This window comes from Symphalangus syndactylus, chromosome X (assembly GCF_028878055.3).
Source record: "Symphalangus syndactylus isolate Jambi chromosome X, NHGRI_mSymSyn1-v2.1_pri, whole genome shotgun sequence".
Classification (NCBI taxonomy): Eukaryota; Metazoa; Chordata; class Mammalia; order Primates; family Hylobatidae; genus Symphalangus; species Symphalangus syndactylus.
This window is the reverse complement of record NC_072447.2, coordinates 103,423,910-103,568,088: the sequence shown is the minus strand read 5'-3', so window position 1 is coordinate 103,568,088 and position 144,179 is coordinate 103,423,910.

Sequence of the window (144,179 nt, the reverse complement as noted above, 5' to 3'; positions counted from 1 at the left end):
TATGTAATTATATGTAATCTGTCAGTATTTGACTTGTCAAAACGAACACAAATTATATGGCTCCACAGAGCTTGTTACAGATTAACTCCAACTTGGACCAATGGTCAGCACTTACAAAGGAGGTTTGAGAAGGAATGAACAAACAAATTTGATGTACACACACACACACACACATACACACACACACACACACACACTTATATATTTCCCCTTATGATATAGATTTCAAGCACAGTAGCTTTGGTTTAAAATCTCCCTCATTGATATGAGCCAAAGTAGAAATCAATGATAAACACTTGTTATACTTTCAGCATTGTAAGCACATCTTATAAATTTTCTCACAGAATTGTAAGGCTAGAAATACACTTTAATCAAAGTATAGCAATGTGTAAGTTTAAGTAGTCATAAAGAAAAATACGGTTTTGAATAAATATAGTTACTAAAGAATTTTATGTTCTGCAACATGAAAAGTTGTTAACATTTTACTTTTCCAATATATCATAATATTTTATGTATTATTAAGGTATATTTTTGATGTGCATTCTTTCTTTTATTTTTATGTGCGTTTTCTCTCTAAATATTTACCCAGAGTAGTATAAAATATGATTATCTAGTCCCTCTACCATTTCCTGCAAATACAAATTCTTTTTAAAACAAAAAATAAATATATTATCAAGTATCTACTTTTGCAGAGCCCAGCAGTTTTATTGAAAAGCAAATGTTCATTAGTATGCACTGATATGAAGACGATCTTACTGACAATTCCCAGAGTGTTTCCTCTTTCATAAACAGATTGTTGATGGCTGATGCATAATCCATCTGAGCATTGCAATAAAAGAAAATATCACAAAATGTGCATAGGGCTTCATAGAAATGGGTGCCAAAAGTTTCAATCAATAGAAAGAGAATATTCGCACGTGCACACACACACAACTATATCCATTACGTAGATCTGACTCATGCAATTTGCAAAAAATTGACTTCTGTTGTGTTTTTTATTGAATAGATGTGCCTTAAAATAGGTTTTATTCAGTTTTCTTAATTGAAGCTCTTTATTCAATCAAAGAAAAAAAATACTATAACCTACACCAAAGAAATAGTATGGTTTTGAGAGAGTTGAGCTATTTTACCAATGTCAAAGCATCCAGATGAAAAGTAAGGAAATTCTGTTAACCATGCATATGTTTTACTATTTGATGCCAACCATACAGATGTTCTAAGTATCTGGATGTTTTGACATCACATAAAATAAGTGAAAAGAACCCCTGATAATTTCTGGTAATTAATCCACTTATGTATTTATTCATGCTACAAATATTTATTTTGCACCTAATACATGCAATGTGCTATGTTAGGTGTTGTAAAGAAGGCATAGGTGTCCAAGGATCAAAATCTGTGTTCAAAAACTTAGAATTAGACAGAAAGGATAGAATGTGAACACAAGATATAATGGGGTCTATGCTTTAAGAGGCTGAAAATTGCCATAAGCATGAATAAATAAAAGATAGTCTTCTTTAGATGATCAAGGTAATGTTTAATCTGAAATTTGAAAGAGGGGATAATAGTCTTACAGTAAATGACTGGGAATAAAGTAGGAAATATGTAAGCAAAGACGTTTATGCCAGATAATTCCATGTGCATGCAAAGATGGTTGTAATCCAGGGGAATATTGATAGGTAAAACTGGGAAAGTGGGTTTGACTTATATTACAAAGGGCTTTTAATATATAAGAATGAGTGATGTGTATTTTATTTTCGAGCAGTGAGACACCATTAAATTCCATGTAATATGCTGAAAAAGTTTTTAAAAAATCAATTCCTCCCATAAATAATTCCCCTCCCTCTTCGGTTTTTCTCCCTGGCAAATCAGAGGGATGCATGATATCAACTCTAAGATCTCTTCAAGGTCAAAAAACTATGAAAACAAGATTTCATTTGGTCAGCAAGAATTGTCCAGCCAAGGACTGTGAGCATGAGAAACACAATCATCATAACACTCTAAGAAGTTTTATCTGTTATTGATGTGGAAGATTCATTGAATTTTGAAGAGACCAGTTAGAGGGCCTTTATGACTGTCTTTACAGAGCCCGGTCTGGGATAACAACATTGGAAGTGAAAAGGGATAGACATGAAAGACCTTTCTTTGCTTTTTGGTCAGGAAAGTGGGCTTGAAATCAGTGAAATTTTAAACTTATTTCCAATCAGTCACAGCCAGATTACTTAAATTTTTTATAGTAGAGTTTCTAAATAAGTAGAAAAAGATTCATAATTCCTGTATGCCATATGGGAATTTCTAGGGTGTCTTATTGCTTTGTGTGTGTGTGTGTGTTGGGGGGGGGTGTAATTAGAAATGTTCTGATGAAAGATATTTTAAAAACAAAATACTATCCATGATCACGTTCCATATTTTCCTGTCATTCACATTCTCTAATGAGCATTCCCATAAAAACTATATTTACTTCCTTATCCTCAGGTAAAATACATATTGAAACTGCCTTAGAACGCTAATTTCTCAATATTTATCTAAATGTATTTTTTAAACAGAGATGAACATAACACAGCCATAGTGGCTCAATGAATAAAGAGATATTGTGTTTATTTTTTATAAAGCTTTGTTTTATACACTTGTTTCCAGTGGGAGCCCTTTTTGATATTTCTGAAGCTAAATACCAAAAAAATTTAAAATGGCCCATATTAACTAGAAATAAACACGATACACTATAAAATTCTCTAATTTTGGAAACTGACACATTCAAGTTTGAAACTTTAAGCACTAAACCACTCTGTGCTGTATTTTTTTTTACTTGTCTATAAAAGTTAGAATAATGATATCTTAAAAATATACTGTGCATGTCAAATGAGACCATAAATGAAAGGTCTAGTTCAATGGCTACCACATAGTGTATATAGTAATTATTTTTAAAATATTCATAAGTTAATTGTAGCTTTCAGGTGGTCTTTGCAGTTGTATATGAGTGAGATGAAAGCGAAGGCATGGTAAAGAAGATATATAGGGGCAATGAAGAGTCAAAGAACCATTTATCTTCTCAGTCATTTCCAGAAATTGGAAGAATATTTGCAAATAGGAGTCAAGACAACATCACGAACTATTCTTATAGACTAGTAATGCACTTAATGGTTGATTTACTAATGCTTATACATTAATGTGCTTTAAATTAAGGTTTTGCTGACTACTTATAATCAGGTATTTCTTCCAGATTCTGGACACATTAAATATATATGGTCTTCACATTGCTTCTCATAATGAAAATTATTAAGAGTATTATAGTGTAAATTAATGAACATGTTCTTCTTATACATATTTGTCTAAGCCAAATATGACAGAGGTGAACAATTGAAAAAATTTACTTCTGGCATTGAATGAAGAGATCTGAAAGAGATAAAAAAATGAAACATGGAGAAAAACTAATTCTTTCTAATAGGATCAAATTACTAGTGTTTGTAGTGAGTACTTATTTGAGTCTTTGGCTATTTGAAGTTAAAGTCACCAAAAAACCAAACATGATAGGAGATACAATATTAACAAATTAGAAATATACAGTTCCTTACCTTTAACTGTGATAAATAAAAATTTATATTGTTTTCTCAGTATGAAGCTCATATTTTTTCACTTCCTTCTTGTGATAACTATAGTTTTTTTTTTTCTGGTTCTAGAAGATAGAACTGAAATGTTTTACCTTTGGGCTAAAAAAATTTGAGTGCCTCCCAAATATCAGCAGACATAATGCCATGGAAGACTCTGATTGTGATTGTGATTAACAGTGTGTTACTCTGCAGACTGTCTCTGGACATTTTAAGATAAATTGCAGTTACAAATTTTCATTGCATTTTAATGGTTGATATACCGATGTTTATAAAACCAAAGGTCAATTCAATAGTTGAAAACAGTGGTAATAATATTGATAGTGAATGAACCCTTACTTGTAAGACAGGGAAAGAATAGAGAAAATCTGGCTGATAAGGTCACACAGTTGAACAGCCGAATATGTCTAATTGCCCTATTTTCTTCCAAAGGCCATAAACTTTGCCACATTTTGTAAATGCCAGAGTTACAGTATCACATGTAGAAATACTCCTAATATGCAATATCAAAGATAGGAGTTCAAAGGAGGATGGAAACAGAACGGAATGAATCCCAGAAAATTATTGCTGTAAAAGGTTTAAGGAAAGTGTGAAGTCAACATGGACAAAGAATAAAAAGAAATGTTTTGAAAGAGAAAATATTTTTAAATTATTAAGCATCTAGAGTGATCTGGTTTTAGTGTCTACATTTTGATAATATTCACATTTCATTTTGTTCATGAGTCAGGAAAGGGCAGAAGAAAGAAATTATTTGCAAGATATGTGAAAATCTGTTTGTGTTCAGCATTTATTTTTCTTTCAAGTTTCAATTTTGAGGCTCATGTATTTTTGTTTTAGGGTAAGAAGGAGCAGAAACTATTTACAGTGCTAGTACATAGCTCTAGTATTTATTATTTATGATAATGTACTTGTGTTTTACTTTGTAATTTAATACTTAATTAGAACCCAAACTATATGAAGTTACCTGTCCACTTACAAATTTCTGTCTGGTAGAAAAGATAATGACAAAGGTAATGTTTTATTGCCCTGTAGACATTTACCTGTTTGGTTTCTAACTCAGTAAACATTTCAGATTCCCTTTTCTGGTGAATTATATAACCCCTGTTCTTCAATATGCTTGTTGAACCAGCCTTATTATCTCAAAGGTTTCCACATTAACTAAATAATTAATATGTTCATTCTACATTTTCATCAGTTTTTTTTTCTGAAGATTATACTTCAATAGACTGATGGAATTCTATGCAGTATGTAGAAAAGTATTAATGACCAATCAAATAAAAATAAAAAGCCTTAGATAGATATTTCTAAAAGAAGTATAGCTCATTTTTTGTAAATGAAGGTGTTAAGTTATATAATAGCTGATATATTTATTTCTGTGAAAACAAAACTTAATTATCCCATGTATGATATATATGTGTTTCTTTGCTTTTTGGAAATACCAACTTCTATTATTTCAAATACCTTAGTTAAAATGATGAAATATTAAAGCTGTAAGAGTACAAAATTACACCAAGTTTTCGCCCTTCAAAATTTCTTTCTCATTTTAAATATCAATCCAAAGAAAAATCAAACTCTAGTAAGATGTCTTTTTAAAATGTATTATTATATCAGAAACAATGATGCCTCCTTGAAAACCATTGCCCTCAATTATGTTAGAAGAAGAAAACATTGGTTTAAATAAAAAACTGCATGATTATGATCATTAAATTCCTGCTATATCTTAAACTGAAGGATATTAACCAGAAAGCTGATAATATGCAATTAACAATTGTTCCATTGAGTTCAGATTTTTTGTGTGCATTAGAGTACCTAATTTTATGCCAGACATACAGCCAACCTTCACTAATATGAGTTTCTTCCAGCCCTCCCCACCTCATTCTACTGTTCTTTTACTTTTTAAATTTTCATACAGTACAGTTAATTTTTTGTCTACCATTATATGAATTTTAACACATGTATAGATTCATGCAACCACTATCACCATAATCAGGATAAAGTTCCATCAGTGTCCAAAATTTCCAGTTCTATCTCTTTATTATCATATTCTCCATCCATCCCTAATTACTGATTTGTTTTCAATTATAGTAGTTTTGTGTTTTCATAGTCATATCAGTAGAATCCTATGCTATACAACCTTTTGAAACTACCTTTTTCTCTCAGAATAATGACTTTATATTCATCCAAGTTGCTGTATCAATAGTTTATTCCTTCTTTTTGCTGAGACATATTCAAGATACGATTGCAAAAGAACAGTTCTTAAAGGAAATTGTTTAGTGCTATAAATTTATCTCTTAGCATTGCTTTAGCTGTCCCAAAATCTTGACATTTTGTGTTTTCATTTTCATTCAGTTTAAAATACTTTCAAATTTCCCTAGAGCATTTCTTGTTGACAAATGGATTAATTAAAATATGCTGTTTAATTTTCACTTCTTTTGAGATTTTTTTCTGTTATCTTTTAGTCATTAGTGTGATGTTTAGTTCCATTTTTGTCAGAGGACATACTTTGTATTACCTCAATTGTTCAAAATTATTAAGGCTTACTTTATGAACCAGAGTATATTTCTTGGTTATTATTCCATGTGTACTTAAAAAGAATGTGTATTTGGCTCTTTTTGGGTAAAGGTTGTTATACAGATAATTGAATCCATTGGTTGACCTTGTTATTTAGCTCTTCTATGTCTTTGCTAATTTTCTGTTAGTTTTATCATTGAAAGAGGAGTGTTGAAGTCAACAACCATAAATGTGGATGTGTCTCTTTCAAGTTCTGATATTTTTCTCCTTTATGTATTTTGAAGCTCTGTTGTTTGGTACAGATACATTTAAGATGTTTCTTCTTGATAGACTAACCCTTTTTGTCAGTATGGAATATCCCTCTTATGTCATTTTATTGTATTTGTTCTTAAGTTTAATTTATCTAATATTAATTTGATCACCTTGGTTTGTCATAACTATGGTTTACATATCTTTTGCCATCCTTTTACTTTTAACCTACCTGTATCATTATATTCAAAGTGAATTTCCAGGGTTTTCATTTGTGTAGTAGTTTACCTATACAGGCATACCTCAGAAATATTGTGGGTTGGGATTCAGACCACCACAATAAACCAAATATCACAATAAAGAGAGTCACACAAATATATTTTACCATGCATATAAAGGTAATATTGAATCAATAGTTTAGTATATATATGTGTAATAGCATCCTGTCTAAAAGCAATATGAATACTTTAATTAAAAATACTTTATTGCTAAACATGCTAATGATCATCTGAGCCTTCATCAGGTAGTAATCTTGTTGCTGATGGAGGGTCTTGCCTTGATATTAAAGGCTACTTACTAATCAGGGTGGTGGTTGTTAAAGGTTGAGGTAGCTATGGCAATTTTTTAAAACAAGAAAACAATGACTTTCGCTGCATTGATTGTCACTTCCTTTTTCTGTAGCATGCAATGCTATCTGATAATGCTTTACCCACAGTAGAACTTCTTTCAAAACTGGAGTCAATCCACTCAAATCTATCACTCCTTTACCACTAAGTTTATTTCACATTCAAAATCCTTTGTTGTTGTTTCAACAGTGTTCACAGTATCTTCACCAGGAGTAGATTCTATCTCAAGAAATCACTTTCTTTGTTCATCTATAAGAAGCAACTCCTTACCTGTTCAAATTTTAGCTCAGGATTGTAGCAATTCAGTTATATTTGAAGGTTCTGCTTCTAATTCTAGTTTTCTTGCTATTTGCACCACACCTCCAGTGACTTTCTCCACAGAAGTCTTGAACTTCTCAAAGTCATCCAAGAGGGGAAGCAAGTTCTCCCAAACTCCTGTTACTGTTGATATTTTGACCTCCTCCTATAAATTACATTCTTTATTATATCTAGAAGGGTGAATCCTTTCCAGGAGGTTTTCAAAATACTTTGCACAGACCCATCAGGAGAATCACAATCTATGGCAGCTATAGTTTTACAAAATGTATTTCTTGATTTGAAAAAATTCAAATTACTCCTTGATCCATGGACTACAGAATAGGTGTGTTATCAAGCAAGAAAATATCATTAATTTCCTTGTGCATCTCCATCAGAGACCTTGAGTGACCAAGTGCATTGTCAGTAAGCAATAATATTTTGAAATGAATCTATTTTTCTTAGCAGTGGGTCTCAACAGTAGGTTTAAAGTATTCAGTAAACCATGCTATAAACAGATGTACTATCATCCAGGCTTTATTATTCCATTTATAGGGTATAAGCAGAGTAAACTTAGCATAATTCTTAAGTGCCCTAGGATTTTCAGAATGGTCAATGAGCAATGGCTTTAACTTAAAGTCACCAGCTGAACTAGCCTCTAAGAAGAGAGTCAGCTTGTCCTTTGAAACTTTGAAGCTAGGCATTGACTACTTTTCTCTATATATGAAAGTCTTGTATAGTCCAATATAAGGTCGTATTGTCCACATTGAAAAACTGTTTACTGCAGCCATCTTCATCATTTATCTTAGACAGATTTTCTTGATAACTTCTTCCAGCTTCTACAGCAGCACTTGTTTCTTCTCCTTGTGCTTTTATATTATAGAGATGACTTCTTTCTGCTGTCTTCCAACTTTTCTTCTCCTCACTTTCTCAGCTTTCATAGAAATGAACAGAGTTAGAGTCTTGCTCTAGATTACGCATTGGCTTAAAGGAATACTGTGACTGGTTTGATCCTCTATCCTGACCACTCAAACTTCCTCCATGTCAGTACTAAGTTGCTTTTTTTTTTTTTTTTTTTGTCTGTTTGTTTTCTTATCATTCCTGTGTTCCCTGGAGTAGCACTTTTAATCTCCTTCAAGAACTTTTTGTTTGCATTCCCAACTTGGCTTATGGTTTTGCTACAAGTCTAGACTTTTGACATGCCCTCCTCACTAAGTTTAATTATTCCCAGGTTTTGATTTAAATTGAGAGATATACCACTTTTCACTTAACACTTGGAAGCCATTGGATTGGTATTGATTGGCCTCATTTCAATATTTTTGTGTCTCAGGGAATAGGGAAGCTCAAGCATAGGAAGAAACACAGGGAAATGGCCAGTAAGTCCTTGGAACAGTCAGAACACACACAATATTTATGTAAGTGTCTTGTGGCACTTCAAAACAATTGCAATAGTAATATCAATCATCACTGATCACAGATCACCATATAGATGTAATAATAATGACAAAGTTTGAAATGTTGTCATAATTATCAAAATATGATACAGAGAAACGAAGTGAGCAAGTGCCGTTGGAAAAATTGGTGCCGATAGACTTGCTTGATGCAAGATTACCACAAACCATTAATTTGTATAACACTCAATATATATGAAGTTTGATAAAGTAAAGCACAATAAAACAAGGTATGCCTGATTAACAAAGGAAATGACAAGAGGAAAAGCCAATACAGTGTTTCATGAATATGGAAGCAGCACAAAAACTACAAAAATTTTACCTTCAACAATTTGCACCTGCAAATGGCTAATTTTTCCTACAATTAGAACTTTTATCTTTAAAATTCATGAATCATAGCTGTAATTATTTTTATACACTATCTTTGCACCCTCAACTAACTCTGGGTACAGAAAAAAATTTCCCCATAAGCATGTAAGTACGATAAAGATTTTATCATTGAAGAGGATTCCTTGCTTGTTCTTATGGTATAAATGTATATTATACTTATATTCTGATAGTATAGGGATTAAAATGTAATAAAAGAGAGAATTTTTAATGTATTCCCCCCAGTTAAAAAATAAATGTTTACTGCACTCCAGCCTGGGTGACAGAGCGAGACTCTGTCTCAAAAAACAAACAAACAAAACAAAACAAAACAAAACATATATATATATATAATGTTTAAAAAAGTAAATTGTTTTCTCTATGGAAAATTGTTCATATCTACTTAATCCTGTCTTCTCTCTTATTTTTGTTTTTCATACAAATATTTACCTTCAAGTACACTTTTAAAATGTTTTATGTTTAAATATTCTCAGCAGCTTAATGTTCAATAATGTGTGTGTATATATATACATATATTCCTTTTTTTGTCTATCTTAACTTCTTTTGCTTTTTATAGATCTTCCCATTTTCCTAGCAGACGTATTTTTAAAAACCATCTGTGTATTGCTTATACAACTCTTTGCATTCCTCCTTAATCATATTGGCCTGTTCTGTCCTTTTCCATCTTTAGACTTAATTAAGCTGTGTTGCATTGAATTTTTTATGTTACTTGAATATTTCAAGTTTCCGTGCATAGTGTAACAAAAATCTTTATGCAATACACTCAAAAGTCCTATGGACAGCCCAGTTTCTCCTCAAAGTCACCTTCCCTAAAATCACAGGATGCTGCACTGCTTCTTTTATGCTCATATATCTCTTCATATTAGATGAAGAAAATTTCAACATTTTAAACACAACTGCTTCCTTCTCCCTCCAAATATCTTGGAAGAGTTTCTATCTCACATAATTTAAGAGAGAAAGCCTCGGCCGGGCGCGGTGGCTCACGCCTGTAATCCCAGCACTTTGGGAGGCCGAGGCGGGCAGATCACAAGGTCGAGAGATTGAGACCACCCTGGCCAACATGGTGAAACCCCGTCTCTACTAAAAATACAAAAAAAAATTAGCCAGGCATAAAAAATTAGCCAGGCATGGTGGCAGGCACCTGTAATCCCAGCTACTTGGGAGGCTGAGGCAGGAGAATCGCTTGAACCCGGGAGGCGGAGGTTACAATGAGCCGAGATCGCACCATTGCACTCCAGCCTGGGCAAAAAGAGTGAAACTCTGTCTCGAAAAAAAAAAAAAAAAAAAGAGAAAGCCTCTCTTCAGTTTGTAAAATGTGCTTTTATATCACTGATATCGCAGACAATATCTGAGTGATTAAAAACCTTTGAGATTTAACTTCTAACCTATTTCGATCTTCTCTTATCAGTAAAAGTATTTTCTGATCTGTTTTCCCTCACTACCTTGTAGCTCTATAATAACCTGGATACTATTGCTATCACTATCTTCTGTGCTCTTATGTGTCAGCTAAAATGTTTGTATTTTTTCATTCTTTGTATATTCAGTATTCTTTTTTCCACTTTCATCACCCTACCTTATCATTATTTCCCCATTTCTCTAGTTGATTTTTTTCTTGAGTTTTAAATTTTCTCATTTTTTTATATTGTTGAAAATTGGAAATATCCAGTGAAAATCAAGCAGTGTTGAGTTGGGGTCTTTATATATATATAGCGTAGATTAACTATCATTTTTCTTATTTACCGTTTTAGTTTCGAACTGCTATATCTGCAGTGGAATGTTAAAGTTTTAGAGGGTAAGAACTGTGATTTTCTATGCAGAACATGCAATTAACTGTTTTATGCACCATATATTTGCAAGACAATAAATAAAAATAAACATTGCTTAAGGTAACTGTTATTTGGATTTAAATAGTCTTCTGAAATGTTATCGATAATAACTATTATGTTGCCCCTTTTCAAACAACTTAAGCTTTCTAACAAGGGAATAACAAAACTATAACACTGGCAAGTCTTAGAAACATCAGCCAAATATTGGGGGGGTGTTTGTTTAGCCAGATTAATATTTAGAATCACTTTCATGACTACTCGGTTATACTTTTGAGAGTTTAACAGATATTACCACTTTGAAGTTTTATACAGTCTAACTTTAATATGAGTCTTGCCTACCAGGCAATTTTCCATAATGGCAAGAAATCTATCTGCCCACTTTCTGCCAAACACTCTAAAGTTTGCATATATTTTCTCTGAAATTATCCTATTTGCTTAAAAATTACCCAAAATATTCCACTTAAGGACTGCATAATCTATGACTCATCCCTAAAATCTAACTTGTGCATGAATCATATCGCAACTGGTTTATTTTGAAAATAAATCAAAACTAAACAACAACATCAATACATCTTTTCCACATTTATAAAAAATGTTTGAAATGCTAAATTTCCATCTCTCTATTCTAGCATTGACAATGTAAAGGCACATTTTCTGCCTAATAATGGAAGTTTTTAAAACCTAAAAAAAATTCTGTAGGTTGTGTTTGCTAGGTTCTTGTAGAATCTTGGGAGGTGGAAGGAGCTCATGTAGGTGAGACATAGAAGAAGCTGGGCAACCCTACATCCCTGATTTATGTCTAGGTTCTCCTCCTGCCTCTCCCAGTTGTTAAAAAGACAAGAGTACATGTATGTATACTGAGTAATAGCAGAAAAGGGCAAAAGGAGATTGTTTGCCTTATGAAAAGTGGAGTGCTTTATTAGTGACCTTCCAGGCCTGAAGGAGCGAAAAAGGTCTACAATTTGTTTTTGTTCTGAGATTCAATTTCCTTAATGGCTTTAGGTCTGGTTAACATCATGTTTTTCTGCTCACTAACTCATCTGTTTGCTTTTAGAAATAACTTGCATTTTTTTCTATAATAAAATATGTATAGTCATTGATCTTGAAATGGTCATTTATGACAAAGAAATTCACTGCAACTGGCTACCAAAATTTTGGGGAGGTATTAAAAATTGTAAGCACTGCGGAAGCAGGGAAGTTACTTGGGCTGATACAAGCATGTGCTGTAGAAATAGAAATTGCAGGTTGCAATTGAACATAGGAAAAATTAGTTTGAATGTCAGGAAAAGTTGTCATCTCAGAGATTTAATTAGGTAGTGAAATAGTTTCCCAGAAGAAATGGCAGAAATTTATTGCTGAAGCTATTTAATATTGGCCTGGACAAAGCACTAGGGAATATATAGAAGGGGGCAATCCTTCACAGATTCTCCAGGATTGATGGAGATAGCAATTGGTCTTTTGCATTTCTAATGTTCATGACCATTATTCTAGCATTTCACTTCATAATGCTAAATAAATGTGTTCTCCTCACCATTGTAAACCTGAAAATCAGAACATTACATGATACTCACAGGGATAGCCACAGCTACGTTTTGAAAACAGTGATCCAAGCTGAATATTCCCATTTACTTTATTAGCCACACAGCTGTTTTCTTTCTTTCTTCCTTTCATGATTGGGCAGAAAGAAAAAATCTCCCAGGAAGCTTCTGATGAGCATTTCATTTTTTTCCTCTCATCTGTATGTGAGGACCAGAAATTTTCCTTCTTTTCTTTTCTTTTTTCTTTCCTTCCTTCCTTCCTTTCTTCTTTCTTTTTTCTTTCTTTCCTTTCCTTCCTTCCTTCCCTCCCTCCCTCCTTCCTTCCCTCCTCCCTCCCTGTCTGTCTGTCTTTCTTTCTTTCTTTCCTTCCTCTTTCTTTCTTTTTCTTTCTTTCTTTCTGTCTTTCCTTCCTTCCTTCCCTCCCTCCTTCCCTCCCTCCTTCCTTCCTTCCCTCCTCCCTCCCTGTCTTTCTTTCTTTCTTTCTTCTTTCTTTCTTTCTTTTCTTCTTTCTCTTTTCCCATTTTGAACAAATAATCATTTCTTTCAATAGCTCACCTACTGTTCATTTTTCATCTGAATAAGGGTCCAAAAAAGGGATTTTTTGATCTTTGGCTCTCTCGCAAAGCTCCCCCGGGTATGCTCATAATCATTACATTTAGGATTCTGGTTTAGCAACTCTTTATTCTGTTCAGTCTGTGAATAAGAGAGGGAGGAAGTAGAATATGAAACTAGATGAAATGCTACTGATAAATATTTCTTCAATAAGACTTTACAGTCAAATCAATAATTCTGGTTTATGTGAAGTACGTGAGTATTCTTCTCTTCAGATTATGTATAAGTATTAGTCCGTTTTCATGCTGCTGATAAAGATGTACCCAAGACTGGGAAGAAAAAGAGGTTTAATGGACTTACAGTTCCACATAGCTGGGGAGGCCTCACAATCATGGCAGAAGGCAAGGAAGAGCAAGTCATATCTTACATGGATGGTGCAAAGAGAGAGCTTATGCAAGGAAACTCCCATTTTTAAAACCATCAGGTCTTGTGAGACTCATTCACTATCACGAGAATAGCACAAGAAAGACCCACCCCCATAATTCAATCACCTCCCACTGGGTTTCTCCCATGACACGTGGGAATTGTGAGAGTTACAATTAAAGATGAGATTTGGGTGGGGATACAGCCAAACTATATATATTATTGTGTGTGTGTATATATACACACACACACACACACACACACACACAATATTCCTTGACCATACTTGGTAGACTTGGAATGTATTTTATTCAGTTACCAAATTTCCTTCCTTTGAGTAATGATGTTAGAAATACATCCTGCACCCTAACTAGTATGAAACAAGGTAGATCTTACAGGCATATGATTTTCTAGTCAGTTTTTAGCTCTTCTCCATGGACATTTTTAGCCACTTTAAAATTCAGAGGAGTACCTGCATACCTGCCCCTTCACTGTCCTAATAATAATAGGTAACAAAACAAAACATCATTCAATCTCTGCCAGACAATGTGTTAGTTCCTTTTCATGGATGATTTGCATGAAATCATCACAACCCTTGAGGTAAATATTTTTATTAACCTCATTTTCAGGAAAGTAACTTGGCCCAGGTCACACAGGTAGTAATGGGTAAAATTAAGCCTGGAATGCAGATAGTCTGACACCAATATACATACTCTTAAAACTGCCACACTGAAATGCTTATAGCCAGTGACTGAAATGCCCCTGAATAGGGAATAAGGATGCCTACATAATGCTCTGAAATCTGTGACTTTCAAGATCTTTAAGAATAAGTACCAATGAATTATCTTCAGCATGGTATTGTATGCCACAGTGATATGCATAGAGAATCAAAAAGCAAGACAAATTCTTTGAATATTTGATATTCAAATTCTGTAAGTCCATTTTTCCCACAGATTTAGTTTCCAATGTCTACAAGAGATTCAAGTGGACTACAAGTTGGTAAGTTTGCATTAACCAGATGCTAGTATCCAAGTCTAATGATTTGAAGACATTTAAGACTCTCCCAGCTCTTGAAAACTAACAAAGATAACTGCTCTCTTAGTCAGAACTTTCAAATCCTGACATAATTCTGCAAAATGTAATTAGGTCACCACCAAGACATTTTTTTTTCAAATCAGAATAACCTCAATTCCCTTAAGCTATCATTATTATATATACTTTTGAACTATTTGAGGACAATAGATAGATACTAAGTTAAGCATAAGTGTCTTTCCTAAGGAATAGTGTACGTAGAAATAAACAGAGCTTGGCAGAGTCTAACGAGGACTTTATATATAGAGAGAATCATCTTTGCTATTCTGCTCCTTATTTCCATTCTTTCAATTATTTATGATATTCTAATATATACAACTTTTTATTATTTCTAAGAATGCATTCACATTGCTTGGATCATAATCAATTCCATAATTTAAATTTAAAATACTTGTTTTGTAATATGTATTACTAATATATGAAGGTTACAGAATATCTAAACATGGGAAACCGGATATGCTTCATACTCAAATTTGATATTATTATGCAGTGAATATTCTAACCTCTTTTTAATCAGCAGAAAGTGCTAGAAGTAATATCAGTCTAAGGGGAACAAACTAATTAGCAATAATGATAGTGGCCGAGAGCATACCTTGAAGCTGTTTTTTTTCTTCTGTCAATACCAAAGAAAACAATAATATCAAATGATAAAGGTAGCTTTGAGGACTTGAACACATTTTCACCAGAAGCAAAGAAACATTACTAATTGGGTAGTTGGAGACAAGAAGTCAGTAAAGAAAACTCTTATAAGAAATTTATGTACATAAAATAATTTTCATCTTTTGGTCATGTGTTTGTCAGGCCAGGTAATTTTGAAGGGTTGTCGCTAATCAACAGTCTAATTTAAAGTGAAAGATCTGAAAATGCTAGATAAAAATGTGATTAAAAAGTAAAGAATCTGTGAATATTTATTTCCATTTGCTCTTGTTGGGAGAAATTTCAAAACATCACCCTCCCAGAAAAGAATGGATTAGATTTAGTGAAAGCTAAACACCTCATTCTAAATGTCATACAGACAGAAGCTATAACCAAAATTCTGTGAGCTAAATTATTACTCTATCACAAATGGGACTGACTGCCTACTGGAATCAGAAATCAAGGTGGATCCACAGAGTTTAATATAATGCTGGGAACTGTAAAAATTAGGATATAGTCAGGAGTCTTTCTGAATTAGTGTACAGGACCAAAACGGAAAAAGTAGAATCATAGTGGAACTATCATTCAAAAGAAGTTAATAGAAGAAAAGTACTAATAAAATATATTTATTCATGGTTCAAGCAGAGTTAAAATGCAGAGAGGCCAGGCAGGAAGTGGAAAGAAATGTCTGTGAATATAAGCAACCAGCATGTTTGATATGAATGGAGTTGGAGAAATGATGTAAAGAAATCTTCAACATTGTAGAATCTTGGGTTTGGGATTAATTTTGTTAGAAAGGGTAGGGAGTTTCCTTACAAAGACAAATTGCAAGGCTCTTTATAGGCTTTCTGATAAGTCAGAATATAAGGTTCAATTATGATGGAGATCAGTTAACTGAGCTACAAGGATTAGAAGAATGCTACAGCTAGGAATTTTAGCAGGTCATTATAATTCCATCTGTACTTCTGGTACTATTTTCCCTGTATCTTGTCTTGGGTACATCAACCAGCCTGGTACGTAACACTACTGCACATCCCAATAATCCTGCTTGTTCATCTTCTTCAGAGATTGGGCCAGTAGGCCACACTTGATGACTCTTCTTAGAGGGATAGTGTAGCAGCTTTGCTCTTACTTGACCTTCCAGTAGTGTAAAAAGCCCCATACTGATCTTAATTTATAAAATGTTAATCTTCTTCCAGGGTTGATACCTAAATCAACTAATTGCACTCTCTGAGTATACTACTTACCATCACAACTTAATACTGGATATGTCAGAAAGTCTCAGGGCTAGCAGAAAGGGTTTTAGCACACTGAGCTACACAGAAGCAAAATACTAAATTTCTATTTTAAACTAATACATTTTCTAAATATCTTTTAACATGTATGTCAATAAACTTTTGTATATTGATTATATACTTAGCAACTTTGCAAAACTTTTATGAACTCTAATAATTTGAGGTTTTGAGTTTTCATGTAGGCAATATCATCATTAGCCCATTAGCCTTTTGTTTGCTCTTATTTATTTCTAAATATTTCATTGCCTTTTATTTTTTTAGCCAACTGGCCAGAATCTCTGAAACAATGTTGAAAAATATGGTGAGTCTTGTTCTTAATTTTAAGAAGAATGCTTTTAAGATTTCATGACTGTCATGCTAGCTCTAAGTTTTTGGAAGATATCTTTTATCCGTTTAAGAAAATCCCCTTCTACCAATAAGCTACTAAGATTTTTTCTTTTATCACAAATGATTATTCACTTTATTTAATAAATTTCCCAAATTTTTAAAGATGATTATAAGTTTTTACTTCTTTCTCTTTATATGTAAATTACATTAATAGATGTTGAACTGTCCTTTCATTCCTGGACAAATGCCCCTTCGTTCCTGAACAAAGCCTAATTTGTTCACAAACGTGTTATTTATTAATACATTATTATATTTAATTTGCTAATATATTGTTGAGGATTGTTATCTCTCTATGTTTATAAGTGTGTTTGGCCTGCACATTTTTTTTCTTATACTGTCTTTTTCTGGTTTTGGTGTCGTGGTTATGCAATTTTCATAAAGAGCTTTAAGAAGTATGCCATTTTTTCTCTTTTTTTGAAAGTTTTGTTAAGTACGTTCTTTGAATGCTTGTCAGAATTTGTCCGTAACAACTTTTGATCATTCATATTTGCAATTCTTATGTATTTAAGTTTGGTAACTTATTATTTTTTTCTTGGATTTTCTCTATTTTACCTAAGTTTCAAATTTATTAACAAAAGTTTCTTCAGAATATTGTCTTCTATTTTTATTTAGCTATGTTTTTATTTTATTTCTAATATCAGTTATATGTATCTTCTTATTTTTCTTCTTCTTTAAAGAGCTTGTTTAATGTCATTAGTGTTTTCAGAGAATCAACTTTTGTGTTTACTGATTTTTCACTATTGCAACTTTATTTTCTATTTCATCAATTTCTCTTCCCTGTTTTTTTCTTATCATTTTCTTTCTTCTGCTTTCCCTGGTTTCATTAAGTTGATATTTATTTGTCTTTGAATGTTGATTTTAATGAGAATAAAATTATTGGCTGTCAATCATTTTTCTCAGTACTTTGTATACTTCATTTTACAGACATGGCTTTGTAGCTGATGTTCAGAAATCAGCTGTTAATCTAAGCTTTATTTCATTTAGATAATCTGATGAGATTGATATTGGATCTTCTCATACTAATCTTCATGATTATTAAAGTTTTAATATATCTTTGATAAATTCTGAATTATCTCTCTGGCTCTATTTCTTAACTTAAAATTTCTTTCTGCAGTGTTGTTAAATCTTATCATTATGCCATCTGTTGAGCATTTGATTTCGGTGATCATATATTTTTTATTTCTACATGTTCTACTTAGTTTTTTCTCATGTTGTTTTTTTCTTATCTGTTTGCTCCCTTTTTATTTTAAGTACTTTATATAAACTTATATTTGGAATGTGAACTGAATTCAATATCTGTAATTATTATAAATTCTCTAGTTTCTTGTTTCTGCTGATTCTTACTTATTGTAACTTATTTCCTCATGTGCTTAGTAATTTATTTTTATTGTTATTTCATATTCCTTGTAATTTGATCTGGGGACTCATTGAAGCCTTTATTAAAATGTGTTCTTCCAGAAGGGGTGTGTACTTATTTTTATAATGTTCCTGGGGTCTTGTATTTTTTTCAGTCTGAAATTTTGGCTTAGAGTTTTCAGGCTATACAAATAGTGTGAATTCAATCTCCAAAGACATATGTGAGCAAGCTCATAATTAGGAAATCTGACAAGGTACATGGACAAAGCCATTGAAAGTAATGCCCTTTGGGGACCTCAGCCTTATGGGGTTATCTAAATCAGACCTTGTTTCCCGTTTTAGTCCCGGGCCTTGGGGCCTGTTCTCTGTTCATGTAACTTGTTACATCCTAAGCTCTATGCTGCAAAGGATGAGACATACTGAAAGGAAAGACTCATTTCAGTTTTCTCTTATTTTAAAGAATGTGACCTCTTTTTTTTTGTTTCTAGCTTATAAAGAATTTTGTTTCCTTACCTCTAAGTCATCTATGCAGTATGAAAAAATTAAAATATTAAACTAATATTTTTCCTTTATTTAATAACACAATAAAATACTGGGAGAATATTTTATTTATTTTTCCACTACTGGGTATGTATTCAAAGGAAAGGAAATCAATATGTGAAAGGGATACCTCTACCTCCATGTTTGTTGCAGCACTATCCACAGCAGCAAAGTCATGGAATCAACTTAAGTGTTTATCAGTGGATGAATGGATAAAGAAAATGTGATGTATATACACAATGGAATACTAGTTGTCCATAAAAATAATGAAATCTTGTCTTTTGCAGCAATACGGATGAAACTGGAGGTAACTATGTTCAATGAAATAAGCCAGTCACAGAAAGACAAGTATCACATGTTCTCACTCATATGTGGGAGCTATAAAATTTGATCTCATGGAGGTAGAGAGTAGAATTATAGCTACCAGAGGCTGAGAAGGGTGTTTGGGTGGGGAAAGGGGATGAAGAGAGGTTGGTTAATAGCTACAAACATATAGTTAGATCCAAGGAGTAAGTTTCAATGTTCAATTACAATAGAGTGACTGTAGTTAACCACAATGTATTGTATATTTCAAAATAGCTGGAAGAGAGGATTTGAAATGTTCCCAACACATAGAAATGATAAATAGTTGAAGTGATGGATGTCCTAAATACCCTCACTTGATTATTACACATTCTATGCATGTAACAAAATACCATATGTACTCCATATAAATGTACAGATATTATACAACAAGTTTTTTTTTTTGAAATGGGGGACAAAATTATGTGACTAAGTAATAGTCACAGTATTGCATGTAGAGTCCTGTGTACCCTTCACTAAGCTTCCTCAAATGGTGACATTTTATATAATAGTTATATAACATTAAAATCAGCAAACTGACAGGGGTACATGTGTCATTGAGCATAGTTGGCCCTCAGTATCCATGGGTTCTACATCCTCAAAATGTACCAACTACAGGTCAAAAATAGTTTTTTAAATGACACAACAAAAATAATACAGATAAAAAATAATACAAAAAAATACAGTGTAACAATTGTTCACATAGCATTTGCATTGTTTTAGGTATTATAAGGAATCTAGTGATGATGTAAAGCAGGAGGATTTGCATAAGTTATATGCAAATACTATGCCACTTTATATAAGGGACTTGAGCATCCATGGATTTTGCCATCCATGGATACTCAGGGGTGACTCTGTGTCCTAGAATTGCATTTTATAAATTAAAGTTACCAACTTTAGGCAAATCATTTAACACAGTTACTTGCAAAAAATGTAATTCATGAAGAAAATAAGGATTTCATTAAAAGATCTTTTTTTAGAAAATTTAAAATGTGAATATAATAAAGGTGCTGTCATTGTTTTAAATTTTTTGTATTTTATATTTTTATTGTTTTATCTTCTATGCATTCTCTTATATTGTTCTCCAGGGTCCACTGTTTCCTGCCATCTTTTCTGCTCTTTGCTTGAGTATTTTCATTCATGCCTTTAAAAAAACCTTATACTGATGACTCCAAAATCTGCACCTCTAGCCCAACTTCATCCTGAGTTTCTGCCCTTAGTCTCTATTTTAGATATTTCTGAGGTACTTTCAATCAACATGTCACCAATGTATCGTCACTTATACTTTCCCTCCATATCCTCCTATATTAGTTTATTTTTACACTACTATAAGGAACTAGCTGAGACTGGGTAATTTATAAAGGAAAGAGATTTAATTGACTCACAGTTCTGCATGGCTGGGGAGGCCTCAGGAAACTCACAATCATGGCAGAAGGCAAAAGGGAAGCAAGGCACATTTTACGTGGTGGCAGGAGAGAGAGAGAAAGAAGAAGGGAAGCACCACACACTTATCAAAACAACCACATCTCGTGAGAGCTCTGTCACAAGAATAGCAAGGGGCATGTCTGCCCCACCACTCAATCACCTCCCACCAGGCCACTCCCCAAACACCTGTGAATTATAATTCGAGATGAGATTTGGGTAGGGACACAGAGCCAAACCTGTATCACCTCCTTAACTTCCTTTAAAATGACTAATTTTACAACCTCTTTAGTAGTTGCCCTAACTAGGAATTTGGGCTTAGTCTTTTCCTCTTTCACTCATTTCAATCCACGCTGATCTCAGAATCATTTCTAGTCTGTCTATGACATGTCTCTCAACCTCTGTTTCATTTCCATTGTCACAGTTTTTTTTCATTCCCTATAATTTTACTTGTTCTATTAAAAAATTCATAAAGGATTCCTGGAATTCTATCTCCTCAATAATGTTACCAAGACAATTCTTTATACTGGCAAAAGAGTTATCTTCCTAAAACAATTATGATCTCATCATCTTTCTGCTTAATGATTTCCAATGGCACTGACTCTTCAAACTCTTCAGTTTGGCATACATGGCCCTTCACAGTTTCAACCCAGTCAATCTCTTTATAGTGCCATTTTCTACCTCAAAAGCCTCTCCCTTTTCCTCAGCTGTGCAAACTAAATTCAAGCTGACTGGACTTCCTTGCATATGTCATTTCCCTTTACATCTTTAAGTCTTTTCACTAGTATTGAATGTTTTCTTTGCCGTCTTGTCTTAGAAAAATTCTATCTACCTCAAGACCCAGCTCATTATCACCTCCTTTATAAAGCCTTCCCAGACTTTTTTACAGTTATTTTCTCCCTTTTTTAGTTTTCCCACAACATTTTCTCCATGCCTGTCTTTTCGGTAGTTATCACATAGCACCTGTTTGATTGTAGTTGTCTCTTCCAATATATTATATCATTTCTGAGGCAGAGACCTTACTCAGCTTTGTTTTTCCAGCATTTCAGAGAAAGAAATGTTTATTAAATGAATAAATTTAAATTAAAATCCAAGAGCTCAAGGGATAATGCTTACTCTTTTATTCATACTTAATAACATGCTCATCCATGTGTATTTTATTTTGTATTGCCAATATATACATAATTCAATGAAATTCGCTTCCTTTTCTGGATTATTCACCTCCAAACATAGTCACATGACATGTTTAGTTTAATTAAAAAAACAGAATTTTATTAAAAAAAAAAAAAAACTAGCAAGACCTGCTTTTGTCTACTTTTTCCTCTTGAAATTACATTTCATTAATGGAACACTCATGAAACTACCTTTTAACTTTGGTTTTAATTAGTTGGTATTATAGTTACCAATTTAGCTTTGAGGGTATGTTGGTGTTATTGATATAATAATTAAATATGAAAAGATTAGTCTATTAAAAATATACTAATTGACTTCTGCCAAACATAACTAATTACAGCTGATTGGTCAAAATAGTATAAGCAGTAATTTTAATTACTTAACACTGGGTTACACATTTTATTACTTCACGTAAGCATTTTTCTTTTTTCCTGAAAAAAATTAACTACTGCATCATTCATGTTGATTTAATTTAGAACAAGAAAAATATGGAAACAGGTTTTATGTGTTGCTTGTTCAAATAATAGAATTAAGAGATAATGTCAAGAAAGGAGAATCCAGCCATGGATAAGAGTTTATTGTTGCAAACTATTACAAAGTGCTATTGAACAGATTAACCATTTGGGGGGCAGTTACATGCTACTTGAAAATTGTGTTTAAATTGCTTAAATTACCAGCTCACCTAGGAAATAGAACACTGACTTTTTTAATGAAAGCTTTTTAAAAACCTAGTATGAATCATAGATCTCTCTTCTTTCTACTGCTTGTCACTGAGATTTTATATATATATATATACACACACACATACACACATATATACACATGATCTATAGTAAACACTTTTTGAGCTGTTTCTTTTACATAAGTGGACATTTATATAACAGATTTCAATGCTGCTTTCTTTTCTGTCCATGATAGTTATCAAATATAGCTTCTGTTAAACTTTGGACTAATTTACCATAATCATAAAATTAAATTGATTGGGACATAAAATCATACTTTGTAAATACAGAAATAAGCACTAACTTTTCTGATTCTAGTAGTTGCTTAAATAATGTTCTTTTGCATACTGCTGGCTAAGTAACATAGCAGAATGACCCATGTCTTACCCGAAAAAGAGGCCAATAAATGACATTTTACTGAAGGAGAAATTATCAACAAGGATTGATTAAGTACCAATTTTGTTAGCAAAGCACTGCCCTGAGCTCTGAGATAAAATCAGTGAGTAATAATTGTACCTGTCATGATATATAAAGAGTGTAATCAGAAGAAAGGTACTTAACATTTACACTAAAAACCTGGAATTATGATTCAGCACTGGTTAATGTAAACTTGCTTTATATATGGCTAAATTTAAAGACTAAACCCAATGTTGGTACAAAGGTATTTTTTGGTATTAACTCTGTGGAGCACTCTTACCTTTGTTCTTAATTTTTGGCATCGACGGCTTATCTGCTTTTGGCTGAAATCCAAGTATTGATTTTAACCTACAAAAGCACTTTTTTGCTATAGGAGCTGGTTATCTTAGAGATCGTCATTTTCCTATGTATCAAGGGGTGCTTCTTCAGGCAGTGCTAATATTTAATTTTAAGTTGTTAGTGTTAGTTGGACTAGGAGTCAACATGCCTACTTTAGAATATAATGTGCTGCTTTTCCTGCAGAAAACAATGTAAAGTCTATATGCTTAATGAGGCCTTGATTTGAAGAGTTTGCAAATGAAGCTCTCTTGTTTTATACTCACTAATAAAGTGTATGATTATTTGAAAAATCTATAAAAGCCTATAGAATGCCCAGAAATAGAACATGATTTAAAAAAACAAAAAAGTATTCTACCTTTTGATTAAAATAATTTTGCAAATTCCTTCTCTATTGTTATCTCATTTTAAAAAGAGTAGAGTAACAAAAACTACATTTAACATATTATGATAAAACAAAACATGAGCTTTTCAACAATTCCAATAATTTCTTAAGGTCATTCTTTTAAACTGATGTAAACTTGTTATGTTTTTACAGCTTAAATGAATTTTCCATCATCTTTTTAGCTGACCATTTAGTTTTGCTCCAGGCAAATCAATGAAAAATCATCTACTGAAAGATAAAATTTTGTTTATACCCATTCACAAGAGACTAGTTTGAAACACACTTCTGTTAGTAGGCTATAAAATCAAATGGCTATCATAAGGGTTATGCTCTTTTGTTCCTCCAAAAATGTATCCTGCTTATATTTGAATGTAAACAAATTTTTTAAACCAATAATTTAGGAATAATTTTTAAAGAGATTTCAATAAAATAATCTCATTTTAAAATGTGAAACTTACTTTAAAAATAAAGTTTTAATTATAAGTGTAGAAGTAATGCAGTATTAAGCTTGACAAATCTTTGAAGCACCAAGAAAAAACTGTTAACCTAACTTTGGACTTAAATGGAAAACAAAACAATTCAATTTATTTTTATACTAGCACTATCAAAAATAGCATATTACAAATCAAATTCAGAGTGCAACTCAGTAATAAAAGGAATGCTGAAAAGGAAAGTTCAAAAATGAACATAAACGGAAGTCATTCAACTGAATGAATAGCAACAAGAGTATAGCCAAATAAAGCATGTCACTGTCCTCTTTTTCAAAAATGTAATGTCTTTTCTTCACTCATTGTTTATCTCAGACCTATACAGCTTCATTTTGCAAAATCTCACCTCAATAATTACAGTGTAATGATAATAATAATAGCTATCTTTAAATGTGTGCATACTATATTTTAGATAATAGTTTAACCATTTTAAAGTATTTACTTATTTAATCTTTATAACAATCTTATGAGACAGACACTGTTGTCCTAATTTTACAGATATAGAAACTGAGACATTGAAAGATTACGTTGTTTTCAAGTGCATGGGGCAAGCTGTCAGTGGATCTACCATTTGGGGGTCTGGAGTACAATGGCCCTCTTCTCACAGCTCCACTAGGCAGTGCTCCATTGGGGACTCTGTGTGGGGGCTTCTACCCCACATTTCCCCTCTGCATTTCCCTAGTAGAGGTTATCCATGAGGGCTCTGCCTGGCAGCAAGCTTCTGCCTGGACATCCAGGCATTTGCATACATCCTCTGAAATCTAAGCAGAGGTTCCCAAACTTTAATTCTTGACTTCTGTGCACCTGCCCGCTCAACACCACATGTAAGCCACCAAGGCTTTGGGCTTGCACCCTCTGAAGCCACAGCCTGAGCTGTACCTTGGCCCCTTTTAGCCATGGCTAGAGCAGCTGGGACATAGGACACCTAGTCCCTAGGCTGCACACAGCAGAGGGGTCCTGGGGCCAGCCCAGGAAACCATTTTTTCCTCCTAGGTCTCTGGGACTTTGATGGGAGGGGCTGCCATGAAGGTCTCTGACATGCCCTGGAGATATTTTCCCTATTGTCTGCTTGATTAACATTTGGCTTCCTGTTACTTACGCAAATGTCTGCAGTCAGTTTGAACTTCTCCCCAGAAAAAGGGTTTTTCTTTTCTGTTGCATCATTCGAGGCTGCAAATTTTCCAAACTTTTATGCTCTGCTTCTTCTTGAATGCTTTGCCACTTAGAAATATCTTACCCCACATACTCTAAATCATCTCTCTCAAGTTCAGAGTTCTACAGATCTCTAGGGCAGGAGCAACATGCTTCCAGTCCCTTTGCATAGCAAGAATGACCTTTTCTCCAGTTCCCAATAAGATCCTAATCTCTATTTGAGATCACCTCAGCCTGCACCTTATTGTCTATATCACTATTAGCATTTTAGTCAAAGCCATTCAATAAGTCTCTAGGAATTTCCAAACTTTCCCGTATCTTTCTATCTTCTGAACCCTCCAAACTGTTCCAAACTCTGTTAACAGTTTCAAAGTCACTTCCACATTTTTAGGTATCTTTACAGCAGTGCCCTACTACCCAGTACCAATTTACCGTAATTATCTGTTCTCATGCTGCTAATAAAGACATACCCAAGACTGGGTAATTTATAAAGAAAATAGGTTTAATTCACTCACAATTCCACATGGCTGAGGAAGCCTTACAATCATGACAGAAGGTGAAGGGGAAGCAAGACACCTCTTACGTGGAGGCAGACATGGAAGTGTGTGTGCAGGGGAACTCCCCTTTATAAAACCATCAGATCTGATGAAACTTATTCACTATCATGACAACAACATGGAAAAACCCGCCCCCATGATTCAATTATCTCCTACCGGGTTCCTCCCACAACATATGGGAATTATGGGAGCTACAATTCAAGATGAGACTTGGGTGGGGACACAGCCAAACCATATCACTAATGATCTTGGTGAAGTTTCAGGACTCTGTAAAGTTATACCTTCCAAACAAACCTACCTTATCATACACTTATCTCTTCATTTTTTTAATTGTTGCAAAATATTTTACTTATATTTTTACACTGTCTGTAGCAGTCATGTCATTGAATGCTGCTTTGTACTATGCCTTGTACAGACTAGTTCTCAAAACATAAAGCTCAGTTAAAATGTCATTTCTTTATAGAGGCCTGCCTCCATTATTATTCTAGCTCAAGTATTCAAGAGCCCATAAGTCATCATTTTATTACCTATTTTGTTTTCCTCTTTGTGCTTATCACTATCTGAAATTGCCTTATTAATGTGTTTATTATCTATTGTTTCCCACCAGAATATTAGGGCTGTGGCTATATCTAATATATATATATATGTATACACACACACACACACATACATATGTATATATTCAGCACTAGAACTTGTCTGACATACAATATGTGTTTAAGACAAGAAGCATAATTACAGCCAGGTGCGGTGGCTCACGCCTGTAATCCCAGTACTTTGGGAGGCTGAGGCGGATGGATCACGAGGTCAGGAGATCGAGACCATCTTGACTAACACAGTGAAACCCCCATCTCTACTAAAAATAGAAAAAAAAAAAAATTAGCCAGGCGTGGTGGTGGGTGCCTCTAGTCCCAGCTACTCAGGAGGCTGAGGCAGGAGAATGGTGTGAACCTGGGAGGCAGAGCTTGCAGTGAACCGAGATCATGCCACTGCATGCCAGCCTGGGCGACAGAGCGAGACTCCATCTCTAAATTAAACAAATAAATAAATAAGCATAATTACAATGAGATATGAAGTGCTCAGCATTGCATTTCGCTTTGATTAAATTGTAGGCAAACCCAAATTAATACTTTGTCATTTACGTTTAGTTGCATTTATTTCTTCTTACTCTTTGATTCTTTTAAAAAACCATAATACATTTTCAACTTCATTGTAATATAATTAGAATACAAAATCATCCATTTAATTATATATTTCAATGTACTTTGACAAATGTATACACTTGTGTAAACACCAAACCTATCGTATCCCTTTGCAATCAATTGTCCCCACCTCTGTATAAGCATCAACTAATAAGATTTCAATCACCATAGGTTATTTTCGCTTCTTCTAGAACTTCATTTGTAGTGTGTAATTTTTTGTTTCTTACTTCTTTGCTCAGTTTAAGGTTTTTTAAGACTTTCATGTTATTGAAGATATTGGTGCTCTGTTGGTTTAGTGCTGAGTGGTAACACATTGTACAAATATACCACAATTGACTGCTTCCAGTTTTGAGCTATTATCAAGAAAGCTGCCATGAACATTCACATAAAAGTCTTTTGTGGACATAGGTTTTCATTTCTTTAAGTGTGTAAGAGTAGCTTTGTTGAATCATACAGTAAGAATCTATAAAATATTTTCCAAAATGGCTGGACCATTTTGCATCCCACCAACAATGTATGAAGCTTTCATTTGTTACAAATCTTCACCAACAAATAGTTTCATCAGACTTTTAAATTTTACTTTTTCTAGTGTGTGTGTAATAGTGTCTCATTGTGGTTTTGATTTAATTTTTCTAACAAGTACAGTTATTTACCATATTTCTGTGTGCTTATTCGTCATTCATAACTACATTTTAATATGTAAGGTATCTGTTCAAATCATCGCCTTTTAAAATACTGGGCTGTTTGTCTTTGTAGGAGGCAAAATAATGTTCCCTACAAGATGTCTACATCCTAATCCCCAAAGCCTTTATATACCTTACGTAGAGAAAGGGGCTTTTCAGATGTAATTAAGTTAAAGAGCTTCAGATGGATAGACTATTCTGGAGGACCCAATCTAATCACAAGTTTAACCACAGAAGCAAAGGAGAGAGAGAGAAAGAGAGAGATGAGGGAGACAGACAGAGAGAGAGAGAAAGAGAGAGATGAGGGAGACAGACAGAGAGAGAGAGAGAAAGAGAGAGATGAGGGAGACACACAGAGAGAGAGAGAGAGGTTTAAAATGCTTGGCTGTTGGACTTGAAGGGCAGAAAGTGGCCGTATGATAAGAAATTTAGGTGGCCTCTATAAAAACTGAAAGAAGGCAAAAATCAGATTCTCTGATAGAGCCTCCAGGAATGCAGTCCTGCTGACACCTTGACGTTAGGACTTCTTATCTCCAGAATGTTAACATAAATAAATTTATGTTTTTATGCCACGAAGTTTATGGTAATTTTTTTTTTTTTTTTTTATTTGAGACAGAGTCTCACTCTGTTGCCCAGGCTGGAGCACAGTGGAGCGATCTCGGCTCACTGCAAGCTCCGCCTCCCAGGTTCACACCATTCTCCCGCCTCAGCCTCCTGAGTAGCTGGGACTACAGGCACCCACCACCACGCCCAGTTAATTTTTTTGTATTTTTAGTAGAGATGGGGTTTCACCATGTTAGCCAGGATGGTCTCGATCTCCTGACCTCGTGCTCCACCTGCCTCGGCCTCTCAAAGTGCTGGGATCACAGGCCTGAACCACTATGCCCGGCCAGTTTATGGTAATTTTTTACATTAAGAAGCAAATCCATCTTATTATTGAGTTGTAAAAACTCTTTATATATTCTGGACACAAGTCTTGTGTTGAATATATGTAATGCAAATTTTCTAGTCTGTGAATTGCCTTTTCCTAGTGTCTGGCTTGCCTCTTTATTTTCTTCATATAACTTTTTGAGGAATGAAAGTTATAAAATTGTGATGAAGTCCATTTTCTTTTTTGATTATTGCTTCTGTCCCTTGTCTAACCAATCTTTGTCAATCCCAAAGTTATAAAGATATTCTATTGTTTTCTTCCAGATATTTTTAAGTGCAGGTTTTTTTGAACTTTTACTTTAAGTTCCCTTGTACATGTGCAGGTTTGTTATATAGGTAAACCCATGTCATCAGGGTTTGTTGTATAGATTATTTCATCACCCAGGTTTATGTTTAGCTATATGATCCATTTTGAGTTAATGTTCCCACATGATGTGAGGTAGTAACCAAAAGGCCATAGACAATATATAGAGAAGTGAACATGGCTCACGTCCAATAAAACTTTATTTATGAACACTAAACTTTGAATTTCATACAAATTTCACGTCATGAAATATTCTTTTTTTTCAGCAATTAAAAATGTAGATTAAAAAAACATTCTTAGCTCATGGGCTATACAAAAATAGATGGCAGGCTGGATTTGGCACATGGGCCACATTTTGGCAACTCCTACTTTTTGCATTACATCTAAATAAGTTATAAAACCCACAATACAATCTTTTAAAATCTTTGCTTTAAATAGTCATACATATTTTAAGAAAATTAAAAGTAAAATATAATTTTTTCACATTTACCTACATACTTTCAATCTCTGGTGCTTGTCACTTCTGCTTAACATTCTGAATTTCTAACTGGTATCATTAGCCTTCATCCATAAAAAAAATTATTTAGCATTTCCTATAGCACAGGTCTGATAAAAACACATTATTTTTATATTCACTTGTCTGAGTATATCTTTAGTTTGCCTTAATTTTTGAGGTACATTTTTGTTTTATATGAAATTCTGGATTGAACTTTTTTCTGCTAGATATTTCTTCAAAAATGTTGATCTAATGCCTTTGGGCTCTATTGTTTCTGATGACAGATCAATAATAATTTAAATCAACTTTTATGACTATGTAATATGCTATTTTTTAGAGTTTCAAAGTTTGGTCTTTATCTTTGTGTTTTACCACTATGACTATGATGTGCACAGATGTGATTATATTAGTATTTTTTCTGCTGGTGGTCATTGAGACTCTTTTATCTATAAATTTATGTCTTTCACTACATTTGGAAAATTCGTATTTTCAAATATTTTTTCTGCTCTAATTTCTCTTTTCTCCACACTCTAGGTCTTCAATTGCATGTATGTTGAATCATTTGCTAATGTCCCATATTCCCCAAGGACCTTATTATTTTTTAAAATTGTTTCCCTTTTCGTTGTACTGAATAATTTGTATTTATCTCCCTTCAGATTCACTAACCTTTTCTTCAGTCATCTGTTTGTGAGTCCATCAGTGACTTTAAAATTTGCAATATTTTGATATTTTAGTTCTAGAATTTCTATTCTATTTGATTATTTTAAAAAACTTCTCTGCTGACACTTTTATCTTTCCAATTATTATAGGCCTATTTTACTTTGTGACCTGAGGCATATTTGTCATAGCTGCTTTAAAATTCTTCTATGATGGCCGGGCGCGGTGGCTCACGCTTGTAATCCCAGCACTTTGGGAGGCCGAGGCGGGCGGATCATGAGGTCAGGAGATCGAGACCATGGTGAAACCCTGTCTCTACTAAAAAATAGAAAAAATTAGCCGGGCGTGGTGGCGGGCGCCTGTAGTCCCAGCTACTCGGAGAGGCTGAGGCAGGAGAATGGCGTGAACCCGGGAGGGGGAGCTTGCAGTGAGCCGAGATTGCGCCACTGCACTCCAGCCTGGGCGACAGAGCGAGACTCCGTCTCAAAAAAAAAAAAAAAATTCTTCTATGATAATTGCAACATATTGATAATCTCAGTGTTGGTCTTTATTATTTATCTTCATACATAAAATTTGGGAATCTTCCTCTGGCTCTCCTTTATATGAGAACCGTCTTCTTACTTTCCATTTGCCACACTAATCTCAAACTCTGTATTCTATTTCTTCAAGCCAGTAAGACACTTTTATTTGAATTTTAGCCACCAAATATAACACAGATAAAAGATGTAAAAAAAGGGAAACTCACCCAGTGCAATTACGATCTTCCAAGCTTCAACCCTCTTTGTTAACAATAATTCAAGAATCTGCATTTTCCAAAACAAATTTTGTTCTACTAGCAAATACAATAACAAAAGAGAATTTACATTTCCATGAACTAAAATTTATTCTTTAATTATATTACACAAATGTCAGTTTTAAATAATTTTTTTACCTATGTAAAATTGTAGAGTAGAGGTAGGAAAGCTCTAATATTACTGAAAGAACAGCTTTAGTGAACTTGATTTCCAGTGTGTTACAGTCTATCAGAGACAAGGAGAATCTGGATTGCCCAAAGACAAGATTAATAAATGCCTCTAAAATCAAAGATCAGGTTATGTCCTGAGAATTTCTTTGCCTTGGCTTAAGAGCTGAAAAATGAAGATGCTGCTTCTGTGAGTGGTTTTCCACTTAGGAAAGTATCTGAAATGCATTATTTCCAAGCTATTTTTACTATCCATTTTATAAAGTTTTAAGGCGGTTGCTAATATTTGGAGAAAATTCACACGCAATGCTTATATCTAAATATAAACTTTTTATTAGACTTTAATACATATAAAGAAAGATAATGCAGTATAATATTGAAAAAGTCTGATAATTAGCTAAACAATCATTTGAGGCCTAGAGCTTAGATGGAGGAGTATACAAGTACATTTTTCCTTCAGCATCACTCAGCTTGCATGGGTAAACAATAGCAGCATCCCTAGTCTACTTATGTCAACCCATTGTGCCTCATGGAGTATAACAGATCTTAAGATTTTTGGAGCCATCCATGATTTTTCTCCTGTTCTTTTTTCTGTAAGAAGCCTCTCTTCATTGGATTTTCTTCTCAGTCACTCCTTAAGGATATCCTTTGTCTCTTGATTCCTCAATTAGGTCTTTAAACTTGATTGTGCTTTTATTCTATTCCCCAATTCCACCCATAGACCTGAAGATAACTTTGCATAATAAATTCTGTTATATTTGGAAATGTGTCTGAGTAAGGATTTTGAGTGGTGGATAAAGAGATGATGCTTTCTGATGTGGCTTGGCTGTGTCCCCACCCAAATCTCATCTTGAATTGTAACTCCTGCAATCCCCACGTGTCATGGGAGGAACCTGGTAGGAGGTGATTGAATTATGGGGGTGGGTCTTTCCTGTGCTGTTCTCATTATAGTGAATGAGTCTCACAAGATCTGATGGTTTTAAAAACGGGAGTTTCTCTGCACAAGCTCTTTTTGCCTGCCACCAACCAAGTAAGATGTGACTTGCTCCTCCTTCTGCCATGATTGTGAGGCTTCCCAAGCCACATGGAACTGTGAGCTCTCCATTAAACCTCTTTCCTTTGTAAATCGCCCAGTCTTTGCTATGTCTTTATCAACAGCATGAAAACAGATTAATACAGTAAATTCGTAAAAGTACAGTTGGGCACTACTATAGATACCTGAAAATGTGGAAGTGACTTTGGGGCTGGGTAACAGGCAGGGGTTGGAACAGTTTGGAGAGCTCAGAAGAAGGCAGGAAAATGTGGGGAAGTTTGGAACTCCCTAAAGACTTGTTGAATGGCTTTGACCAAAATGTTGATAATGATATGGACAATGAAATTCAAGCTGAAGTGGTCTTAGATGGAGATAAGGAACTTCTTGGGAACTGGAGATGACTCTTGTTATGTTTTAGCATGTTAAAAGCATCCAGTTTTATAAAGGAAGAAGAGCATAAAAGTTCAAAAACATTGCAGCCTGGCAATGCGATAGAAAAGAAAAATCCATTTTCTGAGAAGAAATTTAAGGCAGCTGCAGAGATTTGCATAAATAAAGAGGAGCCGAATGTTAATTCTCAAGACAATGGTGCCCTGTGTTCCAGCTGCTCCAGCCACGGCTAAAAGGTGCCAAGGTACAGCTCAGGCTGTGGCTTCAGAGGGTGCAAGCCCCAAGTCTCAGCAGCTTTCACATGGTGTTGAGCCTGTAGGTGCAAAGAAGTCAAGAATTGAGGTTTGGGAACCTCCACCTAGATTTCAGAGGATGTATGGAAATGACTGGATGTTCAGGCAGGAGTTTGCTGCAGGGGCAGGGCCTTCATGAAGAACCTCTGCTAGGGCAGTACAGAAAGGAAATGTTGGGTCAGAGCCCCCACACAGAGTCCCTACTTGAGCACCACTTAGTGGAGCTGTGAGAAGAGGGCCGCCGATCCCCAGACCCCAGAATGGTGGATCCACCGACAGCCTGCACCATGCACTCGGAAAAGCCTCAGACACTTAACACCAGTCCATGATAGCAGCCAGGATGGAGGCTATAACCTGCAAAGCTACAGGGATGGAGCTGCCCAAGACCATGGGAAACCACCTCTTGCATCAGCATGAACTGAATGTGAGACATGGAGTTAAAGGAAATCATTGTGGACGTTTAAGATTTGACTGCCCCACTGGATTTTGGGCTTGCATGACACCTTTAGCCCCTTCATTTTGGCCAATTTCTCCCATTTGGAATGGCTGTATTTACCCAATACTTGTACCCCCATTGTATTTAGGAAGCAACTAACTTGCTTTTGATTTTACAGGCTCATAAGTGGAAGGGACTTGCCTTGTCTCACAGGAGACTCTGAACTGTGGACTTTTGAGTTAATGCTGAAATGAATTAAGACTCTGAGGGACTGTTGGGAAGGCATGATTGGTTTTGAAATGAAAGCACTGAGATTTGGGAGTGGCCAGGGGCTAAATGATATGGTTTAGCTGTGTCCCCACCCAAATGTCATCTTGAACTGTAGCACGAGATCTGATGATTTGAAAAAGAAGAGTTTTCCTGCACAAGCTATCTTCTCTTGTCTGCCGCCATGTAAAATGCGACTTTCACCTACCACCATGATTGTGAGGCCTCCCCAGCCATGCATAACTGTGAGTCCATTGCACCCCTTTCTTTTGTATATTGCCCAGTCTCAGGTATGTCTTTATCAGCAGCATGAGAACAGACTAATACACACAGTTTACTTAGTTTATGTTTGGCAGTTAACTTCCTTGAGGAATTCCTTTTCCTGTTATAGCAAAATATCTACCTGAGTCCCCAACCCCAAGTAGGACAGAGTGACTTCTCAGTGTCCACTAAAATTTCCAGTACACTTAGCCCTTACAGTAGTTTTTGAGAACAAAACTCTATTTCTATCTCTAACCATAAAACGTTCATTATATGACAACACAAAAGAAATATATTCAAGTTTTCACTATCCTGGATATGATTCAACAACAAATTAATCAAGTATTCAATCATTTTTCTTTCAATAGTCACTTATTGAGTACCTACCATGTATCAGACACTGTATTTACCAATGGGGATTCTAGAGTAAGCAAATAAATAAGGCCTTTCCCAAATGGCCCCATCCAGAAGAAATCCAGTGGATAGAAATGAATTTACACTCAATAAGATCAGATAGGACTAATGGTACTAGCTATTTGAAAACACAATGATAGAGTAGTAAGTGTTTGGATATCTACTTTCTGTACCAAAGATTCTTAAGCTTCTGAATGCAAAAGAAGTACAAGAGAAATTGTTTGAAATGCAAATAAAATTTTTTGAAATGCATATTCTTTGGACTCACTTTCAGAAATTTTTATTTTGTTTGGGGTGCGCCAATAATATTTATATTTACAAGCACTCAAAGTGATTCTGATGCCGTTGCCTACAGTTCAGGAAAATAAACTACCCCCATAGACTCTGTCAAGCAAAATTAATTCTCAGTGTCTTTCACCAGGATTTTTTTTTTTTTTTTTTTGAGATAGGGTCTTGCTCTGTCACTCAGGCTAAAGTGCAGTGGTGACAACATGGCTCACTGCAGCCTTGACCTCCTGGGCTAAAGCGGTTCTCCTGCCTCACCATCCTGAGACGCACGTAGCTGAGACTACAGACGTGCATCACCAAGCCTGGCTAGTTTTTATATTTTTTGTAGAGACTAGATTTCACCATGTTGCCTAAGCTGGTCTCAAACTCCTGGGCTCATGCCATCTGTCTGCCTTGACCTCCCAAAGTGCTGGGACTACAGGTGTGAGCCACCAACCCCGGCTTACAATTTTGAACTTTAGTTTTCTGCTAGGAGTGGAAAATGGGTATAGAGAGCTACGAAGAGCTTCACTCTTGATTTTATGACAAAGCAATGCCCAAAAAACAGCAAGTTCACAACTTTTCTTTAATCCGTCAAGTTTCAGGGCAACAAACTGACTTGAAGTCAAAATAGAGATGAGAACTGCAGAGACAGACAGAGCAATGATTCCCTGGAGCAAGATGCAGTCCTAAATCACTAAGAGTTTATCTAAGGTGACTGGCAAAGTATAGGTGAAGACTTCCCAAGTGAAAACCCCTGGTGACTCAAATCTAGAAGTGCACACCCTCTTGTAGGCTTCTTCTCCACTTTTCCACTGGAGATTTGCTGAAAAGATTAGGAGAGTCCTGAGAAAGTTTCCCTCGTGCTCCAGAAATGAGGAAGGGCCGCAGCCACTGAAGGAGAGGCAAAATACTTCTGGGGACCTTTCTTTCCATCAGTCCTAAGGAACAAAAGCCCTAATCTGCATGGAGTAGGGATGGGGAAGGGCAAGAAATGGTGTTGCCTTAGGGCAGTGGTGAAAACTCAATGCACCTAGAGGAATGAAACAAGAAAAAAATAACTTTCTACCACTAGGGTAGGGTGCAAAATGCATACTGAATTTAGAATTATAGTCTTATGAGAGGCAGTAACATAGAGAAAGCCACACTGTTTAAATCTAGGAAAGGGCTACTAGCACAAGACTGAAGTTTAATCAGAACAGAGAACATCTCCCAGCCCCCACTGTGAGGCTAAGGAGGGTGGAGTAACTTGTAATTTGCAAGAGAGATTCTTTCTTAGGGGCAGCACAAAAGAAAGACCAAAGGTTGTAAGGGGATTGCTTACAGGACCCCCTATGGATAAGAAAATTCAGATGCTCAAGTCCCTTATATAAAATGGCCTAGTATTTGCATATAGCCTAAACACACCCTTCTATATAATTTAAATTATCTCTAGATTTTTTATAATACCTAATACAATGTAAATTCTATGTAAATAGTTGCTATACTGTATTTTTCAAATTTATATTCTTTTTTTTAATATTTTTTATCTGCGCTTGATTGAATCCACAGATGTGGAACCTGTGGAGAGGGCTCACTGTATATTAATAAAATCCCTCTGAAAAATCAGCTCCCATCCTAAACACAAGTTATCACTAAATGCATTTAAAGCCTGTGGTATACTGAGAGTAACCATAGCAACAACAAACTTCAGTCCCAGCCCAATACCTAATTAGATTAACTGGAACCCCTGAATTAGAAGCCTACCGAAATGAAAGGCATGCACATTTCCAGGCGTTAATATTACTTACTTCAGTTTCTACTGTCCTCTACAAGATGTTTGGCTTAAAGAAAAATACTAAGCTTAAGAAATGGCAAGAAAAGCAATACACTCCCAAGAGACATGAAAGCATCACAACCAGACATAGACATGATACACGTATTGTAACTGACAAAAAATTTAAAATAGCTATGATTGATGTATTGAAAGCAAAAATTTGGAAAACTAGTAAAACCAGATAGGTCATTTCAGCAGGAGATGGAAACTAAGAATCAAAAGGAAATGCTAGAAATAAGAAACACTGTTACAGAAATGAGGAATGTCTTCAATGGACTTATCTGTAGGCTTGACAATGGCCTAGAAATGAAACACTGAGCTTGAAGATGGCCTATATAAAAAAAAAAGAGTGAAAACAGAACAAATTCTGACATGAGGAGATGATCCTGGATTATCTGGATAGGCTCTATATGCAATCACAAGATCCTTATAAGTAAAAAAGGAAGATGGGAGAGTCAGAGTCACATAGAGATTTGAAGATGCTACACTACTGGTTTTGAAAATGGAGGGAGGGGTCATGAGCCAAGGAATGTCGATGGTCTCTAAAAGCTGGAAAAGGCAAGGAAAAGGATTCTCTCCTAGAGATTCCAGGAGTCCTGTTGGCATCCTGATTTTAGCTCAATATAAACCCAGTACTCTCTGCTATACTAACACTATTGGCTTGGAAAGAGCATCTCAGAATTAACTGCAATTTGGTGTTCACTCACATCCTAAAATAAATCCTGTCCATATTTCAACCACTGTTCAAAGACCCATTTAAGGCTCACATCCTCCAGAAAGCCTTCTGCAGTCTTTTTCAGTATTTTACTGTGTAGTTGATATGGTAGGCAGAATAATGCTCTCATCCTAAAGCCCAGAAAATGTGAATATTTTAGGTTACATTGCAAAGGGGAATTAACATTGTAGACAGAATCATGGTTGATAATCAGCTGACATTAGAATAGGGAGTTTAGCCTGGATTATTTGAGTGGGTCCAAAGTAATCACAAGAGTCCTAGAAGTGGAAGATGAGGTCAGTGAAAGATGTGACTATGGAAGAAATGCATATAGAGATGGCTTGGAAGATGGAGGATAGTGTCCACGAGCCAAGGAGTGTGGACAACCTCCGGAACCTAGAAAAGCAAAAAAAAAAAAAAAAAAAAAAGTCCTCTAGAGCCAGAAAGGGAAGCAGCCAACACCTTTATTTTAGCCCAGTGAGACCTGTGTTGGAGTGCTAACCTACAGAACTATAAGATAATAATTTTTGCTGTTTTAAGCCACTAAATTTGTGATGATTTGTTATGGCAGCAATAGCAAACTAATGCATCTTCTGTAATCTTTTTCTAACCTATTGGTTTCTCTTTTATCAGTTATAACTCCTAAAATCGGAATAATTAAGCAGTCTTTAAAGTAATGAATGCAATGATAAAGTATTTTTTTCAGTATGCCTAAAAAAGTAGTCTTCACCCTCACCCTAAATTTAGAGCCTGTTTTATATGTCTCCTACTTAATGTATCTATAGTTTTATTTTTTTAAATAATTCAAAATAATGGTCAATATTATATTCAATAATTCAGAGTTTTCACCATTAAAATTAACTTCTTCCTTTTTTATGGATGCATTTACCAAAAACTTGGAAATAATCTTCACTTCTTCACCTATTTAGTCATCATCTGATTTGGCAAACATTTGTTTGTTTAATCCCATATTTTGAAGTGAATTAAAATTAACAAGGTAATGTTTAACCGTATCAATTCATATGATTTAGCAAATATTTATGCCACAATCAGCAGCAGTAGTACCAATATCATGAAGATTAATCAGGAACTGATATGTCAGTTTTGTTGTACTTTCATTCAGGGGCAACAGCCTCATTGGCTGCTGTCTTTTCCTGGCAGTAAAATAGCTGGATTTTGACCTTTACAGTTGAAAAAAGAAGAAATTGTCCTCCCTGTGTGATACTAGAAAAATTGGAATTAGAATAAATTTCCCTGTGAGGTTATATATATGTAATGATTTTGCAGGCAGAGACAAGTGACCCAATACTCAACTAATTAGGCATGTAAAAGGCCAGGCCTGCTGGGTCTAAAGAGGTGAATGAAAGAGTAGAGTGTCCTAAGGAGTGGTGGAACCATTTTAAGTCTGTGTTATCAACAGCAACAATGAAAAATGGCTAGTAAGAAATATATGTCCTCCTGTCTTGAATGCAATTATAATCTCATAATATATTACAGTAATGTTGTTAGCCTCCATATTGTATTTGAACAACCAAAGAAAAGACATAAAGGTTGACCTTTGTCTTTCTCACCTATAACAGCTAGAATCAATAAACTTTATCCAAATAATCTCCTGATTTCTTTACAAAATGACAAGTAAATTACTACTGATCCAATAATGCAGTACATTAATTCAATAATTTGTGAAATACCCACGCTCTGCCTAGCAAGTGATGAGAGTCAATTATAATAACAATAAGTTTTCTTACCAGCAGGGGAGTAGTAATGAGTGGGGTAGAGAATCAGAGTTTGTAGTGAGAAAATATTTATTCATTGAATTCAATTTTATTTTAAAGGCATAATGACTCTCAAGATCTATTATTGACATGTAGGGAGGTTACCAGTGGTTCTGAAATTCAGACAGTTAGTAAATTTCAGGGTGTTTGAAAATATGTGGGGTATTTCTCCATAATCATTGGGAATTACTATTGGCATTTAATGCCCTGGGGCCACAAACACTAAATGTTCTGTAATGCACATACTATGGCAAAAGTGCTCTCTTGAAAAACATTTTGCCAGACCAGCGGAAGTGCATTAGTCTGTTTTCATGCTGCGGATAAAGACATACCCAAGACTGGGCAATTTACAAAGGAAAGGGGTTTAATGGAGTACTCACAGTTCCACTTGGCTTGGGAGGCTTCACAATCATGGCAAAAGGTGATAGGCTCCTCTCACATGGTGGCAGACAGGAGAAGAGAACTTCTACGGGGAAACTCCCCTTTAAAGAACCATCAGATCTCTTGAGACTTATTCACTGTTGTGAGAATAGAATGGGAAAGACCTGCCCCCATGATTCAATTATCTCCCACTGGGTCCCTCCCACAACATGTGGGAATTATGCGAGCTGAAATTCAAGATGGTATTTGGGTGGGGACACAACCAAACCATATCCCTGTGTTTATTGGGAATTTCAGAAGATTCAGGCAGATTATTTTTTATCACCAATTAAACTGAATTCATTACAATAAACAATAATTTTCTACGAACTCACCTTAATCAATAGTTAGAACAGACCCACCTAACACAATAACCATGTGATAATAGCAATACACAGAAAGCTCTAATTGTGCCTCATTCTTTCATTCACTGAGAAAAATCCAGGATAAGAAAGGATGGAATGGAAGTGTAAACAATGAAGTCAGTAGTCTTGAACATTTCTTGGGGCATGAACTGTAAAAAGTTAACCTATTATGTGTAGACCTCCCCATTTACACATATAACTACAGTTTGTATATAGTTTCATATTAAGAAGTTTCTAAGAGCATGTTAGTGGGTACAGATGGTCCCCAACTTATGACTTATGATGTTTCCACTTGTGATTTTTTTGATTTTATGAGAGTGTAAAAGTGATATGTATTTACTAGAAACCATAGTATGAATAGTCATGCAACCATTTTATTTTTCTGTGTACAGCATTCAGTAATTACATGAGGTATTCAACACTTTATTGTGATATAGGCTTTGTTTTAGATGATTGCACCCAACTATAGACTAATGTAAGTGTTCCTGAGCATGTTTAAGGTAGGTAAGGCTGAAGTATGATGTTTGCTACATTAGGTGTATTAAAGGAATTTTTGACTTAGGATATTTTTAATTTACTATTGGTTTATCAGGACATAACCCCCTAATGAGTAAAGGAGCACCTGTGTTTGCATGTGCATGTGGAGAGGAATCTCTTAGCTTGGCCTCATCTGAATGTCATCAATGATACCCTCAAAAAGGATTTATACAATAACAAATCACCAAAAAAGGGTATAGTCTGATAAGTGAAAAGGGTTTGTGTCATTTCCTTTCCCCTATAAACTGGGCAGAAAAAGTTAACTTATACATTTATATTTTGGCACAATTTAGCTAACACCTTAGCATATTTTTGTCCTTGATTTAGTTCCACGAAAAAACAGCTATTGATCCTTTGCTCTCCTTATAGACTTGTCATAGGTCATTCAGTATGAGGCACACCTGTGGAAATTAGTGCTTCCCCTTCTATCAGGCTATTGCTTAAGTTGCATCACTAGTAGCTAGAACTTTCTGTAAACTTCTTAAGGGAATGTTTACAGTCTTCATACACAAATCATTATTAAATGCAGTGATGCTGTGTGTGGAAAACAAGCGTTACTCTAACTTGAAGAGAGTTGGCTTTTGTTTGAAACACAACTCTTTAGCTTAAATTTAACAAACACTTATTGAGAGCCAATTATGATTCAGACATTCACATCAGCATTATCTCATTTAATCTTCTTTAGTCTCATTTAATCTTAATCACTATGTGTGGTAGGCAATATTTATTCCCATTTTTACAGATGAAGAAACAGAAATCCAGAGCATTAAGACAACCTTCCCAAGGACTGTTTGATTCCAGTACTCATATATTTTTTTCATTATGCCATGTTTCATCTCAAAAGATAAAAGCACTTATTGGTTTGTTTTCTTCTCTAGGTGTAATATAAGCCATAGAAAAAGTGATGCGCAGATATGAAGCCAGTAATGCAACTTAAGATAGATCAGTTAGAAAAACTGGATAATATGCAAACTTATTTGGAGAACTGCTAAACCAATGAGGACAATAAAGGTTGAGACTGTGAAGAAGACAGGATCTTGGAAAGGTGAGCTGAGTTCAGCTCCTTCTCCCCTGCCAATTCTGGGTGCAGGCAAAAGGCTGAAAATCTGGGCTTGCTCTGGGAAAAAGCCATTGTTGGAGGATTGAAAAACATATCTACAGTGTGATCCATCTATTCCAAATCTAGATAATTATCGCAGAGAAATGAAAATGTGTTTACACAAAACCTGTACATGAATGTTCATAGCAGCTTTATTTGCAACCACAGATTGGCGAAGAGCACAAATGTCCTTCAGTAGGTGAATAGTTAAATCAACTCTGGTGCATCTATACCATGGAATATTACTAAGCAATGATTGATGCACAAAACAACTTGGATGGATTTCCAAGGCATTATGACGAATGAAAAAAGCCAGATATGAAAGAGTACATTCTGCATACTTACATTTATATCAAAGATCTTAGGAAATGCAGACAAATCATTCCCAATAAAAAGCATATCAGTGGTTTTCTGAGGTAGGGAAGGGTGGGGCTACCAAAGGTCACATAAAAACTTTGGGAATGATGAATATGTTCATTGTCTTGATTTGGGTGATGGTTTCATGGGAGTCTACACATGTGAAAACTTATCAGATTGCACACTTTAAATATGTTCAGCTTATTGCATGTCAATTACACCTCAATAAGGCTGTTAATAAATTAAAGAAAAAATGCCAGTTGTACATATATGGTTTTTGAACATTTCTTTATGTCTGTTGTACCTCAATAAAAAATTTACTTGTAAAGTAAATTAGGGTAATATTTTTAAAACTGAGCATATTTATCTAATTTAAAAGCCAAATATGACCCAAATTTTAAATATGTATGAGATTATCTCAATAAATTTTAATACACTATAAAATGGTGTATATTTACCAAGTTATTGCAATTGAATTAAATTCTTGCTTTTATGCCATGATCTGGAATGCTATTTTATTTGAAATACAAAATAGTGAAACCAGAGAAGTTCCCTTATCTCCCTCCCAGGGCATGTGGCAGCGGTGTGGCTCGCTTCTTTGGTGCCCCACTGCTCAGACCCCTAAAGGGAGCACGCAGTCCGCCAGGTTGTGGGGAGCGTTTTTGTGCTCCAACCCCACGGCAGCATCTAGGGTTCAGTGTTTAGAGCTCCCGAAGCCCCAGTGGGCATGTGTTACAGTTTAGTCTTTCAGTTTTGCCATCGGCAGGCGGCTTGTGTTAATCAGCTCAACTAGACCTCCTGCCTTATCACAAAGATAGAGGGCTTTCTGTATCCCAGGTTCTTGCCCTAGTGTACCAGAAAAATCAGATCACATGTGGGGTTGGAGGATGGGTGCAAGATTTTACTGAGTGGTGGAAGTAGCTCTCAGTGAGCTGGATGGGGAGGCCAGAAGGGGGATGGAATGGGAAGGTAGTCTTCCCCTGAAGTCAGGCCGCCCAGTGGCCGGACTCTCCTCTCACTGCCCCTGACCGAATTTCAGGTTGTCCTGCCATTGATGGACTTCTAGCATCTGCTGGTGCCTGTCGGTGTGCTCTTCTGCTCCTATGTTCCTCTCAATGTCCAGCCACTTGTGTCTCTTGGGTTTTTATGGGCACAGAATGCGGGGCATGGTGGGCCAGAGAGTGGTCTTGGAGAAATGCAACATTTGGATGCCAAAATAGGCCCAAGGATAGAACCTTCACCAAGGACCCCGTCCTTCTCTACCCAGCACTTCCCTGCTCCCCTCCCGTATCAATAGTTCACATTGAAAACCCACCAAATATCCCCATAAACCAACATTCTGTGTAATGGCCATCTTTACAAGTGAGCATGTGGCTTTTCTTCCTCTTGCATAATGTTTGCCTGAACCGCTCATAATATGTGTAGATTATTTAAAATTTACAGAGAATTGTGTCACATTTCCCTCTGGAAGTGAGCTTGCTTTTCTTTCATATAAAATTTGGTGGAGAGTTATCTTTGCTTGAACCAAAGTTCAAAACTCTATAGTCTGGCCACTCCTTGGTTAAAATTCATTTACTCTGAATTTACAAGTTTAATTTTTATTGTATTTATTTAAAAAGTTTCTGATATTCAGCCTAGGAAAAGTTAGAACTACCTTTCTAATGTGTTGATTTTCAACCCTCTCACCTACTACAAAGTATACTATGAGTGATGGTTACTTGAACTTGACATTTCTACATGTTGAGAACTAGGTAACTACTCTGACTCCTCCATGCAGGACAGCTCATCACTGTGCAAGTGAATGAAATTATTGCTTTTTATAAAGACAAACTTTGATTCTCTCTACTATAACATAATAGAAATTCATGCAAAAATTTTGTTACTTTATTAGTAGAGCCAAATTACTTTTGAAAAACCTCACAACTTACATACACCAACAGTTATTTGAGAAACCTGCTGTGTGCCATCATGAAGTTTGTGAAGACCTGTACTATGATAATCTTATTTTTAACTATATCTTGGTTTTGTAACAAGAAAAATTTACATCTGAAGTGTCATTTTTAAATGTATTGACTCTTTTCCTTTCTTCTCCTTCATTTTTCTTTTTTCTTTTCTTTCTTTTCCTTTCATTCCCTTTATTTTCCTTTTCCTTCTTTCCTTCAATTCCCTTTCTCCCCTGAGTAGTACAGCCCTGAAGACACTAGCTGGGACAGTGTAAGGTAGCCATTCACACTAGTGAATTGAGGGAAAGCCACAGTGGCCATGCTAAGGGCAAAAGAGCAGAAACTTGGTGAGAAGGGTATCTGCATAGAAGGGCTGTCTGGCACAAGAAGCCCAAGCACAAGTTATTTTATATTTTAGTTACCTTTACTTTTAAAAAATATTTTATTTTGACATAATCACAGATTTACAGAGAGTTACAAAGAAAGGTGCAGGAAGATCCCATGCACCCTTCACCTTGACGCCACCAAGTTTGATACCTTGCATAACTATAGTACAATATTGAAACCAAATAAATGTCATTGGCACTGTCCACAAAGCTTATTCAGATTTCACAAATTATACATGCACTCATGTGTAGGGGTGTGTGTGTGTGTGTGTGTGTGTGTGTGTGTATGTGATTCTATGAAATTCAATCACAAGGTAGCTCTGCATAACTACCCCCCCACCACAATTAAGATACATGACGGTTCCATTACCACATAGTAATCTTGCGCTACTACCTTATTGCCACATAATTCCACACCTGTATCTCAATCCCAAATCCCTAGAAGCCACTATTTTTTTTCTTCTCTATATTGTTTATTCAAGAACATTATAAAATAGAATCCATGAGGTTCATGTGAGTTGTGTCATGTATCAATAATTTGTTTTTTTCATATTGCTAGTTAGTAGCCCATGCCCATGATATGGTTGCACCAATGTTTATTTGACTATTCACTTATTTTAGAAATTTATTTGTTTCTAATTTTTTGCTATTATGAATAAAACTGCCATGAACATTCTTGAACAGGTTTTTGTGTAGACGTAAGTTTTCATTCCTCTAAGATAAATGCTCAGGATTAAAATTGTTAGCATGGCTGACAGTGGTATGTTTAGTGTTTTAAGAAACTGTCAAACTATCAGAGTGGCAGTACCATTTTACATTTCCACCAGAAATGTATGACTCAACTTTTCTGCATCCTCTCCAGCATTTGGTATCGTCACTAGTGTTTTATGTTGGCCATTCTGAGAGGTGCATAATGATCTCACTGTGGTTCTAATTTTAATTTCCCTAATGCCTGATAGTGTTTAATATCCTTTCATGTATCTATTTGACATCTGTATATCCTCTTCAGTAAAATTTCTTCTCATGTATTTTGCCCATTTTCTAATTGAATTATTTGATTTTTTTGTTTTCACTATTGAATGTTGAGAGAGTTTTATGTACTCTGAATATTAGTAATTTGTCATTTGTCAGAGATGTGGTTTATAAATATTTTCTCCAAGTCTGTAACTACTCGTCTTATCACTAAGACCTTTCACAAAACCTTTAATTTACACGAAATTCAGTTTATCAGAGATCTCTTTGCCTAGTTCTAGATCCCAATGACTTTTTTCCTACACTTAGTTCCAAAAGTTTTATGCTATAAAAATTTACAGTAACGTTCATCATCTTTTTCAAGTTACATTTTCCATAATATGTGAGACATAGGTCTAGGTTCATTTTTGTACCTGTGGCTGTCCCATTGCTTCAGCACAATTTGCTGAAAAAACTTTCTCTCTCCACTGAAATGTTTTTCTACTTTTGTAAAAAAAATGTCAGTAGGGCATATCTGCATGGGTCTATCTCTGGGATCTCTATGTTGTTCCATTGATCTATGTGTCTATTCCTCCATCAATACTACACACAACCTGGATTATTATAGCTGTATAAGAAGTCTTAAAATCACATAGACTAGACTGATTCTTCTCACTTTATTCTTCTTGTTCAAAATTGTATTAGCTATTCTAGTTCCTTTGCTTTTCTATATATGCTTTAGAATAATCTTATCTGTAACTACAAAAACTTAACTAGGATATTGAACGATATTGTGTATAAATTTGGGAAGAATGGATATCTTTACAATGTTGAGTCTCCCAATCAATGAACATGGTTTGTCTCTCCATTTATAAAACTATTTGATTTTTTAAAATCAATATTGTATAAATTTTACCAACAAATCCTGTAAATGTTTCATTAAAATAACACATAAGTATTCCTCTTTTTGGTTTGAACAATTAAAAACAATACTCTATTTTAAATTTTAGTGTTCATGTGTTTACTATTAGTATATAAATGTACACAATTTATTTTATTTAAAAAATTGTACAGAGTATTCTGAAACCTTGCTGAACTCACATATTAGTTTTAGAAGATAATTTTGTGGACTGCTTATGATTTTTCTGTGTAGACCATTGTGTTATCTTTAAATAGAAACAGATCTATTTATTCTTTTCCAGTCTGTATGCCTGTTATTTCCTTTTCATGCCTTGTCATGGTTAGCTAGAACTTCCAGCACTGTGTTGAGTAAGAATTGCAAGAGTGCATATGATTGCCTTGTTTCCAATGTCAGGTGAATGATTTCAGTCGTTCACCATTAGATATAATGTTAGCTGTGACTTTTATTAGGTGCACTTTAACAAGTTGAGAATATTCCTCTACATTCCGAGGTTGCTGAGAGTTTTTATAATGAATGGGTATTGAATTTTGTCAAATGCTTTTTCTGTATCTTTTGATAGGATCATATGACTTTTCGTCTTTAACCTGTTGATACGGTGGATTTCATTGTTTGATTTTCAAATGATGAACCAATCTTGCATACTTTAAGTAACATGGCATATTATTTATTTATACTGTGCTTAAATTGATTGCCTAATAGTTTATTGAGGATTTTTATATCAAACTTCTTGAGAGATATTAATCTGTGGTTTTCTTTACTTGCACTGTCTTTTTCTAGTGTTGATAGTGGGATAATACTGACAATAAAATGCATTGGAAAGTGTTCCCTCATTATTTATTTTTTAGAACGAATGTATAAATTTCATTTGGTGTGAATTCTTCTTCAAATATTTGGTAATATTTCCCGGTGAATCCACCTGGGCCTAGAGGTTTCCTTTTGGAGTACTTTTAATTATAAATGTAATTTCTTTAAAGGTTATACAAGTATTCATGTTCTCTATTTCATCTTAATTGTATTTTGGTTGTTCGTGATTTTTTGTAAATGGTCTTTTTTTTCTAAGTTTTCACATTTATGTGTGTAGAGTCGTTTATAGTATTTCCTTAGAATTCTTTTAATGGCTTCAGGATATGTAGTGATATCCCATGTTCATTCTTGATATTGGTGATGGGCATCTTCCCTCTTTTTGTCTTTGTCAGTCATGTCAGAAGTCTATTTTATTTTTGTTTAAAAACCCTTTTTAATTAATATTTCCTTGTTTTTCAGCTTTCAATTTTATTGATTTCTGCTCTTTACTATTTCTTCCTTCTACTTTCTTTGCATTTAATTTTCTCTTTTTTAAATTTCTCTAAGTAACAATTTAGATTATTAATTTGAGATGTTTTCTTTTTTTAATTTTCTTTCTTTTTTTATATTTATTATTTTTTGAGACAAGGTTTTACTCTGTTGCTCAGGCTGGAGTGCAGTGGTGCTATCATGGCTCACTGCAGCCTCAGCCTCCCAGGCTCAGGTGATCCTCCCATCTCAGCCTCCCGAGTAGCTGGGTCTACAAGCCCATGCCATGCCCAGCTAATTTTAAAAATATTTTTTGTAGAGACAGGGTTTTGCCATGTTGCCCAGGCTGGTCTTGAACTCCTGAGCACAACTGATCCATCGGCCTTGGCCTCCCAAAGTGCTGAGATGACAGGTGTGAGCCACTGTCCTAGGCACTCTTTTTTCTAATGTAAGAATTAAATGCTATAAATATACCACTCAGCACTGCTTCAGCTGTGTTCCAAACATTTTGATATGCTCTATTTTAACTTTTTTAGTTCAAAATATTTTTTTAAATTTCCAACTTATTTTTGACCCATGAATTGTTAACAAATGTATGTATTTTCACTTGTTTCAAGATTTCCCTGTTGTCTTTCTGTTATTGATTTCTAGTTTGATTGCATTATGATCAGAGAACATACTCTGTGTAATTTTAATTATTTTAAATGTGTTGAGGCTGGTTTATGATTCAGGATATGGCATATCTTGGTGAAAACTCCCTGGACACTTGAAAAGAATATGTATCTTGCTATTATTGGGTGGAGTATTCCATAAACATCAATAAGATCATCTCGACTGATGGTCTTATTCAGTTCTTCTCTGTCTTTCCTGACTATTTTGTCTAGTTGTTCTATCAAATGTTGCAAGTGTAATTTTGAAGTGACGAACCATAATTGTGAATTTGCTTATTTCTTCTTTCAGATCTCACAATTTTGCTTCATGTATTTTGAAGTTGTGTTGTCTGGTGCCTTAATGTTTAGAATCACTCCATCTTTTGATGGACAGATTCTTTTAGCCCTTCAGACCCTTTCTTCTTGTTTCTTAGTCTCCTGCTTTGCCCAGCTCAAGACATTTGTAAATACTTAAAAGAAAAGCTGGCAATGTGTCAAGCTCAGTTCAGAGAACCTCCCTTCTCACTGGGTTCATACTGGCTCTTCAAAGCAGTCTTGAACTCCTGTTTTGGTCTGTCCTGACCCATAAGTTTGCCAAAAGTTCTGCTTATTTCTCTCTCTGGGCAGCAGCCTAGAGATTACTGCCAAGGTGGCAGACTAAAAGTAAGCAAATGCTGTAGAATTCTTACTCATTGCTCTGTGGCTCCCTTTTTTATATTATCCCTCAAGTAATTTTTGCTGAGCAGGTGTTTGATACTTTCACATATACTTTTTAAAATTTTATCCAGTTTTACTTGTTGTTATGAGTGGCAGGACTGGTCTACCTCAAGCTCATAACTTGCTTAATTTTTATATAGTTTTAAAGAGGTCCTCTGTGATTGTCCTTTCCTGAAATGGTACCTCACTCTTTGTAACAAATTTTCGCAGCAATCAAACCATTTTTATGCATATATGGCAACAACATTTATTAACCATGTATGTCAAGTATTTTGTAAGAACAAGAATTTTATACTTCGCTAGTTTTTTAAACTCCTAACTGCTTTATGCATATCAAAAGAAAATTTTCCAAGTATAGCCTTTAGAACGGAAGTTGACAACTTTCTCCATTTGTTTTTATGAGCTATATATGTATATCAAGTGTAATATATGATGACTAGTTATAACTCAAGCTCTGCTTACATATGGAAGATTAGCCATACACTGCAATAATTAATCTAACTGCAGAATTATAAAGTGATGTAGATTTTATAGAGCCTCACAGATCATGGATTTATGTTTGGGGAGTATTCTGAAATGAAGTTGTTCAATAAGAAGAGATTCTGGTGGCGCCTGTTAATCTTCCCTACCACCCCCCATTACCTTTAATTATGATACAAAATTAGAAAGTGGGAAGGCTAACATGAAATATTTTGCATTTGAGGAGCATCCTAGTGAATAGCCAAAAGGCAAACAGTTTTAAGATGACTTCAAATTAAGTAAAAATGTTGGTAAAAATGAGTGAATGAATGAATGAATGAATGAGTGACCAAGCTATAGAAATCAGGTAACAAACGCTCATTCTCCAACTTTAGCATATTTACCATATTTACTCTTTTTTAGAGATTTAACCTTCTTAAGTGTTTGTTAATTAAGTATAATATATGACCTTTTAGTTTAGTATGCCATTCTACCTCAATTACAGAGAAGCAGATGGGTTAAAGCTATTGGATAATCATCCTGAAAATAATGTAAATGCTATCATTTACATTTTATCTCCTACATTTATCTTTTCCTAATAGAAGTTTAAAATTGTATGTTTTCAGCAAGAAATTCTGACCATATTATTAAAAGCTTAATTGATTAATTCTGTCATTCATATGTATGAGTATATAAGTCATTCATGTTTTATATGCAAAATACATATTACACTTACCATACAAATATATGTCATTTTTCTATACATAGAATGATATATCCTATTTCTGTTAAAACTACTTCAGAAAATTTAAAACAAATTGTCCTATAGTAGTTACGTTTTATGAAAGAAGTATTAAAGCAAAATAAACAATGTCATTGGTGAAAGGAATGTCAAGCTGCTTTTGAACTAAATAGCAACTGATGTCCTCAAGGATTCTAGTATATTATGACCCTGCCCTGCCAATCTGTTTAGCTACTGACGCTTCACCATATGGGGTCAGAGCGGTGATTTCTCACATAATGCCAAATGACCTAGAAAAGCCCGTAGCATTTGCATTATGAACACTTGCTAAAGAATTAGGCACAGATGGGGAGGTTTTACCTTATATGTTTGGATCTGCTGTCATTAAATTACTGAATATCACTTCCATGTATATTCTGTCCATCATGGGAAAATCCTTGATGCTGAGACTCTAACTTCTGTTGGAGTCTTTCTCAATGTGAAATGCTCCACTTGGAACTGAAGTTGGTACTTTATAGTGGTACACGATTCTATAAATCTTAAGAAAAAAAAAAACCTTGAAATAATTTATTAGCCAAAGGTGTCCTAAGAGAAACTGTCTCTTAAAAGATAAAGAGATGTTGGATATAAATGTGATAGTGGAAAAAGAGGTTAAAATTTTGATACATCTTAATCACTTTTCTACAAGCTTGCTTATATAGAATGGTTATTTCACAATGCCATATGAAAAAGCGTCTTAAATGAAAACAAATGGTACAGAAGATGCCAAGGGGCATGTGTAAGACATCAGGATAAAGCAATTTCAGAGTGTTTACAAGACCGTCAGTGAAAGCAAAGTTTATAGACACAGTGAATAATATCTGACTTTATAGACAATTAAGGGCAAATGTTGAGTGCAATGTACAGAAAACATAGATACCTAGTTTCAATGAAGGGGAACAGAAGTCGTTGCTCTACCTAATGCTACAAATCATGTTGAAAATGAGCATATTAGAGCTAGGTAACAAAGAAGATTACTGCTAACATTAATGAGGTTTTTCTTAGGGTCAGAAAAGCCAAGAAAATGTGAGTGGCAATTAACAGACATGCGTTTTACTTTAGTTTAATTAAAATAAATGTTGGGGGAGAAATGAACGTCGGGTTGGCGGGGGACAGGGGGAACTAATTGAGAGAATCATGGGGCATATTACCTGGCTTTGATTGAGAGGCCAAAAAGACATTTTTTCACCCATTGCTCCATGTTCTTCCCTGTTAACTTTCTTTCATTTTTATATTTGTTTGCTGATGAATGTATTTCATTCCTTCTTTCATCATCTGTGTCTTAATGATGCACAACACCTGACCTTGGTCTCTCCTCATAAACAGACCACCGTTACAACAAATGTTCATAATGCAATTATTACTTTGAAATATACATCTTTCAGTGAAAAGTCACTTATGTTCTCCATTTTCAATAATCCCCAAATCTGTTCATAATAGGAGAGTCCAAAAAAGAGGAATCATCCTGAGTTATTTCACCCAGTTCAGAAACACTGCTAAATCCCCAGTGATGAGTAAACTACAATTTCATTTTCAAATAGCTTGGTGATGTCTTGTTCTACATGATTTTGCATCTAGTGAGCCTGCAAAATACATGCGTTCCAGTTAAATACACACTAAATCTTCTCATTCTGATGTCTGATGGGTGACTGGGTAATTTGTTTTTGGCCTTGGGTTAAGGTCTTACACTCTTTTGCTGATGAGAATATTATCTGTTGAACTCTGATTATGCATTAAATTCCCTTAAAGTTTTCCAACCAAGATTATAGTCAATTTTTAATTGTACCATTTTAGCATAAACAAAATAATATTATCTTAAAACTATCTGTGGTAGCCATGATAAATGTAAACGCTGCAGAACCTAAAAAACAGTGTTCACTTCATTTCTGAAATGAATTATATCATATGAGCATGTGCAACTTTCAATGTCAGCAAACCCCAGAAATGATTGTATGTTGCCTTCTCTAGAGTAAAATAAATTAACAGTTTTTCTAAGCTTGCCTGATACTTGTGCTTCTCTTAGAATGCTATCTTTCCTTTATACTTTCTTGGGTGAAAGAAAGTACTTTGTGTGAGCACCTAAAACTTTTTTAAGCTTAAAGAATCTGCTTTAAGGAGAAAGTTGTCTGCTAGACAAACTGCTTGGAAAATGAAATGTAGAAGGCATTATAAGGATGAGAAACCTGCACAAGTGGAGGTGGTTACTTCGGGGAATGAATGGTTTGCAGAAGCATAGGGCAGAAGAAAAAAACTGAAGGAACCAGCTCCTCACCCACTTTTAAATTGAATAATAAAAGAAGGTTGATGAAGGTAAGAAAAAAACTCAGAGACACCAGACTGTGTTTGCATATATGTATGTGATCTCGCATATTTTTTGTAATAGCTCACCAAGGGTAAAAGTAATGTGTTTTCAGGGCCTACTTTTATGTAAATATTTCAGCATGTAGTATGTGCTTAAAATTATAAATTTATGTGCTAGGAGGATAACCGTATGCCTGTTGGCATGCAAAAGTACAATTTGGGTATAGAACATAACATCTGTGTGCAAACCCTTTAACTCTTGACTTCACAGTATGGGATTTTAAGAAAATGCGTTTTTCTAACCTATCAGCCAAGGTTATGTTCCCCAGTCCCCACTACTTATATTCACACAAAGTACTTTAACTTTTAACTCTGTAGATAGAGTAGGCACATTGCATTTGGATAAATGACACAGAGGCATCCTAGTTGCAGTCTTCTTCTGGCTGATTAGGCATCCCAAGTAAAATTTTAGAAAAATAAGTCTTCTATGGTAAGCACATGAGGAAGATAGAGAGATTGTGAAAAATGAGCTATGAGATACAACTTCTGGGTAAATATGGGTCAGTGGAGAAATCTTTGGCCAAGTAATTGGGTCAAAAATCCTGATATCCCTATGTATGTGCATTTGCAAGTACATTCATTTACATAACTGTAACGCGTCAGACTTACAGAGCTTTTCTAGATCACTGTAGTTATGTGACTAACTCAAGAAAGCCCTTTTTAGGTGCTAAGTACCTGATTTGGGTTTTACAAATTGATTCATAGCTAGAGTGTTTTGGGCATGGTTGTCAATTATATAGTTTGTCAATCACATACAGAAATACATTTTGAGGAACATATACTTCTAAAATGATGGCTATATATGCATGTTTAGAATAAATCATTCAACAAAAGAATGGCTTTCATAACTGAGTTTTCTACACTTTGTGACCTAAAGTAGACCATTTAATCATTTGGGGCATATTTAAGCCATATATATGCACATACATCTTCCTGGTTGCAGTGCTAAGAGAATGTTTATAAAGCACACTGGAACTCTAAGATGAAAGGTTCTAAAGAAAGCAAATTATTAAACATCCCAATAAACATGCTAATCATGAAAGGTTTAAGACTAATGAACAGCATGCATTTTATTTCTTGAGGTCTTTCTTAGCTTTAGTTATTATTATAAGAAGAAACAAATATTATTGACAGAGACAGGTACTTCAGAAGGCCAACTCACCCAGGTGAAATTGTATTTACACACATACACACATATATTCAGGCAGATAATTCACTTATTTTCATCAAGAAATAACAGTATGCCTTCAAGTCAGGCCCCTCATTCTGTCTAATACTATCTCTAACTCATGACTTGTTACACGTGTTGTCTTGATTTAATACTACTTAGCAAGATTTAATTTAAAATTCATGAGTTACGAAAACGGCACACTGTGAGTGGCATTTTGACGAATAGGTAACTGGCAAAATTTCCCTTGTATCTTCTATGACTACCTAGGAATAGAAACAAAATGGCTAAAATGGAATTTGTACTCATTTTCATATCCATAGCTTTTAAATTCTGAATTCACTGGGGCAAATCCTAGGCCTGCTCCTTTGTAGCTGTGTGACCACAGACAAGTTTTTTTTGTTTTTTTTTTTTAACTCATTTTTTCATCTGTAAAAGGGGATTAAAAATAACTACCTCTCAGAGTTATTGTGATGATAAGAAGAGACAATTTATTTTAAAAACCTATCATAGTTCTTGGCACACAGTAAGTAGTAAAATGTTAGGTGTTTCTGTTTGTTATTAGCTGTATCACTCCTACTTCTACTGCTACTATTACTACCACTCCTGCTGCAGCTACTACTATTACTATTACATTACTATTACTGTTGCTGCTGCTGCTTCTAATACTCCACTACTACTACTACTACTACAAGATAATATCGCAATAAAAGGTCATTTACAAATATTATAATTTGTCTTAACATAAGCAATTCATAGGTTTCATGCACCGTTGCTTTCAAATTGTAATCTCTCTGTAGTAGATGCCAATCTGACTATTTTTTTCTTTGCAGGGGAATGACTGTGCTCTTTCTTTCTCTGGAACAACTTGAGCTTTCTGCCTCTGCAATACTGTCAGCACAGACTGTATAATGACATGGTAGACAGGTAGCAAGTCAAGCAGGAATACGAAAGGGCACATAAGTTAACTACAACAACAACAACCACCACAAATATTCAAAAATGTCTGTCTTCTTTCCATGATATCAAAGCCACAACGAACATTGTGTTCAGCTTTGTGAGAAAGCCACATGTGTAACCATAAAATTCAAGCTGTTATCAGTCAAATAAACCTCTTTCATCAGCTTTCTGCGAAACATGTTGCAAACCTGAAGACACAATTTACTTCCGTGAAGTGAATGAATGTTTTATTCTCTCATTTTGACAATGACATAGGAATTTTCCAGGTGAACAAGCCCTCCTATTAAAACTTGCTGTCTTACCAGATGTATGCTTGAAGAAGGGAACAGTGCAAGCTTTTTGTCGGGGAAGAAATGTGAATAAACTTTGGCTTGGTTGGACCAGAAGGAAAGAAACATTGTGTTTATGCTCAATTCCTTTGCCATTTGCATTAATTGTTCCTTCAGATTTGCATATGAGCAGGCAGATGGAGAGTGGATTCTAGGGAACCATTTGTAAGGAATCCTAAATGGATAGTAGTTAATATTTAGAGAAGTCCAACTTCTGTGTCTTGATTTCTTAATTTCTAAAATGAGATTCTCATAACATTTAGTATCCATCAATAATAAGGCTGTTGGGATGATTAGGTTAATAATTTAATGGGCTTTGAGATCCTTGATTAAAAGTTAAGGGAAAGTAATGATTGCAATTACATTATCACACAGGAAGAATCCCAGTTTTCTTCCATGCAATAAACCTACAATGTGGACCAGATTTTCAAAGGAAGGTGTAATGGGTATGCTTACCAAATTTCATGTACATGCGTAATACCCTCAGAAGCATATAATTGCGTATGCAAAATGGATAATTGCATACAAAATTGCCCATTTGTGTGTGCAATTACCCATTTTATGCACACAAATGCTTGTTTGAAAATCTTGCCCTAAAACTCTAGCTATAGAGAAAAATCAGCTTGCACACATGGTTTCTGAAACAGAAATTACGTCCTGCCTTTACTGTATAACTGCTGTCAAGTATTTAAGCTGTCTTCTTTTCAGAGTTGATTCAAAATGTATTTCCAGACTGTATTAGAAGGCAGGAGAATGAAAGATTTTTTAAAAGATAAACATAGAAGCTTTTTATCCAGCTGCCTCAGAAGATGCTGATATAGCTTCTAACACTAGCAGCCAGTGATGAGGGCTGTGTAATCACTGCTGGGTATAAGAGGTTATTGTATGTAGAGGAAAAGGGAATCATGTTTGATCAAAACTGTGAAGCATTACATTTTAAAGCTCCCCACTTTTCCGTAGTATAGGATGACTGAAAAGAGCCAATTAAATATTGGCTTAGTTAAAGGTAGACTGCTTGTTCTTTAATTATTACTAAGGCCTGGCCTTTATATAACTTGAGGTTTCTTCATTAGCAAAAACCCATCTATGATCTCAGTAGCTTTTGGAGTATATAAGGGCCTAAGAAGAAAATCAGAGTGCCTTACAAAATTAGCTTGTCAGCTTAGAATGTGGATTTAGCCCATTATTTAGTCTAGCTGTTTCTTTCAACAGAATAATCCATTGTTACAGAAGTGAACATCCAAAATTGCTATCCCAGGCTTGGTTATTTCTTGTCCAGAGCCTCTGATATAGTGCTGTCTTCCTAATGGCTAATTTACCCTCTCCTCCACTCTATAGTGACTTCTTGTTTTCTCCACTGAGACCACACTTTCTCTCTACTAAAATGTCTTTCATTAGGATATGCAAAACTTCCCAAAGTGTTTCCTTTCATGGTTTCTTTTGCCTGCTATCTGAGTTCAGTCCGTGTCAACCTCGCTGCTGCTTTCATAGTTTTCTCACTTCTTACTTGACATGTTTTACCAGAAAATCTCTGTCATCCCAAGCCTGGCAAATAGTCTTCTTCCTCCTTTTTAAAAATTAATACTATGTGACTAAACTTCTCCAGATTGAAAAGAAGTGAAGTGACAATTACCCCACCCAATCTGTCTGTTTAATATTGTGGGAACAAACTTCATCTTACAAAAATTGCAAACATCCAAAATGGTGTAGCCTGTATCACTGCAGATTCTTGCGACTAAATTATTTATACCATTGTAAGTTGCATGTATAAATGGGTTCAGTTTGTATTGTATTAATGTAAAGTCATGTGGAGGAAATGAGGTGAGAAGATAGGTTGACTTAGTATCATGTATTGTAGAGGGTATATTACCTGTCTCAGGAAAATACTAGATTTTACTTCGAAATCCCTTTACCATTTACAATTAACTTCTAAACATATTATTCCATTCAATCCTCTTAAGAATTCTAGCAGAAGGTAGATGAGGTCGTAATAGCATATTTTTAGAGTTGGTAAACTGAACTTCAGCAAAATTCTTACTTGACCAAGAAGATATGGCTTGTTAGTGGTAGAGTTATGATTTCTGCAGATTTTATAACTGCAGAATCAGATTATTTCTGCTCCATAATGATGCCAACAATTAGATAATTGAGTGCACACAGAATGAATAATGGACACTGGCATACCCTTACCCTCTATCAGAATCACCACAAATCCCTACAAATACAATTATTAAATCTGTATTAACATCTTGAAATAAATTCAGTTCAGGCACAGTGGCTCTTGCCTATAATCTTACCAGCACTTTGGTAGGCCAAGATGGGAAAACTGCTTGAGGCCGGGAGTTCAAAATCAGCCTTGTCAACATAGTGAGACTCCAAAATAAAAGTTGAACAATTAAAAAGAAAAGACAAAATTTTTAAATTACAAACACTTGTAAAAGAGAAAAATTAAACAAAAAGAAAATTTAAAAAATTAGCTGGGCGTGGTGGCACACTCCTGTAGTCCCAGCTACTAGGGAAGCTGAGGCAGGAGGATCTCTTGAGCCCAGGAGTTTGAGGCTGCAGTGAGCCATGATTGTGCCAATGCACTCCAGTCTGGGTAACAAAGTGAGACCCTGTCACAACAAAAAAAAAGAAGGAAGGAAAGAAGGAAGGAAGGAAGGAAGGAAGGAAGGAGAAAGAAAGAAAAGAAAGAAAGAGAGAGAAAGATTGATTCAGCCTTTAAAAGAAAAAAACTTATTTAAAAAATACAACTTGTTTTTACTTGCTAAAGACATTCTTACAAGTATAGATCTGGACCTAATTTCTATAGGTTCTCTTACTCTCAGGTATATATTTTTTCCAAAGTCAGAGAGCAGATCTCCAACTACTTTATAAGCAAAATTGTATGAAGCAAGACAACATATGCTCAGCAAATGCTTTAGTACTTGTGGAGAGGGAGAAAGTGTGCTTCTCTCCTGGTAATTTCAACTATAGTTGAAAATTTGCTGTCTTACCAGATGTATGCTTGAAGAAGGGAACAGTGCAAGCTTTTTGTCAACTATATTTCAACTATAGTTGTAATGGTTCCTAAATATATGATTTAAAAATTGTTATTGAGTAAATAGGTAATCTAATACCCCACCCCTGTAGTAGAAATCATCATTAGATATATGCACCATGATTTAGGAGCCATTTTCAAGTTCAAGACACAACTTGGAGCATAGACAAAACAAGTGTTTGCAAAATAGAGCACTTAAGAGCTTCGGAGTATCTTCCAGTTGTGTTTAAACCAAAAAGTTTTAACAATCATAGCAAATAAATGATAGTTTCCTGACTAAAAAATGTAATGTTTATTATAGAGCTGAATCATTTATATCTGGTAAATAAATACATTTATAGGAAATAAATATTTCGACGGAAAACTAACAGTTTTTAGCATGCCAGTTACAATTAAGAAGAGTAAATTGACTATTTCTATTTATGATTTTAATTGTCAACAGAGGCCGGGCGCGGTGGCTCAAGCCTGTAATCCCAGCACTTTGGGAGGACGAGGCGGGCGGATCACGAGGTTAGGAGATCAAGACCATCCTGGCTAACACGGTGAAACCCCATCTCTACTAAAAATACAAAAAAATTAGCTGGGCGTAGTGGCAGGCGCCTGTAGTCCCAGCTACTCGGGAGGCTGAGGCAGGAGAATGGCGTGAACCCGGGAGGCGGAGCTTGCAGTGAGCCGAGATTGCGCCACTGCACTCCAGCCTGGGCGACAGAGCCGGACTCTGTCTCAAAAATAAATAAATAAATAAATAAATAAATAAATAAATAAACAAATTGCCAACAGAAATACTTTTACAATTTTGCATAGAATTTTTTATAGATTCTTTATATCAACATTTGTGCATTTCCCAATGGGTATTAGGATAATTTGTGACAACACGTAATATTTTCTTACTGTCACTTTTGAAAATTCTCAGTTATCAAGAGAATATGTTTTAAAAGGAACATTCATGAAAGAATTATTTTTCAAATATTGTCATACTCATCTTTGAATTATCTGACTTCAAATTCTGTTTTTGGAATGAGGTACAAATAAATACATTTAAACAGGGAGTAAAAAATAAATATGAAAATTGTTGTGTTAATCTTTGATTTGGTGAAAAACTATGTAAAATCAATGCTAAAGCCAAATTTGTAAATATAAGAAATATTAATTACATATAGTGTAACTGTGCCAGTTTGTAAAATATTATCTTTGAAATAATTACAGGCTAAGTTTATCTAGTTTATACAAGGATACCCATTAAGCAAGAGAAAAGTAGTTGAAAATAATACCAAAAAAGGCTGAAGAAAGTAATTTACGTGAGCTTGCTGAAACATCCTTTCAGTAACTTCTACTTAAGGAGAAGATAAATAATAAACAAGAAGCCAAGTATATCAAAAATAAGTCAGAATATAGTAACAGTTGAAAAAAGTTTGAAGTCATATCAAGTGGTTCTATTGTAATTAAAACTAGAACATGCTTAACTTAATTGCTGAGGACACAATACTTATATGGCCAGGAGTCACTTCTGTTTCATTTCCATGACATTGCAAAGCAGTCCTCACACCAGCGAACTTGAATGCAGAGTGAAAGGAGGGAGGGGAGCGTGATTAGTACAAATCCATTCCTCCACCTGAAAAACCCAGCTCAAAGCAAGTGTCTTATCTATGCTTCACAAACATTTCTTTATACATAAAGCTTCATTCTATTGCTTGAATAAACAGAAAGAGAGGAAGTCCTACAGAAAAACACATTACAAAATGAAAACCAGAAAGATTTTGTGAGCTTAAAAAATTGTTAGTGTTTTTATGAAATACAATTGGAATTGTTTTGTAAAAGTGAGACTACAAAAGGCAGAGAGAAGATTGATAGGGTGAAAGTAAAGGCTGTAATTTAGCTCTTGTCATCTTTCATATGTGTTTTGCATAGTGAGTGTGAGAGATCTGGTTTCTGGCAATGTTGTTTACAATGATAACATTTGGGGTTTTATGCAGATTGGGTGGGGACAGGGGCACTATTATTAACAATGATGCAGCCTAAACAAAGGAACACAAGAGAGCCTCTGAGGCCCCTGTTGTCACATTCCAACTCATGGTTATGAAATTATGTGTGTTGGTTTTACCACATTATCATATGTTCATATAAAATGAAAAGAAGTCTTGCAAGTTTCCATATCTGGTAAAAAGTAAACTTGCTCTGACCCTCTCTCTCAGCACACATTCCCTTTTCACTCCCCCTTTCTGACCTGTCATCCCATCATCCCGTGATGCACACACTTTGAACACACACACACACACACACACCAAAATGGAGGATAGTATCCCAGGCTGAGTTGTAAATATACATTTTAAATTTAAACAATCATGATCCCTGAACTCCTGAGAGCTATTATTAATTAGTTGTTACTCAAAAAGAACACCAGCTATTTGCTGCCATGATAATGCTACATAACAAACCATTATGAAACTCAATATCCTAAATTAATAGCCATGTGCTATTGCTCAGAGGTCAATTGTGTTGGCTGGGAAGTTCTCATATTAGTTGAGCTTGACAGGGCTCACTCATAGATCTGCAGATCAGTGGATAATATGCCTGATACTGGTTTTCTCACATAACAGAGACTTCATCTGGGGCCACTGGGCTGAATAAGCTCTGTTCCACATGGTCTCATGACCTCCAGCAGAACAGACTAGTTCTGCTCTTAGGAGAGAGGTAGGGGTTCCCCAAAAAAAGTACAGACGTGTTGGGTCTCTTGGGGCCTAGACTCAGAACAGGACCATCGTCTGCTACATTCTTTTGTCCAAACGAAGTCACACAGCTAGCACAGATTTAAGAAGTGGGAAATCAGCAGCTTTTAGCTATTGATGGGAGGAGCTGTAAAGTCACATTGCTAAGGGCATGGATCCTAACAGTAGTAGAGATTTATGCCGTTTTTACAATGAATCCACCACAAAAATAGTCTAATAAAAGAGGATTCCAAAGATTCAAGTGTCACCCAAAATTAGAATCCCCCGATTTGCACAATATGCAAGCACTTATGAAACAGGCTTTCAAATGGAGGACCAGGACATATCTGCTCCCAGATATCTGCATGATTTTCTCTCTCACATTATTTTCTTTCTGCGCAAACTTCACCTCTTCAGAGAGACCTTTACTAACCACCCTCCATTCTAATTAAAATTGTGGACTCACTTCATTCTCTATCCCTTTACTCTGCCTAATTTTCCTTCCTAGCACTTATCACCACATGATATACTGTTTGTCACTTATCCCGTCTGCCCCAGCTACAATGTGAGTTCCTTGGGCCCAGGAATTTGGTCCATCTTGTTCACTGCTGTATCCCCGGCATCTAGAAAAATGACAGAATAGATGCTCAATAGGTGTTTGTTGAATGAGTGTCTTCACAGACCAAGACTATTGAGACCCCTGGGCCCTGCTTCAAGAGCTAGGCATTAAAAGGCACCAATATCAATGACTATTGGTAGTTATATGTAGGTCTGACTTATGCACTGGAATAGATCAAGCCACATCTTTGTTTCTGACTTCCTTGCATGCGTTCAACAATTAACAAGTCTTCATCTTGCTGTGATCATTTCTGAGGCAGAAGCCTCATATGTCATGCTCATAAATTCTATTTAGACCCCCATCCACAGTGAAAACACTGCCATAAGCCACTACAAATCTATTTGATTCTCAATCTGTGTAAGAATGCTTCTTGCTTTAGGAAGAAGTTATAAAATGATGAAAAGTCTGACTACGTTGTGAGCACAGGACCTAGGTACAAAGCTCATTTCTGCTTTGGTTGACTTTGGAGAATCTAATTCTCCTATTGAGACTCACTTTTCTCACACCTGTAAGATAAATGACAATATCTATTGTACCTAAGCTCATAGTTGTCAGTCTTCCTAACAGAAAACCTGGTCCAAGGAAATGGACTACCAATAGCCAAGCTTGTACTAGATGACCCATCCCCAGTCATATTTGAGTGGCCTGAATCTAACCCAGGTTAAATCCATCTCCCCATTCCACTTACCCTTGAAATTGGAAATGAACTTGGGGACTATGGACTGCCATCTTCTGCCATGGAGAATGAGCAACAAATAATTATTCTGAAGAATGACAGAGATAAAGCAGACCCTCAGAAAAAAATGAGAGTCAAGAAATCAGGGGAAAGTGCTTCCTCACTTCCTGACAAATTTTAATTTTCTCAATCCAATTCTTTTCTGAGGATTTTTCAATCACACGTTTGGATGTCATAAAACACTCTTGTGTCCTAACAAGGAATGTCCTTTTTCTTTGTTGATCTATTTCATGTTTCTTTTAGTTATTTGCGACCAAAATATCTAAATCAATCTACCTACTCTTGCTGTTGTTGCAAAGATTAGACGATAAGTCCTCAAAAATGCCCAGCAAGCTGTACATTAATTATGATTTAACTCTATTGGAACCATGCTTGACCCTAACCCTAATCTGTGCATTATTTCTGTTTGTGTCCTCAATGACCCTGCTCCCTGCTGACTTGGTGCAACCCGAGAAGGTTCTTATACTAAACTCTATCCAAATCTATTCAATACATCTTGTTCCTTTTCTACTGACCCATGCACTTTTAAAGATGTGCTTACTTTTTTATCAAGCAGAGGTAGCACAGAGATAGATCACATCTGCTCTCACCTCCCTAGAGACTTTGTTCCTACCGTCATAGTAGCCAAACTGGCTGGAATGCTAGGTCTGACATTTGCTAGCAGTGTAGACATGGGTAAAATACTTAACCCATCTTGTTTCTGTTTCTTCTAAAAAATGGTTTTCACAATAGTACCCACTAAATAAATTGTTGTGAAGCTCCAATTACTTACCATGCAAAAAGCATTTTACTGCAGCTCCTTGAAATTGAACTAGTTTACTCCTAGAATACCTGGAGCCCATTTCAGTCAATATATACCTATTAATCATCTTAACACACCCCCTTTCAAATACATATTACCATTTGCTGATAGTATTAACTGAAGTTAACAGATACTAACACACTCATTCTGATTTTTCCTATTATTTATATTTCATTAATACTTACAGATGTATTCGATTATTTTGTACTTCCTGGTAAATTCAACTTACATTTAGAATATTTTTTAAATTTTAAATTTTTAATTATTATAGGCACATAAGAGTTGTACATATTTATGGAGTGCATGTAATATTTTGATACATGCATACAATGTGTAACGATCAAATCAGGGTAATTGGGGTATCTATCTCCTTAAGAATTTATCATTCCTTTGAGTTGGGAACATTCCAATCCCATTCTTTTAGTTATTTTGAAATATACAAAAAATTATTTTTCAGTATAGTTACCCTATTGTGCTACTGAACACTAGTTCTCATTCCTTCTACTTAACTGTATTTTTATACCCATTAACCATTCCCTCTATATCCCTTGCTGCTCATTACCCCTCTTAGCATCTGGTAACCATCATTCTACTCTATATCTCTGTGAGTTCAATTATTTTAGATCCCACATATAAGTGAGAACATGAAATATTTGTCTTTCTGTGCATGGCTTATTTCACTTAACATAATATTCTCCAGTTCCATCCAAGTTATTGCAAATGATAGAATTTCATTCTTTTTTTCCCCCTTAACTATAGTGTAAATTCCTTAAGGACAAGAGCTATATCAGAGTTATTTGCTTCCTCTCACAGCAGTTGTTAGCTATGTTCTACACTTGATTCACAAATGTTTTCCCGTTTTTCACTTATTTTAATTTAAAGAGTTAATATTTAAGAATATGATATAATTTAGATTTATGTCACTGTGATGTCTTGAATCTGTATCACAAATGGAAGAATCAAGCTTGTAATATATTTATTTATTTAGTTTTTTTAGGTGTGCTTATATTTTGCAAATACTACCTCAGAGATTTTCCCCAGCTTTTTATCTCCATTGTGATATTCTTTTAACTGGAAATGATTTTATTGTATGTAGTTAAAACTGTAGTGCTAGAGACAAAATTCCCTAGAGGTTAGATCAGAGTGACAAGGAAATGTACCCCATAGGGTTCCCATTTCTTTAAACACAGATTTTTCTAGAAAATATAATAAAACTATTCCAACTAAATATTTTCTTTGAGAAACACAAATTTTTTTAAGCTAAAATCTGTTTGCCACTCTCAGTCCTCATGATAGTTTATAGCTTTTTGTTCTAAAGTGATTTATAGTGAATTTAGTTGTCAGATCCCTACAGATGTGGCCTAATAATATGTTGATTAAGTGCTTCTGCTTGTATAAAAGTGGTTCGTACTTTATAGACTATTTGCTCTGTTGAGCTGTTTGGTAAATTCTTTAAGCAACAGAAAAGGCCTTCTCTTTCTGTGTCTGCTCTCCTGCTGAAATCATAACATTGTTTCAAGGGATTTCTCCATATGCTAACTAATGTAAACAAAATTATCCTTCTCATGTATTAGTTCCAAAATTGTGGATTTACATATAAATTCATTCAATTTGAAGTTGGTTTTTGCATTATCTTAGGTGTAATAATTTACATTACTACATGCTATTCTTTGTCTTTTAATCATTATACACCTCACCAGAATTTTTGATAATTTTAAAGTAATGATTTTTACATGACATGCACAGGCAATAACCTTAATTAGTGTTTAGTTTGAGTCCAAGCTAGTCACCCAGAATTGTACTTACCTATTATTTCCAGATGTTCAGGGTTATATTTTTTTCAACCATCTGTCATTTAAACACTATAAATATACAATAATATTACCTGATATGTTATCTTAAATAATTATCTCTGCAACCGTTTTCTAATACCTTCTAGACCTCTACTATCATTTATGTGTGCTTTTTCCATGCATTTCAATTTAATAATTTGATATATAAGCTTTAGGCACAACAAGAAAGTGATTCCAAAGAGCTTCTTGGCATATAGAGTATTTGAATAATATGTACTATATGGTTTTCTGGAATGTTTATTTCCTTCTTGTATGGTCATATTTCTAAAGGACCAGACATATCTTCTGCTGTAAAATGTTTCATATAATATCATGGAGAAGTAGAATCATTTAACTGTTGGGCGAAGTATGTAAACTGAGGCATTTGTAAGGACAATTTAGTCATATGTATCAGGACTCCTCACAAATCATGGATGTGTTTGCTTCAATGAGCAACTACACAATTCAGCTAAGAATTTATACTTAGGAAATAAACATGGATGTGTAGCAAACTTTATAGAAGGATGCCCACTGCAAAATTGCTTACAGAAATAAAAATTTGGGGGAGAAGATGGAGAAAGATGGCAGAGTAGAAAGCTCCACTGATTGTCCCCCAGCAAGGACGCCAAGTTAACATCTACACAGAAGAAAACATGTTCGTAAGAACCAAAAATTAGGTGAGCACTCCTAGTACCTGGTTTTCACTTCATATCACTGAAAGAGGCACTGAAGAAATAAAAAACTATCCTATTTGCCGATGCCACCCCTTGCAGCAGCAGTAGCATGGTGTACAGAGCTTTTCTGGGCACTGGGGGAGGGAGAACATAGCAATTATGAGGCAGTAAACTTAGTGATGTCCTGTTATAGCATAAAGGAAAACCAGACCAAATTCAGCAGACACCTGCCCATGTAGGGAGCATTTAGACCAGCCCTAGACAGAAGGGAATTGCTGATCCCAGTGGTCCAACTTACTTCTCACAAACCTCACCATTAAGGGCTACAGCACTCTGTTTCTCCAAGTAAACTTGAAAGGCAATCTAGGCCATAAGGACTGCAACTCTTAGGCGAGACCTAGAGCTGAATTTGGCCCAGAGACAGTGGACTGTGGGGGCATGCAATATACTGAGATACCAGCTGGGGCAACCAAGGGAGTTCTGGCATCACCCTTCCTCTAATGCCAGGCTGCACAGCTCACGGCTCCAAAAGAGACCCCTTCCTTCTGCTTGAGGAGATAAAAGGGAAGAGTGAGGAGGGCTGTGCCTTGCATCTAGGATATCAGCTCAGCCACGGCAGGATAGGGCACCACTCAGAGTCCTGGGCCCCCATTCCAGGCTCTAAGTCCCAGACAACAGTTCTAGGTGTACCCTAGACCAGAAGGGAACCTTCTGCCTTGGAATAAAGGACCCAGTCCTGGAAGCATTCATCACCTGCTAACCGAAGATTCCTTGGAATCTGAACCAGCAGCGATACCCAGATACTACATCCTGAGCATTGGGTGAACCTCTGAGACTTGCTAGCTCCAGATGAGACTCAGCATGTACTCAGCTGTGGTGGCTATGGGACAGAACCCCTACTTGAGAAAAGCAGAGGGAAAAGTAAAGGAGACTTTGTCTTGCAACTTAGTTACCAGCAGGGCCACAGGGGACAGAGCATCAAGTGGGCTCTTGGGGCCCCTGATTCCAGGACTTGACTCTTGCATGGCATATCTGGACCTGCCCTGGGCCAAAGGGGAGCCCATTACATGAAGAGTGAGTAACAGGCCAGTCAGCATACACTACCAGCGGACTTAAGAGACCTTGGGCCTTAAGGGAACATTGGTGGTAGTCTGACAGTACTCCTCATGGCCTGTGGTGGCAGTGGCTACACAGTGAGGCTTCTCTGCCTTTGGAAAGGAGAGGGAAGAGTGGAAAGCTCAGCTGCAATACAATAGAAAACCAGGTGGACTTCTAAGGATTTTGACTCTAGTCCCTGACTCCTGGATGGCACTTCTGGACCCATCCGAGGCTTGAAAGACCTTGCCTCCCTGAAGGGAAAGACAGAGGCCCAGCTGGCATTGCCACATGCTGATGGTAGAGCTCCAGGGCCTTGAGTGAATATAAGCCAAAGTGAGGGAGTGGTTACAGCAGGCCTTGGGTGAGACCCAGTGCTGTGCTAGCTTCACATCTAACCCAGTGCAGTCATAGTGTCGGTGTCCACAGGTGTGCTTGTGTCACTCCACCCCCAGCTTTAGGTGGCTCAGAACAGAGAGAGAGAGAGAGAGAGATTCTGTACATTTGAGAGAAAGTAAGGGAAAAGAACAAGAGTCTCTGCCTGGAAATCTAGAGAAGAATAGCAGAAGTCACTATGCTTATATCAGACAAAATAGATTTCAAGAAAAAAACTATGAGAGACAAGAAGATCACTATATAATGATAAAGAGGTAAATTCAGAAAGAAGATATCACAATTTTAAATATATATGTGCCCAATCATGAAGCACCCAGTTATATAAAGGCAATATTATTAGAGCTAAAGGGAGATATGGGCCACAATACAATAATAGTTTGAGACTTCAACAGCCCTCTTTCTGCCCTGGACATATCTTCCAGACAGAAACTCAACAAAGAAACATTAGACTTAATGTGCATTATAGAGCAAATGCATCTAAAATACATTTACAGAAAATTTTATCCAAGAGCTGCAGAATACACATTCTTTTCCTTAGTACAATGGCTCCTTCTCAAGAAGAGACCATATGTTAGATCAAAAAAACTAGTATGAAAACATTTCAAACCAATTAAAATAATATCAAGCATATTCTCTGATCGCAATGGAATACAACTAGAAATTAATAACAAGAGGAATTTTGGAAACTATACAAATGCATATTAATTAAACAATATGCTCCTGAATGAGACAGTCAATGAAGAAATTAAGAAGGAAATCAAAAATTTTCTTCAAACAAATGATAATGGAAACACAACATACAAAACCTATGAGATACAGCAAAAGCAGTACTAAGAGGGAAGTTTATAGCTATAAGTGCCTACATCAAAAAAGAGGAAAAACTTCAAATAAGCAATCTCACTATGCATCTTATGGAACTACAAAAGCAAGATAAAATCAAAACCAAAATTAGTTGAAGAAAAGAAATAATAAACATCAGAGGGGAAATAAGTACAATGAAAATGAAAAAAATACAGAAAATGAATGAACAAAAATTTAGTTTTTTGAAAAGCTAAACAAAGTTGACAAACTATTAGCCAAACTATGAAAAAAAAGAGAAACTATGCAATGAAATAAAATTGGAAACGAAAAAGGAGAGATTACAACTGATACTGCAGAAATTCAAAGGACCACTAGTGACTACTATGAGCAACTATGTGCCAATAAATTAGAAAATCTAGAAGAAATGAACAAATTTCTAGATAAATACAACCTATCAAGATTGAATAAAGAAGAAATCCAAAACCTGAACAGGCCAATAATAATGAGATCAAAGCCATATTAAAAAGTCTTGCAGTACAGAAAAACATGAGACCCAATGGCTTCACTGTTGAATTCTACCAAACACTAAAAGAAGTACTAATACCAATCCTACTCCATCTATTTCAAAAAATAAGGAAGGAGGGAGTACTTCCAAACTCATTCTTTGAGGCCATTATTTCCCTGATACCAAAACCAGACAAAGACACATCATGAAAAGAAAACTACAGGCCAATATTTCTGATGAGTATTGATGCAAAAATACTTAACAAAATACTAACAAACAGAATTCAACAATACATTGGAAACATCAATCATCACGACCAAGTGGGATTTATCCCTGAAATGCAAGGATGGTTCAATATACACAACTCAATCAACATGATACATCATACCAACAAAATGAAGGGTTAAAACAATATGATCATTTCAATTGATGCTGAAAACATATTTGATAAAATTCAACACCCATTAATGATAAATAACCTCAAAACCTGGTGGTGGAAGGAAAATACCCCAGCATGATAAAAGCTATTATATGAGATACCCACAACTGGTTTCACAATGAATAAGGAAAAGCTGAAAGTCTTTTCTTTAAGATCTGGAACATTACAAGGATGCCCACTGTCACCACTGTTATTCACTATAGTACTGGAAGTCCTTTCTAGAGCAATCAGACGAGAGGTCAAATGACTTTATATGAAAAAGTCTAATAATCCAATGAAAACATGGACAAAAGATTTGAATAGAGAAAGATCTAAAGGGCATCCAAGTTGGAAAGGAAGAAGTCAAATTATCCTTGTTTGCTGATGTTATGATCTTATCTTTGGAAAAACCTAAGGACTCCACAAGAAAACTATTAAAACTGATAAACAAATTCAGTAATGTTTCAGGATACAAAATCAACAAACAAAAGTAATAGCATTTCTATATATCAACAGTGAACAATCTGAAAAAGAAATAAAAAGTAATCTCATTTATGATTGCCACAAATCAAATTAAATACCTAAGAATTAACATAACCAAAAAAAATTCTCTATAATGAAAACCATAAAACACTAATGGAAGAAATTGAAGAGAACACCAAAAATGGAATGATATTCCATGTTTATGGATTGGAAGAATGAATATTGTTAAAATGTCCATATTACACAAAGCCATCTACAGGTTCAATGCAATCCCTATTAAAATACCAATGAATTTCTTATCAAAAATTGTAAAAGCAATCCTAAAATTTAAATGGAACCACAAAAGACCTAGAATAGCCAAACTATCTTAAGCAAAAAAGAACAAAACAAGAGGCATCACATTCCCTGATTTCAAATTATACAACATGGCTATAGTAGGAAAAACAGCATAATACTGACATAAAAACAGGCACATAGACCAATGGAACAGAATACAGAACCCAGTAGCAAATCTACACACCTACAGTGAACTCATTTTTGACAAAGGTGCCAAGAAAATACAATGGGAAGAAGACAGTCTCTTCAATAAATGGTGCTGGGAAGACTGGATATCTATATGCAAAAGAATAAAACTAGACCCCTATCTTTCACCCTATACAAAAGTCAAATCAAAATGGATTAAAGACTTAACTCTAAGACCTCAAACTATCAATCTACTGTAAGAAAATATTGTGGAAAATCTCCAGGACATTGGTCTGGGCAAAGACCTTTTGTGCAATATCCCACAAGCACAGGCAACCAAACCAAACATGGACAAGTGGTATCACATCAAGTTAAAAACCTTGTGCACAAGAAAGGAAACAACAAAGTGAAGGGAAAATCCATAGAATGCCAGAAAAGATTTGCAAACTACCCTTCTGACAAGGGATTAATAAGCAGTATATACAAGGAGGCCAAACAACTATATAGGAAAAAATCTAATTATCCTGATGAAAAAATAGGCAAAAGGTATGAATAGACATTTCTACAAAGAAGACATACAAATGGCAAACAGGTATATGAAAATGTGCTCAACATCACTGGTCATCTGAGAAGTGCAATTGAAATGGCTTACATAAAAAAAGACTGGCAATAGCAAATGCTGGTGTGGATGTGGAGAAAAGGGAACTCTTGTACACTGTTGATGGGGATGTAAATTAGCACAACCAGTTTGGAGGTTCCTCAAAAAACTATAAATAGAGCTACCGTAAGATCCAGCAATCCTGCTGGGTATTTACCCCAAAGAAAGGAAATCACTATATCAAAGAGATATCGGCACTGCTGTTTGTGGCAGCACTATTTACAATAGCTAAGATTTGGAAGTGACCTAAGTGTTCATTAACAGGTGAATAGAGTAAAAAAATATATTGTATATACACAATGAAGTACTATTCAGTCATGATAAAGAATGAGATTCTGTCATTTGCGGCAACATGGAGGGAAATGGATATCATAATGTTAAATGAAATAAGCCAGACACAGAACTACAACATCATATATTTTCACTTATTTATGGGATCTAAATATCAAATCAATTGAACTCATGGACATAGAGAGTAGAAGGATGGTTACTAGAGGCTGGGAAGGGTAGTGGCAGTTGGGGGAGAAGTGGTGATGGTTAGTGGGTACAAAAAATAGAATGAATAAGACCTACTATTTGATAGCACAATAGGGCAACAATATTCAATAATAACTTAATTGTATATATTAAATTAAAGAATGTGATTGGATTGTTTGTAACTCAAAAGATAAATGCTGGAGGGAATGGATACACTGTTCTCTATTATGTGGTTATTTCACATTTCATGTCTGTATTAAAACATGTCATGTACCCCATAAATATATACAACTAATATGTACCCACAAGAGTTAGACATTTTTTAAATTTAAAAAAAGAAACTAAAACTTGAAAATAGCTCAAATATTTGAAGGCTATATAATAACATGGTAATAATGACTATCTCTGATAGCTAGGATATGGGGTCAATTTATTTTCTTCTTTTTGCTTACTATATTTAATTAATATTCTACAGTGAATATTTATTATCATTTTGTAAACAGAAATAGAATTACTTATTCAGGTTTTTACTGTTGTAGCTTTTCTTCTCTTGATTCCTGATTGAAACAATCTTGGCACTTTGGTCTTCCCCAGATAAGACTATTTAACAGGTCTAAGTAATAATTTCTAAATCCTAATCACATTGGAGTGTGTGTGTGTGTGTGTGTGTGTGTAACCTTGAATAAGTCCTAGAAAATCCATGAGCCTCATCACCTTGTCACTTAATTTGGCTTAATAATAATTTACATGACTATGTGCAAGTGCCTAAACCAGCTGATATCTTGAGGTTCCTTCTACTAAGATTTCAGATTATATGAAATCATGAAGAAAAATCACCTTGCAAAGACTGCGAGGACAACTTTATTAGCATTAATATAAGACAACTGACAGCATGACAATAAGCCCCTATCAGCATTTAAAAAAAATTTTTTTTTGTCAGATCAGGCTGATTTACCATGAATCTAATTTACACTGTGATGGGCCCTAGTAATGTGTTCACATGGTCATAAGTATTTGCTAAATTTTAACATAGAAGATATTTTAACCACAATCTATTTTGATCATTATCTTTACAACTTCAATTTTCCTTTTCTCACATGTTATTTGGGGGATACAACTAAGGAGAAGTTGAATTGGGGGTACGCCATTTTAACTGCAATTTGGAAAAGCAATGCGAAATGTTTCAATTCAGCAAATGAGACATAATGAAGTCTTGATTTAGACATATATAACAGATATCTTTTATTACAATCTTAACATTTATTAAAGAAAATTCAAATAAAAATAATTAACAGATTATGAAAACAAAATATAATGACATAATAGAAATTATTCTGATATCATGAAGTGAATCATAAAAACAAATTCAGGCCAGGTGCTGTGGCTCACACCTGGAATCTCGCACTTTGGGGGAGGACAAGGCAGGTGGATCACCCGAGGTCAGGAGTTCAAGAACAGCCTGGCCAACATTTCCACTAAAAATACAAAAAATTAGCCAGGCGTGGTGGCATGCACCTGTAATCTCAGCTACTCGAGAGACTAAGGCAGGAGAATCCCCTGAACCCAGGAGGCAGAGGTTGCAGTGAGCCTAGATCACGCCACTGGACTCTAGCCTCAGTGACAGAGCGAGACTCTGTCTCAAAAAATTAAAAATAAAATTAAAATAAAAAAAAAATTCAGATCAGACCAAAGCAATAATTCATTAAGAAGAAGGGATAAGTTTTGAATCAAAATAATGAATAGGCTATTGGATTTTCTGATAATTTAATTAATGAGGAATTAATCAAATGACCACACTGAAAAAATATTTAAATTTTTTGCTGATTTGATGTGAATTACTGACGTTGATAAAAGTAACACAAAACTCAAAATCTGTCAGTAAAACAAGGACATTGTTGGCAAACTGGATAATAAATGCTGTCAAGTCTAAGTTTACTTAGGCATTGTTACTGCACAGGAAAACTTGAAATGCCTTTGAAATCTTACATCTAACGTACGAAAAATATATGACAGAGGTTTCCCAAGTCTGATAGCAATCCTAAAATTTAAATGACATTGACAATAATGAGCTATAATATTGAAAGAAACCGTTCTAAATTATCAAAATTATAAAAACTGGGATTAATTATATTATTATTATTTTTAAAGCATAACTAATATATTAGATGCACATGTATGCACGAGAATCATACAATATATCAACTCAAAGAGAGGCCAGATGATTGAGAATTAAATGCCCTCTTCATAGAGGAGAAGAAAATGGGGGAATGAAACAACCTGAGGCGATGTAAATAATAGCAAGTCACTGCAACCTTGGGTACTTCAGGAGCAAAGAAACAAATCCCCTACTCCCAAATAATAAAATACTACGAATCACAAAAAAAAGAAACCAAACATATTTTATTTCCCTTGAGGGATAGACTACTTTCTTAGTGATTTTTGTTTTTGTGAATTTATCTTAGAATGAAACAAAATGAAAATTAAAAGCCTAGTTCATCAGTGTTGAGCTCAAAAAGGGATACCCCAAAGACTGGCACTTTTACATGCTGAGAGGCCTTTCAAGCTGCCTCAGAATCAAGGTCCTTTTAACCTTGTCTTATTGTCCACTGTTCCCCCAATACCTGCCCCCACTACCCCCATTCTTCACTAAGTGCAGAGAGAGACTCTCTGGAATTTCCTTATCTGAGTAAGAAAGCTTCTTTTCAAAAGAAACGCAATTTTCTGAAGACCCCCTTCCAAGGAAACTCATCAAATAACCAGGAAAGATCAATCATCTAAGATTAATCATATTACAATAAAAGCTTTTTTTACCTTCTTATTCTCTCTATATAAACTATTACAAAATAATTTTTCATGTTTACAAGCGATTAGTGATTATACAGAGAAAAACATACAGAAAAAATATTATAGAAGTATCGTGGACAATCACTTGAAACATTTTGCTTTCTTTTTCTCAATTATGTTTGTGATATTTGACAAGTTTTTTAATGTGTAATGTATTGCAAGTTACTTAGTCATTCTGAATATATATCAACTTTTGTGCTTAACTTACATACTTAATTGTAATTGATATCTTTAAAAAATAAAATCTCTAAAAGTTTTTAAGCCTCAGGTCTCAGAAAACTTCGATCTACCCATTATCATATCATTTTATTTTGTATTAGGGCTTTAGTTGAAATAGAAAAATGTGGAAAATCTATGATCACATTATTGACTAGTCCAGAGTAAAAGAAAATACCAAAAGAAATAATAAAAAATAAAAATAAAAAAAAAGAAGAAGCAGAATCACCTACTGCATTACTGATTTTCCCATTCAGTTTTGGTAATTTTGTAAAGAAAGAATAGTAAAGATAAATTATTATTGTTGGTGATGCATCTCAGTACCTGAAACAACAGAAAAAAAGTAACAAAACAAGCCCTGCATTGTGGTTGTTTTTCACTGTAGAATGACCAAAACTACTTGGAATGTAAAGTTGTTTAAAATTGGGGATTTTATTTTGCAATAAATTGCCCATAAAAACAGAAGTGTGAATGCTGAGCAATGTCACCTAACTGAGGCATAGGAGATTATGATACATGTTAAATAAAAACACAGTTTCTGACTATTCATTAAATGTGCTTGAATATTGTAACATTGGGATATGCACTGGGCTTTAGTTCGAGCAGTTGCAGTTTTTGTTACATACTATTTCCCTCATCAGTGGACTTTGGTTTCTTTTATATGTGTGATTCTCAACCTACTGCTTTAAATACTACACATTACATTTTTCTAAAAGTAATTATTGCATCTTTAAAAAAAGAAAATTTATTCTTACACGTATTCCAACACAACTTTACAGAAGAGAAGCATAAAGTTTGACAATCATCAAGTCTTAGATTCTGTTGGACAAGAATGCTACAGCAATATAAATATGAAGAAAAGGGGCTCAGAAAAATACTCTGCATTAGTGTTTAGATTTTCTGTTAATTTATTTTATCAGGGTTTGAAATCTCTATGGTTTTTTTGTGTAGACTCCTTTTAGTTATTTGCCACAATAAAAAAGGCCACTCTAATTGAGCGATGGCTTTTAAACAAATACTTGGAACTCAAGAGAGTGAACATTTTACTTCTGTAATAAGTAGATGTCTTTACTTAAAGTGTGACTGTTCAATTGTATATTTAATAACTTTATTAAACAACTACTATATGTTGACCTACCCCTAATATGTGTGGGGTCTGGAGCGAGAGTACAAATAAAAGTCCACATACCATATTATAAATATTTACAATTTATAAACCAATATAACAGGCAAAAATATCATCACAGTGACAAATTTTTAAAATATGGGTAAAACTATCATTCTTATATGACTGAAAGTTGGCAAAATATCAAAGCTGACATTAGTATTATTCTGATGTTGGGTTAGCAATGTTTGCATTAGTTATATATGTAATACAATAATTGTACTTAATTCCATAAAATGCATTTTTCTTTCTCTTATTTCAGTAAAATCACTGTGCCATAATTGTTTCACATGATTAGAAATTTGTAATCTAAAGAATTAAAAAATAAAATGGTATATTCGAAGTACATTTGAGAATATTTTATCAAAATATAACAAGTAAATGTAAAATTTTTAAAACTAAATTTACTTTTTATATGTGGTTATAACAAATTATTTATCATCTAAAATATTCAAAACATTTGTTATATTTAAATGATAATACAAATTAAATTTAATGAATAGTAAAATTTTAAATCAAATGTAAACAAATAAAATTTTAATTGTATCACATTTTTATAAATGTAAGTGTATTTTTTAACATATCTTTATAAAGAAAACTATTAATAATTCTATTCTTTAATGTAAATCAATATCACACTTCATATGTGTTATATCTATACTTCCATAATTGCAAATTTAAGGCTTATATAAATTATTTAATATTGCAAAATATCCCTAAGCTGCCATGTGGGAAAGTCATGCTAATACATGAATATTTTCAAAGCTACAAATTTGAATATGAACTGAAGCAATAAAATGGACACTCAGAACTATGGAGAATTCACACTTCATTTTGCAAGAATCTATTATTTTATATCTGAGATGAAGGATTTTATTATCTACTTTTTATAAAGTTTATTCAGATAAGAACTACACCAAGACCCTAATAGATATACTAGATATAAGCAAAAGACATGAAAAGTCATTTCATTCTAAAGGAGGTATATAAGGCAAACAACCATGTGGAAACTTGTTCATCTGACTAACAATAAATGTAATAGTCAGTACAATAAGAGCAAAGTATTAGTCTTTTACTCAATTAGAAAAGTATTTTAAGTATTTTTTAAACTTTACGATAGGGGAGCAGAATAGAGAAACTGGCATAGTCACACCTTTCTGGTGGTGAGGGAAACTGGCGCAATTATTCTGGATAGGTATTCGAAATTTCATTAATGTATCAAGAGACATAAAATTACTCATATCCTTTCTTTTAATAATCTTATTCAAGGCATTGCTTTAAGAAACCTATTCAAAAAAGAAGAAAAATTCCCTTTATACAAAAATGTATAGATCTTTGTATTAGAAAATTGGAGACATTAATGGTTTCACATGGGAGAAAAAATAAGTAGGTTTTGTTACAACATATGTGCAAAGTATCTATTAAAAATTATAAATAAAAACTCTAGCAAATGAATAAAACTGTTTTTAAGTGAAGAAACAGCGTAAAATTGAAGGCACAGTATGCTTAAGTTGATGTAAAATATTCGTACATATGGCTTAAGACTTGCCAGAGAACAGAGAATTAAAAATAGCTATAAGACTATGTGGATTATTTTTTCTTTTCTTACTTTCTTGATATTACAAGTAATTTTATTTTAACTTACATCTATATCCAGCTTACAGGTCATTGTCTATCATTTCCATATGCCTAGGGCCAACCCAGGAAACATCCTGACTCTCCACCTTCTCTTCATAATTTCTGGCAAAATTCCAACCCTGGGTAAAACAATGTCTACTATCTCTGTGCCTACACAAAGACAGCTGATTGCTGTCAGAGGAAATAATATGACCAGGATTTGGGTAGGACTCTAAATTCATGGTCATGAACCTCAAATAAGTCCCCAGCTACTCCAGCCATTTTATAATGTATAATTGTTTCTGTTTGCCCTCTCATGTCTTACAGTGCTTATTTTAAAATTAGTTCCATTAACTTCAAATATCTGATGTATCCTCCTCACTCACTTTCAGCACATTATTTCACAGAGAAAATAGAAGCCATTAGATATAAATACTCTTAACTTCCATATATCACACCCGAAAACCTATCTGAATCTAAGATATAGCATAGCATAATGGTTAAGAACATAAGCTCTAAATCTAGATCTCCTATGTCTGAAACCTAGCATTGTCACTTACTAGCTGTGTGATTTGAGGAAAGTAATTTAACCTCTCTTTAATTCTATCTTCTCATCAGCTAGATAGAGATAATAATAGCTCTACATAAAACTGTTAGAACAATAAAAGAATTTAGCTTTGTAAATATATTAGGACAGTATTTGGCCTATAAGAAGGATTCAATAAATTTTAGCTGTTATTATCTGAACCCATGCTTTTTACCTTTCATTTTTATTACAATTCATAAATAACCCTCTACTTTGAATTATGAGTGGATTCCATCATCTCATGTCTGCTTAAGAACATTATCCAGTGGAAATTCCTTTGTATTATTATATTTTCAACCACATCTCTACTATAGACTCTTTTTCAACAGTATTTAAACGTGTAGGTATCTTGCATTCATAGCTAAATTTCTCAAAATAACTGCCTCTATAAGTTATTCTTAAATTTGAGCATACATCAGAATCAACTGAAGACCTTGTTGAAACACAAATTTTGGGGCCTACCCACAGCATTTCTGAGTCAATCATTGTGATGTGGGACCAGAGAATTTGCATTTCTCAGGAGACCTGAGGTTGTTCATATGCTACTGGTCCAGAGACTACACTTTAAAAACTTCAGGCCTATACCACTCACATACCCTTACCTACCACAGATTTCATATCAGCATACCTTTACAAATGGTCTTTGTACGACCAACAGTGACTTCCAGGTTGCCTTTTGGGTACTTATTTTGTGGTAATCATCACTCCTTTCAATTTTTCTCTGAGAGAAAATACATTGTGAATTTTCACCCTGCACTTTGTTAGATATGATTGGAAACAAACGACCTTAACCCCAAATGATGATGACGTTAAAAACAAAAATAACAACAGTGTTCCAGGGCTCCAGATGAACAAAAGCAATTAGAATGTGTAACAATCACATGAAAGATGTCAAAAACTGTGGAATGCCCAGTGATTTGGACACCATCCCCACAGAATGGTAAAAATAATTCTTCCTTTTTCACAAGTCTATCAGGTGATGTTGACGCAAGTGGGCCTTGGACTACGCTTTGAAAAGTTGTGGCTAGTGAGATAAAACCAAAGGTCTTAAGAGCTTGTAAAAGACCTACCTCCAGCAGATGGGTAATTTTGTGAAACATCTGCTCAAGGCTTTTGCCCATTTTTCTATTGTCTGTCTTTTTTCTCGTTGAGTTATAACATTTTTTTCATGTGTTTTGGGTGAGTCCTTTGTTGGATGTATATGTTATGAATATCACTTCCTATACTGTAAATGGGTTACCTTTTTACATTTTTAATGGTTTCTTTTGATGACGAGAATTTCCTAATTCTAATATAGTCCAATGTTCCAGATTTTTCTTCTAAGGCTAGTAGTACCTTTTTGTATGTTAAGAAATATTTGCTGCTTCTAATGTCATGAAAATGTTCTATATTTTCCTCCCATTTTAATTTTTATCATTCATTATTATATATTAAGTCAATTGAAATGGTTTTCTTGTATGGCAGTGATTCTCTTATATTTCAGTCTCAATAATTATCTACAATCTTAAAAACCAGTGAAGACTGCAAAGAGCTTTTGTTTATGTGGGTTATATCTATTGATAGTTACCATAATAAAAAATAAAAAAGAAAATTTTAGAATATTCTATTAAAATAATAATAAAATTACATGTTAATACAGCATGTTTTGTGAAAAATAATTATATTTTATAAAACAAAAGGCCTATGTACTGAGGAGAGCAACATTGTTTTTACATTTTTGAAAAACTCTTCAATATATGGCTTAATAGAAAATAGCTGTATTCTCAAGCCAGGCTCCATGGTGTGTGCCCATAGTCCCAGCTACTCTGGAGGCTGGGGCAGGAGGATTGCTTGAGCCCAGGAATTCATGTCCAAATCCATCATGGGCAACAAAGCATGACCCTGTCTCTGAAAAAATAAATTTAAAAAGAAATAAATGATCTGAATTCTCATATCTGCTTCTCCAATCTGTTACGCTTTGTGGTTTGGGCTGAAGTTTACTAAGAAAATTTAGTCACACACAGATCTTAGTTGGAAAGGGGAGGAAGAAAAGTATTTTATTAATTTTCTGATATCATTGTGGATATTCTTTAATACTACACTTGACATGTGGTAGTTTCTTAAAGATTAGTTAAAATAGGAATCTGAAGAATTAGCAATGAACTTTTTGTACTTCGTTACTTTAAAAGTAATTGATATATGTTGCACATTGAACGAATATTTTATCCGTGAGTGATTTGTGTACCATCTTATACTGATAATTTTTAAAATAGTTATTCATTGATTTATGCAGATCTTTCAAATGTTGACACATTTATTTATATAGTATCAAAAATCACATTAGTTAATAACATCACAGACCTCATCACAAAAATGTTTAAGTAGTTGAAAGATATCAGGTTAACAGTGGTAGATAAAAGTTTTTCAAAATTTCAAATTTCACTTGAAAGATCAAATTTTATTTTCAATTGATAGGCTGACTTCATTCAGTTTCAGCAATTTTCTCACCCAATAGTAGTCTTAATAACCACAGTTTGACAATTATTCTTTAAGATAAATATGTTGTACCATGTAAAAAAAATGGCTAGTTCAGCTGGCAACTCAGTCACACATGTGTTTTTCTTTGGGACAACTATTAGGCTTTAGTGCACAGCAGAAGTCCTTTATATATATTTCCCATTTGGTCACACAAAGTATTAAAAAATAGGTACTAAAAATTGATATTTAGTAAAAGTAATAAGTTTGACTGCTTCATCAAAGCCATTCTTAGATAAAACTGGCTTTTGTTTTTACTGTTAATACAGGGTGTTAAATAATACAATGACCACTGGTAAAGTTTGCTGCCACTGACTTGACTGGTGTTAAGGTATAGCCAGTTTTATCTATCCTTTCTTTTTGCACCATCATTTTAAATGTCAACATGGTATAAAACGTAAAGAGTGTGTTAATATTGTTATGAAAATAGTTCTTACCTCAAGGATCTCCTCAAAGGATCTCAGGAACCCCAAAGGTTCCATGGATTACATTTTGATAACCACTAGTGTTGTCCCAAATAAATACTTTCCATATGGATATCCAATTCACCAAGTACAATTTACTGAAAAGACCCTTCTTTCTCCATTGTATTACAGTATCACCTTTGTCAGTCAGGCGACTGTATATGTATGGGTCTGTTTCTTGGTTCTTTCATCTGATCCATTAGTTCATTTCTTTATGCTTGTGACAGTATCATACTGCCTCAGTTCCCATTGTTTTATAATATATCTCAATAACTGGTAGTTTATGTCCTCAATCTTTGTTTTCTTAATATACCCTTGTCTGCTCTTGATCTTTTGCATTTTCATTTGAGTTTCATAATCAACTGAAAAATTATCTCAAAAACCCTGCTAATATTTTTATTGTGATGGCATTAAATTTGTAGAATAATTTGGAAAATTGACACATTTACAGTGTAGAATTTTCTAATCCATTATCACATATCCCTCTATTTCTAGTTTCTCTCAATTATATTCTTTCATTTGTCAATATAGATGTCTTGCAAATCTTTCATTTGACATAGTTTTTAAGTATAATTTAGATTTTTTTACATTTCTTAAATTTTAATTGTGAAAAAATATACTTAGAATAAAATTTACTATCTTAACCATTTTTAAAGGGTACAGTTCAGTAGTGTTAAGTATATTTACATTGTTGTGCAATTAATCTCCAGAACTCTTTCGTCTTGAAAAACTAAAACTCTGTACCCATTAAACAGTAACTCTCCATGGGACTCTCTCCCCAGCCCCTGGTAGCCACCGTTCTACTTTCTTTCTCTATGACTTTTACTATTCTAGGTACTTCATATGAGTAGATTCACACAACATTTATCCTTTTGTGTCTGGCTTATTGTCCTTAGCATAATGTCTTCAAGGTTCATCTATATTGTAGCCTGTATCAGAGTTTCATTCCTCTTTATGGTTGAATAATATTGCATTATATGTATAGACCTCATTCTGTTTATCAGTTAATCTTTTGATGGGCATTTGAGTTGTTTCTACATTTTAGCTATTCTGTTGCTATGAATGATGGTGTAAACGTATCTGTTTGAGTCCCAGTTTTCAATTATTGTGGGTGTATACCTAAGAGTGGAATTACTGGAAAATATTTCAATTCTATAGTTAACTTTTTGAGAAACTGCCATAGTACTTCCCACAGTGGCTGCATCATTTAATACTTCCACAAGCAATGTTGGATAGTATATTTTATGAAATATATTTTGACTTGTATGATGTTGCTACGTAGACTCCTTTGGATATTCTAGATACATAAGGATCATGCCATCTACAGGTAATGAGAGTTTTATTACTTCCTTTCCAAACCTTATATGTTTTATTTATTTTCTTTTCTTCTTGGACAGACTGGCTTTGCTAATAAAGTCCCAAATAAAAGTGGTGACAGCAAGCTTCTTTATCACATTCCAAAGTTTGGTAAAAAAGTTTCCAAAATTTTCTGATTGAGTATAATATGTACTGTAGGGTTTTTGTAGATGTCCTACATCATATTTTTCTTCTAATTTGGTCTTCAGGCCTCTCTCTGAAGAGTGGGTCTAAATTCTAGCCCTGTCCTGATGGATCTCCAAGAGATTTGTTCATGGGTATTTACAGTGTGTCTTTCATAGCATACTTATTTATCCTGGTGAATGGCATAATGTCTAAGTGTCTGACCCATCACCAGGTGCTCCTCTCACAGGAAACACGTTTATACTGACAAATGCTCTTGTGGCTCCTGTCTGACTTGTTTCTAGTTTATTCCTAACAAGAGAGACGGAGAGCCCTGACCAAGAAAAAGTTAAGTTCGGATGTGTCACTAAAATGAGAAACAGAGGAGACAACTCAACAAAATACATGAAATAACAAAAGCATTGTATTACTTACAGATCCCAGAGGGAAGAAGGCAGCACACCTCACAGGGCCAACAGGAAGGGAAGAGCCTTCTGGAACATGTATGCTCAACCAGCAGGTGGGATGCAAGACAGAGAAGGAGTGAGAGAGAGAGAGAGATGGACCTGTGGGCCAATATTTATTGGAATTCAGAGCATTACCCAAGTAGATTTCCTGCAGGGAGCTCTAATTTGTAAGTTTAGAGCAAGCAGGCACAAGTTCCATGGATCCATGCTGTGACTAAGAGGTCACTGGGTGTATCTGTGCAGACCATTTGAGGCATGGGCGTCAGTGGGGCAAGTCAAATAGGTTGTATCTTGCTGTCCCATACAGAGGTGGTCACCAGGTGGTGGTCGTATAAGGTAAATATCTAGATAGACCACATGGAGGAAAAGAGCAGAGAGAGAACTGGAAACTGTGTCAAGGGTGAGTAAGCCCTCCTTCTGGTATGAGAAAGTCCAATTCATATTCAAAATGGATGTTGGGGCAACATAAAATTATGAGAATTCACTACACCCTGTGGTGGACAGAATGATATTTCAAGAAGATACTCATGTCCTAATCTCTGGAACCCATTAATATATTAGATTATATGGAAACAGGGATGTAATTAAGACTACAGGTTTTAGAATAGGGAGATTGACTAGATTATCTGGGTGGACCCAATCTAATCACATGAGCCCTTATTGGCAGAGCACTTTCTCTGACTAGAGTTAAAGAGATGAAATGTAAGAGGAGGTAGGGAAAAATGCAGAAGAAAAGAAACTCAGAGAGATTGCAAGAATGAGAAGGATTCAATGTACCATTGCACTAGGACCATTTATAAGAACTAGATAGCAGCCTATAGAAGCTAAGGACACCCCCAGGTAAAAGTCAGCAAGGAAACAGGAATCTCAGTCTTACAATCACAACGAATTGTATTTTTCTAAAACCCTGAGTGAGCTTGAAAGCTGATCCTTTTCCAAGCTCCCAGTAAGGAACGAGGCCTTGCCAATGCCTTAATTTCAGCCAAGTCCATCCAGACATCTGAACACAGAAACTGTGAAATAATTTGTGTTGTTTTAAGCTGCTAAAATTGTGGACATTTTTATGGCTGCAGTAGACAACCAACACATGTCCTTTATATGATTAAAAAAAATTCTTTCTAGTCTTAATTTGCTTAGAGATTTACCATGAAGAGATGCTGATTTTTTTTCAAATGCTTTGTCTTCATCAAACAGAATGATTCTATGAATTTCCAAAGGTCTTTTATTTTCTGTTGGTGTAACTGATTTTCTAATACTAAGCCATTTTTGAATAATTAAAATAAACTTCACTTGGATGTAATGTATTTTTCTTTTACTATATGAATGATTTCAATTTGCTAGTATTTTCCTACTTTTTGCAACTATGGAAATGAGAGAGACATGGATTACATTTACTTTGCTGCCATACTCAGATTATGGAATTGATTTTATGCTGTTCTTTAAAAATAAAGTGAGGAACTATTCTTCTATTTTCTAGAAGAGTTTGAAAAAAATTGGTGCTGTTTCTTTGTTAAATATTTGTAAGAATTTACTAATGAATTCATCTGAGCCTAAAGGTGTGTGTGTGTGTGTATGTGTGTGTGTGTGTGTGTGTGTGCATGTACGTGCATATGTGTCTGTATGAAAAAAATTAACAGCAAATTCACTTCTCTCAAAAGGATTCAGTGTATAAGGATATTCAATATTTTCTGTCAGCTTTGACAGCTCATATTTTTTGAAAGATATTCTATTTCATGCAAATTATTAAAGCCATTTGTATAAAGTCACTCTAATAATCTATCATAATCTTGGATGTCTATAGTATCTGTTATGATGTCCCTTATTCTCCCTTTTTTATTTTATTTTATTTTATGTTATTTTATTTTTTATTATTATACTTTAGGTTTTAGGGTACATGTGCACAATGTACAGGTTTGTTACATATGTATTCATGTGCCATGTTGTTTTGCTGCACCCATTAACTCATGATTTAGCATTAGGTATATCTCCTAATATCAGTCTTTCTAGAGATTTATTATCTATATTAATGTTTTAAAGAACAAAACATGTTAATGATGTTATCTATTTTGTCATTGCTTTCTAATTCACTGATTTCTGTTCTTATCTTTCTTAACTTTCAATTAGTGTTTACGTGGTATATAGATTTCATTTTCCTTTAAATGTGCTTTGTCATTAAATTTAAATTTTGTATTTTTTAAGTAACATACAATTGGGTCTTATCTTTTTATCAATTATTATAACTTAATATTCTACTTAGAGTATTTTGTCCATTTTCATTTCATGTAACTTCTGTATTTTGGGATTTATATTACTATCTAATTATTTGCTTTCTGCTTAGAAAGTCTGTTTTAGGTTTCTTCTTTTCACCTTCTTTTTTCTTCCTTTTTATAACTAATCGAGTATTTCTATTATTTTATTTTTCTCTGTAGAAACTTTATAGTCAATGTTATTTTACTATTCTTCTAATAATTACCCTGAAGATCACAACCCATAGCCATTAAACATCACAGTTTAATAAGTATTAATATTTATACCACTTCTATGATACTTATATGAACTTAGAATATTTAAATCGATTCATTCCATCCCGTCAATATACTATTTGAATATATATTTTAAGTTTCTTATAACATGTACTTATTGATGCAAGAGTAAATATTTATTTATACTTATTCACATATTTACTTTTCTCAGTGTTATGCATTTCCTCCTGAATTTTCATTTTCTATATGAGATCATTTTTATTCTACCAAAAGAGTTATCTTTAATTTTTCTTTTAGTGTGGAATTGCTGGTGAAAGTCTTTGTTTTTGGTTTTTTAATAAATGACTTTATTTCACTTCTGTTTTTAAAATTTTAATTTTTAAAAATTATTTTATTTTCATTTTCTTATTTAAAATAAAATAAAGAAAAAACATATTAAACAAATGTATACTATAAAACAATCATTGTTTTTACCACCAGCGAGCTCCAGAAATAGAAGTTGTTCAATTACTCAAGACTTCCCTTTATATGGCCCATTGTAATCACAGTCCCCACCCCATTTACAACTGACCACTATTATGACTTTTATATAAATTATTTACTTGCTTTTCTTGATGGTTTTATCAATCGAGTGTGCATTATAGTTTAGTTTTGCCAATTTTTAAAATATGCAATAAATGATACAATACAAGATATATTATATCTGTCTTACAATTAATATATTTCCTTATACTTCCCTTCCTCTCCTTATTATTTACTTGCTGAAGAACCCAAGCTATGAGAATTGTAGACTTTCCCACGGTCTAGATTTTGTTGATTGCATTATTATGGTGTAGTTCAAAACATTCTTTGGTCCTCTATGCTTTCTGAAAATTGGTAGCTAGATCCAGAGTTTAATTAGCAGATTCAAACACTTTAGTGAGAATAGAAGTGGTATTGTGTTTTTTTTATCAGGAGAATGGTAATGCCTGTATCTCTCGCTCTCCTTTTCTGTCTCTCTTCTTATGTTAGCAAGCATTGGTATTCAAAGCATAGATCAATTAATTCACTGCTAGGTTAAACAAATTAATATATTAATTCGATTATTTTCCGTTCATTTATTCACTGGGAGAATGTTCTAAGGAGACACTTCCCTTCATCTACTTTTTGGTTATCAATTGGTAAAGTTTATATAAGAAGAGCAGTATGAATATATGATTTATTTTATTTAACTACTTAATTTTCAAAACATTGAATAATTTCTCTGTCATCCTCAGAAGGTGATCAGCATTTTCCTGTTTAATACAATTAGAAACTCAATGGATTAAACACAGTTGAATTTTAATTTTTTTTCAGTTTTCTAACACAGTTTTACCACTTTACACTTCTACCAGCAATGTATGGGTGTTCAAGTTCCTCCACCTTTTTGCCAACACATGGTATTTTTAGTCATTTGAATTTTACCTATTTGAATGCGTGTGAGATGTGTGTATATGCATATGTGTGCTATGTCATTGTGTTTTAAATTGCATTTTACTAATGAGTAATAATATTGAGCATCTTTTCATACGTTTATTGGCGATCTGGACCCTGAATTATAATTGGTGACATTATCTGGAATTCTTTTCTGCCCCCTTATCTTTCCACTCTTCACTCCTTCCATAGTTCGCCTCATCCAGACCCATGGATTTATTACTATATGTATACCAGTGACTTCCAAGTCCAAACTTGGGCCCTAAACCCTTATATCTAAATGCGCACTCTACATTTTCCATCACTTATTCACTTTTTTCCTTTTGCCTCTTTGCTCTTTTCTTTTCTTGACTGAAAAATTGATGTGAAGCCTGGAGACATAATAGTTATCTTGTGACCACAAATACAAGGGCAAAAGGCAACCCATTGAGAATGGCAGAAGATAAAAGTGGAAAAATTCTAGGTCACTGGCAGCATTGTGTGCATTATCATCCCTAAACTGCATAATACTGAACATTTTATTATATAACACAAATAAGGCACAGTCTTTTTTTAAGGCATTGTAATAGGATTTTATTTTCAGTATACGGCACTGCTGGTACAAAGGGCCCTCAAGAAATACTACTTACTATTTGATTCAATTATGTTTAAAAAGAAAATCTGAATGATTTGCTCTATAGAATTAGATTTTGAATATAACCTAATTAAAATATATAGATTTCAGAAATTTGCCAGTTTTTTATTTTTTATTTTTATTTATTTATTTTTTTGAGATGGAGTCTTGCTGTGTCGCCCAGGCTGGAGTGCAGTGGCGCCATCTCTGCTCACCGCAAGCTCCGCCTCCCGGGTTCACGCCATTCTCCTGCCTCAGCCTCCTGAGTAGCTGGGACTACAGTCGCCCACCACCACGCCCGGCTAATTTTTTGTATTTTTAGTAGAGATGGGGTTTCACCGTGTTAGCCAGGATGGTCTCGAGCTCCTGACCTTGTGACCCGCCCACCTCGGCCTCCCAAAGTGTTGGGATTACAGGTGTGAGCCACCATGCCTGGCCAGAAATTTGCCAGTTTTGTGATGTCTTTAACATTTATGATTTAGTAAAAGGACCAGTATGCACATTTTTATTGATATGTACACAAAGATACATATATGTGATATTTTACATATTTGTAGTTACAATGTACGTATAATACATTAGTCAAAACTCAGTTGCACATGAGAGAAAGCCAACTCAAACAAGCTTAAGGAGAAAGGATATTTATGGGTTCATATATCTAGGAAAGTCAGGCTTAGATCTGGTCTCTGGAAGAACAATATTCAGAGTCTCAAACAATATTATTGATTTGCTCTCTGTTTATTCCCACTTCCTTTTCCTTTCTCTTCACTTAGTGTCTCCTTTTTCTGTGCATTGGCCTCATTCTCTTTTACCATATGGAAGCTTTCTCTATATAGATAAAGATATGCCCAAAGGCAGCTTTAGGTTTATATCATATTTTATGGTTCATAGTTGAAAGAAAACTCTCTCTCTCTCATTCTCAGCTGTAGAAAAAAGGTCCAAGGACAAAGATCTATTTGACACAGCTTTAGTGACTAGCTCAACTTCTAGATTCCTTTAGCAACTGGGTCAATATTATGTTTTTCAGAGTGCTGGAGAAACTACTCATCAAAGAAATACAATATATAATGTTTTCTCAAGCAGTGGAGAAAAGTTGAGCAAATAATTAATCAATATCTGTTAAGTCCACTCTTCTGTGTAGGTTTAAACATAGGTCTGTTCCTGTCACTTTAAGAAGTATAACAATATTGTCATATAAGAAATATAAATTTAAAGGTAACATAACTATAGACAAACCAAGATAAGTAATAATTGTCCCGATGAAGCAGGCAAACATTTCACATTAACAAACAAGGATTATCATTATAAAATTAATAAATTTCTGTTTTTTAAAAGACAAAGAGGTTCCTCTTATGGAATGGCAGCATGAGGAGCTCCATGGCCCCAACCCCCGGTGAAACAATCATAATTGATACAAAATAATATGCATATAGGTATAGATATATTGATACAGATAGAGAGAGATTATATGTACATAGATATGTCCATCTATATCTACCTATATCTATCCATATTTATATACGTTAAAGTCTCTGTAAATTGACCTAAGGGCTTACAGCAAGCGAAGAAACATTTATTCAAGAAAATCTTCTAAAACTTTATAAGAACAGCAAGAGTCTGTGACATTTGAATGATGAGCCACTTTGTCCTTCATCACTCCCACCTCAGCACAATAGGAATAACTGCAAAGACCATTAACATTTCAAAGTAATTAAGTATAAAAGCTAAAACTATAAAACTCTTAGAAAAAGGCATACATGTAAATATTCACGATCTTGAAATAAGCAATGATTTCTTAGATATGGCATCTAAAGTACAAGCAACAACAACAACAAAATAGATATATTGGACTTCATCAAAATTTAAAACTGTGCCTCGAAAAACAACATCAAGAAAGTAAAAAGATAGAAAGATAGTCCACATAATGGAGAAAATATTCGCAAATCATTTTTGATAAAAGGTTTAAATCCAGAATATTCAAATGATTCTTATAAATCTACAATATAAAAACAAACAACCCAATTACAAAATGGGCAAGAAGTTTAAAAATGAAGTATTTTATCCAGGGACTATATGAAAATGGCCAATAAACACATGGCAAGATGCTGAACACCATGAATAAGTAGGAAAAAGCAAATCAAATGCACAATGAGATACCAACATTATCCTCACTAGTTTGTCTATAATTTAAAAAGAAAAAAAAAACAGAAAATAAAAACTGCTGTATTAGGCTGTTCTTGCATTGCTATAAATGCCTGAGACTGAGTAATTTATAAAGAAAAGAGGTTTAATTGGCTTACAATTCTTTGGGTTTTACAGGAAGTATATTGATGACATCTGCTCAGCTTCTGTTAAGAAGTTTGCAATCATGGTGGAAGGTGAAGGGGGAGCAGGTATGTTACATGGCGAAAGAAGGAGCAAGAGAGAGAGAGTTGAGGAGAGGTGCCACACATTTTTAAATGACCAGATCTTGTGTGAACTCAGAGTGAGAACTCACTTATCACCAAGGGGGTGGCCCAAGCCATTCATGAAGGATCTGCTTCCATGATAAAAACACCTCCCACTAGGCCCTACCTCTAACACTGGAGATTACAATTCAACATGAGATTTGTGTGAGGGCAAATATCCAAAGTATATCATGGCACCCCTGGCCCTCCCAAATCTCATGTTCTTTTCACATTGCAAAATACAATCACGTCCTCTCAATAATCTCCCAAAGTCTTAATTCATTACCACATTAACTCAAAAGTACAAAGTACAAAGTCTTATCTGAGACAAGGCAAGTCCCTTCCACCTATAACCTGTAAAATCAAACAAGTTATTTACTTCCGAAATACAATGGGGATACCAGCATTGGGTACATATTTCCATTCCAAAGGGTGAAATTGGTGAAAAGAAAGGGACTATGGGCCCCACACATGTCTAACACCCACCAGGGCAGTCATTACATGTTAAAGCTCCAAAATAATCTCTTTTGACACCATGTCTCACATCCAGGTCACACTGGTGCTAGGGGTGGGCTCCCAAGGCCTTGGGCAGCTTTGCTCCTGTAGCTTTGAAGAGTACAGCCTCCATGGCTGCTCTCACAGATTGTCAAGTGCCTACAGCATTGGCAGGCACAGGGTTCAAGCTGCCAGTGGATCTACCATTCTGTGGTCTGGATGATTGTGACCCCCTTTTCACAGTTCTACTAAGCAGTGCCTCACTGGTGACTCTGTGTGGGGGTTCCAACCCCACATTTCCCCTTGTCATTGCCCTAGTAGAGCTTCTCTTTGAGTTTTCCACCTCTGCAGTAGGCCTCTGCCTGGACACCCAGGCATTTCCATACATTCTCTGAAATCTAGGTGAAGGCTGCCAAGAATCCACCACTCTTACATTTGTGCACCTGTGGGCTTAATACCACATGGAAGCCACCAAACTTATGGCTTGTGCCCTCCAGAATGGCACCCAAGATGTACCTGTGTCCCTTTGAGATGAGGCTGGTGCTGGAGTGGCCAGGGTGTGGGGAGCATTGTCCTGAGGCTACACAGGGCAACAGAGCACAGGGCCTGGCCTACAAAACCATTTATTCTTCCTGGTCCTCTGGCCTGTAGTGTTGCCATAAAGGGGCTGCCATAAAAATCTCTGAACTTCCTTCAAGGCCTTTTCCCAATTTTTTTTGGATATTAACACTTGGCTCCTTTTTAGTTATGCAAATTCCTCTAGCAAGTGGTTATTTCACAGCCTACTTGAATTTCTCTTCTGGAAAAACCTTTTGTTTTCCTCTGCCACATGGCCAGATTGCAAATTTTCCAAACGTTTTTGCTCTATTTCCTGTTTAACTATATATGCCTACTTTAAGTCATTTCTTTGCTTCCACATCTGAGTGTAGAAACAAACAAGTCGCATATTGAATGCTTTGCTGTTTAGAAATTTCTTCCGCCAACTCAAACTTCCACAGATTCCTAGGAAATTCACAGAATGCAGTCAAGCTGTTTGTTACGGCATAGGATGCATGATCTTTGCTCCAGTTCCCCCAAAATTCCGTGTTTTCATCTAAGACCTTGTCAGCCTGGGCTTCACTGTCCATTAGTCTCTAGCATTTTGGTCTCAACCATTTAACTAGTCTCTAAGAAATTCCAAACTTTCCCTCATCTTCTTATCTTCTTCTGAGCCCTCCAAACTCTTCCAACCTCTGCCTGTTATCCAATTCCAAAGCTACTTCCACATTTACAAGTATCTTATAGCCATACCCCACTCCTGGTACCAATTTTCTGTATTAGGTCATTCTTGATTTGCTATAAAGGAATAACTGACACTGGATAATTTAATAAAGAAATTTAATAAAGAAAAGAGGTTTAATTGGCTCATAGTTCTACAGGCTTTACTAGGAGCATAATGGCAGCATTTGTTTGGCTTTTGGGGTAGCCTCAGGAAACTTACAGTCATGACAGAAGGCAAAGGGGTAGCAGGCATGTCACATGATGAAAGCAGGAGCAAAGAGTGTGAAAGAATGGGAGGGAGGTGCCACACAGTTTCGAAAGACCAGATTTCATGTGAACTCAGAGCAAGAGCTCACTTATCATCAAGGGGATGGCACAAGCCATTCATGAGGAATCCACCCCCATTATCCAAATACCTCATACAAGGCCACACCTCCAATATTGGGGATTCCACTTCAACATGAGATTTGGGCAGGGACAAATATCCAAACTATTTCAAGTGTTCACATGGATGTAGAGAAATTGGAATAATCATAAATTGCTAGTGGGAATATAAAGTAGGGCAGCTGCTACGGAAACAGTCTGGTGACTTCTCAGAAGTTAAACATACATTTTCCATATGATTCATAAATTCCACTCTTAGGCACATAGCAAATAATACTCCCATTGTAAGAATGTCCCATGTTTTGCTTATCCACATTATCGGTTGATGGTAATTTGGGTTGTTTTCATCTTTTGGCTATTATGAGTAATGCTGTTATGAATATCCATATGCAAGTATTTGTGTGAACTTCTGACTTAGGTACCTGAGGGTTAATGGCGAAATTTGCACAAAGATTTTTAAGGGGTTATAAAAATGTTTTATAACTAATGTAGTGGTGGTTACAAAACTTAGAATATTCTAAAAAATTGAATTATACACTTTAAATGGGTGAATTGTATTGCATGTGGATGATATCTCAATAAAGCTGTTAACAAAAAAGAGAAAGAGTAAGTTTTTATTATAACAGTAATGTATGCTCTTCTGTAAGATTGGCTTTTTAAAGGATTTTATAATAAAATTTAAAATAATCTGAATACTCTTTATATTCTAATGAAGATATTTTGTGTGTACATAGTACTTGTGTGATTTCCCCCACACTTGAAGAAAGAATCAAATCTATTTGTGTGAAAACTATTCTTGAGACAGGCTATAATGCAATAATTTAAATATATTAAGTATGTCAGGGTATTCTGAGCTGAATTCTAATTAGTATTCATTAATACAATGGTATATAATTACCTCAGCCAGTAGAAACTTAATTATAAAGGCTATTTGGCTGTTAAAAAAATTCTAATCTGCATTGAAAGTTTAGTGTGTCCACATCCACCCTGGAACAAAGACATTTTGTCATGTTGAAATCACTATGAGGAAAAAATTATAAATTTACTAATTCTTGTTGAGATCACTATGAGAAAATAATTATACATTTACTAATAATATGTTCAGTTAGTAGATCTAAAATATTTACTTTTAAGATATAGCTATTTAATTTTACAACTTTATGTGTTTTCACATAATAAGAAGCATGTTTAAAACCTCAAAATGAAGGGATCTGATTGCCTGGATCAAAACAAAAACTTTGAAAGTAATAATCTTGTCAAATAATGGCATGTTTACTTAAAGAATTTGCAAACTTTCTGTTATGCCAAATTTGTTTTCCAAAGCTAGTCCAGCTACACTGGAGAGACTTTCAAAACTATTTGCTTGAAGCAATCAGCTTTTAATCAATGTTTCAGATTAATCAATATTTTTGGCACTTTTCAAATAACAGGACGCAACTTGTTTTGACACTGAATGGAAACTTATTTTTGACTACTCCCTTCCTTCAATTAATCACTTGTCACTAAATCTACCTTACAAAAAGTCACTAAATTATTTGTCACTGAATCTACCTTATAAAAGTCTCTCTGTTTATGTATCCTGTATATGGTTAGCTTAGGTTGCTCAGGTTTTCACTCTTAATGTCTCTCTTTTCTATCCTTCTGTATATATTCAAAATAGTTACGAACCCTACAGAAGAGAAAGGGGTGATAGGAGTGGTGATACCTAGGTAGTTTTGTGTGTGTGTGTGTGTGTGTGTGTGTGTGTGTGTGTGTGTGTGTGTGTGTTTCCTTACATTGTAGAGGATTTCAAATACTTAATTATCTACTTGAAAATATTTGATCAATTTATTCTAGTATTTGATGCAACATGTCATATGTAGTGCTTATCAATAAGAAAGTAAAAGAGAGAGAAACTTTGGAAAATATTTGCATTTTACTGGAAATTTAATACTTTGTTAGAGAAACCAGCACACATTTTTTTTTCCACCCAACACTCAGCTTGCTCAGACTCTTCTTGAGGCCATGATGCAATGGGATACGTAGCTAAAATGTTTTATTCTATTCTAAATGGAAAAATGTCTACAAGCTGTCACAAATAAATTGCAGATAGGTAAATTGATTTGTTTTACAATGTATCAAAAGTTTGTATAACAGTTCTTTCTATTCATTGAATCATCAAAATTAACTAATTGTTTTGGCATTTTGTAAACTCAGATATGTATTTATCTCATATATATCTCATATATATATATCTGAGTTTACAAATATATATATTCATATATATGTTTATATGTATTCATGCATGTATACAAAAACATTTTGTAATGCAGGGAATTATTCTTAGAGCTTTTGGTAGTTTAACAAGTGTACCATATCATCCTTAGTACACATTATATTCTTGAATAGAATACTTTTTCTACTTAAGCACAATCTTATGTACACAGTCTTCTGTACAACATCACACAGTACAGGTTAAGAATAGACATTGAGAAAAATTACAAACTGAGGTTCAACAAGAAGGAAGCATGCATTTACCAATCATTTCATTTTTTGGTAACTATGCTTATTGTATCACTCATATTTTACAGATGGAGAAATGAGAGCTTCAGAATTTTTTAATTGACATAATAATTTTACATATTCATGGGGTATGTTGTTATGCTGCAATACATATAATGTAAACTGATCAGATCAAGGTAATTAGCATATCCATCATCTCAAACATTTATCATTTCTTTGTGTTGGGAAAATTCAATATCCTCCTTCTAGCTATTTGAAACTATATATTACTGTTAACTATAGTCATCCTACAGTGCTATAGAACACTAGAAGTTTGTCCTCCTATCTAACTGTAATTTTGTATTCTTTAACAAATCTCTCCCTATCCTCCTACCCACCCCTTCTCAGTCTCTAGCATCCTGTTTTACATTTTACTTCTATGAGCTGATTGAGGCCAGATCATCTAGTAAGTTAATGATGGACTCAAGTTTAGAATGAGTCTCCTGATTCCATATCAGTGTTTTTTTTTTACTCCAATGTTTCTGAAAATCTGCCCTTTGCATTAGAAGCACCCATTTAGTTGCTTGTAAAAATGCAGATGACTGAGGCCCACTTCAGTTCTTTCTCTGTTTTTTTTTTTTTTTTTTTTTTTTTTTTTTTGTCTCCCATGTTTGAACACATGAATGCCATGAGCTCTTGAGTTTTACAATCTCCTAGGGAGAAAAACTGGAGGAAAATTCTGACTGATCCGACTTAAGTCAGGTATCTATCCCTCTATCAATTAATAGCAGATAGAAAAATGATATTCTCACATATAAAGATAAGCCTCTGCCAAGGCCTAGAGGTAGACAAGCGTGAAGCATTTGTGAGAAAGGAGTAGTTTTATTTGAAAAGAGTGAAAGATTCATGTGGCCAGAAAACAATGAAAAAGTAGCTTGGAGTATATTATAGTGGGCTTTGTATGCCAGACAGACTAGTTTGAACTTTATTCAGTAGATAAAAGGAAATTATTGAAGGTTCTTGAGCAGAAAGCAACATATCAGAGTTACGATTAATCTTTCACCAGTAAGTAAATTGAATTTGAGTGGAGGTGAATCAGACCAGCAGTTCTCAAACTTGTGTATACCTCAGAAATATTTAAGATGCTATTTTTTAAAAAAGCGTATTTCAGATTCCTAGCCTCGAAGACTGTAGTTCTGGAGTACATTCCAGGAAATGATATTTATTATCAGCACCTCAAATGTTTCTTACATACTCTAAGACCTGAGCGCTTCTGCTCTGGTTTGTCTTTACTCTGACCTTCTCAACCCATTCATTAGTGATTTACTTGGAGTAGGGGGGACTATGGGACAGAGATCCCAGGCTGTCTCTAAAGCAGGCAGCTGTGACTCAAGTCAAGCCAGTTTTTGCCATGGGACAATGTAGGTCTAATTTTGTTTGATCATCTGATTTTTCAGGAGAAATCAGATATCCCAGTTCTTATGGGACTCCCAATTTTCAAATGTTTAATGTGAATTGTGTATGTTTACAAACCAAATTGAATAGAATTCTTTATTTCTTTTTAATTTTTCCTTTGTTTCTTCTTAAAAAAAGTGAGATACACTTGCAGAACGGGCAGGTTTGTTACATAGGTATACATGTGCCACGGTGGTCTGCTGCACCTATTAACCTGTCCTCTACGTTCCCTCCTCTCACCCCCACCCCCCAACAGGCCCTGGTATATGTTGTTCTCCTCTCTGTGTCCATGTGTTCTCATTGTTCAACTCCCACTTGTGAGTAAGAATATATGGTGTTTGGTTTTCTGTTCCTGTGTTAGTATGCTGAGGATGATGACTTCCAGCTTCATCCATGGTCTCATTCCTTTTTATGGCTGCATAGTATTCCATGGTGTATATGTACCACATTTTCTTTATCCACTCTGTCATTGATGGGCATTTGGGTTGGTTCCATGTCTTTGCTATTATAAATAGTGCTGCAATAAATATACGTGTGCATGTGTCTTTATAGTGAAATGATTTATATTCCTTTGGGTATATACCCAGTAATAAGATTGCTGGGTCAAATGGTATTTCTGGGTCTAGATCCTTGAGGAATTCGCCACACTGTCTTCCACAATGGCTGAGCTAATTTATATTCCCACCAACAGTGTAAAAGCATTCCTATTTCTGCACAGCCTCACCAGCATCTATTGTTTCCTGGCATTTTAATAATCGCCATTCTGATTGGCATGTGATGGTATCTCATTGTGGTTTTGATTTGCATTTCTCTGATGATCAGTGATGTTGAGTTTCCTTTTATAGGTCTGTTGGCCATGTAAATGTCTTATTTTGAGAAGTGTCTGTTCATACCCTTTGCCCACTTTTTGATGGGGTTGTTTTGTTCTTGTAAATGTGTTTAAGTTTCTTGTAAATTCTGGATATTAGACCTTTGTCAGATGGATATGTTGCAAAAATTTTCTCCCATTCTGCAGGTTGCCTGTTCACTCTGATGATAGTTTCTTTTGCTGTGCAGAAGCTCTTTAATTAGATCCCATTTGTCAATTTTGGCTTTTGTTGCAATTGCTTTTGGCATTTTTGTCATGAAGTCCTTGCCCATGACTATGTCCTGAATGGTATTGCCTAGGTTTCCTTCTAGGGTTTTTATGGTTTGGGGTTTTACATTTAAGTCTTTAATCCATCTTGAGTTAATTTTTGTATAAGGTGTAAGGAAGGGGTCCAGTTTCAGTTTTCTGCATATGACTAACCAGTTTTCCCAGAACCATGTACTGAATTGGTGATCCTTTCTCCATTGCTTGTTTTTGTCTGGTTTATCAAAGATCAGATGGTTGTAGATGTGTAGTGTTATTTCTGAGGTCTCTGTTCTGCTCCATTGGTCTGTATGTTTGTTTTGGTACAAGTGCCATGCTGTTTTGGTTACTGTAGCCTTGTAATATATTTTGAAGTCAGGTAGTGTGATGCTTCCAGCTTTGTTCTTTTTGCTTAGAGCTGTCTTGCTTATATGGCATCTTCTTTGATTCCATATGAAATTTAAAATAGTTTTTTTTTTCAAACTCTGTGAAGAATGTCAATGGTAGTTTGATGGGAATAGCATTGAATCTACAAATTACATTTTGCAGGACAGCCATTTTCATGATATTGATTCTTCCTACCCATGAGGATGGAATGTTTTTCCATCATTTGTGTCCTCTCTTATTTCCTTGAGCAGTGGTTTGTAGTTCTCCTTGAAGATATCCTTCACATCCCTTGTAAGTTGGATTCCTAGGTATTTTATTCTCTTTGTAGCAATTGTGAATGGGAGCTCATTCATGATTCGGCTCTCTGCTTGTCTATTGTTGGTGTTAACGAATGCTTGAGATTTTTGCACATTGATTTTGTATTCTGAGACTTTGCTGAAGTTGCTTATCAGTTTAAGGAGTTTGGGGCTGAGATGATGGGCTTTTCTAAGTATAAAATCATGTCGTCTGCAAACAGAGACAATTTGACTTTCTCTCTTTCTATCTGAATATCCTTTATTTTTTTCTCTTGCCCAAACAGAACTCTTGATTGGATTTGGCTCAAGGGCAGCTAATGTGAGGCCTCTGGCCTTTGTTTATACTCCTTTTTTTAAAAAAAAATTATTTTATTTACTGATATATAACAGATACACATATTTTTGGGAAGCATACAATACTTGAATACATTCATATAATCTGTAAAAATCAAATTATTATAATTGGAGTATCCATCACTTTAAATCTCTGTCTTTTTTATGCCAAAAACATTTGAATTATTCTCTTTAGCTACTTTGAAATATATAATAGAGTATTATAAACTATACTCATCTTACTGATCTACAGAATATTAGATCTTATTTTTCTATCAAATTGTATATTTGTATCAGCACTCAGCCTATCTTCATTTCCCCCACCCTTCCTTTGACCTTTCTTAACTAGCCTCACTTAGTCAAGGTTGTGTTTATTTTTGTAATTTTTAAATTTTCTTTGTGGGTGATCAGCCTCATATTTACATTTATTTCCATGGGGTTGTACATGTTACTATGGTTTTTATAGATATCGACTGTGTCTCTTTAAGTTTGCTAATAGTTCCTCCAAAGTAGAGATATTCTCTATTTTAATTCTGCTCTACTTGGAGTGAGCGCATTACAAGTGAGGTGGGAGGTTGACTTATGCTCCGGCAACAGTTACTCTTCGTGGTCACTGTGTTTTAGTGATGGTGACCCTTACAGCCTAAAATTAAAATATATTTAATAATTACCTATAAAAAACAATCATTCAATGTGTTATATTTTTATGTGAATTTCCCTGTTGCATACTTTTATGCATATAGATCTTTTCTGCATTATTCTGCCTTCTTTTCAGTAGCATGCTAGCTGCTGTGTGTTGTGCAAATGTTTCCCTACGTTTACTTTTCAAGTGGTTCCTCAGACCAGATGTTCCCCCAAGTGTACTTTCCTCCGCGTTTACGAGCTTTATTTTTTTTTTTTTTTTGAAACAACAGATTGCTTTTTGGCTGTCTTTTAGGTTTAAGGAGAAAAAATTCACCACTACAGATGTTTGCTTCTCTTTCCCCACTCCAAGATTCTTAGCAATGATTTAAAAAGAAAGATGTATCCTTCTTCCTCTCTTTCATCCTTACCTCCTTAATGTCATATTATAATGCTTGGCTTGCAAATATTTTCTATAGATTTATTGTTTATGGATTTTCCTAACAAAATTGCTTTCTTAGAGTATTATCATTAGATAAAAATGTAGTGATCAGAGATTCATGAACAAAACTCACTTGTCGGCCAAATAAAATTAAATAATTTTATATTATCCAAAGTTAATTGGAAATAATTACGAGTGTTGTTATTTATCTAAAGTTGATTTTTCTGATTGGTATCAAGGGGGTCTGTGAGACTAGGAATAAAAATAAGGGTGTCAAATACTGGAATTTACATACCTACTGTGTATTATGATAATTACACATTTATAGTTACCTTACCATATGTTACATTTGAATAGAATTTTGAAGCTTACAAAACATTTTTACCTATACTATCTCATTTAATCTTCCCACAAGCTAGTTGAGGTTTTATTATTCCTAGTTTTACAGTTAAAGGCTGAGAAATGATTTACCCAAACTCAGGCAGCCACCAAACTGAGGTGCCAAAATCCCAGCCCAAATTCAGTTGTTCATTTGTAGTGTATGAATTTCCCTCTCTGCCATTTGTATAATTACTTTCAAAGCATCTTCAACTGAATTTTTGCAGCTTTATTTAAATATAAATTCAATTGCATACAATCACCCATATAAAGTGTACAATTTAATGTTTTTTAATATTCACAGATTTGTGCAGCCATCAGTAAGAGCCAATTTAGAACACTTTCATTATCCCCAAAAGAATCATATCTATTAGCATTCGCTCTTCACTCTCCCTTCCTCCATCCCTGGCAATGGCTACTCTTCTTTCTATGTCTTTAGATGTACCCATTCAGGACATTTCATATAAAGGCACTAATACAATATGTGGCCTTTTGTGTCTGGCTTCTTTCACTGAGCATAATGTTATCAAGGTCCATCCATGTTGTAGCATTTATTAGTACTGCATTCCTTTTTATGGCTAAATAATATTCTATTGTATGAACATATCACTTTTTGTTTATCTATTCATTCATTGACAGATATTTGTGTTGTTCCCACTCGTGAATAATGCTGCTATGGCACTCAGTTGCTTTTTCACCTGTAATATATCTTCAGTTTTTCTACTTGGTGAATGATCACCTTCACCTGGAAAAAAGAGTGGTATGTTCAAAGGCCAGCAGTTGAGTATACTTGCCACTCATTTGGGTGTCTAAAATAGTTGAGTACGGCTGGAAGCCTAGAATAAAGATTTTGAATCAGGGAGGTGAAAGTTGAGGTTAGAACTTCAAGAGGGTGTCAGATCCAGGGAGGCCTTACAGACCACTTTAAAGATTTGATGTTTTTCCAAATGCCACAGAAATGCCAAGAAGTGTTTTATTCAGGCTAGTGATTTATTTGGAACTGTAGAAAAACCACTTTGGTTACATTGTGAAGAAATGATAAGAGGGGAGACAAGAAGACTTATCAGGAGGCTCTTTCAGCATTGCCTTTAAAAAATCAAATCTATGCATTATCTTTACATAAAAATAAAATTTCATTCGTGTCTGTTACTGAGGCTTCTCTGAAGCTATGGCAGGTACAGTATCCTCTGATGTAATAATGCAAAATGCTCTAAAATATTTTTCCAGCTTACTTCGATTGTGATAGGCAATATTTTGCTTTCCAATAACATTTGTTTGGACCTTTTAGTTTATATTAGTGTCAGAGCTAGAAGGAATGCCAGAGATCTTCTCATCTGTTCTTGTCATGTTATAGAAAAAAAAAAAATGAAGCTTCAAGAGATTTTCTCAAGATCATACAGCTGTGTGACTTATGTCTCTTGATTTCGAGTAGAATATTTCTTCCACTACAGTATGCTTATTTATCAACTAAACATTCATCATTCAACAAGTATTTGTGGAACACCTGTTTGGGACCTAGAACAGCACAAAGTGCTGTGGAGATTGTTAAGAGTATGTAATTCTTTTTGCTTCTGAAAAACCCTTGAAGAGATTAAGCTTATTTGTCTTTTTCTAGACACTGGTAATAGTACTTAGGATCCCTAGATAACTAACACAATGTAAAGTCCACGATGATTTAGACTTCCATCCTGAAGCAAGGTATCTATTCAAATCCCTACCTCATAGCTTTCTGTGAATAATAAAGAAGATAGCGTGTGTTTTGTATCTTGCGCAATGTCTGCAACATAGTAAGTACACAATAATGTAAGGAAAGAAAGTGCACTAAGGACAAACTCAAAAGGGTATCAGAGAAGAGAGAGATCATTATAGGCTGGCATCATTGGAGAAGTATTCATGAAGGTAATGACACTTCAAATTGGGTGTTGACTGATGGAAAAACACTGTTCCCCTTTCTAGGCCAGTCAGGTAGCATGAAGTTATGGATAGCAAAGGAGTCAAGGGTCACCTTCTAGTAGTTGCCTTCTTCCTCTAGCGGAAATCTGTGGTTGTTTGTAGAATGTCATGAAGATTAGCCATGTGTTTATTGCTTACAGAAAATGATTTATAATGTGGAAGATACAGGTGACTTCTAAGTAGACACTTTATGAATTTTGAATGCCTGGTTCAAATTTTCCCTTTCATGGACTTTTTAAAGATGTAGTTTCTTATGAAATTGAAATAGTTACCCAACACAACTTTCCAAGCTATTACTGTGTCTTTTCTCTTTACTATGTAAAGTAATGATATAAATTTGGACTCTTAGCCTAGCTTATTTTCTTCTAATGGAAGAGAGATTTGCTCACATAAAGCACATCAGTACAAGTATGATTGGCCTTGCTATCTTGTAGTAGCTTTGATCTTGGGTGCAATTACCTTTCATAGGCCTTGTTTACCAGGCTCTTTCATCCTAGTCAATGAAAATTCTGTAAGTATCTGGATTTTTCTATGCTCTTCATGTATGTTGCATACAGATCTAAAAGCACAAGGTGATTCCAAGGTTACTCTATAGGTGGTTCAACCTCTTCAATCCCCAGGCAATCATTGAGCTGTTTTCTGTCATCATGGGATTGATGGATATGTTCTGTGGGTTTGTGTGGTGGTGGTGGGGCTGGTAGGGAGGGTTTAACGAATGTATTCATAAGTCAAAATTTATCAAATTCTTTATATCAATTATTCATCAATAAGCTGTTAAAATATATATTATATGGTTCAAGGGACATAGAAAAATTAAACATAGTAAAATTAAAACAAAAAACAAAATACCCAAAAGTGTACATTATCTGACCCAATAATTTAACTTCTAAGACTCTATTTATTAAAACAATGACATATGTATACAGAGATATATGAATAAAGATATGCATGGTAAAAAAAGCCAGTGCAGACAATCTCATCTAATTATCAGTTTTTGAGGTAGAATTTAAAGCAAGAATGTCAAGTGATACTTAACAAATAGAATATTTTTAATCAAGTAAAAAAGAAATAAATCTGCATTACTTTTTAATTTTGTGACCTGTGAAAAAATATTTAACCTCTTTCATTCTAAAGCTGCTTTTTAAAAAAACTGGAAAAAAGCAACCTACATAACAGATAGCATAAACCATAAACTAAAATAGTGTATGAGAAAGAAGCTTGCCACTAATAAATCACAATAATTTCCCTTTTATGAGTTCCTAGTTTGTAAAGTATTGTACTAGATACATGTATTCTTTTCCTAGGGTTGCCATAACGAAGCATCACAAACTTGGTGGCTTAAAACAACAGAAATGTATTTGCTTATAGTGCTGGAGGCCAAAAGTCTACAATTGAAATGTTGGCAAAGCCATGGTCCCTTCAAATGCTCCAGGGAAGAATCCTTCATTGTCTCTTCTACCTTCTGATTGTTGCTGACAATCCTTGTTTCTTGGCTTTAAGATGCGTCGCTCCCATCTCTGCGTGTCTTGTATGGCCTGTGTGTCTTGGTATTTGTGGATATATTTCTATTTTCTTATAAAGACATTAGTCATATTGAATTTAGGGCCCTCCTTAATCCAGTATGACTTCATTTTAACTTTACCGCATCTGCAAAAGCCCATTTTCTAATAAGGTCATATTCACAGGTTCTGGGTGGACATAAATTTTTAATTTGGAGGGGTGACTGTTCAATCCAGTATAGTGAGCTATAGTCATTACCTAATTAAATTCTGTTTATTGTGCAAGGTAGATATTTATATTTTTTGTCTCTCGGCTAAAAAAAATTAATCATCAGTGTAATTTGACATCACTCAGCTCATAACTAGTAGGGCCAGTATTCTAGGTTATACTTGACTGAATGCCAAAGCCTTCTTTTCACTCTACCATGATGATGTCTCTCCAGCATTATATGAATATAAAAGATTTTAAAACCTCTAATATTCTTGAAATTGTGGTAATGCTTATTTCTGTGAAAGGCTCATATTACAAGACAGAATGATAATCTACTAGAATTACATATTTTTAAATGTTAATACATTTTGACAAACTGGCCTACAGAAAGGGTTACATCGATTTACATTTTGTGTAAAAATGTATTATTATAATTTATTCCATTTGTCTTTACCAAAATGATTGGTAAAAAATAATCTCATATTTTTTTCATTATTATATGTTTATTTGAGTATTGGTAAGGTTAAATATTTTGAAAATAAGTTTGCTAAACATTTGTATTTCTGGTTTTATGAATTGCCTGTGTATTAGTTTATTCCTGTATTGCTATAACAAAATACTTGAGGTTGGGTAGTTTAAAAAGAAAAAAGTTTAATTGGCTTATGGTTCCTGAGGCTATACAAGAAGCATGATTCTGGCATCTGCTCAGCTTCTAGAAAGGCCTCAGGAAATTTACAATCATGGCAGCAGGAGAAGGGGGAGCCAGCACTTCACATGGCCAGAGCAGGAGGAAGACAAAAAGGGCAGAGATGCCACACACATTTAAACAACTGATCTCATGAGAACTTCCTCATGACAACAGGACCAAAGTGGGGAAATCCGCCCCCATGGTCTAATCACCTCCCACCAGGCCCTTCCTCCAACATTGGGGATCACAATCATCATGAGATTTGGGTGGGGATAGAGATCCAAACCATGTCACTTGGCCCCTGGGTCCTTCCAAATCTCATATCCCTCCCACATTACAAAATACAATCTTGCCTTTCCGACAGTCTCCAAAAGTCTTAACTCAATCCAGCATTAATTCAAAAGTCCGAAGTCTCACCTGAGACAAGGCAAGTCCCTTCCACTTATAAGCCTATAAAATCAAAAACAAATTAGTTACTCCCAAGATACAATAAAGTACTGGTATTGGGTAAATCCTCCTTTTCCATAAGGGAGAAATTGGCCAAAAGGAAGGCGCTACAGGTCCCATGACAGCAGGGCAGCCATTAAATCTTAAAACTCCAAAATAGTCTCCTTTGACTTCATGTCTCACACCCAGGGCAAATTAATGCAATGGGTGGGCTTTCAAAGTCTTGGGTAACCCCTCCCCTGTGGCTTTGCAGGAGTCAGCCCCTGCAGCTGCTCTCATGGGCAGGTATAGCATGCAAGCTTCCAGTGGATATATCATTCTGGATGGTGGCCCTCTTATAGTTTCACTAGTTAGTGCCACAGTGGGGACTCTGTGTGGGGGCTTCAACCCCACATTTTTGTTCTGCACTTCCCTAGCAGAGGTTCTCCATGAGGGTTCTGCTCCTGCAGCAGGCTTCTGCCTGGATATCCAGGCTTTTTTATACACCCTCTGAAATCTAGATGGAGGCTCCCAAGCCTCATCTCTTGCACTCTGCACACCCACAGGCTTAATCCCATGTGGAAACCATTAAGGCTTATAGCTTGTACCCTCTGAAGCAGTGGCTAGAGCTGCACCTGGGCCCCTTTTAGCCATGGCTGGAGCTGGGGATGTCTGGGATGCAGGGGCCAGTATCCCAAGGCTGTGCAGGACAACAAGCCCCTGAGTCTGGTTCACAGAACCATTCCTCTCTTCTAGGCCTCCAAGCCTGTGATGGAAGACACTGCTGAAGAGATCCCTGAAATGCCTTCAAGGCCTTTTTTTCTATTGTCTTGGCTATTAGCATTGCCTTCATTTTAGTTATGCATATTTCTGCAGCCTACTTGAATTCCTTCCCAGAAAATAGGATTTTCTTTTCTACCAAATGTCTAGGCTGTAAATGTTTCAAACTTTTACCCTCTGCTTCTTTTTAAAATACATTTCAGTTTTAGGTCATTTATTTGCTCAAGCATATGGGCACAGGTTGTTAGAAGCAGCCAGGTGACATCTTGAACACTGTACTGCTTAGAAATTTTTTCCACCAGGTACCCTAAATAATCACTCTCAAGTTCAAAGTTCCACAGATCCCTAAGGCAGGGGCCTCTAACCACTTTGATAACACATAACAAAAGTGACTTTTGCTCTAGTTCCCAGTAAGTTTCTCATTTCCATCTGAGACCCTTTCAGGCTGGACTTCATTGTCCATATCACTATCAACATTTCGGTCACAACAATTTAATGAGTCTCTAGGAAGTTCTAAACTTTCCCTCAACTTACTGTCTTCTTCTGAGCCCTCTAATCTCTTCCAACCTCTGCCCATTACCAAGTTCCAAAGCTGCTTCCACATTTTCAGGTATTTTTATAGCAATGCCCCACTCCTTGGTACTAATTTTCTTTGTTATTCCATTCTCACATTGCTACAAAGAAATACTTGAGATTGGGTAGTTTATAAAGAAAAGAAGTTTAATTGGTTCACTGTTCCACAGGCTGTAAAGGAAGCATAATACTGGCATCTGCTCAGTTTCTGGAAAAGCCTCAGGAAACTTAAAATCATGGCAGCAGAATAAGGGGGAACCAGCACTTCACATGGCTGGAGGAGGAGGAAGAGAGAGACAGGGGAGGTGCCACACATTTCAACTACCAGACTGCATGAGAACTCTATGAGAACAGCAGCAAAAGGGGAAATCCACCCCTAATGATCCAAACACCTCCCACTAGGATCTATTTCCAACACTGGGGATTACAATTCGTCATGAGATTTGGGTGGGGACACAGATCCAAACCATATCAGGTGTATATATATATTTAGCATATTATTATATTAAGGTGTTCTATTTTAATTATTATAAGTTTTTATTAATTTATAAAAAACAAATTTTTGTTAATTTGTAAAAATTAATATATTTGTATAAAAATTTACATATTTAAGCCATCAGTCTTATATCCCTAGGTGTTGCAATTTTTTCTAAGTTTATGGTTTTATTTTTTAATTGCTCATTTATTTTTGTACCGAAGATTTTAACCATAATGCATTTGAATAATTATTTTTGCTCATTGATTCTGAATTTTGTCTTTTGTAAACCTTCTTTACTACAAAATTATAAACATGTTATCCTATATTTTCTTCCCATATGGGTTAATTTTTACATTTAATGTTTAATTTATATGAAATTTGTTTTCAAAAATTAAAAAGTGAAGTATGTATTGACTTGAAATTTTAAAATGGCTCGTCAAATTTCCCAATGAATAACAATTCCTTTGTGCACTAATTTGAAATGCTAACTTTATCATATACTAAAGTTAGTCACATATAAATTTGCTTTTGAACTTTCTGATCTGCTCTATATTACTTAACTGCAATATAATATAAGTGGTTTCTAGATTAAATATAGAATAACGTTGTTAGAAATGCAAGAAGTAGAGAACAGCCCAAACAATCTTGAAAAAATAACAAGGTTTGAGTACTCACACTTCTCAATTTCATGATTTACTGCAAACCTACAGTAATCAGGACAGCATGGTGCTGGCATAAGAATAGACATATAGACAAAAGGGATAGAATTGATAGTTCAGAAATAAACCCATACATCTGTGGCCAATTAATTTTCAACAAGGGTGTCAAGATCATTTAATGGAAAAATAACAGTGTTTTCAACAAATGGTGCTGTGGCAACTGGGTATCCACATGAAAAATAAAGAAGGAGGACTCCTACCTCACAGTATACACAAAAACTTAACTCACAGTGGGTCAAAGAAGTAAATGTAAGAGCTAAAGTTATAAAACTTTTTGAAGAAAATTTAGAAGTAAACCTTTATTTCCTTGGGTCTGTTAGTGGTTTTGAAGGTATTAAAAGCACAAGCACCAAAAGAAACAATAGATATGTTGGCTACATCAAATTTTTAAAAAGTTTGAGCATCAAAGGATACCCTCAAGAAAATTAAACTGCAACTCATAGAATGGGAGGAAATGTTTGCAAATTTCCAACAAGTACATGAAAAGATACTTAGGGGAGGGAGTGGCCAAGAAAGCCAACTAGAAACAGCTAATGTGTGGCTCTCATGGAGAGGAATGGAAGGTATGAGTAAATACAACACCTTCAACAGAAACATCCAGGTACTATCTTTGGGACTAATCAAGAAAACAACTTGACCCATGGAGAATGAAGAAAAGCAAGACAGAACAACGGCCCACCTGGGAGCAACAAGGAGCCAAGGTAACCTCCCCTGCCCAGGGAAGTAGTGAGTGAATGTGCAACCCTGGGAAACCATGCTTCTCCCCTGGATCGTTGCAACCTGCAGGTCAGGAGATCTCCTTGTGAACCTATTCCACCGGGGCCTTCAGTCTGACAGACAGAGCTACGTGGAGTCTTGGCAGAGCAGCCACTCAGGCATGTGTGGAGACCCTGGAGTCATAGATATTTGAGCTATCCAGCAAAAGTTGCTGCAGCTTCGGCAAAGTGAGAGGTTAGACCCCTGTACATACCCCTAGGAAAGAGGCTGAATCCAGGAAGCTAAGCAGCGACAGCCTGCAGGCCCCACTTCCATGGGACCTAATAAAATAAGATCCACTGGCATGGAACTGCAGCCAGCCACGGGTAGTGGCATTGCCTCTTTCTAAGAAGGAGCTCGTGGGGGCTGGGGTGGGTCTCCATCTTTGCTGCTTTGGCACCTTAGCCTTTCCAGCCTTCGGGCTTTGGAGATTCCAAGCTGACTGAGGAGGTGAAAGGGATCCCTGAGCACAGCACATCTGCTCTACCAAAAAACGGTCAGAATGGGATTAAGCTTTAAGCAGGTGCTTAATCCCATTCCTCCTCACTAAGGGAGACCTCCCAACTGGGGCCTCCAGCTATCCCCACCAATGTTCTCCAGCCAACAGAGATTCGAATTTTCCCTAGGATGGAGCTCCCAAATGGAGGGGTAGGTGACCATCTTTACTGTTTGGGTGACTTAGCTGTTTCAGCCTTTGGGATTCAGATTGTGTGAGGTGAACAGGGGCTAAAGTAGACCCCAAGCACAGCACAGCTGCGCTACAAAAATGTGACCAGACATTTTTTTTTTTTTTTTTTTTTTTAGCAGGTTCTCAATCCTATTCCTCTTTACTGGATGAGACTTCCCAACCACAGTCTCTAGCCACTTCCTATAGGTGCTTTTGGGCTGGCCACAGCCCTGCACCTCCCTGGGACAAAGCTCCCAGAGGGAGAGACACGCTGTCATCTTTCCTGTCTCACAGCCTTCGTTGGTGATTCCTGCAACGTATTGGAAAATTCAACAATCCAGGGACTAGAGTGGGTCTCAAGAATAATGCAGCACCCCTACAGAAAACTGGCCAGACTCTTACCTGAGTACCCATTCCCATATCTCCTCATCAGGCAGGTCCTTCAGGTCTGGACCTGCAGCCACGCCCTGCCAGAGCTGTTGAGCCAGTAGCAACTTGGCAACTACCTGGACAGAGCCTCCAGGGGCAAGTGAAAGCCTCTCTGCCACTCCTTCTGCAGTGGAACTGCCCTTACCACCCTTATATTAATGAAGGAACAAAGACCCTAAGTGCCTTATCCACACCTCCAAGAAGCTGCAGTCGACTCAGTGAGAGAAAGCCAGTCTGTCTCTCCTGGGTCTCACACACCCCCAGCTTCTCATCACCAGACAGTAAACCCCTGGCTTGGATCCACAGCACAGACCCTTCGTCCTGGGATGACTGCACTGAGCAATTGCTGACCTGCATCTTTATGGGGTGGAGCCGCAGGAGACAAGCAAATGATCCTCAGCCACAACCACTGCTAACATCTCTTCCTCTGCTGCCTCCAGGTCAAGGAAGGAACATAAACACTGAGATTTCCCCAGAGCTGCAGTGGGCAGCCCAGAAGTGGCAAGTCACAATCTATAGCCAGCATTCAAGAAGGAGAGGAACACATATGTTTAGAGCATGGAGAGAGAACATGGGTGTAACTGCGAGGAAACACTGGGAGCCAACCAACCAAGCAAGAGTCTATCAACTGACCAATAAGCCTAAGTGCCACCTGTTGCATCACATCCCAGAGCTTCAACATCAAAAATACCTCACTAACCTACCTCCCCTCTGAAACCAGAGACAATAAGTCAGCTTCAAACAAAGACCCTGAACAATGCTTCAGCCCAGTGAAAATATCCAGAAAAGACGCTTATTGACTGTACTCAATCTACACGGCAGTTAAAGGAATACCCACATGCAGAGATGAGAAAGATCCAACACAAGAACTCTGTTAATTGAAATGGCCAAAGTGTTGTATGTCCTCCAAAGATCACACCAGTTCTCCAACAAAAGTTCTTAATCAGGCTGAACTGGCTCAAATGACAGAAACAGAATTCAGAATATAAACAGGAACAAAGATCATTGAGATTTAGGAGGATAGCAAAACCTAATCCCAGGAAAATAGGAATCAAAATAAAGCAATACAAGAGCTGAAGGATGAAATATCCAATATAAAAGGAAAACCTATCTGGTGTGACAGTGCTGAATAACACAATACAAGAATTTCCCAATGCATTCACAAGTATTAACAGCTGAATAAATTAAGCTGAATAAAGAATCTCAGAAGTTGAAGACTGGGTCTCTGAAATAAGACAGTTACAAAAAAATAAAGAAAAAAGAATTAAAAAAATAAATAAAAGCTCTGGGAAATATGTGATTAAGAGGCCAAATCTACTAATCACTGATATCCCTCAAAGGGAAGGGGAGAAAGCAAACAACTTGGAAAACGTATTTCAGGATATCATCCATGAAAATGTCCCCAACCTTGCTAGTGAGGCCAACAGTCAAATTCCGAAAACAAAGAGAAATTCTGCAAGATTCTACACAAGAAGATCATCCCCAAGACACATAAACTTCAGATTTTCCAAGGCCAAAAGGAAAGAAAGAATGTTAAAGGCAACTAGAGAGAAAGGGCAGGTCACCTACAAAGGGTACCCCATCAGGCAAACAGTGGACCTCTCAGCTGAAACCCTACAAGCCAGAAGATATTGGGGGCCTATATTCAACATTCTTAAATTAAAAAACCTTCAACCAAGAATTGTACATCCAGCCAAACTAAAATTCCTAATTAAAGGAGAAATAAGATCCTTTTCAGATAAGCAAATGTTGAGGGAATTCATTACCACCAGACCTGCCTTACAAGAGATCTTGAAAGCAGCACTAAATATAGAAAGAGAAGACCACTATCAGCTAATTTAAAAAAAAAACCAAAAAAACACTTAAGCACACATACCAGTGTCACTGTAAAGCAACCACACAGAAAACATAACAACCAACTAACAACACAATGACAGGATCAAATATACACATGTAAAACTGACCTTAAATTTAAATAGCCTAAGTGCTCCACTTAAAAGGCACAGAGTGGCAAGCTGGATAAAAAAGCAAAATCAAGTGGTATGCTGTTTTCAACAGACCCATCTCTCACATAATGACACTCATAGGCTCAAAATAAAGGGATGGAGGAAAACCCACCAAGCAAATGAAAAACAGAAAAAAAGGGGGTTGCAATTCTAATTTCAGACAAAACAGATTTCAAGTCAACAGAGATAAAAAAAAGACAAGAGCATTGCATAATGATAAAGGATTCAATTCAATGAGAATACCTAAAAATTCTAAATATATATGCACCCAACATAGGAACATCAAGATTCATAAAGCAAATTCTTAGAGACTTACAGAGAGACATAGACTCCCACACAAGAATGGTGGGAGAATTCAACCCTACACTGACAGTATTAGACAGATAATTGAGGCAGAAGATTAACAAAGATATTCAGAACCAAAACTCAGCATTGGACCAAGTGGATCTGATAGACCTTACAGAACTCTCTACACCCAAAAAACAGAATATACATTCTTCTGATCACTACATGGCACTTAGTAAAGAATTAATCATATAATTAAAAGTATAACACTCCTCAGCAAATGCAAAAGAACTGAAATAATAAAAAACACACTCTTGATCCACAGCACAATAAAAATAGAAGTCAAGACAAAGAAAATTGCTCAAAATCATGCAATTACATGGAAATTAAACAACACGCTCTTGAATGACTTTTGGACTTTTGGCTAAATCATGAAATGAAGGCAGAAATCAAGAAGTTCTTTGAAAGTAATAAGAACAAAGATACAACATACCAGAATCTCTGGGACACAGCTAAGGCAGTGTTAAGAAGGAGATTCAGGCCGGGCGCGGTGGCTCACGCTTGTAATCCCAGCACTTTGGGAGGCCGAGGTGGGCGGATCACGAGGTCAGGAGATCGAGACCACGGTGAAACCCCGTCTCTACTAAAAATACAAAAAATTAGCCGGGCGTGGTGGCAGGCGCCTGTAGTCCCAGCTACTTGGAGAGGCTGAGGCAGGAGAATGGCGTGAACCCGGGAGGAGGAGGTTGCAGTGAGCCGAGATTGCGCCACTGCACTCCAACCTGGGCGACAGAGCGAGACTCCGTCTCAAAAAAAAAAAAAAAAAAAAAAAGAAGGAGATTCATAGCACAAAATGCCCACATCAAAAAGTTACAAAGATCTTGAATTAATAACCTAACCTCACAACTGAAAGAATCAGACAAGCAAGAACAAATCAACACCAAACCGTCTAGAAGATGAGAAAGCATAAAAAATATAGCTGATATGAAGAAAATCAAGACATGGAAAACCATTCAAATACACACATATCAAACTGAATCTAGAAGTTGATTTTTTGAAAACATTAATAAAATAGGCTACTAGCTACACTAATAAAGAAGAAAAGAGAGAAAATCCAAATAAACACAATTAGAAATAACGAAGGGAATGTTATTACTGACCCCACAGAAATAAAAAAAAAAAAAGTCAGAAACTACTATGACTGCCCCTACACACACAAACTTGAAAGCCTAGAAAAGATTAATTCCTGGACACATACATCCTCCCAAGACTGAGCCAGGAAGAAATTGTTCCCTGAAAAGACCAATAATAAGTTCTGAAATTGAGGCAGTAATAAATAGCCTCAACCAAAAAAAAAGCCCAGGAACAGAAAGAGTCACAGAAGTATTCTACCAGATGTACAAAGAAGAGCTGGTGCCATCCCTTCTGAAACTATTCCAAAATTCTGAGGAGAAGAGAATCCTCCCTAACTCATTTTATCAGGACAACATCATCCAGATACCAAACCCTGGCAGAGACATACACACACACAAAAGAAAACATTAGGTCAATATCCTTGATGAACATTGATGCAAAAATCAACAAAATACTGGAAAACCAAATCCAGCAGCACATAAAAAGCAAACCCACCATGATCAAGTAGGCTTCATCCCAGGATGCAAGGCTGGTTCAGCATACACAAATCAATAAATGTGATTCATCACATAAACAGAATTAAAGACAAAAACCACATGATTATCTCAATAGATGCAGAAAAGGCTTTCAATAAAATTCAACACCTCTTCATGTTCAAAACTCTCAATAAACTAGGTATTGATGGAAAATACCTCAAAATAACAAGAGCCATATATGACAAACCCACAGCCAACATTATACTGAATAGGCAAAAGCTGAAAGCATTCCCCTTGGAAACCAGTGCAAGACAAGGATGACCTCTCTCACCACTTCTATTCAACATAGTATTGGAAGTTCTAGCAAGAACATTCAGGCAAGAGAAAGAAATAAATAGCATACAAGTAAGAAGAGCGGAAACCAAACTTTCTGTTTCAAACAACATGATTGTATATCTAGAAAGCCCCATAATCTTAGCCCAAAAGCTCCTTCAGCTGATAAAACAACTTCAGCAAAGTCTCAGGATATAAATTCCATTTACAAAAATCACAAGCATTCCTATATACCAGAAACAGCAAAGCTGAAAGCAAAATCAGAAAAGCAATTACATTCACAATTGCCACAAAAAGAATAAAATACCTAGGAATACAGCTAACCAGGGAGGTGAAAGATCTCTACAATCAGAATTACAAAACACTGCTCAAAGGAATCAGAGAAGACACAAATAAATGGAAAATATGCTATGGGTATGAAGAATTAATATTATTAAAATGGCTATATTGCCCAAAGCAAATTACAGATTCAATGCTGTTACTATCAAACTACCAAAAACATTCTTCACAGAAATAGAAAAAAAAACTATTTTAAAATTCATACAAAACCAAAAATGAACCCGAATAGCCAAGGCAATCCTAAGCAAAAAGAACAAGGCTGGAGGCATCATGATACTTGACTTCAAACTATACTACAAGGCTACAGTAACCAAGACCAGTAACAGTATGGTACTGGTACAAAAACAGGCAATAGACTAATGGAACAGAATAAAGAGGCCAGAAATAACACCACACATCTACAACCACCTGATCTTTGAGATAGCTGACAAAAACAAGCAATAAGGAAAAGACTCCCTATATGGTGCTGTGATAACTGGCTAGCCACGTACAGAAGATTGAAGCTGGACCCCTTCCTTACACCATATACAAAAAACAACTCAAGATGGATTAAATACTTAAATGTAAAACCTAAAACTATAAAAACCAAAAGAGGAAACCCAGAAGATACAAAAAAAAGACACGGTAAACAATAGATGACTGAAAATATTTATATTAAAAATGAAGTCAATAAAGAAATATTAAATTTTAATAAAAATCTATATTTGTAATACAATTGAAAAATAGCTATACTTCAAACACTGTATAAATTGAGAAGAAAGAAAAAAGAAAAATAGGCAAATTATATGAATAACCAATTGACAGAATATCAAATCCAAAAGGTCAATAAATGTACAAAAATGTTGTAGAAACACACTTGCAGTCAGGGAAATGCAAGTTTAAGTTTCAAAGAGATTGAATCTCCTCCTATCCAAAAGATAATAAAATAAAATGCAATAAAATACTTATTATTAGTGTGGATGTGGGCAAAATGATACCATCAAAGGTTGAAAGAAGAGATATTATTTGTTACAAATGTTTGGAAAGGCAATCTGTTGGCATTTAGTAATATTAAAATGCAAATAAACTTAAAATAATCCCTTTCAGAGATTCTATTCCTTAGACATAAAAGAAACGGTAAGTATATATGTTGCAGAGCATTTATTAGAGTATTATCTGTAGTGCAATGAACCTGAGGACAAATTAAACACCTACCAGAAAGGGCACGTTTAAATACGTTTATGGTCATTGAACACCACGGAATCTTAGGAAACCATCAAAAATAATAAATTGCAGATATACCTGTTTGCTTAAAGAGATACTTGTTTGCAGATATACCTGTTTGCTTTTATAACATACAGTTTAACGAAAAAGTAAAGATGCAGAAAATGTATACAGTAGAATATTTTTTGTAAAACAATATACAAACCTCTCCATATGTGCTGTATTTGTATGTGATTATATAAGTATAAAAATATAGAATTATGCAAAGTATTAGGCATTTACCCTGATTTTTGGAGGATATAATTGAGGTAGGTAGACAGAGGCGAGTAGAGAACTTGAAGTGGTAAGCTAAAAGCCCCCAAAAAGAAGCATCAATTTTATGTTATAATCCCATCTCATTAATATAAATTTATTCATACGTTTCTTAAAAATCAATGTTTAAAAGGAATAACTTTGTTATTCTAAAAAGTCAGATTAGATTTGATTATTTTAAATATTAAAATCAACCTGGAGATAATTAACAATAGGGTATTGAGTCTTCTCATCCAAGAATAGTGTGTCTCTTCATATATTCCAGCATTCCATTAATGTTCCCCTATATTTTTTCTTCCCTTCATGTAGATCCATCATATTTTTTTGATGTAGTTTAGAAGTGTAAATCTTTTATGTTTTCTTCTTTCAAAAGCTATATGCTTACTTTTAAAATGGAAATTACAGTATAAAAAACCTTCAGTGAAAACCAAATTGTATTATATATTGCCCCATTAATACTATTTGTAAAAAAACTTTAGGCAATCACTTAATGTTTATCACGCATGTCTCTGAAAACTCAAGAATAAAGCATCATAGGTACCGTTGCTACTGAAAGTATTACAAACAACTGAAAAGGAGGGACTGCTCCATAACTCATTTCATGAGGACAGCATCATCCTGATACCAAAACCTGGCAGAGACACAACAAAAAAAGAAAACTTCAGGTCAATATCCCTGATGAACAACGAGGCTAAATCCTCAATAAAATACGGACAAACCAAATCCAGCGGCACATCAAAAAGCTTGTCTACTACAATCAATTTGGCTTCATCCCCAGGATGCACGGTTGGTTCAACATATGCAAATCAGTAAATGTAATTCATCACATATACAGAACTAAAGACAAAAACCACATGCTTATCTCAGTAGATGCAGAAAAGGCATTAGATAAAATTCAACATCCCTTCATGTTAAAAACCTCAATAAACTAGGTTTTGAAGGAATATACCTCAAAATAATAAGAGCCATATAGGACATACTCACAGCCAATACCACATTGAATGAGCAAAAGCTGGAAGCATTCCTCTGAAAAACAGGCAAAAGACAAGGATGCCCTCTCTCACCACTCCTATATAACATAGTATTGGAAGTTCTGGCCAGGGCGATCAGGCAAGACAAAGAAATAAAGTATATTCAAATAGGAAGAGAGGAAGTCAAATTATTTTTATTTGTAGATAACATGATCTTATATCTAGAAAACCCCATCACCTCATCTCAAAATCTTCTTAAGCTGATAAACAACTTCAGTGATATAAAATCAATGTGTGAAAATCGCTAGCATTACTATACACCAAAAATTAGGAAGCAGAAAGCCAAATTATGAATGAACTCTCATTTGCTATTGCTACAAAGAAAATAAAATACCTGGGAATACAGCTAACAAGTAAAGTGAAGAACCTATTTACAGGAGAACGACAAACCATTGCTGAAGTAATTCAAAGAGGAAGCAAACAAATGAAAAACATTCCGTGCTCATGGATAGAAAGAATCAATATCATGAAAATGGCCATACTGCCAAAACTAATGTATAGATTCAATGCTATTCCCATTGAGCTACCATTGACATTCTTAACAGAGTTAGAAGAAACTATTTTAAAATTCATATGGAACCAAAAAAGAGCCCAAATAGCCAAAACTATCCTAAGCAAAAAGAACAAAGCTGGAGGCATCATGCTACCTGACTTCAAATTATACTACAAAGCTACAGTAATGAAAACAACATGGTACTGGTACAAAAACAGACACATAGACAAATGGAACAGAAAAGAGAATTCAGAAATAAGAATGCACACCTACAACCATGTGATCTTTGACAAACCTGAAAAAAATAAGCAATGGGAAAATGAGTCCCTATATAATGAATGGGCTTGGGAGAAATGGCAAGCCATATGCAGAAAATTGAAACTGGACTCCTTCCTTACACCTTATACAAAAATTAACTCAAGATGGGTTAAAGACTTAAATGTAAAACCAAAACTACAAAAACCCTAGAAGCAAATCTAGGCAATACCATTTAGGATGTAAGCATGGGCAAAGATTTCATGATGAAAATGCCAAAAGCAATAGCAACAAAAGCAAAAATTGATGAGTGGGATCTACTTAAACTAAAGAGCTTCTGCACAGCAAAAGAAACTATCATCAAAGTGAACAGACAACCTAAAGAATGGGAGAAAATTTTTGCAATCTATCTGTCTGACAAAGGTCTAATAGCCAGGGTTTACAAAGAACTTAAACAAATTTACAAGAAAAAAAGAAACAATCCCATTAACAAGTGGGTAAAGGACATGAACAGACACTTCTCAAAAGAAGTCATTTATGTGGCCCAGAAACATAAGAAAAAATGCTCAACATCACTGATCATTAGAGAAATGCAAATCAAAACCACAATGAGATACCATCTCACACCAGTCAGAATGGCAATTATTAAAAAGTCAAGAAACAACAACTGCTGGCGAGGTTGTGGAGAAAAAGGAACACTTTTACACTGTTGGTGGGAGTGTAAGTTAGTCCAACCATCGTGGAAGACAGTGTGGCAATTCCTCAAAGATCTAGAAGCAGAAATATCATTTGACCCAGCAATCTCATTACTGGGTGTATGCCCAAAGGAATATAAATCATTCTGTTATAAATATACATGCATATGTATGTTCATTGCAGCATTATTCACAATAGCAAAGACATGAAATCAACCCTAATATCCATCAATGATAAACTGGATAAAGAAAATGTGGTACATATACACCATGGAATAATATGCAGCCATCCAAAGGAATGAGATAATGTCCTTTGCAGGGACATGGATGGTGCTAAAAGCCGTTATCCTTAGCAAACCAATGGAGGAACAGCAAACCAAACACTGCACTCTCTCCCTTATAAGTGGGAGCTGAACAATGAGAATACATGGACACGTGCGGGAAAACAACATATACTGGGGCATGTTGGGGGCAGTGGGGGGAGGGAGAACCTCAGGAAGTATAGCTAATTGATGCTGGGCTTAATACCTGGGTGACAGGTTGATCTGTGCAGCAAACTACCATGGTACACATTTACTTATGTAACAAATCTGAACATCCTGCACATGTACCCCAGAACTTAAAATAAAAGTTGAAGAAAACAAAGAAATAAAAGAAAAAATGATTTTGAATAAAATTTTATTTAAAAAGATTGAAGCATCTTAAGCAAACTTTAATATAATAAACAGAACTACTCTGTAAAGAAATATTCTATAAATTAACTACCATAATGCAGTTAACCTTTATGTTATATTTTTGTCCTACAGTTCAATATAAACCAATATTCAGAATTAGGTAAGAATTTCAATATTAAAGTATTATTTCAATATTAAAGTTTAAATATATATGGTATATGGATTTTCTTCTTCATCATATGATTAATCTTTGTGCTTCAGGTTTTTTTTATCAAATGAACAAGTGAAAGAATAAAGTTCAATTTTTTTTTTCTGTTAATCTGAAAAATGGGAAGACAATTGGTGGTTGACATAAGAAACCTTTTAAAAATTTTTACCAAAAAATATTGCTTCTCTTATTTCCCCCCCCCCTTTTTTTTGGCTCTGCTTTCTGCCCCTTTAATCATCACTTTGAAAAGTTTGCAGAGGAACTTTAAAGTGATTGGAAAATAACCAGGCTCAGAGAAGATAAAAATTTACTTAAAACAAAAACAGATGTGATACACATAAAACATTTTTAATATTTCAATCGTGATTGCTTATGTGCCTCACTTTATAAAAACTATGCATAAAAATATGAACTAATGAAACAGAAAAACTGAGAGTTAACTATTCACCTCTGAAAGTTATTACCTTTATAAAATGAATCAGCCTAGATTTAGTTTAAACACTCAAAATGTCTGGGTCATTTAAAATATAATACAATTTAGAAAAAGGAATAGTCTTATGCAAAATTTAAGGAATAATTTGTTGCTTATAGAAAGGTTTACCTCTTTGCAGGTGTCAAGATATGAGTAGAATATAGTCCACTAGTTAAATCCTTCCATTATAAACATGCTTTTTCTGTTATTGCCATTTATCTTGACTTTTACTTCATTCACTTTTGGTATCCTTTAGATACCTTTAGATATCCTTTAGAGTAAATGTTGCTTTACTCAAAAAAATATTGATGATGAACATTTCTAGAGACACAAGTCTTCACTTGTGAGCCTTAACCATGAGAAGCACTGAATTAGATCTTCTTGTAGTATTTTTCCTGGGTCTGTGGGAAAGTCTTAGAGAAGGAAACCAAAAAATTGATATGTAGACACTTGATCTTTGAGATAACTTCCTTCAGAAAGGATGTCATGTTTTGCCAGCCATATTGGCATTATCTACAAGATGGACTTTCAACCATGTGGGTTTGGAATAAGACTGCTAACTTATTGTTCATAGATCACAAAGCAGCTAACAGATGGTAATCGCCCTGAGTCACCATTCATTTTGGATACATTCAAGCTGGTAGCCTATGGACAAAAAATAACTTTTCTAATTCTTAATCCCTCAGCCCTTTACTTCACCCCAAGGCTTATTAATTTAAAATAAAGTATCCAAAGAAACCATTCTACTTACCTTCTACATCTCTCCCTAGCATGACATAAATATTTGTATGTATTAAGCTGTTTTATCTGAATGATGGCTTCTAAAACAATATAGTGATTCCAATACATAATCTGTTTGCTGCTTTAAGTTTTAATGGATATGTGAAATTAACACACAGATCTTCAAGTCATAACTATTACTAGTCACATTCTCCTTAAAAAATACACATGTGATATAGTTTGGATGTATGTCCCTACCAAAATCTCATGTTGAATTTTAATTTCCAATGCTGGAGGTGGGGCCTGGTGGGAGGTGTTTGGATTATGGGCATAGATACCTCATGGCTTGGTGCTGTCGTCATGATATTGAGTTCTTGTGAGATTTGGTCATTTAAATGTGTATGGCAAGTACTCCCCACTCTCTCTCTCTCTTGCTCCTGCTTTCACTATGTGAAGTACCTGCTTCCACTTTGCCTTCTGCCATGATTGTAAATTTCCTGAGGCCTCCCCAGCAGCTGATGCCAGAGCTAGGCTTCCTGTATAGCCTGAAGAACTGTGAGCCAATTAAACCTCTTTTCTTTATAAATTACCTAGTCTCAGGTATTTATTTGTAACAATGCCAGAATGGACTAATACCACATGAATTCACCAAAGAGACTGTGTGCCAATTGGAGGCAATATTATAACACTTTTAAATTAAAATTAAAATACTTGAGATTTTGGGTAACTCTGGAAGGGAGCATAATAGTCATCTAGAATGAGTCTTTCGTTTAGAAGGTGAGTGAGTTGCCCAAGATCACAAAGCTTTCTGGTTGCAGAAGTAGACTCAAGATCCCAGAGAATCAAACTTAGTACCTTGTTGTATGGAGTAGACCACATGTTTCTCCTCAGAAAGCTCTGCAGTTATCTCTTTTAGTTCTACAGAATTTTTACAATCAGTTCCCAATAGTCCCAGTCTCAGCCAGCCAAAATATTTATCTCAACAAATCTTAATAACATTAAATTTTAAAATAACTTTAAATATATCTAGTTATTTCTATGATTTCTAATCCATTCCAGTACAATCTGTGATTTCTTATATTGGAAACTCTAGATCAACATAAAGGTTTTTGATCCTATTGCTGTTTTACTGATTAAGGAATGAAAGATTAGAGAATTTTAGTGAGCTGTCTAAGACACCACAGCTAGTAAGAGTGGGAGCTGGGATAGAACTAACATCTCCTGATATTCACCTGTGGGTCTTTACACTAGAATCTTTAGCCTGAAAAGGTTTTAGCATCCCGCATTTCTCCTAACTTTAGCTTTCTGCCAGTCATTGTGTCAGGGAGTTATGAAATATCAGAATTTCCTTTTTATTATCAGACATTCTGTACGCATGGGATTTCAGTAACATTAGCTATAAGCTACGCTCATACTACAGAGAAAGACATGGCAAACATCAGAAATAGATGAAGTGATATAATAAAAGCTGGTAAAGTGCTTTCATGGCAAAGGTTATGCAAGCATGAAGGAAGACTCTTCTCACACATTCCATCAGTGGGAAAGAGAAGATTTTGAAGTGCAATTTAATGGGGAAACAGAAGTCAAAAGCCGACCAAAACTATCTGGATCTTAGTATACTTCAAATGGGATATAAATTTTTGCCTTGGAGTAATGATGATCTACTTTTTACCCAATAAATGGTGAACAATTCTGTCTACATTTACCTGAATTATGATTCACTGGTGTTCACATAAAAAATGTAATTCAATACATTTTAAGGATCCTCAATCAAAACTTATGGTTGATGAGTGAAAGCTTTTAACTGAATCTATAGGAAATAAATAAATTTATTAAATAAATAAATATCCATTGCCTTTGTGAAAGGCAAATAACTCCTAGGGCCCCAAAATCACTAAGCTAAAGAGAAAAGTCAAGCTGGGAACTGCTTAGGGCAAACCTGCCTCCCAGTCTATTCAAAGTCACCCCTGTGCTCTCTGAGATGAATGCATATCTGATTGCCTCCTTTGGAGAGGCTAATGAGAAACTAAAGAATGCAACCATTTGTCTTTTATCTAGGTATCACCTGGAAGCCCCCTCCCTGCTTCCAGTTGTCCTACCTTTCCGGACCAAACCAATGTTCATCTTACATATGTTGATTGATTGATGTCTCATGTCTCCCTAAAATGTGTAAAACCAAACTGTGCTCTGACCACCGTAGGCACATGTCATCAGGACCTCCTGAGACTGTGTAATGGGTGTGCATCCTCAACCTTGGCAAAATAAACTTTCTAAGCTAACTGAGACCTGTCTTAGATATTTGGGGCTCACACCTTCATTTGAGGACAACTGGCTAACCTGCTCAGTGCTCCCTCACACAGATAGGTAGGTTTGAAATACCCCAGATCATTGGTGTGCAATCATTAAATATGTAATGACTCACTGGGCCTACAGAGCAGCTGCATGCATCCCCAATTTTAAAGCACTAACACTTTACTTTCTAAAACACAACTTTGAAAGACAGTAACTCCTGTGCTTGCTAACAAAGACTTTTAAAAAACAAAACATAGAACTTTAGTCACTGATGTTCTCAATGTACTTATTGTGCTTTTAATCTTCATTACCATGAATATTTTAAAAAGCATTTTCATACATTTACTTGCCATTTGTGTTTTCTCTTTGTAAAGTTTCATTTCAAATATTTTTCATTTCAAATATTTTGCTGATTTCCTATTTTTCTATCTCATTCCAATTGATTTTGAGTTCCTCATGTTTTCTAGGTACTAGTCTGTCAGTTTTATGTATTGCAAATATCTTCTATCATTCTATGCTTTGCCATTTAACTGTTTTGATGGTATCATTTGATCAACAGATGTCGTTAAATTTTTATCAACTATTTAAAGTCAACTATATTGAATACATTATGTTTATTGACTATGATGCTTTGTTGCTTTATTATTTATTCATTATTTGAGTTTATACAAGAAAAACTTGAAGAGCCTTCACAACACTACGAGAGTATATTGAATAAAAAATAATTGTCTCCTTTCGACAACACTCCACTGCCCACACAAAATTAAACACCAAACAGATATTTTTCTAGGCATTTGTGTGTCCGTGTGTGCACATGCATATGTGTATGAGTGTGCATATAAAGAGAAGCAACATAGAGTGGTGATTAGGAGCACAGCTATTGGAACCAGATACTTAGGTTCAAATACAGTCTCCAAAGTTTAGCAGCTAGGTGGCTTTAGGCAAGTTGGTTCACCTTTCTCTTTCAATGTCCTCCTCAGCAAAATGAGGATAATACTAATATCTACTTCATGGAGTAGCCATGAAGATAAAAGCATATAAGGCACTTAAAACAATGCCCTTCCCATTAAAAAAAAAAAAAAACCTAACATTTATTCAGTCCTTACTATTTGCCAAGCCTTTTTTATGTATTAATCTCTTTAACCATCTCAACAATTATATTCATTTTTCAGATGAAGAAAGTGAAGCCCAAAGGATTTAAGGGACTTGCCCAAGGTGGCACTGCTAGTAAAAGTCAGGATTGGCTTATGAAGCCCAGGGAGTCTGGCTCCAGAGTTTATACTCTTAACCACTATGTTATGTGCTAATGTTCCCATTAAACGTACTCAATAGCTATTACCTGATATTACATATATATTCAAACATATGATTTAGTATGTATTTATTACATAAATGACACCATAATACACATTTTACTGTCACTTGCTTTCATCATTACACAATATAATAGCAATTTTCCCTTGTTAGAACTTTATTTGTTTAAACAGCTAGATCTATACCATAGTGCAGTTGCCTATAATGTATTTAAACATTTCTTTTTTGATGAACATTGAAGTGGTTCCTAACGTTTTGCTACTGCAATGTAGCAGTGATCATCTTTATACATTCATCTTTTGTGTGTATGTGCAAATATTTCTGCAGAGTGAATATCTAGTAATGGGATTTCCAAGGCAAAGGGCTTGATGTTTGCTTAAGTACTTGCGCAGGCAGGGCATCCCTGAGTAAACACAGGTTTTTATATGTCACATATAGATTTTGATACATTTTCTTTATAGCAACAGAATTTGTTGAATGTTCTTTGCTTGATTCATTCTGCCACTGTCCAAATGCCTAGCTTTGCAAATATCCTTTTATTTCTCTCACTTATATAAAAGGTACCTTTGTAATAAATCCCATCATATATTTAGATAAGAATTTTAAGACCATCCTACTTCCATTCTCCCTTCTTGGAACCAACCTCAAAATGTGTATCAATTCTTTATTGGTAAATTGAATAATCTCAATTTTGTTTTCTTTCTACATCTACACAAACTGTCTATAGTATCGGTACAGTGCAGCCTCTGTGTCTGCTCACCCTCCCTTTACTCTGTAAGCAAGTTATCAATCATAGGAGCAGTCATAAGTAAGTAAAAATTACCTTGTTCAAGAAACAGTTGATTATGGAACACTGTAAAGACCCCTGTGGATTGCATTCTGCCAGGGCTTCTCCTAGAAAGCAGAGACAAACACTATATGCAGTTTCAGGGCCCAGTCTCTTTAATCTTTTTATCTGTCTCGGATTCCTTCCAAGCAACACAACAGAATATAGCTCTATAGCTTGTCTCCCAGTGACACACCCCTCTTGGTCCTGTCTGCTGGCCAAGAAGGCAAGCTCTCTTCTGATTTTATCCAACTAAAGCAACCTCCACTTTCCTACCTTTTTCTTTTCACTTTAATCAAGTTCTCTTAATTCCTCTTTATAGACTTGAGTTTAGCATTTTGAGAGGCATTTATCTGTGAGATAACTTACATATTTTCAGGAGAGCTAGAGGGAAGCTGTCATCCCTGAAAACACTTTGGCAATATGGGGATTATCTTGACCTCATTTGTGGAGTGCATCTCTAGCCTGAATAGGTTTGTTGTTCCCTTTTAACAAAAGATATGTTTTTAGTATTTGAGTCTTTTATATGTGCCTAATAGCAGAATATTTTGCTTCCATTGTAATGCTGGTATACTTCAAGAACAGCAGCCAAACTCATTCATAGAAAGTGATAATGAGAAAAACTTGTTATATAAACTTGAGTATGTACAAATGTAAGTTTTCTAAAGCTGCCCATTTTGTTGTTAATCAAAACTTTTCTGGGTCAGCTGAGATACTCAGTGTAATTGATGACCAAGGCTAGAAGGTCCAAGTTGCTGATTAACACTTTGAGCACTCAGTGCATTCTAGAATTTCTAATTTCTTTCCAAACCAGCATGAAGGCAGTCAGATTAAGCACTCTTGACATGTTGGTTTTAGGAGGATGCAGATGTAAAAATAAGTACATCACCATCTTTATTCCTCACTTGTGTTCCTTCTGTCCCAACCTCCTTTGTCCAACATGGGTACCCAAGGGAAAAAGAGATGCATACAATAAGGAATTATTTAACTACCCAGAATTCCCCATCTAATATCAACTCCTTGTTTTTTAGGCAAGTACAGGAAAATGTGCAGTAGTTCTAACTGAGATTTACATCTCAAATTCCTACATGATCGTCTGTACTGATAAATTGAGCTAGATTATAGGTGAGTTTAAAAAAGATCCGTTATTTAAATAAAGTTTTTATTTTGGAATAATTTTAGACATACAGGAAAGATGTAAAGATAGTACAAAGAGTCCCATATATCCCACACTCAGTTTCTTCGATTGTTAACATCTTATGTAATCATGGTACATTCATCCAAACTACTGACATTGATACATTGTTATTAACTAGAGGATCCATTTTTTTTTCCACTCCAATTTTAGTTTAAACAAGCAATAGAGCATAATCTTGGCATTCCCCGATGTTGGCATTCTAATGGCTGAAAATACTTTGGAAAAGTAGGTATAAAGAGTTTTAGTGAGAAAAGCTTCAAGTACAACAGGAATAAGCCTCCCATTCCCTGTTTCATTTCTATTACACATTATCGCTAGCCCTGTTAGGCTAAGAAAAGGGGGCAGGTTGGGATTTCTAGGCAGAAGACAATCCTGGGCCTATCCTACTGCACCAAATGACATAGAAGAAAGAAAAGAAAAATTGGAGGGAAAAATTAAGAATATATATACCAGAAAGAAATGAATTGTAAACATTTACACTTTCCATTACAAGTAACATTCCTTACTAAATATGTGTCTCTGATTCATACTTGAACAACCATATAACGGCAGAAGTTTGTGATTAGGGGAACCCTTAAAATACCTTCATAGGTTAGGATATACCACAAACTGTACTCTGTATAAAGTGTTGTAAAATTATGGTATAAATTACTTTCCAAATTTTGATGATCTTTTTAGGGATAGAAAGTGGATATTTACTTAGAATGAGGGGGAAGAATCATAACAAATGACACATTTTTTTAAAGCTGACAATGCCATACCACCTGAACACGCCCAATCTCATCTGATCTGGTATTGTTACAGTAATGTTTTATTGGTAACTTTTTGTCTAAGGAACCAATGACATAAAGTTCAGCATTCTGTAAATATAACAGAAGATCATAATTTCCAAAGGTTGGAGGGGCTTTTAGATACACCTTCAACTGGAAGAAAAGGTTACCTAAATTAGTTATAACATCTCTAATACTGTCTTCCTGTCTCTCCTTGAACTTTGACATCTTTGGGCAGCGTTGTTTGTTGGAAGGTTTTGTTTTGTTTTGCTGCATTCAGCTAACATTTACCTTACTGTAACTTTAATCCTTTGATTATAGTAGGTCTGAAGGATCCTACTAAAGCAAATACCCAAAATGATTTTTTTTTCTTTTGAGAGACTAACACACATCTAAAGCTAGCTATTACCTCTTGCACACAACTCTTCTCTTTTCAGGGCTAAAATAATCCTGGTTTTCATCAACAGATCTGTCTGAGGGATTTTACTACTTTGTCTTTGATTGCTCTTTGAGCAATCAATTTCAGCAAAATTACAACCTGATTTTTCTTACTAAATAAACACATTTTCTTTTTGTTGAGAGGCTGTCTCCATGGGAGTTATGAGTATATGCTGTACATGGAGAGAACTGGATTCAAATCCAGGTTTTATGATCATGTCAAATTCATAATCTCTGAGGCTCATTATTCACCTTTGTACAATGGACCATGGTAATAGTGCTTATCTCAGCATGTTTGTATAACAATAAAAGAAGGTTATTTAGGTAAGAAATTAGCTAGCACTCAACTAGAATTCATCTATTATTATTCTGTTTTTAAGGTTGTCATTTCACTGAAACGATTTTGTCTTTAACAAATACATGATGTTACAACAAATAATTTATTTTTTAAATGTACCATACTCAAACTAATTTTCTTTCTTTCCCCACCCTCATCCCAAAACATTAGAATCCAAGGAAGAAGGACATTCTTTGCAGAAGGGTATAGGAAAAACAAAATTAAGAGAGAAGCAAACTAGTCTTTATTCCCTTTATTTGCATGAAAATGTTATTTCATTCAGCCTTCACACTATCCCTCTTAGTTACAGGTTATTGTGTCTTACTGTGTCAATGTTATTATTCTAGTTTGCTTCAGTCATTAATAATGTTGGTATTTAGTCAGGTTTTGCATTTCCTTTGAGTGACTTGTCCCAGGGCAGATACTTTATTTGAAATATACCAAAAAATTTTAATTATCAATCTTATCACATAGATCTGGTTTCTAGGACAACATTTTTCAGTCTGCTGCTATGATACTATCTTAGCATGGATATCTTGTAGCATTGTTAATATTGCAGTAGTAATAAAACAGTCTTAAAACGTGCTATCAAATGGTCACAAGTTTTGAAAGTTCAGCATAAACAAAGTTCAGCATTTAATTGCATAAATGGATTGCAATAGAGTCTTAAACTTGATTGTGTTGAGTCATGAAACTCCACAAAATGTTAAAGATTCAAACATGTCTGGAATCTTGGAAAATAATTTGTTGGTGGTATTTTAAATGATGTCTAATAAAAATGGTCACCAATTTCTAACACCATGTAGGAAAGAAAGGAAATAGGTATGCTTTCTAAGCATCTAGACTGCATTAACTAAATATTTTCTTTGATGGAATCGCAAGTAATTTCAAATTGTGTTTGCTTCAGTAATAGAAAGTGCCTCTCAGACTCATTTCTATCTTTCCATGTGTCTTCTTTCGTGAGTACTGTGAAGAGGCTCAAAAACAAAGCAGCTTATTTGTGACAAAGAACAACATTAAGATGGTTGAAGGTGAGAATTTCAAATAATGCAGTTGTGAAAATAAGAAAGAACCTTTAACAAACTTCAATTTTGAAATTCTTTTTCCTCTTTCCATTTTGGGTCTCATCATTATTGTCAGAATGGTGGCTGTTCTATCAAAAAAGCTTGGCAGAGAAATAGGTCAGTGGAAAACCAGTTGCACCACTAATCAATGTTGTGAATGGCAACCTGTCCTGGGAAGTGATCATGCTGCTAAATATTCAAGGAAAGCTGTTGGATGGACCACAATAAACAAATCCTTGTAGTGTATAGTCTAGTCGTACTAATTCCTGTGGCGCTGCTCATCCTGAATCCCCAGGTTCTAGCGAGTGTCTGCTAAATGTTTTGGACATGTGAATGCCATTGAGGTCCTAGCTCTTGATGTTTATTATCCTTGGCTATAAAACTGTAAAATCTAAGGAACAGACATTCACATGAATATTATCATTCATCCCATCAAAAGAAAAGCCCTGAAGCAATTTACCTATTTTTACTAAGCAGAGTTAGACAAGCGAGTTCTACCATGAATATATTGAAAGACTAATATCTTAGCAATGTTTCCTAATCATTGTGTCATGACAATTTGAGCCATTGTCAAAAAACTCTCTGTATGTTGAAATATCCTGAGTTTCTTTACCCCAGGCAGTTCCTTTTTTTTTTTTCCCCCAAAATCATTGTTTCTAAAGTCACTGCTTTCAGCTTCTGCCTGTATCTCAGAGATAAAAGCCAACTAGTTCCTTTGAGGAACATAAACAACTGAATAGGGCAATCAAGATTAAGGAAGAGACCTCCAGTACAAATGTAGTAGTTGTCCTGGACTGAATTCTAAAAGCATGAAGTTACAGACTGCACAGGAAATGCAAATTTTAAAATAAACTGAACACTTAAACTCTATGCTATGTATAGAAAAAGTACTCAAAATTTGAAGTCATAGAATTGCCTCAACCCATAGAAGTATTTGTCAAACCTTGAAAAGGTACTGATTAAACATTCAAAGGTGACAGCCTTAATCTTCAGATATCTAGAAAACAGAGACCCACATTGCCAGAAATTTTATGCATGTAAGTTATAGCATTTTGGTCTCAATATAGTCATGGGAGAAAAATGAGTTGGGAAAATATTTACCGCAAGTAAAATGAATTGATTAAATTTGGAGCTGTGTTAAATTCTAGATACTCTTACAGTTCACTTCACCTATGTGATCTGTTCCTTAACCTCGATTTTCTATTTTTACTTATTTTCAAAAAGAATGATTAAATCTTGCTTCAGTAATTATTCACTACTAACTACATTTTACAACATTATTCAGTTGACCAAGATATTTTCCTGAAATAACAGAACGTTTCCATTTTTGTACAATCCCTGATTATTGGAGACCAAGCACATGCTAAGAATGTTCTCGTGGACTTGTGGCCCCTCCAGAGCAACTGAAAATAGATGGTTTCTGTTGTCCAGGTCACTTTGCTAAGTAAATTCTGTTATCATAGAATAGGAATTTTTTTCCAGCTTACTTATTCATTATGAACAGAAAATTATGCTGGAGAGTGTTTTTCTTCTAGCTGTCTGACAACCTTAAGAATGATTTTCTAGATGCAATTTGAGGAAATAATTTATCTTACAACAATAAAGTTTCCTTCAGAAAAAATGAAATGAAGAACTAAATATGTATTAAATGAATTAGAGACACCCTGTCCTAATTTGGGTAGTTTAAGGTTCCCAAATCACCTGAATTATTCAAACTCTCTGTCTCTGCTACTAGTTAATTGCTTAATAGTTTTGTTTTTTTTTTCAGGTTGATAGACCAGGCTCTAAAATACCTTAAATCAATATAGCATTGCTCAATGGTAAAACAATAGAAAGCTGATGTCTTCACTCTATCATTCATTCATTCATACATACACTAAACACATATTTGACATCACTTTTCTTAAGTCATGTTAAACAATTTTCATCAGGGAATTTTAAACAAAAATAACGCATTTAAATATAAAAATGTTCTAATTAAGAAGCCTTCTTAAGATGAGCCATATTGTTTAAACACTTCACTCAATAAAACCATGTTCTATGACTAAGAAAGGGATGCTGTATTATTTGATAACAACCTCGAGTGTGAACAGAAGTCCTGGTACATTACTAATATGACATGGGTAATTCATGCAAATAATACTTATATTATAAATGGCTTTATATTTTCCAAAGAATGTTCACACTATTTATATCACTTGATCCACATACAAGCACTGGCAAGTAAACAGGGCAAATAGTGCTTTTTTCTATTTTACAGATAATGAACCCCAGCTTACAGAAGGGTAGTGGCTTGCCCTGAGTATATATGGCAGAACTGAGACTAAACCTTTGTCAACAGACTCCAAATCCTTTTTCATTCAGTGCACAGGATGTTTATTAACTGAAGGTCACACTTACTGAGAGAATACATTGTGCCAGAGGTTGCGCTATCTTTATATGTATTAGCTCATCCGCAATTAATAAACAACGAAATCAAGGCTTAGTGAAATAAAATAACTTTAATCAAGGTCATACAATTACTTAGCGGCAGGACCAAAAATTGCAGGATGGCCCTGTGATTCTAAGGCTCACCCTTTTAACCACTTCTTATTTTGTAATTTCCTCCATCATCACAGGAAGGATTTTAATTAGGTATAATTACATCCATTTCCTCTTTTCATCACATTAACTTAGACAACAGACAGGCACCTATCTCCATTAAATACCATTTAGCTTCTATTTTTGCTATTTTTCAGTTTTCTCTTCTAAATATTCACCTCTAACATTTTCTACTCTTGTAATCATTTTCAATGTGTTCAACTAAATTCTCTAAATCTTCTCTTTTCTCCTTTTTTTTAAATAGTAACTTCTTTTTTGTGTCTTACCTAATCACACAGCTATATATTCTTAATGAAGAAAACATAAAGCACAAAGGAAAGAACAAAAGTTATCCCAAATACCACCAACATAAGATAACAATGGTAATGGTTAAATTTTCTGAATATGTAGAAGTAAAAATAATGACTATGCTCGGTGCTTTCATATATTTAAGGATCACAACAACCCTTCGGAGTAGGTACTATACTTACATCCATTTATAGTTAAGGAAAGTTAAGCTTATATAGATTGAATTATTTATTCACATTCATATAGTTAAGAGGCAACTCTATGATAGAAGTAGAACTGTCCACCTGCCTTCCCGAGTGTATCTGTTTGGCTTGATACCATATAATATCCCTTCTCTCTCTATTTTTGGCCTTCAAGTATATCAGAAACATCTTCTGTATTCAGTAAGCTTCAACATGATTTCTAATGGAAGGGTAGTATTCTGCATTAACAATGTAATGTAACTTATTTAAAGAACCTCCATATTTAGGGGTATTGTGACTGCTTTTTTTTCTGCCATAAAATTGCAATGAAACATCTTTGTGCTGTTGCACCAAAAGCCAGCATTCTATATCTGGTTTTCTCTGTGACATGGGGTCTGTGTTTGTCTGTTTTGTGTTGCTATAAAGGGATACCCTAGACTGGGTAATTTATAAATAAGAGAGGTTTATTTGGCTTATAGTTCTACAGTCTGTACAAGCATGGCACCAACATCTGCTCAGCTTCTGATGAGGCCTCAGTAAGTTTTTACTCATGGTGGAAGGTGAAGTGGGAGCATACATGTGACATGGTGAGAGAGGGAGCAAGACAGATGGGAGGACATGCCATGCTCTTTTAAACAAGCTCTCTTGTAGACTCATTACCATGGGGAGGGCAACAAGTCATTCATGAGGGATTCACCCCCATGAGCCAAACACTTCCCACTAGGCCCCACCTCCAACATTGGGGATCACATTTCAACATGAGATTTGGAGGGAACAAGCATCCAAAATATATCAGCGTCTACATTTGGTACCTTTTCTGCTCCTTGCCTGAGAGGAGCCCTGCCATCTCCAGGCTTTGTTTATTTGATTATCTTTACCCTTAGGATTCTTAGTGTAGCTGATTTCAAGTGCTGACTTTCAGTGATATTGATCCATAGCAGAGCAGCACCCAGTCTCTCTTAATCTTCACGTTTGCCCCACTTTCACTGTTAAAAATTTCTTTGTTCAGCCGAGCGCGGTGGCTCACCCCTGCAATCCCAGCACTTTGGGAGGCTGAGGTGGGCAGATCAGGAGGTCAGGAGATAGAGACCATACAGGTTAACAGGGTGAAACCCTGTCTCTACTAAAAATACAAAAAAATTCCCTGGGCTTGGTGGCACATGCCTGTAGTCCCAGCTACTTGGGAGGCCGAGGCAGGAGAATTGCTTGAACCCGGGAGGCAGGGGTTGCAGTGAGCCAAGATTGTGTCATTGCACACCAGCCTGGGCGACAGAGCGAGACTCCGTCTAAAAAAAAAAAAAAAAAAAAAAAAAAAAAAAAAAAAAAAAATTATTTGTTCAGTCAGTTCAGGTTCTTGCAGTTGCATTAACAGGAACAAAGACTAGCTAACTTGAAGAAAAGAGATGTGTTTAAAGGGTTTCGAGCAGCTTGCAGAATGGATGGGACGATGGAAGAAGGAAGTTCAGGAAATGAATAGGAACCAAGGGAAGTTAAGCAGCCAAAATAGTGCAGGAAGAATAGTCTAGCTAGGTCCCTATACCACCACCACCGCCACCACCAAAAACACTGCTTTTGAAAACCTTGATGCCAGCACTTCTTTAATGGTTTCCAAACTCTCCTTACTTCTTTGTAAAACTCCCTTAATCTTCAGTCTTGGGTGACTACATCTAAATGAGCCTAGCTCATGTCCCTAGATGCTGCTTGGCTGCCAGAGACTAAAGAAAGGTAGAAGCTCCCTACTTTAGCTTCTGTAGCTGGAGGCAATTACCCAACCAACAGAACACATAATGAGGAATTTCTCCCACACAGGTAGAGGATTTGAATGCCAGGAAGCTACGGAAATAACAAATATCCACTACAGTTTTGCTTAAAAGATTTTTCTATCTCAGGTAGGCCTGTTATGAAATAGTTGCTCAATCTCTTTGATTCAGTCTTGTTTTCATTGTTCTATACTTGGCAAAAATCTTCCAAGTTTGTGGCACAGGGATGGCACTCTTCTCTAAGTACTCGACTTGATATAGAGTTCCCTCCAACTTTCATGTTATTTTGCAAGTCATCACAGGCATGACAGTGCTTTAAATGTGTACATTAAATTAATGCATTAATACAATGACTATGTGTAAGCAATTTTTGGAGACAATATAAAAAGTCTCAATTTGGCCGGGTGCGGTGGCTCAAGCCTGTAATCCCAGCACTTTGGGAGGCCAAGGTGGGTGGATCACGAGGTCAGGAGATCGAGACCATCCTGGCTAACACAGTGAAACTCCGTCTCTACTAAAAATACAAAAAACTAGCCGGGCATGGTGGCAGGCGTCTATAGTCCCAGCTACTCAGGAGGCTGAGGCAGGAGAATGGCATGAACCTGGGAGGCGGAGCTTGCAGTGAGCCGAGATTGCGCCACTGCAGTCCAGCCTGGGTGACAGAGTGAGACTCCAGCTCGAAAAAAAAAAAAAAAAAGTCTAAATTTGGGGAGGACTTTTGTCAATATGCCGCCTTGGCCAGAATGACCCTTCTATATAATCCTCTGCTACACCCCCACTTCCTCCACTGATTCCCACAAATAGGTTCCTTTCCTTTGATTATTTAAGTCAGTCATGCAGGAGAAGCATTTAAGAAAGAAGGATTGGATGCATTTACTCAAATTACCCTCTTTCACAAAATCTCCTGTGCATATATTATTAATGGGATCCTAAAACGTCTGTAATAGTGGGGCAAAGTCAGGGCAATGTTATGTATGATGTAAACTAAACTCTAGATTTCCATATAATAAGCTCTTTCCTTTTTTTTTTTTTTTTTTTGAGATGGAGTCTTGCTCTGTCGTTGGGGCTGGAGTGTAGTGACACAATCTCGGCTCACTGCAACCTCCACCTCCCCGGTTCAAACAATTCCCTTGCCTCAGCCTCCTGACTAGCTGGGATTACAGACATATGCCACCACGCCCGGCTAATTTTTTTGTATTTCTAGTAAAGACGGGGTTTCACCATGTTGGCCAGACTAGTCTAGAACTCCTGACCTCAATGCATCCGCCCCCTTCGGCCTCCCAAAGTGCTGGGATTACAGGCATGAGCCACCACACCCGGCCAATAAGCTCTTTTCTATTTGCCCCTGTATCATACTAATCCTTTAAAAATGTGTGGTATTTCTCATTATTACTTTAAAATAAATTAAACTTTAAGTATACCAATTAAACATTTTTGCAGCTGTTAATGACTTGAAGAACTGATAAAGCTTTATTTCTGAGCCTTGGTATTGCTAAATAACATAGTTTCATTTATATTAGTAATAAATTGGAAACAATGTTGGTTAATTAACATTGGTTAATTGAATCATTATGGAAACAAACACTTGCATGACCCTCAGGAATTAAATGAGAAAACCAGTCTGGGATGTGCATTGTAAATTCTTCCTAATAATGGGTGATAGGTACAGTAATGCTCTCTTCCTGTCCACCTGATTAATTATGAAGCTTTCAAATCAAGATTGATTTTTTTTCTAACATTGTCACATTAACAGTAAACTTTCTATTAACACAACACAATAATTGTAGACAAGATTAAGTACATTTTCACATGGTGAGTTCCTTTTTGAAACCATCTTTCATTATCATGAAAATTTAGACACCTGGCCCCAGGCGGGTATATGTTTTTGTCAATATGCTATAGCACTTGAATCCAGTCATAAAAATAAAAAGTAATGAGCTTTCAGTGGTTTGATCACTTTAATTCTTTGGATATATTTTACATCACATAGGTCATTGAAAATGCAAAACTAAGGCAGCATATTTATTTACTGAAATCATTAGAGAATACTGGTTCCACCACTAAATATATTACCTTATTTATATGAACTCATCACCTGGTAAAGATATAAAAACAGAATAGAGGATATCCTACTGGTATTTGATCATCACAGACTATCGGTGAATTTTTGCTCCCTTTAACCAATGCTACACCTCTCTTCCACAAACAACCAAGGTTTTTAGTTTACTATTTGGACTCTTTCTTCCTTGTCACTTGATACTGTTCTCATATTGGATCAAAGCCTTACCCTTTTTTGCTAGAGAAGACAATATCCTGACCACACATAAGATATTCATATCCATTTCCACACATCAAAGCATACACATTCACGTTATTTTCACCTACTGTTTACTACTAGATTTACCTACTGGCAGATGTATTATTTGAAGGCAGAAATCCAGAAATAAAATGAATACTTTTCTGAGATGTATAGAAAGTCCAAGTCTCATGCAATTCGTAATAACTTATAGGAAGGAAGGGATGTTGAATATGTTTGGTAGAAGAGGCAAACTGCCCAGTGTCCAGTGCTTGAAAACTGGGAACATTTTATCTATGACTTCAGGAAGGAAGATTCTCTATTAATAAAATGACTAACAAAGTTTAAGAGTGTGACACAAGAGGGAGTAGAACTGATAATACTTCGCTACATGTGTGGCATGAAGAGGGAAATGGGAATAGAGTTTCAGAGTATCCACAACAAGATGGAGTAATGATGAGAGTTCTGCAGCTATGTTTCTGGGATCATTGGTGAGAATGAATTCAGTACTGTGATTTGTGGTGAGTAAATAGTCAACAGTGAAATGGACTGAGCCAAACCTGAATATAAAAAAAATACAGGCTGGGAGCAGTGGCTCATGCCTGTAATCCCAGCACTTTGGGAGGCCAAGGCGGGCGGATCATGAGGTCAGGAGATCGAGACCATCCTGGCTAACACGATGAAACCCCGTCTCTACTAAAAATAAAAAATAAAAAATAAATTATCTGGGCGCAGTGGCAGGTGCCTGTAGTCCCAGCTACTGGGGAGGCTGAGGCAGGAGAATGGCGTGAACCCAGGAGGTGGAGCTTGCAGTGAGCTGAGATCGCGCCACTGCACTCCAGCCTGGGCAACAGAGCAAGACTCTGTCTCAAAAAAAAAAAAAAAAAAAAAAAACCAGATTGATCAGTAGGTTCATTTCACCTCAATCATTTTCCCTGCAGACTGTGTTATGCTCACCTGCTCGTTGGATCTTGACACGTTTTCTGCTACTTCATTATTTTCAGCACCTCAATTGTGTTTCTTTTCACTAGACACAATTGCTAGTTCTCACCTGAATATAACACTGGTCTTTGTGAGTAATCACCAACTCTTTTATGCCTATAGGGTAAAATTTGCAGCCGTATAATATCTTGGAAGTACTTCTCCATCTTGCATAACATATGATTTTCATACACTGAGTATCTCAGACAATCTTAAAAGCTGAATAGGTCCACTTTTAGAAATTTAGTCATTCATATTTATTCATTGTATTATTTAGTCACGTATTTTATTTTCTTTAGAAATTCTGTTTGTTTGATCTGGACATGTAGTACCCACTTTGTGTCAATTATGCTGGATACTGGTAATATATTTTTTTCTGCCAATTTCAAAATCAGTATATTCAAATATTTTGTATTTCCCCAAATCTACTTCTTGTTTTCCCTTACTGCCATGATCTTAGATCATCCAATCTGTCTTAGACTCTCTTATCCCAGTACTCACACTCACTCAAACACATCACACTTCTGATTGTATTCAGGACATGCAACCCCAAAATATGGCGCCTGGCATTTGAAAAAACAGCATAACTGGCAATGTCACTTTGTCCTTCACCTTGCCCTTCTCTCCTGAAGCAAGTCATAAAATCCACATTCAAGAGGAGTCCTGCCTATTCTCAGAGGAGGAGAGCCAATGACAGAGATGCCAAGAATAATCTCTACCAAAATGCCTTGCTAAATTACAACCCCAGTTTATTATAATTAGATCATCCTCCTTTTGTCTTCCAGTTATATTTCCTCACAACTTCTTTCCCCTTACTCTTCCAAGCTTTGTTGATTGTACTGCTGAAATCACATTCACACGTATATCCCGCTCCCATCTACTTGAGTTCAAGTTCTATTATCTCCTGCCCTACTTAAAGTTCTTATTTTCCCCTACTTGGATTGGTTCTTGTTTCCAATTCATTGTTTCACAGAACTGTCAGAGAGATTTTCACAGTGACCTGACCAAGAAACTCCTTAATTTAAAAGCCATCTGGTTTACTCATATTTTTTAGAGCTTCTTAACCTGTGTCTATGAGGTCCTTCATATCTTTGGTTCCTGTCTATCAAAACCACCCCAGTGTATTTCACTAATCCATTTCAGTAGGCTACATTCTCTTCTGACCACCAAGAGACATTTCCAGAGTCTGAATCAGGTTGGCTTCTCCCATGATTGTAAGTTTCCCAAGGCCTCCCAAGACATGCAAAACTGTGAGGCAATTAAACCTCTTTTCTTTTTTTAAATTTTACTTTAAGTTCTGGGAAACATGTGCGGAACATGTAGGTTGGTCACATAGGTATATGTGTGCCATGGTGATTTGCTGCATGTATTTACTAGTCCTCCAGCTTCCCTCCCCTCACCCCCCATTCCCTGACAGGCCCTGGTATGTGATGTTCCCCTCCCAGTGTCCATGTGTTCTCGTTGTTCAACTCTCCCTTATGAGTGAGAACATGCAGTGTTTGGTTTTCTGTTCCTGTATTAGTTTGCTGAGGATGACGGCTTTCAGCTTCATCCATGTCCCTGCAAAGGAAATGATCACATTCATTTTTATGGCTGCGTAGTATTTCATGGTGTATATGTACCACATTTTCTTTATCCAGTCTATCATTGATGGGCATTTGGGTTGGTTCCATGTCTTTGCTATTGTAAATAGTGCTGCAATAAACATATGTGTGCATGTGTCTTTACAGTAGAATGACTTATATTCCTTTGGGTATATACCCAGTAATGGGATGGTTGGGTTAAATGGTATTTCTGGGTCTAGATCCTAGAGGAATTGCCACACTGTCTTCAACCACGGTTGAACGAATTTACATTCCCATCAACAGTGTGAAAGCGTTTCTATTTCTCTACAGCCTTGCCAGCATCTATTGTTTCTTGACTTTTCAATAATTGCCATTCTGACTGGCATGAGATGGTATCTCATTGTGGTTTTGATTTGCATTTCTCTAATAATCAGTTTTGTCGAGTTTTTTTTTTATATGTTTGTTGGCGGCATAAATAGCTTCTTTTGATAAGTGTCTGTTCATATCCTTTGCCCACTTTCTGATGGGGTTGTTTTTTCTTGTAAATTTGTTTAAGTTCCTTGTAAATTCTGGATATTAGACCTTTGTCAGATGGATTGCAAAAATTTTCTCCCATTCTGTAGGTTGCCGGTTCACTCTTATGATAGTTTCTTTTGCGATGCAGAAGCTCTTTAGTTTAATTAGATCCCGTTTGTCAATTTTGGCTTTTGTTGCTATTGCTTGTGGCATTTTTGTCATGAAGTCTTTGCCCATGCCTTTGTTCTGAATGGTATTGCCTAGGTTTTCTTCTAGGGTTTTTTATCGTTTGGGGTTTTACATTTAAGTCTTTAATCCATCTTGTGTTAATTTTTGTATAAGGTGTAAGGAAGGGGTCTGGTTTCAGTTTTCTGCCTATGGCTAGCCAGTTTTTCTAGCACCATTTATTGAATAGGAAATTCTTTCCCCATTGCTTGTTTTTGTCAGATTGTCAAAAATCAGATGGCTGTAGTTGTCTGGTGTTGTTTCTGAGGTCTCTATTTTGTTCCATTTGTCTATATGTCTGTTTCTGTACGGGTACCATGCAGTTTTGGTTACTGTAGCCCTGTAGTATAGCTTGAAGTCAGGTAGCATGATACCTCCAGCTTTTTTTGCTTAGGATTGTGTTGGCTACATAGTCTCTTTTTTGGTTCCATATGAAATTAAAAGTAGTTTTTTTTCTAATTCTGTGAAGAACGTTAATGATAGTTTGATGGGAATAGCATTGAATCTATAAATTACTTTGGGCATTATGGCCATTTTCTCGATATTGATTCTTCCTATCCATGAGTATGGAATGTTTTTCCATTTGTTTGTGTCCTCTCTTATTTCCTTGAGCAGTGGTTTCTAGTTATTATAGAAGAGGTTCTTCACATCCCTTTCTATCTGTATTCCTAGGTATTTTATTCTCTTTGTAGCAATTGTGAATGGGAGTTCATTCATGATTTGGCTCTCTGCTTGTCTGTTGTTGGTGTATAGGAATGCTTGTGATTTTTATATGTTAGTTTTGCATCCTGAGACTTTGCTGAAGTTGTTTACCAGCATAAGGAGTTTTTGGGCTGAGACGATGGGGTTTTATAAATATAGAATCTTAACGTCTGCAAACAGAGACAATTTGACTTCCTCTCTTCCCATTTGAATACACTTTATTTCTTTCTCTTGCGTGATTGCCCTGACCAGAACTTCCAATACTATGTTGAATAGGAGTGGTGAGAGTGGGCATCCTTGTATTGTACCTGTTTTCAAAGGGAATGCTTTCAGCTTTTGCAAATTCAATATGATATTGGCTGTGGGTTTGTTATAAACAGTTCTTATTATTTTGAGATATGTTCTATCAATACCTACTTTATTGAGCATTTTTAACACGAAAGGATGTTGAATTTTATCAAAGGCCTTTTCTGAATCTATTGAGATAATCATGCGGTTTTTGTCATTGGTTCTGTTTATGTGATAGATGACATTTATTGACTTTCATATGTTGAACCAGCCTTGCATCCTAGGGATGAAGCTGACTTGATCATGGTGGATACGTTTTTTGATATACTGCTGGATTCAGTTTGCCAGTAGTTTATTGAGGATTTTAGCATTTATGTTCATAAGGGATATTGGCCTGAAGTTTTCTTTTTTTGTTATGTCTCTGCCAGGTTTTGGTATCAGGATAATGCTGGCTTCATAAAATGAGTTAGGAAGGAGTCCCTCCTTTCAATTGTTTTAGTTTCAGAAGGAATGATACTGGTTCCTCTTTGTACCTCGATAGGATTCGGCTGTGAATCAGTCTGGTCCTGAGCTTTTTTGGGTTAGTAGGCTATTGATTACTGCCTGAATTTCAGAACTTGTTATTGGTCTACTCAGGGATTCAGTTTCTTCCTGGTTTAGTCTTGGGAGGGTCTATGTGTCCAGAAAGCTATCCATTTCTTCTACATTTTCTAGTTTATTTCCATAGAGGTGTTTATAGTATTCTCTGATGGTACTTTGTATTTCTGTGGGGTCAGTGGTGATATCCCCTTTATCATTTTTTATTGTGTCTATTTGACTCTTCTCTCTTTCCTTATTTATTAGTCTAGCTAGCAGACTATCTGTTTTGTTAATTTTTCCAAAAAGCCAGCTCCTGGATTCACTGATTTTTTTGGAAGGCTTTTGTGTCTCTATCTCCTTCAATTCTGCTCTGATCTTAGTTATTTCATGTTTTCTGCTAGCTTTTGGATTAGTTTGTTCTTGCTTCTCTAGCTCCTTTAGTTGTGATGTTAGGGGTTAATGTGAGATCTTTCTAGCTTTCTGGTGCAGGCAGTTAGTGCTATAAATTTCTCTCTTAACACTGTTTAACTGTGTCCCAGAGATTCTGGTATGTTCTCTCTTTGTTCTCCTTGGTTTCAAAGAACCTTCTGCCTTAATTTCATTATTTACTCAGGAGTCATTTAGGAGCAGGTTATTCCATTTCTGTGTAATTGTGTGATTCTGAGTGAGTTTCTTAATCCTGAGTTCTAAATTGTTTGCCCTGTGGTCTGAGAGACTGTTATGATTTCAGTTCTTTTGGATTTGATAAGGAGTGTTTTACTTCCAATTATGTGGGCAATTTTAGAAGAAGTGCCATGTAGCACTAAGAAGAATGTATATTCTGTTGATTTGGGGTGGAGAGTTCTGTAGATGTCTATTAGGTCCACTTGATTCAGAGCTGAGTTCAAGTTCTGAATATTCTTGCTAATTTTCTGTTTTGTTGATCTGTCTAATATTGACAGTGGGGTGTTAAAGTCTCCTACGATTATTGTGTGGAAGTATAAGTCTTTTGTAGCTCTCTAAGAACTTGTTTTATGAATCTTGGTGCTCCTGTATTGGGTGCATATATAGATATATGCACCCAGTTGCTCTTCTTGTTGAATTGATCTCTTTACCATCATGTAATGTCCTTCTTTGTTGTTTTTGATCTTTGTTGGTGGGAAGTGTCTTTTGTCAGAGACTAGGATTGCAACCTCTGCTTTTTTTGTTGTTGTTTTTTTTTTTTTTTTGCTTCCCATTTGCTTGGTAAACTTTCCTCCATCCCTTTACTTTGAGCCTATATGTGTCTTTGCATGTGAGATGTGTCTCCTGAATACAGTACGTGGATGGGTCTTGACTATCCAATTCGCCAGTCTGTGTCTTTCAACTGGGGGCATTTAGCCTATTTACATTTAAGATTAGCATTGTTATGTGTGAATTTGATCCTGTGATCATGATGCTATCTAGTTATTTTGCACACTAGTTAATGCAGTTTCTTCATAGTATCCTTGGTCTTTATATTTTGGTGTGTTTTTGCAGTGGCTGGTACCAGATTTTCTTTTCCATATTTAGTGCTTCTTTCAGGAGCTCTTGCAAGGCAGGCCTGGTGGTGACAAAATCTCTCAGCCTTTGCTTGTCTGGAAAAGATTTTATTTCTCCTTTGCTTATGAGGCTTAGTTTGGCTGGATATAAAATTCTGGGTTGAAAATTCTTTTCTTTAAGAATGTTGAATATTGGCCCCCTCTCTCTTCTGGCTTCTAGGGTTTCTGAGAAGTCCACTGTTAGTCTGATGAGCTTCCCTTTGTAGGTGACCTGGCCTTTCTCTCTGGCTGCCCTTAACATTTTTTCCTTCATTGTGTCTATGGAGAATCTGATGATTACGTGTTTTGGGGTTGATCTTCTTGTGGAGTATCTTAGTGGTGTTCTCTGTATTTCCTGAATTTGAGTGTTGGCTTGTCTTGCTAGGTTGGAGAAGTTCTCCTGAATAATATCCTAAAGTGTGTTTTCCAGCTTGTTTACATTGCCCCATCTCCTTCAGGTACTCCAATCAATTATAGGTTCGGTCTTTTTACATAGTTCCACATTTCTCAAACACTTTGTTCATTCCTTTTCATTCTTTTCTCTCTAATCATGTCTGCATGCCTTATTTCAGCAAGTTGGTCTTCAAACTCTGATATCCTTTCTTCCACTTGGTCAGTTCGGCTATTGATACTTGTGTATGCTTCACAAAGTTCTTGTGCTATGTTTTTTAGTTCCATCAGGTCATTTATGTTCCTCTCTAAATTGGTTATTCTAGTTAGCAGCTCCTCTAACCTTTTATCAAGGTGTTTAGTTTCTTCGCATTGGGTTAGAGCATGCTTCTTTAGCTCAGTGGAGTTTGTTATTACCCATCTTCTGAAGCCTACTTCCATCAATTTCTCCATCTCATCCTCTGTCCACTTCTGTACGCTTGCTGGAGAGGCATTGCAAACATTTGGAGAAGAGGCACTCTGGGCTTTTGGGTTTTCAGTGTTTTTCTTTGACTCTTTCTCATTTTCATGAGTTTGTCTACTTTTGATCTTTGAGGATGCTGACCCTTGGGTGAGGTTTTCATGGAGACTTTTTTTTTTTTATTATTGATGCTGTTGTTGTTGCTTTCTGTTTGTTTGGTTTTCTTTCAATGGTCAGGTCCATCTTCTGTAGGGTTGTAGGGCTGCTGTGGTTTGCTGGGGGTTCACTTCAGGCCCTATTCATCTGGTTTGCCCCTGCACCTAGAGATGTCACTTAGGAGCCTGGAGAACAGCAAAGATGGTTACTTGTTCCTTCCTCTGAGATCTCTAACCTCAAGGGGGACCAACCTGATGCCAGTAAGATCGTTCCTGTATAGGGTGTCTGACAACCCCTGTTAAAGGGTCTCACCCAGTTGGGTGGCACAGGGAACAGGAACCGTTTAATGAAGCACTTTGACTGTACCTTGGTCGAGGGGGTGTGCTTCACTGAGGGGAAACCCGCTCATCTGGGCTGCCTGGATTCCTCAGAATTACTAGGAGGAAAGGCTAAGTCTGCTGGTCCACAGCGATTGCAGCCACCCCTCCCCCTAGGAGCTCAGGCCCAAGGAGATCAGAGTTCTTTCCCTGAACCCCTGGCTGAAGTTGTTGGAGTTCCTGCAGGGAGGCCCCATCCAGTGAAGAAGGATGGGTCAGGTCAGGCCTGAAGAGGTGCTCTGGCCATGGTCTACCACAACTGGTGTGTTGGACAGTGGGGGGCACCTTTTGGGACCAAGCCATCCAGCCTCCCTGACTCCAGCAGTGGAAAAGCTATAGAGATGGCTACCGCCCTTCCCTTGCCCAGGGAGCTTAGCGTGTTAGGCAGGTATCAGTCCCAGTGCTGGCTACTGCCTCTTTCCCAAGGAACTCAAATGGCTTAGACAGCAGGCAGCCGCAGCTGTGGTGCTGGCCACCCCTCTTCCCAGGAATATGGCAGGCTTAAGCAGATTCTAGCTGAGAGGCTGTTGAGAATCTGCACAGCTCTGGGGTTGGAACCCTAGGCCCTGGTGGCATGGGTTCACCAGTGAGATCTTCTGATCTGTGGTTTGCACAGTTCAGTGGAAAAAGTATGGTTTTCCCAGCTGGGTAGCATGCTCACTCACCACCTCCCTTGGCTGGGGGGTGGGGGCTCCCTGCCCTGTGTGGCTCTCAGGTAGGCCACCGCACCACACTGCTCTTTCTTCCTCTCCATGGGTCACACCAGCCACCTAATCAGTTCTGATGAGAGAACCTGGATACCTTGCTTGCCAGTGCAGGATTCACATGCTATTATGATTCTTTTCGATGGGTGCCTCCAATCACCGCTGCTTCTAGTCAGCCCTCTTGGTCCCACCCCAAACCTCTTTTCTTTATACATTATCCAGTCTCGGACATGTCTTTATTAGCATCATGAGAATGGACTAATAGACTAACCATATAGCAAGTGCTTAGCCTTTTCTTAGGATTTTCCAGTAGTCTAGATTGCTACATATCTGATTTTTCCCAGAGTTCTTTTCGAAGTACTATTAGCGTTATAGGACTATTTTTTTCTTTTACATTAAAGTATCATTATGGTCCTTCAATTTAAAGTAATACGTACTCATACAAGATAATTATAAAAACAAAAAGTTGGAAGAAGAAAAAAACACCCATAGTTTCATCTTCAAAAAAATGACTATTAATATTTGAAGATATTCCCTTCAAGGCTTACTTGCATGCATCTTTTATATTTTATAGATCATTTTTCTTTTTAAAATTAAAACAATTTTTCATTGTTTTTCTTTAGGTAAAACAGTATAAGTTCATTTAGAATAAGATTATTACAGGTTCAAAATAATGATACAAGTATATGAAAGCATTTTTAAAAAATACTGTTGCTCTCTCTTATAACAGAAAAATGGTAAGTCTTCTTTGGCAGAAGTCTAAGAATTTACAACTTAAATACCTATTTAACAAGTATTGGAAGCCTTATAAAAATCAGGAAGTTATCCACTACTACAGTTAACATTATTAACCTCTTAATATTGCCTTAAGAGAAAAAAAAGTTGGGCAAGTTAAATTGTTTCATGAAAGCTTTTATCCAGAAATTGTTCTCTCATGAAAAATACTTTTGGAAAGCTGCCTAGAATGCAACATTCAAGCATAAATGAAAGGTCAAGAATATGTTAATGAGAGGCATGCAATGTTCAGAACCCCTTCATCCCCAACTGTCTCTTCTAACTCTGATTATTGCCCCTACCTTTGGCTCTATAGATACATTTTGAATCTCATCATTTATGTTCTTCCATTGCTTTCTGACTCTATTCAGCAGCAGAACATTCTAGAAATCATATTCACCATAACTCTCAGGAGAACTTATCTAATGATAACTTCAAAAACGTTATTTCCTAGTTTCATTTCCCTTCTCCGTCATGATGCTGTTGTCTGTATGGACTATAACTGAAAGATGCCAAATACGTAACATATTTTCTACCACTCTCCACTTCTACGCCCAGGTGTAGCCTCAGAATTATTCTTAACATAAAACCTGTGCAACCATTATTTCTCAATGGAATTTGATACTTGAATTGTAACTTTCTTATTATACTTGGAAGTTAATTAACTAAACTGCAGAGGAATATTCTGTTAAGGAAAACAAAGTTACTTATAGTTACTGGTTATACCATGTGTTTAAATACCAAATATGTCGAAGGCAGCCTTTGAGACGCAGGTCTCTTGCTGCCTCTAGTTTTCTGTTGCTCTCGATTCTGTTTCCACATTAGATCAGCTACTGCTTTTATATTCCCCTCTTTTTATTTCTAACCTTCCTTTATGTCATTCTGCTACTTTAGTCTTCATTCCAATGTGACACATATTCATATTTATTCCCTTGATCCTGGAAAAAATATAAATTATTTTCCCTCTGTGACTACATTTCTCTTAATAACAGGTCAAAACTTCTAAAATTAGAATATGGATTTTTCTTCTGCAATAAGGACCAAAGTAACAGTGGTTTAAAAAATATAAAAATGTATTTCTCACATAACAGTCTAAAGAAAGTAGCCCTGAGTCAATGTTGACTACATAGTGTTCAGAGACCTAGGTTCCTTCTATCTTCTTAATCTGCCATTGGCAACATTAAAGTGCTATATAGTGTTCATATCTTATATGTCTGCTCCAGCTGCTGCCATCATGTTCACATATTAGATAGCTAGGTGAGGAGAAAGGAAAGAAAGGGCTTGCCCCTCTTTTTAGTGGCATAACTGAGAAGTCTCACACATTACCTTTGCTCAACACCCATTGTTAGAACTTAGTCATGCTATACCGGACTAGGGGGATACTAGGAAATGCAGTTTTCAGTCTTATGCTCAGCCAAAAGGTAAAAGTTCTATTATTAAGTAAACAAGGGGAGAATGCATATTAGTGACAGCTAACCAATTCTGCCAAACTACTTTTTCTCAGACTAGTCATGTTTCTCAACTCGTTAAAGAATTTCTCTGAAATTTTGTCTGCTTTGTTTGGGACACACAGCATTGGCCTATATCTATAATTTCCTCACTCTATAAGTCTGCTCTCTAAGCATCTTGACTCCTTTCACGTTAAATAATTAACCCCAGAACTTCATGTTTATTCATCAGAAGAGATGTAATACTCATGAAAAGAGTATGGGTT